General features: G+C 31.4%; 5 protein-coding genes and 1 long non-coding RNA gene across 7 annotated transcripts; 1 reads left to right on the top strand and 5 right to left on the bottom strand.

Moving 5' to 3' along the window:
• Window positions 1-10,254: 10,254 nt before the first annotated feature.
• LOC134259644 (fasciclin-1-like) lies at window positions 10,255-19,104 on the bottom strand. The gene is made up of 7 exons (XM_062742242.1): window positions 18,905-19,104; window positions 17,373-17,544; window positions 17,054-17,163; window positions 13,725-13,897; window positions 12,296-12,461; window positions 11,011-11,131; window positions 10,255-10,400 (listed from the first exon to the last, which is right to left on the bottom strand). The coding sequence occupies exons 1-7, from the start codon at window positions 19,019-19,021 to the stop codon at window positions 10,297-10,299; spliced, it is 963 nt and encodes a 320-aa protein (XP_062598226.1). The 5' UTR covers window positions 19,022-19,104; the 3' UTR covers window positions 10,255-10,296.
• Window positions 19,105-23,447: 4,343 nt separating this feature from the next.
• Window positions 23,448-32,095, top strand: LOC134259642 (uncharacterized). Of its 2 annotated transcripts, none has more exons than XM_062742241.1 (7): window positions 23,448-23,649; window positions 24,197-24,368; window positions 24,587-24,690; window positions 28,387-28,559; window positions 28,968-29,133; window positions 30,455-30,575; window positions 31,922-32,095. In XM_062742241.1, exons 1-7 carry the CDS (start codon window positions 23,533-23,535, stop codon window positions 32,023-32,025), a joined length of 957 nt encoding a protein of 318 aa, XP_062598225.1. In that variant the 5' UTR covers window positions 23,448-23,532; the 3' UTR covers window positions 32,026-32,095. The 2 variants fall into 2 exon arrangements, with proteins under 2 accessions (XP_062598225.1, XP_062598224.1); XM_062742240.1 differs by having other exon boundaries at window positions 24,581-24,690.
• An 11,795-nt stretch (window positions 32,096-43,890) lies between these two features.
• Window positions 43,891-63,850, bottom strand: LOC134259641 (transient receptor potential cation channel subfamily M member 1-like). Its single transcript, XM_062742239.1, has 18 exons — window positions 63,717-63,850; window positions 62,943-63,027; window positions 62,697-62,806; window positions 60,587-60,690; window positions 56,760-57,102; window positions 54,173-54,249; window positions 53,991-54,039; window positions 52,534-52,665; window positions 51,894-52,166; window positions 51,351-51,519; window positions 51,081-51,234; window positions 50,779-50,984; window positions 47,389-47,470; window positions 46,824-46,869; window positions 46,545-46,583; window positions 46,258-46,284; window positions 44,951-44,986; window positions 43,891-44,726 (listed from the first exon to the last, which is right to left on the bottom strand). The coding sequence occupies exons 1-18, from the start codon at window positions 63,768-63,770 to the stop codon at window positions 44,676-44,678; spliced, it is 2,037 nt and encodes a 678-aa protein (XP_062598223.1). The 5' UTR covers window positions 63,771-63,850; the 3' UTR covers window positions 43,891-44,675.
• A 407-nt stretch (window positions 63,851-64,257) lies between these two features.
• On the bottom strand, window positions 64,258-84,630 carry LOC134259646 (uncharacterized). Its single transcript, XM_062742245.1, has 18 exons — window positions 84,544-84,630; window positions 83,086-83,412; window positions 82,550-82,651; window positions 81,962-82,133; window positions 81,739-81,845; window positions 81,008-81,151; window positions 79,136-79,257; window positions 73,028-73,130; window positions 71,356-71,500; window positions 70,291-70,421; window positions 69,885-70,064; window positions 69,716-69,759; window positions 68,536-68,674; window positions 67,913-68,028; window positions 66,691-66,778; window positions 66,496-66,611; window positions 64,489-64,783; window positions 64,258-64,397 (listed from the first exon to the last, which is right to left on the bottom strand). Exons 4-18 carry the CDS (start codon window positions 82,021-82,023, stop codon window positions 64,258-64,260), a joined length of 1,932 nt encoding a protein of 643 aa, XP_062598229.1. The 5' UTR covers window positions 82,024-82,133; window positions 82,550-82,651; window positions 83,086-83,412; window positions 84,544-84,630.
• A 207-nt stretch (window positions 84,631-84,837) lies between these two features.
• On the bottom strand, window positions 84,838-90,287 carry LOC134259640 (uncharacterized). The gene is made up of 3 exons (XR_009990392.1): window positions 90,220-90,287; window positions 84,995-85,099; window positions 84,838-84,892 (listed from the first exon to the last, which is right to left on the bottom strand). It is a non-coding gene; the product is annotated as an uncharacterized LOC134259640 (long non-coding RNA).
• Window positions 90,288-90,544: 257 nt separating this feature from the next.
• Window positions 90,545-92,851, bottom strand: LOC134259645 (uncharacterized). The gene is made up of 4 exons (XM_062742243.1): window positions 92,621-92,851; window positions 92,301-92,390; window positions 90,837-90,941; window positions 90,545-90,703 (listed from the first exon to the last, which is right to left on the bottom strand). The coding sequence occupies exons 1-4, from the start codon at window positions 92,849-92,851 to the stop codon at window positions 90,545-90,547; spliced, it is 585 nt and encodes a 194-aa protein (XP_062598227.1).
• Window positions 92,852-116,806: the final 23,955 nt, after the last annotated feature.

The raw sequence follows: 116,806 nt of genomic DNA, 5'->3' as shown, positions 1-116,806 counted from the left end.
GCGTCTTCTAAATCAATTTAATCTAAAAACAGTAAAGCAAGCTTTTAACAAAATGCAAGGGATCGATAATTTTGCTTTGTTATTTGCATAATTATTTTTTTTTTAATGTTTTTCTTTTTTCCATAAAGGGACTAGTCCAATAATAATAGACAACAGAGTTCAAAACCTTATAGTCTCCTGATGTATATTCTATTATATATCACTGTTCAGATGCACACAATGATTAAGAATTAAGTGTAAAAGTTTGGATTTTCCCCCAAAAGGCACAAATATTGAATTATTTCTAATTATATGATAGTAGCACTAATATCCTTCCACTACAAGAAAATAAAATTAATGAACACACATTACGTCTGTTTACTTCGGTGGAGAAAATACACTCTAACAAAATGTGTTTTTCTTTAAATCCATTTTATAAACGTTTTCAATACATGATTTGATAACAGATTTTATAACAGGTGTTACAATGTAGCTTGAAATCAATTTAAATCCAATGGTAAATCTTGAAAAGTACATCATTAGCTATCGAACAAACATCGTAGATACAAACCGTATATAGTGTGATTTTATATTTTTGCTAATCGGGTAAAGTGGTAATCACGTAATTAGCATATTAGCAAATATATGCCTCCTGTATTAAGCACATCTATAAACTTTAAGATTGCAGATACATGATATACAAAAAATATCATGAAAAGCATGCACATGCACGCTTGCTGCAATCTGATTGGGTGAAAATTTAAATGCCTACAACTTTCTTCATTTTCAACGAAACCTGATAAAATTAAGAATATGAATAGGTATAAAAGATTCCTACATTAAGATACTATCAAAATGAATGCACGAACATGCATGCATGCATGCACTTGCGCGCGAAATACACAAAATAGCAAATACATTTGAAAAGTGGTAAAATGTGTATTGTAAAGAATTTTATTTAATCATTCTCAAGATATTTTAGTTCTTGAAACAACATGCAATAATCATCTTACATGTGCATTCACGTACATGTGCATATAAAGTATTAACTAAATGACATATACTTGAAAGCATTCTAGCCTTGATAATTTTTTGATGAAATCCTTCGGTACTGATCATATTTTTAAAAATGTCTTACAGGAATTAGGCACAGAAAGGGATTTGGGGGAACATCTGTAAAGGTCCTTGTTACAATTATCACTAGTTTAATTTCAGCTTTTCAATACAAATCAGGAATAATAAAATAAAAAGGGATTTTGACCACTTAGGATTCAGGGTCCTGAGGGTATATATAAAACATTGAAAAATCATGTCGAGGCTTCTCCATTACTCACACAAAGCTTTTAAAAATGTCCAATATTCTTGCACTAGATTACAAAAAAATTTATTATTGCATATATGATTTCATATTTCCAGGGGAGGATATGGAGTCGATCTAAAATCAATGCAAACAAAGGATTTCTATTGAATTGGGGGTGCTGTTTAGCTGATGACAAAACGGTTTATCCCACCATCTGTCTTGTAGGATTTCTCATAAAAGTAACACAATGCAAATATTAATCAGAATACCTCTTGAAAATGTATCAATTAACTTCTATACTGTAGAAACATGAAAATAATTAGTTCTATCTCAGTTACAGTCATTGTAAGGGAAGCTCAATTTCTTTTACAAAAGCTGTTAGTAATTTCGCTGGCAGAGCATTTGTTAGAAAATTGTAATATTCAACCCAATAAGAATCCAAGCCTCGCCATCATATTAAGTTAAACAATGAAATGAAGCAAGATATATGCTTATGTTTTTTAAGTTTCCTAGAACAATTTTATGATTTAATTTATTTCCAAGTGGTTGGTCGTCAAATTAAGTTTTAGATTTGTATACAGAGAGTGATGTATCTGCACATTAGGGACGTGGGGCATACTTTTGAGGGCAAAGGTGCTATTAGCAAAAAGAATGGGTGACTATACAACAATTCAGATATATTGCGTGTCATGACAACACTATATTATATCCCAGTAGTTTTGGATCTCAGTTTATAGGGTAGTCAACTCGCAAATAGGAGAATACCGTTTTCTATTGATAATGATCGAGGCATTGTTTACGGTTTAAAACAAACAGTCCTAAAAATCCAGTAGAATTTTGAAATTAAAATGACTTTTTGTGTTAGACTGCAATTTAAACAATATATTTTTTGTGCTCTTCACATCCGTAATAATTAATAACATTGTTGCAGATTCAATTTCTCGTCAGCAGTGGCATCGTTTCTAACAATAAAGGTTAAGAAAACTAAGAATTAGGGTGAATTGGAATAACCTGTCCCCCCTTGAAATAGTCTCGACCAAAGGATATAAATAAGAACGCAGTGAGAAATTCAGGGTTAGTCGAATGCCGAGCTGCAGCTGAGAAGAAGTCTTAGAATTGTTTAAGATTAAGAGAAAAGGCGAAATAAAAGAAATTAGCATACATTGCACCGTTGCAAGAATCCCAGGGAATTGAGAAGATATACGAGGGGCTGTAGATCTGAATAAGAACGAAACTTCTCGTATCCGCCTTCAGTAGGAACCTTGTTACCTTGTTATAAACTTACTAAGTCATTATAATTTAGCCACGCTTGTATTAATTGTTTAATTAAGAAATAATAGAATAAACCAGATAGGTAAAAGGAAATTATTACACTGTAAATAGTTAAATTAATATATAGATCAAACACTCAGAAGGAGTTACTCAGATAGAGTAGAAGAAAAATTATCCCCTTTCAGAACCCTACGCAGGGTACACTTTACAGTATATTAGTAAAATTTGGAAAGGCGGAATGTATACAGTATGCCCCCTCCCCAAAGAAAATCAGGACTACCGTCACATAATTTATGTACACTTGTGATAGCATCTAAAGTCCTTTGAATAAAAGCATATCATAAAAATTATTTTTAAAATGTATTTATGATTTATCGGGTCACCATCAAATGCACATCTACGGTCTGAGTACACTACATGTAACGAGTTGTAAACCATGCAACCATTGAAATTCCCGACATTAGAATTGTTCATTCTTAATTTTAATGGATTTTATAAACTTGAAAAAATAAAGATAGAACATAAAAATCAATATCATCTCTCATTTTGTTTTCAGATAAACAGAGTGTATTTTATCATGTATGATTTTTTTTTGTTTTCAGCAGTTAAAATAACTGTTTATATTATTCGTTTCCTACCTAAATACTGTGTAAATTCAGCGAAAAAATCATGAACACCAATGTTGCATTTCCATTTCTCGATTTACTATTTGTATAAAATGAATATTGTTCCATCTCATTAACCATCACGAATTTAATACTGGACGGAGATTTTCAACAAATAAAGGAACAAAAAATGGTCAATACATTGGAACATATTCAACTCAATCAATATTTACTGATTTTACATGAAAAATAAACGGATGTTACTGAGCAACTACTGTGAAGCGTTGTATTATGACGTCATTAAAACATATTATGACGTCATTAAAACATATTACGTCATATTCATATCGTTTATCTTTAGCTTTCATCTTATTGTAAACGAAACGTGAAGGACTTGCATAAAAAATCGTAGTTTTAAAAAAAGCAAAATTTCTGGACCGTATAAAGCCAATAAGGTACTTTGTTCTTGAAACTAACAGTTGCCATCACTTGGTAAAAATGTTTTTTTTAATCTGTAAAATTTTTATTAATTTGTAATTACAACAGATATCAGAGGACCCCCCCCCCCCCTTTGTAAAGTAGCTTTAGAAGCTTGTCTTATTTTAAGATATTTTAAGAATATGAGTTAAAAATTTGTTTAGAATTTATATTAAAATTATGTAGCTACAACAGAAAATAATTAATTTGAGAAAGGAATATCTTTCATTTTCAAGTAATTGTTAATCAAAACAGTTTCAATACAGACTCTTTCAAAATGCCTTAATGTAGCATATTATAAGTGTTGAAATCAACTTTCGATAAGTTTGGAAAGTTAATATATTGGGGATATTTTGATTGAAGGATTGTTTACATTACATAAATAACAGCAGATGGACAATATAATGCTAGTATATCATAATATTAGGCATTTTCTTTGTCTTCTGTTCATTTACCGGAAGTTGTGTCGATCACGTGTTTAATTTACGTACTATACAGCTTAACGCACTTCTTAAACTCACATGGTTTTTCGCACAAATTAAAGTCACATTGTTGTAATAAAAATTAACATTTTCGAACTGCAGTACAATGACATACCCCTACGTTATTTTGTATATAAAATGCTCAAGCATAGATCGATGCTGCTTATTATATGTTGTTTAAACGTTGAATGTTTATTGAAGTTGGGTTAAGACGTAGATAAATCTAGATACAATATTGATTCAATGTTGACTTTTCACCGTTGAAAATGTAACGTTGATTCAACATTGATTTAAATTCAGTTGAATTGCCAACATTGATTCAACGTCCGATCTTCGCTGACCGTTCCAATCCTATTTTTTGCTGATAGATAATCCGACTATAACAGTGTCGGACGATAACACTGTAAAACAATAACGAGGTCTGAGTTGACAAAGTCGCACTACCGTACATCATTACTAACTATTATAACTAAGAAAGAATAAGGTTAGTAAATATATAGGAATTTTACACATTCAGTGAAATATATATTAATTCAGTACGAATGTGCAAAAAGTACAAATTTTAAAAGAGTATATGCAGTAGGACATCCGGAAAATATTCAAAAAGACTGCATGACAGTTACTGGTACGTTTTGTGAAAATGTAAAGATTTTATATATACAACTGTGGTTAGGTTTTAAAAATTAAAACTCGATTTGTTATCTATCTTAATTGATCGTGATTATGAATGTTTTTGAATTTCAACTGACGCCATTTCATTGCACATTGTAGGGGTACTTAATAAACTAAAAGCTACACCACGGTACTCAGAAAACCAACATAATTCATTAGAGAATTCTATGCAGGAGATTAGCACATCGCTCAGGATTCTAACATCAAGATTCGATTTAAAAAAATACTCTTAAAAAAACATTTCGGCATTTCAGAGTATCATTGAAGAGATATAATTTGTTGAAATGCTTATCTGGTGCATCAAAAGTGTTACCGTATAAGATTTGCATCTTACTTTACCTTGGAATGGTTTCATGTTCTATTTCATCACCACATTTGAAAATACAAAACGTTTGTAAATGATCAATTTATGTAACATGATTGATTTATAAAATGTATTTTGGTGAAAATTATTGTAACACAATTAACTATTCATAGGAAATTAAATATTCACTGTTTACAATATATAATTTCTTTTCATATAGTGATAAAACGAATCTTTTTCTTATAGGGGTCCTGACTCTCTGCTATAAATTTCACCTTAGAATATTTTAAATTTGTAATATTGATTTTTATAAACAACAATAATAAAGAGCCACAAATAAAATAGTTTGAAGTATAAAGCGCTGCTTATTTTCAAGAAATGATTTTTATGTGCAGATCATGATATGAAGAAATTGAACACAGAGAACAAAAGAGTAACGATTTTTTATCCCATCTTAAATCATGTTAGAAAACATCAAGGAGCGATGCTTCCTAAGTCAGAGAAAAACATATATCTGTGATGAGGAATTATCCCTTGCTCATTGTCATGATTAATATGGGAAACGGGAAAATCTTAAATTTGACTTAATGATATATTGTATGTGCTAACTAGAACACAGTATCAACCGCTTGACTTATGAAATGACTATGAACGAAACTGTAGATATTCCTTTTTCATTAAGTGTATGTTAATAATTTACCTCGTCTAAGATTTTGCTCATACTGACGTATACAAATTTAAGAACTTAATCACATTAAAGATAAAATTCTAAAAGTGTTTAAAAAAATACCTACTGTGTTCATTCTTTGGATGCAATTGAAAAAGAGGCGGTCGTGCTTGAAATTGCCGCTCTGCACATACTGAATCCCTGGAAATCTGCCGTGGGTATGCGGCTTCCTGCGACTAAAAAACAAAGATCGAGGGAAGATACTGCCCAACTCGTTCTATTGATTCTTACTAATGTTTGGGCATATAAAATATATACAGGATAAACATTCTTATTTCCTATCTAGCTTGTAACACGAGCTTTGATTGGTTACAAAGTCGGTTGTTTATTTCCGTAAACCCTACTTGAGCCAGGTGTAAATAAAACGTGACGTCGCAAGGCATAGTTTTTTTTTATAATACAAAATGACATGACGTCAATATGCATTGTAGTACGTAGCAAATCTTATCAATAGGTTGAGACACTGCAGATTGGATTTATGTTTACAAAGAATTTTTACGGATACATAGGAAATAAATTCGTTATCCAGGTCCAATCAGGGGTGTACAGGAATTTACCCCGGGTTGCATTCCATACACCCTTTGGCCTTCAGCCTCAGGGTGTATGGAATAAAACCCGGGGTAAATCCCAGTACACCTTGATTAAACCTGGATAAGTAATATTACCCTCGAGACTTAATATTGAGCAACCGGGGAAAGGTCAACTTTCGCAGTTATGGTAAGGCTGTCCGAAGGCCTTCAATGCCTTAAAAATATACATTTTATTTTGAGCTAGATTTTGATTTCAATATGTAACCCTTGTTTGAAATTGCAGTCAACTTGAGAGGATAGTTTAATCAGGTATTATAATAAAGTATTTTTGTGACGTCACATGACTGTGTCGATCACGTGACATTCCTAAATGTTGCACAAAAATCGCCTCGGCACAAGTGCAAAACAAAAATATTGCAAAGTTTATTATATAGATCGATTCATCGTGGTCTCTGATACATAGAAAGTCCTGGGGGCAGGTTTAATTTTTACTCGTTAAGAAATTATTCTACAAGAAATTCAGCTTACCAACATAAGAGAGGGTATTTTCCACGCTTAATCGCAATTTATACTAAAATGGATAAACTACACAAAATCCCAAGCAAAATTCAGTTAGAGGACATACAGAGGGAGTTATGCAGAATATCTTCTATTTATCCTTGTTTTTCACTTGTGCCAGTCCAATATAAATACAAAAGTGTTAGGATTGTTTTAAAGCTCCGATGTGTTATCATGAAGTTGAACATCTAAGATTCAATTATTCTTATTTCTTTTGCTTGTCTAATATGCACATAGTTAAACAATAGAGAAACATTATATAAACTTCATGATAACAAATCGGAGCTTTAAAACAATCCTAACACTTGAATTAAACAACAAGGTCCCAAAATAAATCTACATGCCATGTACAAATTATGACACTTTTCCCGTAATGTCAGCTCAAGTATGCAGTGATTCGACGTCATATTCTATTATGACGTCATATCTAGGTAGTTCAGAGAAGTTACTACAGTCGGAACAGTTTGATATTTTACGGACAGCATTATCCTAGCTGCGTTAACAAAATCCAAGCTTTTGCCAACTTTTCATACAAAGATTATGTTGTAAAAAACTTTTTTAAAACTTACTTGTACAGAATCTAAAGTAATCTCTGAGCAGGGTTTCATTATATGTGTCTATTATGTTGCGATCTCTGTACAGGAGTTGGTTATAAGCTGCGTCAGAGATTCAGAGATTCATAAAACATTGTTACATGTAGTTGCGCTCTGGTAACTAGCTGTGCAGACTAAAAATGAAGTGATTTTATGTTAAACAATATGTTTTATTCTCGTTTGAATCTACCCATTGAGAAGTACATGTATTTTAAGAAAGGATTCAATTTTTTTAATTTTGTAAAATATATATAGTTATATTTGAGTATCTTATGCAAAGGATCAACCTATAAACACATCCCCCGCTACAAGTCTATCTGTTTTGTAACATACAGAAGCCCCCTGCCATTAAATGATTGCACAACATTTAGCATCCTCAATTAACGTTAATGCCTTTTCATTCAGATTTCAATTGCAATTAACTTAAATTGACAGTGTTTTGATGCTAATAAACAAAATGATTCAAAATTATTACCACAGTACTCATATAGTGTAACTCAAAATCGCAGAGAAAATAGGGGGTCTGTGTGCATCCTACTGATCTACGGTAAATTAAGTTGACCTTTTTGAATTTAAATTTTATCTCTTTGATTAATTACTTAAAACTCTATTATATTTCATATTTTTTCAGATGTAACAATGGCAATGGCAATAAATGCAATCTTATTTTAAGTAAAAAAAAGATTGCATAATATTTTATTGGAAAAAAAATTCGTAAATCCATGCGTGTAAACTATTGTGTGACTTTTTTGCACTATAAAGTACCATATTTGGGGTATTACAATACTTGATGGGCAATAAAATATTTTCTTAAATCAAACTCTTTAGGACTTCAGTGCTGATCAGTCAAAAGTACCGGGAAAATTAATATACGAGGGTCGTTCAATAAATAATGAAACAAGTCATCTAAAAGTAAAAAAAGTACGTAATATATATTCTTTATAGTTTCAATCCCTAAAGGCATTCCCTGTTACCAGTTACATGTGTCTTAAGTCTTTGAAACCATGAACAGAAATCCTCAGCATTCTCATCTTTAGGGGTGCTCCAAAGACACTGAGAAATATCATTTCCCATGACATATCTGACATTGCAAAATCTTCCTTCGATTGTTTTCATGTGTTTTGGAAACGAAAAGATCTCATTGTGGCTGCAATTTAACTAATGTGGGTCATTGAAAAGTCCTGTATACTTTCTTTTCTTCAAAATCTTACTTTTTCTCTAAAAGTATATCCAGCTACGTTGTTAAGCACAGGAAAAATAACATGTTCACCGAATTTTGGACTTCCTTTGCAAATAATCTGTGTAACTTTCCTTTATTTGATTTGAAGATAAAACTTACTTATTCTAGTCCTTCATTTGGATGCATGTTCATGTTTTAATGGACCTCTTTAAATACATGAAAACTAATAAAACATGTTTGCTGCCATTACTTTTCTTTATCCTAATTAAATGACATCCTTTTCTTTGATTCCTCATTTTTTATCATGAATCATATTTTACGACTATAATAAGAGCACCAATGTTTCGTCAAATATTAAGCAAGTTTATCAATTCTTCAATTTTGTTTAAAAATGTGTTTTAAATAAAACGTATGCAAATTTAACGAATGTTCTCTCTTGGACATTTGTGAGAAAATAGGGCACCTATCTGATTGGAATATTCTTATGTGTTGTTCCTTTGTCCGAATTCTACAAAATGCTGTGACGATTTAATGTTAAGTATTTTAACAATGTCTTTCCATGTAAATATAGCATTTTCAAATTACATATGGCACATAAATTCGATATTTTGTGATGTCCCCGCAAATTTCAATTGACCATATTGGCTGTTATATTTGAACCGTTGTTTCTTTCTTCTGAATTATTGAATCCATCTGAAAAAGTATACAGCCTTAAAGATTATTTTTTCCACTTGTAAAATTTTTATCTTAAATATGAGGTTTGCGGCGATTTATGTAAAAAGCGCAGTTTTCAAATACGCACTTATTTTCATCTTCTTGGCGGAGATCATTTATAAACAGTTTTCGGCTCAGTGTAGTGACCATGCTAAGTTTAAAAATGAATTTCTTTGCGAAGACATTATGAAAATTCGTGGGGTTTTCTGTGTTTTGTAGATCTTAAATGGAACTTTTCAAATAAAATAAAATGAAATAAAATGCCTCAATATTTATTATGATATACTGAGTATTGCATTACTTATTGAATGACCCTCGTAATTAAAAAAGTTAGGGTTAGTGATGTTAATTTTGAAATAATAGCCAAAATATATGATTTTCAGGCAAAAAATGGTGTTCATTTTATCTTGAATTTTTTAAAACACCTTCATTTTTTGGCAAAGTGTATTGAGGGTAGATGAAATAATAGTTCATAAAAATTTAAATGAAGACCTATATTAAATCTTCTTAGCAATATCATAACAGAAAATATACTCCGAGTAAAAGTATGTTAGGCTAAATTTCCAATACATTAAATTTAATAAATGTCCAGATTTACAGAATTGTCTGCTAAATATCCTTCCACTACAAGAAATAGTCCCTTGCATGCATCTAAACCTTGCTTCTTTGTAAATTTTTGAGCAGTTTTTTTCATTAAATGTTTTAAAATTACATTGTTGAATTTTAATATGTTATAAAAATTGAATTTTAATAAATAGTTTTGAAGGAAGAGGTTCTGTGCAATTTTCCTTTAAAGCTGACGAGTGACATACCTTAAGATGAAACAAATGTTTGTAAACAAAATAATGAACTACATTATTTTAATTCTCTTTTCTTTATTCAAGCAATGATTTCATGCAAAAATCACGCAGATCCTAACAGCTGATCGACCACGTGAACAACTCCGTTAGACACCGTGATATTTCCCTCAACAATGGCCGCACTGACACCATCACGTTTAACATACACTGAAATCAGAATTAAACCATTTTCACTTATTATCGTTATAAAAAAGGTAACCACACTGACCAACTGCCCTAACGTTGCTATTCAAACAATTGCTGCTTGTGAGTAGGTTAAAAGATTCCTCGTAGGAATTGATTTTCATTCCGTGTGGCTCTACAATATTTTGCAAAATAAGTACACTTAAGGGATTTAACGAATTTAAATTATAACGATCGGAAGCAAAAGCATTTATCTGTTGCATTTAAAAATAAATTTGCTTTACTGTAAATTGATTTAAAAAGTTACGTGATATGAGTTCTCTTTATTAAAATGACTGTAAAATAACAGATTGACAAAAAATACGTTTGGTACATCTGGTACCGTGTTGATCTGAAATTTCTTAAAATTAGATCATAAAGATGAATTCTCTATTATGTATGAAGATGATAACATTATTGTTCAGACTGTTTATGATTAACAAAATGTTTAAATAATCAATAAATTTTGAAAAAAGCAAACTATGTAATGCAATAAAAGGGATAAGATAATACATGAGTAACATTCACCTCTTATACCTACAACACCCTATACCCCTCTAGCAACAGCCTTGACCCCTAGGAAACTGTTACTTACCATTGTTATCAGAGGACATCAGAAAAGTCAATGATTGACCTTGAGCATTGGTAATTCCTTCATTGTTAGAGATGCAGTTGGTAAAGATGACTCTGTTTGGTATGTAGTGGGCTTTAATGATCTAAATTTAAAAATGTTAAACCAATTGTTATATATCCATTTAAAATATCAGTGTTCCATAAACTTTCAATAATGAAAAAAAATGTTTAAAATTAGAATAATGTTGAAGTCTTCGGGTATCCAGTAAAATGATTTTAGGAGTGGCAGCCATTATATGACAATTATCTGTAGAAGCGATGTACACTTTAAAAAAAATTGCTAACGCATCACTTATTATTCATTTTTTTGTGAAGTGAACATTTGTCTAATATGAATGAAAATATATAGAACACCGTTTTTTTCCAAAACAATTTTGATGGCAAATGCTAAGTGTCATAACAAATCCAAAAAATGATCTTCTTGTCTGAAAACATATTTCCCAATATACATTGCCTACTCAATTTTGCCAAGATATACAGATGTTAATTACTGATGATGGTCCTTAAAGTTACACCAGAAGTAATTCCCCTGTTTAAAATCAAATAATATGCTGAGACTATCATATCGACTACTATTTATTCAGTACATTGGTATCCATACCAGGTCCACTTAACGTCCATTTGCCCCAATTTTGTGGAAAAGTATAAAATTGTGATTTGGTGTATATTTAATGGCTTGGCTTTCTATAGTAAAATTTTTTATATTTACTTATATTTTTGGAAAATTTTGTTTTTACTTAAATTATAAATATTTTTTCTCTGTTTTACTTTGGTTAAAGATTAATTTTTCCAAAAGAATGAAATACAATTTATCATTGAGTCAAATGCCGACTCACGTTTTTCATATCAATTGCTAGTCCATTGTTTATACACTTAATTGACGACGGATTTTTCCCATTTTTTCCTGATCATGACAAGGAGCACACGGCGGGTGTGACCGGTCAGCAGGGGATGATCATTCCTCCATGGCACCTGACCCCACCTCTGATGTTTTGGGTGTCCGTTCTTATTTTTATTGTTTTATTTACTTTGAGATTAAAACTGATTGTTATCTCCATATCCTTTTTCCAGACAGACACCATACTATCTGTTTGAGAACTATGGGAACTGGTTAGTGTATATGTATATCAATCAGTTTTAAATCTATTGAATGGTGTTAGTGTCTCTTATTTGTTGTAATTATATGAGATTTGATAAGTGTATTTTAGACTTCTGTAATTCTATGGGATCTGCCAAGTGAAGTTTACCTTTTCTATTTCTGTGGGATCATTCTTCAGTCTGTTCAGCTTTGCAATAGGAATTTTCTGCATGGCTTCGTCATTAGGAACAATTAAAGTGTTTTTTAAGTATGATGACGAAAGTTCATCTATCAGGTCCATCACATATATGTTGTTCATTAAATCCAGGAATTTCCTACAATTTTTCATAAATCCGGTAATTAAACTCACCTTTAGTTTAACTCTTTATACTTGCTACAACTTTAAATCACAATCCACGTGGCTCTACATTTTCTGGACAGACTAGTTGATTAACCACGAGAAAGTCATAGATTTTTTTTCCATTTTAAAAAAGAAAAAAAAATGACAAATGTCTCAAATGACCACATATACTTAATATCTTATTCAAATATGATTTATATATATTCGTATATAGCTTAACATTGTACATTTATACATGCCACCTTTTTCGGTCATCTACAATTTGATTAAAATTCTGTTGATTAAAAAATATATGACATCATAAAATTTACGTTTTCTCATAAGTTTAGCATATTTTCAAGCAGTTTTCTTTAAGAAAATATTGAGCGTAGACTAGAACATACTTTTTTTTTTAACAAAGATGTATTTATTCTATACTAATTACTTACAGAAAAATCATGCATGTTCTAAAATACGTTCTCTGTTTCCCATAAGAAAAAACATTAAGAAAAAGACATATTTGTGGCTTTTTTGGTTATATATTTAAAAAACTTTATTTCTGTTTTAATTTACAGCCAGTGTGAATATAAATGTGAAAAAATATATTGGAAATATATCTTATATAATCTTTTCTACAAAATCAATTAAACGAAATTAATTAAACATATTTAAACATCATTCTTAAAAGTAGATTTTTAGGGGCCAAAATTGGCTCTTATCATATATAGTCCTTTTTGCAGTTATCTCCTCTTGCACATTCCTTCTTTAAATAAGAAATCTACCACCCGTAATTGGTAAGCAAACTATGATCTCTTTGTTAATATATAACGTGTGTTGATGTAGCAGCCAATAACAATACATGTAGTACAAACTGGGTAAAATAAGCAAGAGAAGTAGTTTAATTTTTTATACTCTATTCAAATAAGCACTTAATGTGGGGTACATAGCCTTACAATTAGGGAGAGAGAAAAAAAACTACAATTGAAAATTTGATAAAATCTTTGACAAGCCAAAGTTGAAGTTAAGTTCAAAAATCTTCAGAAGGGTTGGTAAGAGTAATCAAAGCCCTTTTTGTAAGAAATATATTATAATTTTATAAATTTTCTAAAATACGTAAAGAATTCTAGATACTCTTACTATTCAAATATTATTAGAACAGAGTTCCTGCAAGCAAATTGGCCGATTTACTTAATGTGACAAAAATAAAATTCTCATCGACAAAAAGTAATTGCAGTTTATTCTTCTATGAAACACATACGTAAATCTCTGTGTGGTATCCTCTGGATCTTCGATCCACCCATATGCTGTTTTCTGGCTTGTTTTACACATGACCCCATTCAGACCATGAACGATGCCATTAGTAGCTGAAATGTCACTGGTTGCTCCCTCTGAAATCTCCACACCGTTGACGCAATACTTGAAGGATGAAGTCTAAGAAAATACAGGAAGTATAACTAAGTCAGTGAGTCTCTTCTAATTATTTGATTTTTTCATCTACTAAGCTAAAATTTGACAACCTTATAAGAGTTTAAACTATATGCTATGTTCACCTCTTCTTGGCATCTTAATTGGAATAAAAAATATATGTAACAATAAAAGATTTATACTTTTAGAAATAGAAATGTGTCAACTTCTATATACAATTGAAGAAAATATTGGTATAAGAAACAAGACGTCTATGCAAGTGACCACTTTAGATAGACTTCAAGATCAAATGATATAAATAATAAAAAAAAAATCTGTAAATTCTAACAGGATCATGGAAAAACTTCAGAAAGTTATCTTACCTATCAGAGCGCAGGGGTAATAAGGAAGCATGCAAAATATTCTGCCTTGACTAAATCAGTGCTACATTATGACGTCATAGTAGGCAAGATGACGTCAATTTTAGAGCACAAGATTTCGTAATATTGGTATTTAGAGATGTAATTTAACTCTAGAATATGAATAGAAACGTGTAAACATTGACAAAAAATAAAATGTTTTTGTTTTGTTATGCTGTATCTGTCATTTTGATTAAAATCTACCACCGATGACGTCATATGTGTACTTTAAGTAACTTGGGAATTGATGATGTTGTGTAAATAGAATTTGGCTAAGACGGTATGTACAAAGATAAGATAAGGTAAAATGAAGTTTAAAAGGAAATATCGTGTATTTTATGTGAAATTCATATGGAGTTCACTTAATTTTACAGGTATGCTAATATATTTTCATCGATTATATTCTCTTTCGAAGACAGTTAGCTATGTAACGTATCCTGGTCGACTTTCTTCTGTCATTCGTGACAAAAATAATGCAACAGAACAACAATAAGCTGGACATTTCAAAACATAAGATTTATACAGATGAAAAGTTTGCCTTTTGACAAACTTGGAAAGTGCTGCTAGAATCCAGAGTTAAACATGGTTTTACGAAAAATCTCGGTTCATATATATAAAATTCAAAACATGGGGTAAGGTTTCGTGAATATATGGAATAATTATTTTATTGACAGGACAGTGGGATTCTAGCAGCACTTTTTAGACAAAATAGATGTTTTTCAACTATATCATTTACTCAAACAAAGTATTAAACTCCGGGGTATTGTTGTTCTGTTAGCCTTTTTATTTAGGAAAATTTCGCTATTAATAGAAGTCACGTGATGCGTGGCAGTGATGTACGTCTTTGCGTTAGACACTCGTTTATCTGTTTGCACTACTTAATAACAGTTTAGGTTTATTAGTGGTTTTGGTAATTGATCAAATTTAATTTTCTTTAAAAAGTCTAAATTTCCCGAGAAATGTTTTATATGCTTCCTTAACATACCCGCGAGGGATATTACACCTTAAGAGTAAATCTGCGAAAAAAAAACCATACAAAACTCTCCAAATCAAAGGTTCGTCATTTTTTTATGATAGTAAGTTAAACTTTATATTTTGTTATTCAAAAAGCCAAATATTCCGTTATTAAATATGGCAGCCGAAGGAAGGTCCACCTTCTCCTTGAGTATTTAAAAGCAATTGCATTAAGTAATGGTTATAAGCCGAAAATTGTCATTGTGTAAGATATTAGATGACCCGAGGCGCGTTAGCGCCAATATCTGACATAATGTTCAGTTTGAAGAGGCTTATAACTTACTTAAAACATCTCACCACTGTCGAACACTTCCAATGTTATCTTATTGGACAGCCACAGGTAAGGTCTCGTTCTGCTTGGATGACTACCTGGCACTGTTCATCAAGTTAGGCCAAAGAAAACCAGTTTTGGTTTTTCATCTGACTTTATTAACAAAAGGAATCATCAAAGGGTGTATTATATCGAAAATATGAGCATTAGCTTTGTTTAGTCTTATTTATCCGCATTGTGACATTTTTTATATATACTACGCATGCACAAAAGTCAGTTCTACTAAATTGTTTACAATTTATTCATTTTACAACGCAACGACCACGCATGACGACGTACATTTTAATTTTGAAACTAAAGACCTTCAGAATCGGGTGATTTGACGATGCCATTCATCGATTACACCAAGATGCCTCAGTTCAAATTTTCTACTGTGAAATCCGTATATATATTCTTATGTTTCGGAATCTGCAAGAAACAGTTTTCCATTAACAGGTAATTTTTGTAAAGCAATAGGATTTTACTCCAACAACTTTGTAAGCATTTGATATGAAATTTGAAGATTATTTCTGATGTATTTTTTTTTAAATCCAACACTTTCTCTTTTGTGTGCATGTTTCGAATTCGGGAGGATTTAACTCCAGCCACTCCTTCAAACAGCAACAGACACTCGCTCAAACGACGCAGGAATGGGTGGACAAATGGTCATAAAACACAGAACGGAATTATAGATTCCGTTGGAATTTTGTGAGAAGTTTATGATAAATGCGGAAATAGTGGATATTTCAATAAACAAAAAGCCCAAGGTTATGTGTAACAAAAGGCATGCTTCTCATTTATCTTTTGTGTCCATTGGATTCTAAATATGTTCCATGGATCAATCATTGTGGAATAAATCTATTACATAGCATATAACGGTGAATTGAGAAAATTTATGATCGGAGCCACGGCTGCGTTCACAATAATGAATCTGAGACATTCAATTCACTAGATTATTTTTGCCATTTTGCACAGGATTTTTTGTGAAATGTTAACATAACTAATTTCTTGCATGTTTCTTATTAAATTGTTTGATTTGTCATTGTCCTTTAAGTGCTTTTAACTTATTTGCCTCGAGCTTTGTTCACATGTTAACGTTACCTGTACCTGTCCAATAAGAATACGGTGAATCGTTTTATTAATTATCTAAAATAAATTGCCTAAAACATGTTCCTTTTAACAGTGTAAATTGAGATATTTCCATCTCTTAACGTATAATTCTTTTAATTGATCTAGCAATTTCAGATGCGAAACTGTTGATAAAATATAATTAATATTTTGTTTCATAAAAAAATTTCAAGGGCGATATTGAAGAGATAAAACTTGTTGATGGATGCATATTATTTCACAGTGTAAGTTGCCCATACTTACGTATACAAGTTTGAGAACTGAATCACATTAAAGATTAAATTCTTGAAATGTTTAAAAAAAATCACCTACTGTGTTCATTCTCTTGACGCGACTGAAAAAGAGGCGGTCGTGCTTGAAATTGCCGCTCTGCACATACTGAATATCCTGGAAATCTAGCGTGGGTATGCGGCTTCCTGCGACTAAAAAATCAAAGATCGAGGTAAGATATTGCCCAACTCGTTCAATTGATTTTTACTAATGTTTGGGCATATAAAATATATAAAGGATAAACATTCTTAACCTCGAAAATTAATATTGAGCAACTGGGGAAACGTTAACAAAATATGAGTTTTTTGCCCACTTTACAAACAAATATTATTTTGTTTAAAAAAACTGTTTTGAAACTTACCTGTACAAAATCTGAGGTAATCTCTGAGCTGGGTTTCGTTATACCTGTCTATTATGTTGCGTTCTCTATACGGTATTTGGTTATAAGCTGCGTCCGTAAATGCAAACACCGTCATTATAATCGGAGATTCATAAAACCTCGTAAGTTGTGCTCTGGTAACTAGCTGCGCAAACTAAAAATGAAGTGATTTTATGGTAAACAATATGAATTATAATCCTTTGAATCTACCCTGTGAGAAATACATGTATTTTTAGAAAGGATTCAATTTTTTAGTATATATATATTCATATTTGAGTATCTTATGTCAAGGATCAACCTATTTAAACATACCCCGCTCCAAGTTTCTCTGTTTTGTAACTTACAAAAGCCCTCCTGTCATTACATAATTGCACTATTTGGCATCCACAATTAAAGTTAATGCCTTTTCATTCAGATTTCAATTACAATTAACTTAAATTGACAATGTTTTAATGATAATAAACAAAATGATTCAAAATTATTACCACAGCACTCATATAGTGTAACTCAAAATCGCAGATAAAATAAGGGGTCTGTGTGCATCCTACTGATCTACGGTACATTTAAATTGACCTGTTTGTATTTAAATTCTATCTCTTTGGTTAATTACTTAAACCCATATATTTTATATTATATCCTATTATACGTAAAAAAAAAACTTTGAATAATATTTTTAATTGATAAAAATCAGGTAAATCCATGCGTGTAAACTATTATGTCACCTTTATGCACTATAAAGTACCATAGTTGGGGGAATAAAATACTTGAAAGGCAATAAAATATTTTCTTATATAAAACCTTCTATGACTTCAGTGCTGATCAGTTACAAGCATGGGGTAGATTAATATAATGAAAAAAAATTGGGGTCAGTGATGTTAATTTTGATGGTCAAAATATGTGATTTTCAGGCAAAAAAATGGTGTAAATTTTATCTTGAGTTCTTTAAAACATCTTCATTTTTTAGCAACGATTATTTAGGGAAGGTGTAATACTTGTTCGAAAAAATATAAATGAAGACCTTTATTAAATCCTCCTAGCAATATCATAACAGAAAATATTATCCAAGTAAATGTATGTGAGGCTTAATTTCCATTACATTAAATTTAATAAATGTGCAGATTTACATAATTATCTGCTAAATATCCTTCTCCCCCCCCCCCCCCCCAAAAAAAAAAATTGCTTCCTTGTACATTTGTGAGCATTTTTTTTTTCATTAAATGATAAAAAAATTACATTGTTGAATTTTAATGTTATAAAAATTGAATTTTAGTAAATATTTTCGAAGGAAGAGGTTCTGCACAAAGTTTTCTGAAGAGCTGACGAGTGACATACCTTAAGATGGAACAAATGTTTGTGAACAAAGTAATGAAATACATTCTTTTCATTCTCTTTTCTTTATTCAAACAATGTTTTCATGCAAAGTTTAAAGGGTCAACATTTTATACTTTAAAATACTAGATAATAAACTTCGACAAAAAATACAAAATTTTTTAATCGGATCAAAATAGTTTTACCTTAGAAAATCCTGTTGTATTCCTGAGAATTTGTAGAATATTTCCCTGTCCTTGAACATAATTAACTACAAGACACAGTGAAATCAATAATACAACAATCGCTACTCTGGGCTCCATGCCTTCCCATTTGAGATTGTAAAGTTACACTTTACTTTCGAAAGTCATGCTTTATAATGCACAATTATATGCTATCATATATCATGACGGTAGCACAAAATGAAGTAAATCAAATCTATTTTGCATATAATTTAATATATGTCAAAAAATGAAACAGATTTTGTTAAATCAATCCAATATTGCACACAGAAATGTATTTCACAGAAATGTAAGATTGATAACATTTTATCAGCAGAACATTTTTTAAAATGGTTGACATCTTTGAAAACAATGCACCTGTTACAATTTTAAATTGTGTAAATTATGTTTGGACCGCAGCTTAATATTTCATTGTGTAACTCTATTCGTATATTACTCATAAGTTCGGTTTTAATTTCAGAATTGTACGCAGTGTATTGTTTGTCCGAGAGTACCTATAATGCATTGTTTTTCATGCTGGGTGATGTTTTTAAAGATATGCTGATGTTAAAAATATCATACTCAAATAAGTAATACTACTTAAGAATTAACCCAAGGTAAAGATTTGCTTTAAAGTAAAAAAAAAATCCAAAATATATGTTCAGATTTCAAATAATGGGAAGTTATTTTCAGCCGTTATACTAGTAATACATGTCTTGCAAGATATTTTGATGCAGTCTTCATAAGTGAAAAGATAATTTCCCTCAATATGTTGAGAGAAGAACTTTTCATAGATATTTATTGGACAATTTCTTTCTCTTAAAACTAATTATCTGGAATTACACTTTTCAGGTAATTGTTTTGAAATTATCAAAATAAAAAATAATGATCAAAATGTGAATAAATAGTCAAGGAATGTTTTAAAGTTTTTGTTCGAGTAGTTGGTGAGTGCAGACTTGTCACGTAGGCATATTTCATGAAGTGCGCTAGCTCTTCATAAAAAAATATGCCTACGTGCAAGTCTGTGTGATTCATACAACAATACTTTCAACTCTTAACCTAAAGACATTACCATTTTTTTTTTATTTCTCATGTTTGATAGCAGCTAAAATATACTCATTTTAGTTTTCTTGTTACATGTTAACTCTATGTAGCCCCGTTGTGATGCCTCATTAGCGCACGTGTCTCTGTGTACAGTAAAACTTGTTTAGAATGAACACGGATATTGCATCAGAAGTGAAAGTCACGGGTCTTTCGGATATGACCTTAAAAACCTAGGTCTCGTGTCAATAAAGAACCCTCACTGCTCAATGGCCCTGAGTGCCAAGTATAGGTCTAAATTTGAAGCCCCTCACCGGCATACGATGACGTCTTCATATGAGTGAAAAATTCTCAGGAGGGACGTAAAACAATAAACAATCAACCAATCAATCGAATTAATGTCACATTCTCGTAATAGAAATTAGCATTTTCGAACTGCAGTACAATGGAATACCCCTACGTTTTTAACATATAAAATGTTAAATCATAGATGTCTTTTTAAATTTTTATCTTAAGTTTCCAAAGTTGGTGTTTTAAGGGGAATTAATATGTATATGGCACGACGTTTCGACTACACAATTCTACCATAGGTCTTTATAAATTGTTAAAAATGTGTTTTTTCTTGATACCATGAAATTGAAATTTTAATGATTTCTTCTTAAAGATTAGTATTTAAAAAAAAAATATTGATTGATTAACCATACCCCTTTTATTTTTGTCGAAATGTAGCATCGAAAAGAAATAACATTGCTGAAGGAAACCACACTAAAGGTTAGGATGATGAAGTATGGTTTATTTTTCCTTCTATGAAAAGGAAAATTCCTCAGCATTTACAGTTGAAAGATTATAATTTTGCAGTGGGATGAATTTCTCATGATTATAGGTTTTAGAAGTTGACTCTTAAAAATTCCACCTTATGAATATACAGAGCAGTCAAACAGATAAAAAATACTATTATCATCCCAAGCTAAAAAGTCAAAATGTAAAGAAAGTACAAGTTACAGTAGATAAACTTCTCATGTCTACGTTTCTGCTAAGCACTATTTCTTGCAAAAGAACGAATTAAAAGACAGCTGCAGTTAGTAAGAAACCACAAAAATGCAAATGAGAATTGTTGTTCTTTTTCAACCACGAAAATATCAAAGTTCCACTAATTGATATGTGTGAATTATGTTTTAGTAAATTTAATAAAAATCAAATAATGTAAACAAATACTTTTAAAATGTATTTCGATGCCTCAATGCACATTGTTATACCCTTCAAAATATCATTCTATATATTTATTACTTATAAAAAGTCAAACAAATGTACTGTTTATTACATCGTTCTTACAATTTTACTATTGACCGGTCTTACATAAGAATTGTTAGACCGCAGCGTCACTTGCCTGTTACGTCACAAGTAATTAATTCCTAATATATATTTTAAATGTGTTTTTCCAGTAAGCCAAATGTTTGAATCGTTTTCGTATCAATTTTGTGTCTAGTCACGCGTAGAAATATACACAAAGAGTTAATATGTACATGTAAAACGAAAATTAAAATGAGTATATTTTAGTTGCTATCAAACATGTGAAATAAAAAAAATGGTAATGGCTTTAGAGTTAGTGTAAATTATTGATGTGTCAATCACACAGACTTGCACGTAGGCTTATTCATTATGAAGAGATAGCGCACTTCATGAAATATGCCTACGCAGCACTGTTAAGGCTTACTATGAGAAATCAACGGAAAATAGAAGTGCAAAAACGGGAATATTGTTTTTAAAACTGAATTTATTTTATTCAGCTGTGTTATTATCAATGAACTTAAATACGTATGGAAATAGCATTGTATAACCTACTTTGTACTGTATGAAGTTTGGTCCCATCGATGAACAGTCAAGTGAGAAATTCATAGTACGTGTACTGAACGAAGGTCATTTACAAATTTCAATACCACAAGGGCATACCCTATTTGGAATTGAAAATTCAAACCATTAATTGTTTCTGTCGACTTTGTACTTTCTGAAAAGTGCTGCTGCTTTGTATAGAATTCGCGTTTTAATAAATAAAATTTCAAGTACGTAGGCCCATGTCGAAATATGTATGACTTTTTCCAAATATTTTGTATACGTATAAAGTCACGCTCTCGATTTAAAGAAAGCAGCAGTACTTTTCAAGTTAAGGAACATATCCTTTATTTATAATTTAAAAAATGTTGAGATTTATTAGTGTATGCCCTTGCAAAAGAACGATTTAATGAGGCACCTCGATGTAAAATTTAACTAACCTGAACATAAAAACACGACAAAATCATTTAAATACATTCTCTCGATAGTTAATGAATAATCGCACTAAACAAAAGATATACCTTGGTGTTAATAGCCTATTAAAAACCTGTAAATGATATTCTGTTTTATAATAAAACACATTTTTCATTGATAACAAATTCCTCAATCTGCCTTTCACAGCACATGAAATACGTCATTATTACCAAAATGACGCCATGATTGTCAAGTTCATCGAGATCAGTGATTTGTTTATAACTAGCCGCATGGGATTTAACTCACAATTTTTTTAATGCTTTGATAGTTTTATTGTTTATTATGCTAATACAGTTTAAAGCTGCAATATTTTCATTTTCTTGTATTATGAGTAATACATCAAAGTCATATTTTTGTGTGACGTCACAGTTAAATTTTCCCGTACAAATTTAGGCCCCGCCTCCTTTTTTCAGCCTTAACAATGCTGCGTACGTGACAAGTCTGCACTCACTTACTACTCGTACAAAACCTTAAAACACTCTTTGACTATTTATTCACAATTTGAATCTTTGTTATTTTGATATATTCAAAACAATAACTGAAAAGTTTAATTCCAGATAATTAGTTTTAAAAGAAAGAAATTGTTCAATAAATGTCTATGAAAAGTTTCTCTTCCAACATATTGAGGGAAATTATCTTTTCACTTTTGAACACTGCATCTTAATATCTTGCAGGACATGTCTTATAACGGTTGAAAATAACTTTCCATTATTTGAAATCAGAACATATGTTTTGGTATGTTTTTTTACTATAAAGCAAATCTTTACCTTGAGTTAATTCTGAAGGAGTATAACTCATTTGAGTATGATATTTTTGATATCAGCATATCTTTAAAAAACATCATCCATTATGAAAAAAATGTATTATAGGTACTATCGGACAACCAATACACTGCGTACAATTCGGAAATTAAAACCGAACTTATGAGTAATATACGAGACGTGTTACACAATGATATAATAAACTGTAACAGGTGTATTGTTTTCAGAGATGTCAACCATTTTAAAAAATGTTGCGCTGATAAAATGTTATCAATCTTACATTTATGTAAAATGCATTTCTGTGAAAAACATTTCAGTATGCAATATTTGATGGATGGATTTACAAAAATCTGTTTCATTTTATGACATATATTAAACTATATGCAAAATATATTTGATTTACTTCATTTTGTTCTATCGTCATGATATACGATAGCATATAATTGTGCATTATAAAGCATAACTTTCGAAAGTAAAGTGTAACTTTACAATTTCAAATGCGAAGGCATGAAGCCAAGAGTAGCAATTGTTGTATTATTGATTTCACTGTGTCTTGTACTTAGTCATGTTCAAGGACAGGGAAATATTCTACAAATTCTCAGGAATACAACAGGGTTTTCTAAGGTAAAACTTCTTATTTGGATCCCAGTGAAATGTTTTGTATTTTTTGTCAAAATTAATTATCTAATATTTTAAACTTGATAATTGTTGACTGTTTAAATTTTGCATGAAAACATTGCTTGAATAAAGTAAAGAGAATTAAAAGAATGTATTTCAATACTTTGTTCACAAACCTTTTTTTTTCTAAAGGTATGTCACTCGTCAGCTTTTAAAAAAAACTTTGCGAAGAACCTCTTCCTTCAAAACTATTTATCAAAAATCAATTTTATTAAAATTCAACAATGTAAATTTTTTAACATTTAATGAATAAAAAGCTCACAGAATTACAAAGAAGCAAGATTTAGGTGGGACTATTTCATGTGGTGGAAGGGTATTTAGCAGAAAATTCTGTAAATCTGCACATTTATTAAATTTAATGTATTGGAAATTTATGGCTATATATGTATATACTACAAATTGAATCCTTTCTTTAAATACATGTATTTCTCACAGGGTAGATTCAAAGGATTATAATTCATATTGTTTACCATGAAATCACTTCAATTTTTAGTTTGTGCAGCTAGTTCCCAGAGCACAACTTACGAGGTTTTATGAATCTCCGATTATTATGACGGTGTTTGCATTTACGGACGCAGCTTATAACCAACTCCCGTTCAGAGAACGCAACAAAATAGACAGCTATGATGAAACCCAGCTCAGAGATTACCTTAGGTTCTGTACAGGTAAGTTTGAAAACTGTTTTTTAAACAACATAATATTAGATTGTGAAGTTGGTAAAAGCTCGGATTTTTTTAAAGTTAACTTTTCCCCAGTTGCTCAATATTAAATTTCGAGGTAAAGAATATTCATCCTGCATATATTTCATATGCCCAAACATTAGTAAGAATCAATAGAACTAGTTGGGCAATATCTTACCTGAATCTTTGATTTTTAGTCACAGGAAGCCGTATACCCACGAAAGCTACCAAGGATATTCAGTTTGTGCAGAGCAGCAATTCGAAGCACGACCGCCTCTTTTTCAATCGCACCCAAAGAGTGAACACAGTATGTGTTTTTTAAAACACTTTTAGTATTTTATCTTCAATGTGATTAAGTTCTCAAACGTGTGTACGTAAGTATGGGCAACTTCTTAAACGAGATGAGCTTTTTACATACACTTAATTAATGAAATAGGAATATCTACAGTCTCGTTCATAGTCATTTCTGACCGTTCACGGTAGCTCAGTCGGTAGAGCGCTTGCTCCGTGATCGGGAGGTCGTGAGTTCGAATTTCGGCCGTGACTGACCTAAGTCAATAAAAAATGGGAAGCAAATGTTCCTTCGCCATGCGCTCGGCACTTTAACCTTAAAGTTGCGGGTTCTTCGGATGAGACCTTAAAAATCAAGGCCCTGTTTCAGCGGCAGGCGTGGGAACGATAAAGATCCCTCAATGCTCAATGGCCCTGAGTGCCGAGTTAAGGTCAAAATTTCCAGCCCTTCACCGACATACGATGACGTCTCCATATGAGTAAAAATTCTCGAGAGGGATGTTAAACAATACACAATCAATCAATCAATCATAGTCATTTCATTAGTCATACGGTCGATACTGTGATATAGTAAGAGTATACAATATATCATTAAGTCAAATTTAAGATTTTCCCGTTTCACCTATTATGACAATGAGCAAGGGATGCTTACTCCTCCACGACACCTGATCCAACTTCTGATGTTTTTTGAGGCCAGTATTTACTCTGCTCCCTGTCGATTTGTATTTTTGATCGGATTTTGGGCTTAAGGTCATACGACACATTCCCTCAAGTATATTTTTTTGTAATTCTTGGTTTTTATGTATATAAAAAGGTTTTCACATTTGTCATTCTCTTGTGATTTATACATTTTTAAAATTAGTTTTACCTACAAGGGTATTATAAGAAATATTACCCTGTGGCATCTAACTTAAGTGCCTGGTAAGTTACCCGTCTTTTTTTGTGAGGTAACTTGTTTCAGTATTTAAATTTCAATGTCAAATTCTCGGGAAAAATTATATATATTTTGAGCAACATGTCGACTGATCTTTAACACATTTCATTATCGATATTATTTCAATGTATTTGGAAGGCATAATGGGTAGATTATTTCATATTTTAATTTAAATGTCAAAGGCTCAAGACTCACAACCAGTTTCGAGAAGGACAACATATGATTATGAAACATGCATACCAATGGTAATTTTTTTATGAATACAAAACAACGTTTAAACACATTACGTGTTTCAGTTTTGAACTTAGATTGACTTTTCTGCTTTGTACTCAAATTCTGTAGGATGGCATTGATTTGTAAGGAGTATTGTATAGGACAAAAATGACAGTCTTAACTTCTATATCTTGTTAAAAGGGAAACAAACTACCCATTTCCCAACGAAACTGTAAGTTGAAATAACATTGGTGATGCATGTTACTAGTAATGTACACTACTAGGTAAACTGTAAGTTGAACAGACATTGGTGATACGTGTTACTAGTAATGTACACTACCAGATAAATTGTAAGTGGAACTAACATTGGTGATACCTGTGACAAGTTATACACAATACTAGTAGTGCTTTGGGAGCTGGGCCTAAGCTATATTATCAGGGTGATTGATCAGTCAATGTTAGTCAATGCAAGCTCTGTAGTAACAGATAGATTCATGCATTTGCTGGATTTGTATTATGATTGATGGTTGAACAGCTTATGTTTTACAGCAGTTCCATTCTAAATTACAAATATTAGCTGAAAAAAATAACTTTTATTCAGTACATTACCAACCAGACAAAACCTGACACCCAAGCAGTCCCAGAAAGCTGCCTTAGGACTGCTGTGGGACTGCTCTGGGACTGCTCTTAAAAGCAGACCCAGCAGTCCCAGCTGTCCCAGCTGTCCCTTGGACTGCTTTCTGGGACTGATTTGTTCACTCATGTGTGAAAAGGGTTCTGAGTGACATGATAGCTCCGCCCCCTTGTGTATTCTTGCAGACTCCCAGTTCTTTTGTTAATTAGTGGGCAGCAAAGAGGAGTTTAAACTATTAAAAAAGCAAGGAGTTCTTACAATCTTTTTATAAGAAGAGATAATCATAGTTAATATTTTCAGAGACTGTGTATTTACACAAATGTAGTTTAGATAGTTTTTTTTTTTTTTTTTTTTTAAATTGTTTAATAAGGAAACCAGGAGAAGATTTTTATCCCTAAAATAATCTACAGGTTAATGGGAAAAAATATGTACATGTGCATGTAGGCCTATTTTATTATTTAACGTAAAATTATGTGCACACAAAAGTTGCATTGGCACTTTTTAAAAATAATCATTACAGTTAGATATAAAAAAAAAATAATTAAAAAGCTTCATGTTTTACGAGTACCACACTGAAAAAGTATTCCATGCAACCTCCAAGAAAAGTATAACAATATATTAAATGACCATGAAATAGAATTATGCTACCATTTCTCCATAACTTAAAAATGTGAAACAATATGAATAATCACTGTGGAATTTATTGATGAATTACCGGTAGTTTTTAATTGATAAACAAATTTAATTATCAAAAGAGTACATTTTTTTTTATTAAAAAACAGTTGAAAATGCCGGGAATTGTCTTTTATTTCTTTTCTGTTTTGCTTGGCTTACCTGGCCGATTAATGTTTGTCAAATGGTATCAACACCCGCGGTTTCAATGGCCTACTGGCTGAAAATCAGAGCGTGTTATCTGGGTATAAGTATCAACGTTTCACATCATTGAACAGGCCTGGCCAACAATGACCCTAATTTCAATCTACCGGTATGTAATGCACAAATAAAATCGGTAATTGAAATGTGAATGATTAATTAATTTTGAATATAATCTGAGAGATCCATTCTATTGATTTACAGATGTACATTCTAACATTTACAAATAAAACACTTAAAACTTATACAACATGTCTCAGGGCACATACCTCTAAAAACTCAACAGTTAAAATTGAACACAAAGGAGAGTGATATCATATTTCTTTTAGTTATGCACCAAATCACATCAAAATGTTTAAACTTATGAAGATCAAAAATATTCATTTGTCAAGAGAATATTGAAATCTTTACTGCAAAACATCAACAAATTAAAGTTGAATCTGTCCGTGTCTTTCAAAAAAAAACAACTCAAAATATCTTAATTTTTTATAATTCTCAAGATCCAAACTGTTTAGATGCTATTTTCTCTTTAAAATTATTAAGAATTATATCTAATGTTAACAATAACACATACTTTGTTATGGTTTTCCAGAGAATTTTGACAAAACAGTCTTTTGAAGACGTAAACCCCCATTCTCGGAATATAAATTTTTTTCAATTATTCATTGCAAAAATTTTAAAAAGTCAAAATTAAATGGATGATATAGGATGTAAATCAATAAAAATAGATCTCAGTGTTGAACATTCCACTTTTCCATCAAGGCATTTTTTCTCTTTATAGACGTCACGTGGTGACGTCGTGGTGAAGTACTTCTTTTAGTATAATATCCATTGAAATCTATAGAAAGCATAAAAATAGCAACATTTTTATCCTTGACTTCTCCGATTTATAAGTGTAACATAATTATAAAAAAAGTGCTAATTCGCCGAATTCTGATCCATGTGCTGCCTTAACATACCTGCGCATATATAAGGTTGTCAAATTTAGCTTAGTAGATAAAAAATCAGATGGTTGGAAGAGGCTCAATTGCTTAGTTATACTTCCTGTATTTTCTTAGACTTCATCTTTCAAGTATTGCGTCAACGGCGTGGAGATTTCAGAGGGAGCAACCCGTGACATCACAGCTACTTATGGCTTCGTTCAGGGTCTGAATGGGGTCATGCGGAAAACAAGCCAGAAAACAGCGTACGGGTGGATCAAACATCCAGAAGACACCACACAGAGTTTTACGTATGTATTTCATAGAAAAATAAACTGCAATCACTTTTTGTCGATTAGAATTTTATTTTTGTCACATGCCATCTGCCCAACATTAAGGCTTTATCTGCATAGAGTATAAAAACATTAAACTACTTCTCTTGCTTATTTTACCCAGTTTGTACTATTTTTATTGGCTGATACATTAACACACATTATATATTTAAAAAAGATCATAGTTTCCTTACCGATAGGGGGTTGTAGATTTCTCATCTTAAGAAGGAATGTGCAAAAGGAGATAATTGCATAAAGGAATATATGATAAGAGCAAATTTTAACCCCCAAAAATATACATTTTATAGTGATGTTTAGAAATGTTTAATTGATAATCATTTTGTAGAAGACACTTTATTAGATATATTTCCAAAATTGAATTTTTAGGAAATTCCTGGATTTGATGAGCTACATATACGTGATGGACCCGATAGATGTACTTTCGTCACCATACTGGATAAACACTTTATTTGTTCCTAATGACGAAGCAATGCAAAAAATTCCTATCGCAAAGCTGAACAGACTAAAGAACGATCCCACAGAAATAGAAAAGGTAAAATACACTTGGCAGTTTCCCTAGAATTATAAAAGTCTAAAATACATTTCTTGATCCCATATAATTACAACAAATAATTAAGAAATAAGGTATCATTTTTAAACATCTATCGGGATATAAATACGGGTTGGTCACGAGATTAAATTCCATAAAGCCCGAAGGGCTTTATGATGAATTTAATCTCGTACCAACCCGTATTTATAGCCCGATAGATGTTTAAAAATAATACCTTATTACTTATATTTACATTTCTGACTTAGTCATACTTTATATTTGCCTGATTGTGACTTTTAATGTGTGAAATGCATTATTTTTCAAACTCAACGGCAAGTATGTAATCCACTGAAAGCGCGTCCACCCTTTATGACGTCACTGAGAAATTACGTCAAACGATTATCCATACGCACATCTATGACCTCTTGACCCCGTACCTGTATTTATACAGTTATAGATACGCATTCCTTTCAGTAGTGTTATATAAAGGAAAACATTTGCAAATGTAAATATGAGACACTAACACTATTCAATAGAATTACAACTAATAAATATACACTAATCAGTTCCCATAGTTCTGAAACAGATTAGTATGGTGTCTGTCCTGAGGGGATTCCTAGGAAAAATTCGTGAAAAATTAAAACAATAAAAAATTATTTATTATTTGAGTAAAAACCAAATTTTTTGCAAAAATGTTAGTAAATATAAAAAAAATAATGTTGATAGCCAAACCATTAAATATACACCAAATCACAATTTCATATTGTTCCACTAAATTGGGGCAAATGGAAGTTTAATTGACTTGGTATGGATACCAATGTACTGAATAATTAGCAGTCGATATAATAGTCGATCTCAGCGTATTATTTGATTTTTAACAGGGGAATTGCTTCTGGTGAAACCTCAAGGTCCATCATCAATATTTAACATCTGCATATCTGGGCAAAATTGAGTAGGCAATGCATATTGCGAAATAGGTTTTAAAGCAAGAAGATTTTATGGGGATTTGTCATGAGACTTGACATTTGCCAACCAAATTGTATCGAAAAAAAATAGTGTTTTATATATTTTTATTCCAATCAGACAAATGTTCAGTTCACAAAAAATCAATAATAAGAGATACTTTAGCAATTTTATACAGTGTACATTATAGCTTCTACAGATAATTGTTATAAAATGACTGTCACTACTATTTTTATGCTACTGGATACTCAAAGACTTCAACATTATTCTATTTTAAAACATTTTTTCATTATTGAAATTGTATGAAAGACTTAGATTTCAAATAGATATATAACAATTGGTTTAACATTTTAAAATTTAGATTCTTAAAGCACACTACGTACCCAATAGAGTCATCTTTACCAACTGCATCTCTAACAATGAAGGATTTACCAATGCTCAAGGTCAACAATTGACTTTTCCGAACTCCTCTGATAACAATGGTAAGTTTCAGTTTCCTAGGGGTAAAGGCTGTTGCTAGAGGGGTACAGAGCGTTGTAGGTATAAGAGGTGAATGTTACTCATGTACATGTATCATCTTATCCCTTTTATTGCATTACATAGTTTGCTTTTTCGAAATTTATTGATTATTTAAATAGCTTCAAACATAATAGAAATTTCATCTTTATTATCTAATTTTAAGAAAGTTTAGATCAACACGGTACCAAATGTACCAATCGCATTTTTTGTATTTCTGTTTATTTACAGTAATTTTTTTAATAAAGAGAACTAATATAACTCAACTTTTTAAATCAATTTACAGTAAAGGAAATGTATATTTAAGTCTAACAGATGAATATTTTTGCTTCCGATCGTTATAATCATAATTCTTTTAATATTTTGCAATATATTGTAGAGCCACGCAGAATGAAAACCAACTCTTACGAGGCATCTTTTAACCTACTCACATGCATCAATTGTTGAAATAGCAACATTAGGGCAGTTGGTCAGTTAGCTGCAATAATGTAGCCCTCTCCGATTTTTTTTTCTTTTCGGAGAGCGCTACAACTCCTTAGGATCTCCGTAATGGTGCAAATGCAGCAGTGAATCGCTCCCGCACGGATTTCGGCTCAAATCATCAGTAAACGGCTATTTTATTAACATCTCTTACCTGGACTCCAAAAAAGTAATTATGCAAGACAAAAATCGATCCAAAAATATTCACAACGACCCATATATCGGTTATTTTTCGTGTATGTCAACATCACAACTTGAATTTATCCGCCATGTTTACTGACCTGATTTTATTTTGGGACAACCAATGAGAATTTAGAATCTATAGCAGCGGATCCTTAAGGAATTCCCTTATCTTAAGCATACATATCGCTGTTTCCGTAAAAATAACACTTGAAATGGGTTTATTTATCGATGTTTTTGTGATACATTTCAGCACAGTGGTTCATAAACATCGACATTTCCTTTTTTAGTTGTTCAAAATTTCAAGCGAAAGTCTCAGTACGTCACGCGTGAACTGTCATGGCTGCTGCTGGTAAAAATACAGATGTATTTTACATGGTTTTCGAGTTTAGCGGGCTATGTTGTTGACAGTGAATAAAAATTCCGTCTTATAAGAAGTAAGTTGAATGTAAAAATAATTTATTTTGCCTTCAATCGCCCGTATTTAAAAAATAGATTTGCACCATTACGGAGATGCGATGGAATTGTAGCCCTCTCCAGAAAACATCAGATAAAAAAAATCGGAGAGGGCTACATTATTGCAGCTATTGGTCAGTGTGCATCTCTTTTTTTATAACGATAATAAGTAAAAATGATTTTATTCTGATTTCAGTGTATGTTCACAGTGACGGTGTGAGTGCGGCCATTGTTGAGGGAAATATCCCCGTGTCTAACGGAGTGGTTCACGTGGTCGATCAGCTGTTAGGATCTGTTTGAACTTTGCATGAAAGCATTGCTTGAATAAAGAAAAGAGAATTATAAGAATGTATTTTATTACTTTGTTCACAAACATTTGTTTCATCTTAAGGTATGTCACTCGTCAGCTTTTAAGAAAAGTTTGCGCAGAACTTCTTCCTTCAAAACTATTTATTAAAATTCAATTTTTATAGCATAAAAATTCAACAATGTAATTTTTAAAACATTTAATGAAAAAAAAAACTGCTCAAAAATTTACAAAGAAGCAAGATTTAGGTGGGACTATTTCTTGTAGTGTAAGGGTATTTACATATGTAGCAGAAAATTCTGTAAATCTGAACATTTATGAAATTTAATGTATTGGAAATTTAGCCTCACGTACTTTTACTCGGGGAATATATTCTGTAATGATATTGCTAAGAAGGTTTAATATAGGTATTAATTTATATTTTTTGAACAAGTATTACACCTTCCCTCAATAAACTTTGCCAAAAATGAAGACGTTTTAATGAAGTCAAGATAAGATTTACACCATTTCTTGCCTGAAAATCACACAATTTGACCATTATTTTAAAATTAACATCACTGACCCCAATTTTTTTTTCATAATATTAATCTACACGATACCTGTGACTGATCAGCACTTAAGTCGTAGAAAGTTTGATATAAGAAAATATTTTATTGCCTATCAAGTATTTTAATACCCCAGATATGGTACTTTATAGTGCAAAAAGGTCACACAATAATTTACACGCATGGATTTTTTTCAATTAAAAATAATATTCATACTTTTTCACGTAAAATCAGATTGTATTTATTGCCATTGCTACATCTGATAAAATTTAATAATGGTTTAAGTAATTAACCAAAGAAGTAAAATTTAATTGCGAAAAGGTCAATTTAAATGTACCGTAGATCACTTGGATGCATACAGACCCCACTATTTTCTTTGCGATTTAGAGTAACACTATATGAGTACTGTGGTAATAATTTTGAATCAATTTTGTTTATTATCATTAAAACATTGTCAATTTAAGTTAATTGCAATTGAAATCTGAATGAAAAGACATTAACTTTAATTTCGGATGCAATTGTGCAATCATTTAATGACAGGGGGCTTCTTTATGTTATAAAACAGATAGGCTCTGAGCGGGGAATGTGTAAATAGGTTGATCCTTGGCATAAGATAATCAAATATAACTATATATATATATATATATATACAAAATTGAATCCTTTCTTAAAATACATGTCCTTCTCACAGGGTAGATTCAAAGGATACATACGGTAATACATATTGTTTACCATAAGATCACTTCATTTTTAGTTTGCACAGCTTGTTACTAGACCACAAATTACGAGGTTTTATGAATCCCCGATCATTATGACGGTTTTGTATATACGGATGCTGCAAAACAAAATCTTGTACAAAGAACGCAACAAAATAGACAGCTTTAATGAAAACCAGCTCATAGATTACCTCATATTCTGTACAAGTAAGTTTTAAACGGTTTTCTTAAACAACATAGTCTTTGTTCGTAAAGTGGGGAAAAGCCCGGTTTTTGTTAAAGTTAACCTTTTCCCGGTTGCTCTTTATGTTTTTAGTCGCAAAAAGCCTCATACCCACGGCAGATATCTAGGGCAATCAGTATATGTGGAGCAGCAATTCTAAGCACGACCACCTTTTTTTTCAATCGCCTCCAAAGAATGAATACGGTCAGTGAATTTTAAAAACACTATTATGTTTTTATGTTTAATGTGATTCAGTTTTTAAACTTGTATACATCAGTATGTGCAACTTCTTAAACCAGGTAAGCTATTAACATACAATTAATGAAATAGAAATATCATCAGTCTGGTTTATAGTCATTTCGTAAGTCATACGGTCGATACAGTGATATGGTAAAGAAACACAATTTGTAATTCTTTGTTTAATATAAAAAAAGTTTGCAAACTTGTCATTCTCTTGTTATTTATACATTTATTAAATATACTTTTACCTATAAGGGTAATATAAGAAATATTACCCTGTGGTATCTAACTTAAATGCCTGGTAAGATACCCGACTTTTTGTGAGGTAACTTGTTTCAGTATCAAAATTTCAATGTCAAATACTCGGGAAAAACTATACATATTGTGAGGAACATGTTGTCTGATCTTTAACACATTTTATTATCGATATTATTTCAATGTAATTGCAAGACATAGTGGGTAGAGTATTACATATTTTGATTTAAATGTCGAAGGCTCAAGACTCGTTACCGGTTTCACGAAGGACATAATATGATTATGAAGCATGCACACCAATGATGAATTTTTTTATGAATAGAAAACAGCGGTTTTTTTTCCCTTTACATTCGCATTACTATCTTTTATGAGCTTACTTATATAGAACTTTACTCTAGAAGGACGCACGGTTTCCCAAAATTGAACCGTTCCAAAAGGGCTCAAGAAATTACACTAAGAATGCTCCCAGTTTTCTATTACAGAGTAAAACAATGGTACATTCGCCGAGTTTTAGCATCAATTTCCAAGTCAAAATTTGCATTAAAAGTTTTATTTAGTTCATTTATTGTGTCTAAAAGTCTTCCTTAGGTGGATAAAAAAAGTTTCTTATTGGAAAATACATCCTTAATGAGTTTTGATAGTAGCTGGCAATTATTATTAAATAAAAATGTCTTTGTATTTTTGCGTTTTCCAAATCACGATAAAGAGAGTCGCCGGATGTGATGGATCGACAAGAATGCGTACTTCTCCGTTGTTTCTGATCCCATCGCTGATACTTTTACACTTCTGTGTTCAATCTGCTCTAAATTAGTTTGTGTTAATGGATTTTGAGATTGATTACTTCCTATGTCATCAATTTCTTGGAATTTCCCCAAGGGAATTTATTCATAATCGTTTACATGAGAAAAAAGAAAATACTTCTTGTTGCCTTCAACTCAACATTTAGATATATGTTTTTAATCAACAATAGTTATTTCAATTCTTAGGTCAATACGATATGTTCCTGAGTTTGAAGTAAAAGATTCCAGAGTCTAACACATCTGTTTCATATTAAATATTTTACAAGATAAAGGTGTTGCAGGTAATCTTACAAAAAAGTCAATGAACACCGTTATTTATGTGGCAATATTCCCTTATCAACTGCAATATGGGGTTTATATTTCTCATTTCATATGATATGCAAGAGCATAATTTATCCATGGACTATTTTTAAAACAGGTGAGTTTTTGACAGACAAGTCGAATATAAAGAAATCACTAGTCTTGCTTGAATTCATCATTTCGCAAGATCTATAGTTTTGTATTGTTTTATAGACTTTGATATTGAATACTGTTCGTTATTTCAATATACTTCATTCTACAAAAGAAGTGAATCGCTCTTTTTGCTCAAAATGTCACTTGTAAAGGTATCTTTGGGTTTTTTCCGTGGATTGTTCCATTGTATGAATGGGTGTGTTAACTTCCAACTTTTAAAAAAAGTCTTTTTTTCTCCCTGTTAATTTCCTTATTATGCTAATTTTATCTTCTGATTTTATCTCATTAGTTTTAACAACATGTCGTATATATCAGTATATGTAATACTAGAGCGATGTTTTTTTCTAATTTGACTCCCGATCCCGCTGTTGATTTTATAAATTAATGGACTAGTCTAATGATAATAAACAAAACAGTTCAAAACGTCATGGTGCTGATCTATTATATGCCTCTGTTCAGATATACACAATAAATAAGACACCAGTGTTAAATTTTGAATTTTTCTTTTCAAAAATGCCTTTATATTGAATAAATTTTCAATATATGGTAGAAGCACTAACATTCCTCCCTCTATAAGAAAACAGATATTTGAACACACATTTCTACTGTTTTCTTCAGTGAAGAAAATACGCTTCAACAAAATTTGTTTTGTTTATATCAATTTTTTCAAAATTGTTTACAATGCATGATTTCATAACAGATTTTATAATAGGTGTTACAATGTCATTTCAAATCAATTTAGATCCAAGGGAAAATCTTTATCAGCTATTGGACAAACATCATAGATAAAAACTGTGTATAGGATAATTTTATATCTTGCTTGTCGGCTGATGTGGCAATCACGTAGTATTAGCAAATATATGCCTGTTGTATTGAGGACATCTATAAATTTTAAGATTGCAGGTCCATTATACATGAATTTAGAGGTAAAAAAATGTTAATGTTTTCAGCATTTTCGTAATGATTTTTTCATGTTGCAAACCAAGGCGAATTGGTTGTTGAAATCACCTTAAATCCACGCATTGATTTTTCCTTTACTTTTAAAATCTGTTTACGTTTCGTGACGTCATAATTCATTTACTTGACAGAAACGTGTTACATTTTGTGTAATGTAATGTACCTTGGTACTTTTGTAATCACTATTACTATTCGAGTTATGTAGTGCGTTAGTGTGTTTGTATAAGAACAGTATGCATGATGTTTCAGATGGACGAAGAGATTACAACTTTTGTCGAGAAACTGGAATCTTTTTGTGAATGTACCATATGCTTTAACACTTACGATTAAGATTCACAAGTACCACGATTATTACCTTGCAATCATGCATTCTGCACTGACTATCTTCTGAAACATTGCTTGAACCAGCCAGAAAATAATTTGTCCTCTTTACAACCAAACGCATGATATAATTAATAAGGGCATTCTGGCTTTTCCAAAGGACAACTTGCGTCGTGAAATATGAGATTTAGTTACCAATTTTGCCTCAAAGTTGTTGTGCTCAGACTGTCAGAAATATGATAGCAAAAGTCTACTCTGTATAGACTGTAACATTCGAATATGCGGTTTATGCTCCATTGATAGAAAGAAAAGTGCCTGTCAAACCCACGATATTAAAGGTAGCAGCGATTCTCTAGAGCCACTGCATGACTCGGCAGAAAACAATATTTCTTCTCAAGTTTGCGTTTTAGAATGGCCATGAAAGAAATCAGCTCATTTTTTACTGTACGGATAAAACATGTTGCAAACCTGTCTGTCTCATTTGCATATCTCAGCTTCATATGAATCATACTTTTAAAACCATTCACGATGTATACTTAATTCGGAAAAGAAATATGCATGAAATATGTCTTAAAACAAAATAAAAAAATATAAAAGGCTAAGAAAATGTTGTCAAAGCTTTGCAAAAAACGTTCAGCTTTGATGGCCTGGGATAGAGGAAGCAGTAAAATTTAGCAGCTACCATTAAAAAGGGAACCCTGTATTTAAATGAATGTAAACGTAAAGAGGAACAGAAAATTTGGAACAAATATACAGCAGAATACGATGAAAACAAAACAAATAACCTTTTTATGTATAAAGGAAAATGCTATGGTAAATTCCTTAACAATACAATGCTTCCAGAAATACATCTAGAATCAGCCGTAAAAGAAGGAATTTCTTTTTTAAAAAGATATAAAGATCAAGAAATGATTAAGATGTCTGAGAAGCTCAGTCTCAGTTTAAGGTTTCTCAAAAGGGATAAGGACGTCCTTAGGAATTTCATTGATAATGCTACAGAATGTGTCTTGACTTCAGATCAAATATTAGCAACTGAAAATGAAATTGATTACTTGAACCGAGAAAACTCACTTTTTAAACTGCTAACCTGTTTTATTGAAGTAGACATCGATGGAAATATTGAAAAGTTATCACACACTGAAGAAATTGCTATGAAAGGACAATCTAAAATCTGATACATCAATATACAATTTTTTATTGATGAAATTTTGAAACAACAAGATTTGGGTCAGGAAGATACAGGTATTCAAAATCTTAAAGCTGAACACAATTCGTAAAAGGAATCTGTCCGCCAGTTTGTTCCCGAGTCTCGCTACCCCGCAGACCCCTATAAATAGGGCAGAACTTGGTCACTGTTCAGTGTAATCAGTCGACACCGGTGAAGACGGACGTATGCTATACGGAACTCGGTAGCGAGAATAATAACGTTATACTTTGTCTAATGCAGGAAAATAAGATACCAAATAAGTTTACAATTATAGTTGTATTAGTCAGTGCAGTATACAACAACACAGATAAACGTAACTGCAAAAAAAAAAAATATAAACAAAGGTAATGAAAGATAACCAGCACGAACACGGGTCGCAATTCCACACCGATACCCGTGACAATAAAGCAGTCAAGTGTAACGAATGCGACGAGTATACTCTAGTATAATGTATCTTAGATAATGCTATCGAAAATGGCGTATGCCTATTTACGAGTCGTGTTCAGCTTTAATATTCTTTCTTTTCCTTGGTAAAGCATACAATGGCAATTAACATTCATTTCAGAACAGGCATCCGTGTATTGTTTACTTTTTGAAATTGACCAAAACTTGTAATTCTTAGGTCCAGAGCGGGGGATTTTCCCTTAATTGTACATATGCATAAATTCTTTGAGGTGGCAAACAAATTGATAATTAACAAGACTGCTTCTTTAACAGAAATTGAATTCATCTGGGTCATGGACTTTAAAATTAAGATATTGTTCACCTATGATATTGAATTACTTTAAGTAATGTATACTTTTTCCAGGTGAAGGAAACGTGACCAACCAACAGGAATCTAGTGATAATGATCTACCGGTATTTCCCTTGTTCATTTTGTTTATTTTTGCTTCCCTAGTTTCTGTTGCATATCTTCTTGGAAGTTTGCCTATTAACTTTGTGGTTATTAATTGTGATCAATCAAAATAGGAGGAAAAATTTTCTGATTTAAATTACTTAAATTCTACTGTCTTTTGTTTTCAACATTATTAATTGGGTAAAGATTCTAAAATCTACATACTCGTAAATTGTGGAAATGAAATACAATATTTAAATTCAAAAAGCCATTTAAACAATAAAAATAAGGAGCGGATCAAATTGTCCATTAAATCATCAGAGGTCAGATCAGGTTTCATCGAGGAGTCAGCATCCCCTGTTGACTGGTCTCAAGCGGCCGTGTGTTTTTCCTCTACATATAAGACACGCTAGACACTTACATGTAACATATTTTCTGCTTCTGTTTGCACATTTAGAGATGAAAATGATATGTAAATTTTTTATTTAAATGCTGCTCCAACTAATATTTATAGCTGTAAAGTTGAGCGCTGGCAATTTCCAAAATTTTGAAAAAAAGCTAAAACATTTGGAGACGGTCCTTCCCTCCCCACACACAAACACATAAAAAAGGTTTACGTGATTTTTTTTTTCTTCGTTCTTTTTTTACTTGTTAGAGTATTTTTTCAAAGAATATATTTATGGTTCTTGATATTTTTTAGTAAATAAATCATTTTAAGACTTCAGTTCCATAAGGCAGAGCAACTAAGATATTGAAATTATTTTTTTGTTATTCAAATATTCAAATTTAATGCTTTGAAACCGTGATTAAACCTAAATTTGATTTAAAAGTATCTCAAGCAAAATTAATTTAACAAACTTATAAGAAATATTGAAGAGAAAAATGACATATGATCAACAGATATTTTCTGGATAAGAAAAAATGCCAACTACATGAACATAATGACCGAAATTTTGTTTACCTATCTTTTAGACATCTCTTCTGAAAAAATGTTTCAATTGCTAATAGTGTTCAAAGTTTGCCGTAGATAAATGCACAGTATAACTATCCAACAAGACATTTTACAAGAAGGATGATATTTTCATTTTTAACAAAAAAAAAATTATAATTTTTATTAAGATGAAACATTATTTGTAGTTTTTTTTTAACCAATGGATAAAACTTTCAGATTTCTACATTTCTTCTGAAAAATTAAAGTGTAAAAAATCTTTTATCAATATTTGCATATTTAAACCATGTTTCAAAAGAAATACCTTGAAAATAAAAGAAAGAAAAAGAAAACTGCTGTCGAATTAACTCTGCAAAAAATGCAGGTATATATAGTTCATAAAGATAAACTCTACATGTACCCCCCTAGAGAGCCCCTTAATTGAATGTGATAATCACATGTTTGTTTTGTCCAGTAGACCTTCAGGGAAAACACCAACCAGTAAATGGTGACGTTTATATATAATTCCTGAATGGAACGTTAAACAACATACGATCAATCAAGCAACTATTCAGTAGCTATACTGATTTGCTGCGGCTTAAGGTAATGTGCTTGCTTGTGTGTTGTTGAACGTGCCACTCAAGAATTTTTCCATCATCTGGAGACGCCATCACTTTGAAGGCCTACAATTGCTGACCTATTCTCGGCACTCATGGCTATTGAGCAGTAAGGTTTTTTTCGTGTCAGCAACTACTGCAAAACGGGACAATATATTGTCTTTATACGGTCTTGTCAGAAGGACCAGTCTTTACGTCCTTCATTTGGCTATGTTTCGAAGCCTCGACGTAAGGATCTACTCAATTGCCAACTCTAGATCAGGTGTTCTAACTACTGCGTCACGCGGATGATTTGAAAGAGAGGGGTTTTAAGACTCTATCGCTTCAGTACTGTAACTTGCTCTCTGGAGAAGAAAGTATTTCTGCCTTCTACGCAAAAACCTATTGCCATGTCATATCAAGCAATGAGGGATCCTTTTGTACTAAACACCTGCCGTGACACGGGCTTCAATTTTTAGGTCATATCCGAAGGACCCGATTACAATGACACAATGTATAATACTGGAATAATATAGATGGTACACATTCATCAATTTTAATAATTTTCTTCTTTCTTCATTATCAGAAAAATAAAAAAAAGTCAACTACGAAGGAGCACACTTTTATCAATTAAATTAAATGAATACTTCTCCATATAAGTGAACAATTATCTAACAGCAGTCAGTCAATTGCATTAGCATCTTAATTTTATATGAAAAAACACTTTTTATGCAACCAGATTTGTAAAAGTTCTTTAAAAGGGTTAACTTGCTCCCTTCTGACTCAGGAAAAAAGGTTAATTTCCTAATGTTTTATTCATTTATTTCAGTTGAAACACTTGCGAAGTTAAATTGCATTATTGCTACGGAATGAATAAAAAATAGTTGTTTAATGGTAGTTCTAAATGTTTTGAGTAGGAATAGTTTTAGTTAGTCGGTCGGGAGAAACAAACAATTCTTTAAAGTTGGTAATTTATAATTATCGAGAAATACATGTATGGTAAAGTTTGAATCATTCAAAGACTTCCTAGGCCTGATATACGAATGCAATGCAAATAAGATGCGTGTTAATTCAAACTGTTTTACTCTTTGTCCTATGGCATTGGTGTTGCCACAATAAGTGGTGAAAGTTTGATGGAAATATCAGGTCAGCTCGAGTGAAACATGATGCTTGCATTTGGATCCTGACCTTAAAAAGTTGTGATTGTCTGTAATGTTACAGACGTTGTAATGTATGTTACTTTAGTAATGTATATACTTGTTCAATTATTTAGTATTACGAGGGTTGATCCTAAAGTGATGTCACATCTTCGATAAAATTGCTACTAGTTGACGTAAAACAATAAAGTTATTAATGATGGAAGCTCCATTTATTTCGAATCAGACCTGAAAATTTCAATTCAAAAAGACTTACAATGTTCAAAATATCAGATTATATACAAAGTTCAAGAGATTATGGTTGTCGACGCACCTAAATAAGGTTGTACATGTACGATGGACACGCGCCGTCATACATTAAAACAATTCCCTTCGTTTCGTTAAAAATATTTGATATTAACGAACACGTTCAAAAATTTCACTTTCTGAAAGAATACCCACCGTGCACCCACTCTTTTCATAATTTATACCTCTGTCAAAATTTTTTGAACAGTAACTAAAAACAAACTTAAAATTTCACACATTGTCCTAAACGTCATTTTTGCCAACGTTACACACCATCAAACATTTCCGTTCGCCCTTACATCGTTTGGTCTTCTAAAAATCTGCTGAGCATTCAGTGACTCAAAACACACCAAGAATCGCTGAAACCATCTATCAAGAAAGTCTATTATTTTCATTCTTTCCTCTATGTGTCCGATGAATCGACACTTTGTCCCTCCCGGCCATTTCCCAATTTGTAAGTACACAAGAGTAAAACAACAATGCTTATGATAAAAGGACCCGATTATGTTATTTAATTTTCAACTGAACACTAGAAAATAATATAACTTTTGCCTTTTAAAATAGTGGGTGATAAAACGCTGTTAAAGATGCTGATTTCTTTGTCTTTTTTATTTTAAAGAAACTACGCTTACTACACTTAAATTCATGACATTTAGTTTCAACGCAGTGACACACTATGTCTATGTCTATGTTTTTGTTTTTTTTTTTTTTTTAGATAATATTCAGAAAACACAAGCAAGCCTTGTGTATTTATCTATAAGTTATGTAAACCCCATTAAACAGTTACCAGAGAAAATATAAGTAGGGGTAAAAAGATAATGATGTTCAGCCTAGATATTGTTATTGATAAATTTGCATCACATAGTGAAAGATCTGCTTTAGTTTCGAGAGCATCTGAAAGTTATATACCAGTGGTTGATATTTAGTAGGATGTTGGTCAAATGCACAGCCTTTAGTTATTTTTTGTAAATCCTATTACTAAGATACACAATTATATCGACACTCTGTAATGAATAATTGATGCTATCGATATGTTTTGGTATTGGTTACTTTACGTATCAGATAAAGTGTTGTACATAAACATATGAACAACTGATGAAAAACAAGTAACTACTTGATGATGTCCTGAGGATTTCTGCATAATAAATTATTAATATTTCAGTATAATTGTTTTGTTTGATTTTTTTTCTAATATTCATCTTTGTCAGTGTTGAAGTGTTCTCTCTTTGAAGTCTCTTTGAAGTCTCGTTTGATCCTGAAACTGGAATGACGTAACGGAATACCCAAATTAAACGAGCCTTACCTTTGTAAAAGGCGAAGGGATTCTGTGAGTCTTATAACCACTAAAGGGATCTGTTGCCCGCTACTAGTTCCGAGGGATTATTTCTTCCTCTTTTTTATTTTTTTATTGGTAATGACGTCATGCTTATGTAACTTTGATTTTTGATAGATAAAAGCTGAGAGGCTTTTAAGTATTGATTTGAACATGCGCAACACTCATCTCATCTGATCAGTTCAGTGGTTATATGACACATATAATGCTAACAATTTTCAGCTTTAACCTAGGTAGAACTCCTGTAGTTGGGTAATTATTAGTAAACGCACGGAATGCAAGTTTTTTTTAATGCAGATCTGCTATGGATACATGTACCATATGATTTTCCCATCATTGTGTACACTGAGTTTTGTGGGTCAAGACGTCATGTTGTCTACTCCCGTAAAGAGTGTTGCACTGTGTATGGACATTATTTAGTCAAAGGAAAGTCAGCAGATGATATGTAAGGGTTAATGTACGAGAAGCTCTGCATTCCTTAAAAGAAGGATATGGAGATAACGAACAGTATTCAATCTCAAAGTCCATTAAACAATATACAAAATAAAAGCAGAGCACAAACACGGACCTCCGAAACATCAGAGGTGGGATCAGGTGCCATGGAGGAGTGAGCATCCCCTGCCGACCGGTCACACCCGCCGTGTGCTCGTTGTCATGATCAGGAAATAACGGAAAAAATCAGTCGTCAATTCAGTGTATAAATAATGGACTAACAATTGGTATGAAAAACGTCAGTCAGTATTTGACTCAATGATAAATTGCATTTGCTGACAAGGTCATTGTATCGAACATAGAACTTACGAAATGATGATATTAAACGAGACTGCTGATATTCTTGTTTCATCAACTTGCTTGTCAATAATTTACCTCGTTTAAGAAAAGTAATGGGCGGAGGCCCCTTCAGTAATTGATCCAAGGCCCCGAAGGGGCCTCAGCCCATTACTTTAAAGGAATTGAGTGCTACGAGAATATTAACCAGCCTTTTTAATGCTTTTATTTATTGTTCGTTAATATAAAAGGAAGAATATTTATTTGACACAATTTAAATAGACATTATAAATTAGTAATATTAATTTTTTTTTATAAACTATAGAAAGTAAGGAGAAAAAAAGTGTACTAAGGTTATTCTAATCCAGTGTTTCTCAAATTCTTCGATAGCTTAGTGAAATGAGTACCCAAAATCAATACGGAGGGCACAGTGTTCGATCCTTACCATTGGAAATAAAATTTTAAAACTCTTAAATTTTCTAAAACTCTACTCAAAAAAATTCTAAGTTCTTTCCTCGGTAAAGGCACGGAAGGGAGAATAAAATCATAAGAAATTCTGCTTTCAATGAAATTTGCAACTCTCCCTTTCTGAAAAGTAATGGAGCTCTCAAACAAAAGAATGACGTCACAAGTGGATTTTAATAACAGTAATAGAACCAGTTAAACTGGAAATGATCAAATACGTCACACCAAGTAAACTTAAACACTCAAACGCGGACATTTGCACGTGACAACACAAACGTTAACACACAGAAGGGAAATAAATAAATCATTGAAACCTAAACATTAAATTTCTTAAAATTGTTACATTAAAATGGATAATATATTGATATGTTAAAAGCATTTATGTAGTTAATATTAGTTGTATTTTTGCACAGATATCACAAATACTATGTTCATAGACAAGTTAATATACATTATATGGTAAAGGACAGTTCAACTCCTAAACATAAATAATGCTACACGTAGTATCCTATTATTAGCATTGGATAGTTCTTATGCCACCAGTTGTTGTGAGTTATAACTAATGATCTTCTTTCACAGATGTGTAGATTCCTCTAGGTGCAGAAAGACTCTAAAATACAAATTATAGGATACTCTTCACAACTCTAAATCTTAGGTTTCTTGTATAAAATAGACATGTACTTATTGTCACAACAAAATGACTGCTCTTTTGTTAACCTTCATAAAGCAATTGTTGTTTTTTTCTTTTATACTAGATTGAAAAAAATTGTATATCTGCTTAAAACATTGCATTATTTTTTCATAATTTGTAATTTATTATCAACATTTACATACCTTAATGGTGTTCAGTTCCGTTAACAGGAATTGAATCTGTGAAAAATAATTGAATATATCTTATTACTACAGAACTGTTTCCACCATGATATTTACATTTAATGTCATTGGAAAATCTGATTTTGTTTTCAGAGTGTAAAATATAAGTTGATAATTAGTATATATCAGTTGTCTTATTCCTGGGCTTTTGCTTGAGATATCATCACGAAATTGAAAAGGTAAACACCGCTGTAATAGTGGTATATCACTATCATACTGCGATTTAATTTCAGTCATATTTATCCCCAATTCTACTAATGAACATGCTTGCTGTTCAACGCGCAAAAAATGATGGGTATTAATATGGACATAAATGGCACAATTACATGTTTTGTCTTTTTTTCTAACTTTATCATGATGTGTTAGAAAATGCAAACACACTTTTTAAAACGTCAAATGGTGTCAATGTTTATACCAACCATAACTTGCGCTTTAAACAACGAGGATGTTATTCAATGAAGATCTTTATAATAGAGATAAATCACTTCTCTTGCGGAATTAAACACCCAACCCCAATCCCAAAAACGTAATTCTTGCAAAATATTAAAAAATAACATACCGGAATTATACACAGAGGATATTTAGATTGTATGATTTGATATCAGCTTCATCGAAAGAGTTTAAATTTATGTTTATTTATACGATGTTCTATTAATGATTTACCGATTTCTGTTTCCTTTTTTCACAAAGCTTTAATATACCGCCTTTGAAACTGTATGAATAATTTCTATCGGATTTGCAACTGATGAGGCTGTGCTGTTGATGTTGACACGCCGAAAGAAAGTATATCGATTATAAAATATACATTCCATCTTATCTGCGTCTTTTAAATATACGTGAAGATTTGTTTAAGATTTATTTTAAATGAAGTTTTGAAAGAAAATTGTAATGACCGAGCGATCATGATTTTTATCTGAAACATTTGTTTCTACGATGGCATTGAAAACGGTGATAGGCTACTTGTAGATCAATTGTAGTTTCACGGTAACTAAAATCTTGATGGGAGGGATTTTGCCATTAAAGCCGGAACCACTACATGTATTTGTAAATCACCTGTCCGTGGATAAAGTATAGGTTTAATTCACGGGTAGTATCTTCTTAGGTATGAGATACATATAAGACTGTTATTGAATAAAAGTATGTATAATTTTCAGCGATTTCCTTCATTAATGCAGGGAACTCAACATGTAGAAATATTCAATAAATAAATGATAACATACATAAATTATCGTCAAAATAAAAATAATTAAGAATCATATATGTCCTACCTTTTCATTCAGATCTTTTATCGAAGTCTGTAAGTTAAAACAATATATTCATTTTTTGCTGAGATCAAAATGTCATCAATACATTTTTTTTTCTTTTTGGGTAATTATTTTATTTTTAAAATTTTTTTTTTTTTTTATTAAAGAAAGGTATTATTCTTATAATCATCATTATGCGTGAATTATAATTATAAATGAATACAATCTGAAGAAAAATAAATTTATTGTTTATTTTCATAAAAAATATTTTCCCTTTATTTTTAAACAAGATAGTATTGCTCAATACTTACCTTTACATCAGTGTTTTCTTGTTCACTCACTCTTTTTTGCTAATATTGAACAGGAGATTTTATAAATGGAAGATTAACTTGATACAAAATATATGTGTTGTTGTTGGTTTTTAAATACATTGAATATCTCCAAATGAATGCATTTATTGTCCCATTGTTTCAGTATAATTTCAAAAATGTGTATCATATTCCATAAGAAAATCTAGATATAACTAAGAGTTAATTTTATCATCAGGAAGTCTTATTTTGTGATCTTTACGGTACTTATTGTTTTGTTACCTTTACAGAAATATCCTCAGCCTCAGATTCCAAAGTATTTGTGTCCCTTAAATAACACAGTTACAAAAATTACAGAGTTTCAAAAACAGATTAAGTATATATAAACAAACACAATAATTAGAGAAATGGATTTTAGCGGTAAAGTGTAAAATTCATTTCTAAATAGTTTTTCGTGTATAGATTTTAGGTTGATATTATTTAACCCATATCCGAAAAGCTAGGCTTCTTTTCGGTAAAATATGTTTTACGTGATTGTAGACAACTTATTTACTTGCAACGGTGTGTAATTCTTAGAATTTCATCTTTCAAGGGTATGAATTCTGATTTTTTTTTTTTTTTTTTACATATTTGCAGACGTGAATCAGAGGAAATGAAATTGAAAAAAAAAACCAATCACATGTGTCATGACTGAAAAAAAATATGCATTTTATATGCATTACACGTTTAAATTTAACCAAGTGTGTATGTATGAATGTGCTGGAGAGGGTTTGTTTGAGGGTGTGTATGTTGGGCAGCACAATTTAGCTGCACATGTGACTTTGCGATTTAATAATGTTTAGGGTACCTTTGCACTTCTAACATTCCATCTATTTCTTCTTCAGTCGATTCCGTTCGAAGATCATCAAAAGTTTCATCGAAGAAGAGAACTACAATTGAATTGTTTCGTGTTGTTTTACTCATACAATGTAGCAACGTCCACATGAAAACATATTCCAATATTTCATAAGTGAAATACTATTTTTACTTATCTAATCATAATCAAAAATGATCTTTTTGTATTTTAAATAAGTGTGGAATATTATCAAAATATAGTATGTCACAGTAGGAACGAATATCAGAAGTGAGCAAAACCTGGAATTTCTTCACGAAGAGGGCACGTTGTATAACACCACAAGACTTTAAGAAGATAGAATCAATGAACACTCTGACAGGAATTTAAAGTGCCAAAGTTTCTCCAAGTATATTATTAAAATACATGCATGTTAACAAGCTTTTTAAACAAATCTCACATTCGCTTATCAATGACGTCACAACCGCTCTACTTTAATTGACATCAGAGCAGAGCATAGCCTACATCACATTGTTAGATATGGAAATAGGCATAAGGATTTTTTTTTAATCAGAAAACTTAAAATATTGTGATTGATTGATTAACCACCTTCCCCGAAGTCACGCATAATTTTACGCATATACCGTTTTCTATGTCTAACGCAAAATCACGCATATACAGTTTCCCTGCAATCACGCATTTAACGCACTTTATAAAGTTCATTTAATCTTCAATCTATTGCCAAATTCCATCTATTTTATACTTGCTTAAATCTCATAAAATAAGAAAAGTTGTTTTCTTATCAAAATATTATGTCATAATATTATTTACCCAAAACTTTAGAAAAACTTGTACTAGGCCATATAGTGCTTGCAGGAAAACGGTCAAGTAATATTTTTATGACGTGCCATTACAGTACCGACCAGACCCAACCTGACACCAAAGCAGTCCCAGAAAGCAGTCCCCGGGACTGCTTTGGGACCGCTCTGGGACTGCTGCGGGACTGCTCTGGGACCGCTATGGGACTGCTCTGGGACTGCTATGAAAAGCAGTCCCAGCAGTCCCAGCAGTCCCAGCTGCCCCTGGGACTGCTTTCTGGGACTGCTTTGTTCACTCATGTGTGAAAAAGGTTCTGAGTGACATGATAGCTCCGCCCCTTGTGTATTCTGAATTTGCAGGCTCCCTGTTGTTTTGTTTACTTGCAGCAGAGAGGAGTTTAAACTGTTTAATAAGCAAGGATTTTTTACATTCTTTTAATAAGTAGAGATTATTATAGTTAATTTATATTTTCAGGGACTGTATATTTACACAAATTAATGTGTATTTAGAATAAATAAAAAAAAATAAAGTTGGTAAAAAAGGAATTCATGAGAACATTTTTTATCCCTAAAAATAAACTTCAAGTTTATGAGAAAAAATAGCTTCATGTGGGCCTTTTTTTTAATTATTTAATGTTAAATTATAATATGTACTCAAAATTTGCATTGGTACTATTAAAAAATAGTCATTACAGTTAGAGATAAGATTTTTTTTAATTAAAAATGCTACACATTTTATAAGGACGACGCTAAAAAAAGAGCATTCCATGTAACCCTCAAATAAAACCCAACAATTTATTAAATGACCATGAAATATAACTATGCTACTATTCTCTCGTAACATAATCTATGTAAATAATCATTGGGGAACTAATGAATCACCAGTAGCTTTTAATTAATAAAAGTACATGTATATTTATTTAAAAAAAAAATGAAAATACCGGGAATTGTGATTTATTTCTTTTTTGTTTTGCTACAAGTGTAGTGTTTACCTGGCCGATTAATGTTTATAAGATGGTATCAACACCCATTGTTTCAATCGCTTTTGGGCAGAAAAATCGATACATGTTATTTGGGTATTTGTATCAGTGTTACACATCATTGAGCATGCTGGTAAACAATGACCCTAATTTCAATTTATTTAATGCGAAAAAAATGTGATAAATGAAATGTTTATAAATTTCTTTAGGGATTAATTAATTTTGAACATAATCTGACGCTTCCATTCTGGTGATTTACAGATATACACTAACATTTACAAATAAAACACTTACAACTGAGTTTTATAGAACTAGGCATTAACGGTAATTAAATTGACATTCAGTAAAAATAATCATGACTGAAAAATAATACTTGGCAAAATTAACAAATATTTTTTTTAAAAGCCCCAATACTTAAGAAAACTCTAACTTTAGAGTATCCCGATAGTCTAAATTGGGCATATAATGATAAGATCTATTTAAAGTTTCTTCTGGTGGAAAATATTTAATTCACTTTTAATTTTCTGTATGAAAAATAAACATGGGAACCAGTATCAATCACAGAAGAATTATTAATATACCCAAGAATTGTGATTAAATATTCATGTTCAGTGTAATTCATATATGTACGTATAAGTGTGAAAGCCTTCTTCCTCCAATACATATTTAATATTAATAATTATTTCAATTTTTATGCGCGTAAATGTTCTGTTCATAAATGACCTTCGTGTACATGTAAGGATTCCTGGCATACTACCCAGAATCAATTTCTACTGCCTTTTATAGTTCCATTGTTTATTGGAAATCTCATTTCTGAGTTAGCTCCGCCCATTAAATTAATAAACTCTGCCCACTGGGACTGCTTTCTGGGACCGCTGGGACTGCTAGGACGGCTGTGGGACCGCTGTGGGACTGCTTTAGCAGTCCCAGAAAGCAGTCCCCGGGACTGCTCTGGGACTGCTTTGTGTCAGGTTGGGTCTGGTCGGTACTGTACGTGTATGTTGCGTCACACTTCAGTAAGTTTTAAGGAGTTAATTTTGTTTAATGTCCCTCTCGAGATTTTTTCACTCAAATCATATGGAGATGCCACCACGTGCCGGTGGAGAGCTACACATTTTGTCCTGTACTCGACTCTCAGGGTTATTGAGCAGTGAGGGATCTTTTTTCGTGCCAACTTCTACAGCGACACGGGACCTCAGTTTATAAATACGGTCTCATCCGAAGGACCGGTCTCCATGTCCCACTACTGGATTCGAACCTGCAAAGTAAGGATTGACTCCTTACTCTAGAGCAGACGTTCTAACCACTGAGCCACGTGAGCGACCGAAATATTGTGGTTAAATATGGAATAGATGTCAATATTAAGATAATTATTTCATATTTTCCACTTTACCTTCGCACTTATCAAGATCAAATGAAAACAACATTCTTTCCAAACCGTGAAATAAATTCCATCTCCAAAATTAGAATACCTATTTTTTCTCTATATATGTTTCAAAAACATTTAAAATAGTTAATGTATTTGTGTTATTCAAACTGAAAAAAGTGATATAATTCTAATGGTTCATTAATGCAATGATTAAAATCAATATGAAAATATAAGCTACCTCTCATTAATCGTTGATTCTCGTGACCAGCTTTCTTTATTTTTCCAACGATCAAGAAAACCAAGGAATAAATAGCAAGCACAAGTAAGCAAAGGCCCTTCATGTGGACGGGAAAAATAGTTCTGATTGTGTATTCTTCAAGGAATTCTGACTGTTGGTGTGACCAATATATTCTGGATTTACTATCCACTCTTTCATACGCTTTCCTAAAATGTAGAACAAGTTTAGAAAATAATAATCCCCAGTAGTTCTCAAGCTTACCGAAGAATCTTTCTATCTCAAGATTAAAATTGTTTACATACGTGTAAATTGCAATCAACAAGTTCAAAAGCATAACAATGGCCACAAAGCCATATATGGCTCTAAGATATGGAGACAAGGCTTCCCCCAATGAGGTCGGACATCTTGGATTCGGTTCTTGTTCATACCCCGTTGCGTTATTTGTGCAATTAGAATCTTCAGAATTGAAAATAAATCAAATAATTTGCCTTTATAAACGTTTGAATTACTATAAGCGTATTTAATTCTTAATAAATATTTTAATACAATGTATTTAATTAATTAAAGCTTACAATCATCTTCTGGAAAATTTCCATACAATGCCCAGTAGCCATTTTTTACAATATTTTGAATTTCCGTCCATGTGAATTCTGTGTTTGGGTACAGGAGGGCATAGTCTACCACGTTGTAACACATCATTATAACGAGCATTATCGCCATGAAAGCAACTGTAATTCCGGCCTAACAGAGAAAAAAAAATATGCACTAATATTTTATTCTAGCAATTAACAAGGTGTGCTCTTTTTTTTAGTTTTTATAAATATAACAGAAAAATTTCTTAATTGTAGATTAGTACATATACACATGAGTCACAAAATTTTTAACAGTTAAATCTTATTATGCTCTTTAAGAGGTTCCTTTTCTTATTTTCTTCAGATAAAAAATGACTTAATGATTTTGAAAAAAAATATTAAAGAAGAAAAAACTGCAAGCCAAAAAATAGCATTGACACAAAAGTCTCCATCGAGCACAGCCTTATTGAATTTAATATGTTATTAACCAATTATAAAGGTTATTTTTTTGTTTAAACAGTAATTAGGGTAGAAAATACGTACCATTTTCTGAATGATGACGAGTCGAGTGCCTAGGAACTCATAAGTCCAAAACATATTCAGGATTCGCATGTTTAGCAGAATAAATGACAGAATGAGCATGATCTTTGCAAATCCTTGAACGGATTCGCTCTCTGCGAAATATTTGGCAGCAGAGCCCACAAAGCAGAAGATAATAATAAACCAGTCAAGCCAGTTCCAAATGTTTTTTATGTACTCACAATATCTGTCACGTCTGGTCTTCCGCTTACTTTTACGACAACGTATAACAAATATCTAAATCAAAAAGATTATAATTGTCATTATAATCGAAAAAAAAACATTGTTGACCTAAAATCATATGTACACGCGTCAGAGAAAGAAGCGCAATTGCTTAGACATTTTATTTTATGAATTTTAATAGAATCAATGAAAAGAACCGTTCAAACTCATATTTTAGAACTTAAAAGCAATTTTAGTTTGTTCTCTTGACAATAATACCAATCTCTCTCCATAAACTTTGACAGAAGCCAGTTTCATGTATAGTTTAAATGTGATTGTTTCAATTGTTTCAATCAGAGTCCAACCACTATATTTTTCATTTGCAATGAGGTTTCACATTGATAGCTATTCTTATATACCCTAACAAGTAAGAAAAAAATACCTGGTGTAATTCATCAAGATATTTGTTTGTAATCCAGTAAAGAACGGCGTACTCTGACTGCGATATTCCATTCTCAGTATAATCAAACAAAAGCATGTAGGCGAAAGCCGCTAGAAACGAAACTAATCCTGCCTGTATTCAAATAGAAATAAGAGTTATCAATGTTTTATTTTGTTTAATATACAACAAATTTGCTTAATTTTGACATAAAAATTATCTAATTTCTACATGTACTATTATTATATGCACACTTTTACAAGGAATTACGGATATATATATATCGTTTTTACCCTGCCCTGTTTGTCCGTGCGTTTGTCACATTTCCTTCTTCCACTTACTGTTAATCTTTATTTGTTCAGTAATCAATAAATCTTAGAAGACGATTGGGGGCTTTCCATAAGATGTGCATTAAACTTTTTCCCATGGGCAAATTGGTTGCAATAAAATTACGTCATTTAAAAAAAAAAAAAACCTAATTCAGAGAACCCTGGTTCCTAGAACATTTTATGCAGTAGCCTCATCATCTTTTGAAAGATGATTCATAGTTTCCCTGAGATGTGGAATAAGGTTTTGTAATTTCAAACTTTATAATAGGAATGAGACGAGAGTTATGCGTAACAAAAACTTGCTTCCAAGAATCCCTCATACATTATATGCAGAATCCTAAGCATCTTTTTAAAGATGATTGGTGGAGTCTTCTAGTGTGTATAGAAATTTTAAAAAAGTAAGAAACTTCATTTGAATGTTTTTTTTTATCTTTTAATAAGCAAAAGTAGAACTTCTTTCAACTGATCAAGGAAATAATGTATATTTGCAAACCGTCATTAAATTTGTCAAATACTTGACAAAATGAACAGGAACGTTTTGGCGTAGTGTTAAGAGCTTCTGCACTAACGTCGCAGAGTAAGGAGTTGATTCATACGTCACAGGTTCGAATCCACTGTGAAGAATGGGGACCAGTTCTTCAATTGAGACCGTTGAGACAATGAGGTACCGTGTCGAAGTAGTTCCTGGCACCAAAAAAATCCCTTACCGCTCACTAACCTTAAGTGCCAAGAATAGGACAAAATTTGCAGCCGTCTACCGGCAAGTTATGGCATCTCCACATGAGTGCAACATTCCCTAGGGGGGAGTTAAACACTGTTAACTGTATGAATTTGATGAGGAAGAGAAGTGAGCAGATAGCATTAATGGTCGATATTTCATTACAGTAATTCATTCAGACACTTTTATTCACATTAGTTATATCATTGACAGAATGATTTATTAAATTTAACGTAAGAATATTATAATTTATTCTGCTTAACTATGTCTTTGTTCCATGGGTTTTTATTTGTTTTGTTTATATGGAAGTAAAACACTGACGTATAGATTTATAAACCAGACAACCGTCTATTGGGAGAGATTACTTGGCTAGTGTGATTACAATTGTAGCGGACAGTCTTATGCAATATTACCATGTTGATCCACAGTTTCAGGATGGGGACATGATACTTTTGATATAACCTGTAAAAATACAATTTTTGAAGTTATTTCATAGATTTTACAGTCTAATTTTTAAAAATTATTTTTCTTACATGTTGTGATTTTTGACAGGAATTTTTGTAACTGATGAATTGAAGCTATTAAAAAAGATTACCATGATGGTAGTCCCAGTGAGAAAACCATTACCGGCATGACAAAGATATGAATAATGCACAGGAAGAGTCTCAAAAACTACAGAAAAGAAGGACATACATGTATTAACTAATTTTATCAAACACGCCTACATCAAATAATCCAGGGTTTTAAAAGGTTGTTTAAGGTAATGGCCTCACCACAGGAACCGTAATGTATCAATCTATATTCAATGTATCACAAAAAAAATTTGAAATTGTTGACATTTTTTTGGTTATTAATATCTTTTATTATTAAAATAATAATTTACTCTAATTAGCGCCAATTAGTTGGTTTGAACAACAAAATATCTTGTAGACTCACGAACCAGTCGCAATAGCATTTGTAATTGTACACATGTATATGCTGAATGTGTGAACTAATGGGTGATTTATCTAACGGTAAATGTGATAAGAAAGCTCCGCTTTGACGAAAATACCAGTTTTCACTTGCATTCTAATACGAGGGGTTATCAAAAAGTTCGTAGACTGAGGCTATAGAATCAGTACTATGCAGTCTGTGCTTTCAAAATTTATTTGGTACATAAAACAACAAAAAATAAAGAAATGTTGAAAATTTTAACTTGATACGTTCATTATTTGCCAAATTATTATAAAATAAAAATGACATTTTGTGATGACCCGGCGCTGTCGTCGTTTATTTTCATAACGTCCGACAACGTCATTGTTTTTTTTAATGTCCGCTTCTTCTACCTCGTACACTTTTTTTGGTGAGATTCCCTGCAGCTGGAGCTGAGTAAGGACTTAAATCCGCCTTATTTATATGTCATTACAATGTTATGAACAGCGGCTTTCAATTAATATTATATTCCGAATGGATTTATACATTGGGGGAGATCCTCGCTTGATTGTGCCAGCATACATGTATTTTGCTTTTGGGAGTTCAATATCAACAACACATGATCAACGTCATTTTTTGACGTGATTGATTTTTCAACCCTTGACTACATATCGACATTAACTGTGCATTCCTTTCTCTCTGAATCTTATTTTAACATTAAAAGACAAGTACTCTGGATGCATATTATTTCTCTGTAGCCAGTTTAAACAGTTCTTAGATCTATACCAATTTTTCCAGGGGCAAAACTTTATAGAATGTTGGAAAAGGAAACTCCTCCCCCCTTTTGACGTCATTTTCAAGGCCTCATTTGTTTGGACATTCCATGTATAATTTACGGTAAAAATTCATAGAACTTCCAGAAAGAAGTGAAAATTTCATATTTTATGATATAATTGTGTCCCGACACATACCCGAAATAACTGAATTTTTGAATGTCAAATGTTTATATCAAAAGAGTTTTTCTCAGTTACACATAGGTCGCAAAAACGTCGTGTTCGAGGTTGCGCCGCCTAGACATACCATTGCTTACAAAAACATTAATAATTCACTAAAAAAATAAAATTTATGATTTATGGTTTATTCTTCAGATAGAAAAGATGATGCTAACCAGATATTTTAAAATTCATTGATGTGCCTAAAGCGGTTTTAATTTTATGTGGCTAGTCCACGAACTTTTTGATAACCCCTCGTATATCAGTGAAATTTATATGTTTTGTTATATTCTATTATCATTTACAGTACTTTTAGCTGTCATTACTCAATCAACTTGTAAATGACCTGCTCTCTCTGGTAATTTCTGTGTCATTTCGGGAACAGCGGAAATTTGTGCAAATTCATCGAAAATTTCCATATAAAGAAATGAAGAATGAATAATATTCATCAGAACCTTGTGAATATAAAACTTTCATTTCCAAATCAAACTTGAACAGTACTAAAATAAAATCTTGTTTTCTTGGTCATGCCCTGACCCCATTAAAGTATATTCAACTTCTTATCTTGGAATATAGTTTAGCTCAGTTCGTGCATGATCTTTTTCATAAAATAGTGATGTTTTTTATTTTAAAAGAAAACCCTTGTATTCTTTGGTCTGCATTGTTTGACCTATAATAATAATTGGGGTTTGTTTTTGCTTTTTAATGTACACACTGTAGGTGTAAAATTTATTATTTGTAAGCAAAAGGAAACCAGGAAAAAAAGTGAGTTAAATACAAAAATCATACATCTTATTTGTATTATTATTATTTTCAAAATTTGTGAAAGCATATTTGTTTGATTATGAGGACGTATGTGTGTTGATATTGGTAGGGAAATACATTAAACTTAACCTAACAGTATAAATCAAATGATGGAGAACCCTGTTATGCATCAAACGTTTCAATTAATGAAGATTTTTATGAGATTTTAAAGAAACATTAAAAAATTAGATATTTAAATTCTAGTTAAGGTAAAATCATACAGATCATATATACATTTAAGTGCTATAAATGTCATTCGATATAAGATCCTTAATATATACAATAATAGAGACCTATGTGGGGCTTATATATTCCGTTTGATACACACTTTACATATTAGTCATATTTCATCTTTGATAAACTTAGGATTAAAAAAGAACCCTAGTTATATTTTCGGTATAAGTCAAGAAATTTAAAACAGGGATATCAAAAAAAACCTTAAATGAACAAACTACTTGGTATAAAAATACATACAATGTATGAAATTTTGTCACAACATTTCTTTTCCTTGTATCCTTCTCCATACCACATCTCCTTCAGCATAGTTTTAAGCTTAGCATTCTCCAGGAAGCATTCATTCTCTGTTTTGTAGGCAGCTTCTAGGTAACCATGATTTAGAAGTAGCCTCCCAACTTTGTTTGACTTTTCATCTTCATTAAAAAAGAACTGTTTCAATTTGCTTCGCCATTCTTGGAAAGATATTTGAATGGTGTTGGTGGCTAAATTTTTGATTCTCCATTCCAAGGCTATATGTCTATTGCGTTCATCTTTTTCCTGGATGTAGTTTATTATACTCAAAGCATGTTGACTTAAAGTCCTTAAATAAACATTTAAAAGATTTGTCATGAATGTATCCTTACTTTCAATAATTAAAGCCTTAATTTAAAGTAAATACTAGGTTTTAACTGCACACGTAAATTTCTTCAAAGTGAAACACGTTTCTGTAATATGAAAAATTAAATTTATAGACTCATTTTCCTATACCTTTAAAAACCGTCGGGTTTATGATCCACGAAAATGTTTGGAAGCCTATTGCTCTAACTTTGATTGTTATTGATGTCTTATTTCACGCAATTATCAGGTCTTATTTCAGAAGAAATACTTTTTAGTGATCCCTCTGTAAGTTTTTAAAGTCTTCCCTTGCAAACGTAAGATTTAAAAGTAATTCTCCTTTTTCTTATCATTGCTAGTTTTATTCTTTTTTCCATTGTCTTATCGACAAGATTTCTCGATATTACTGGTCGAATTTTCTTAAATTGTAAGGGATGCTACAGAAAAAAAACTCCCGACTTTTGTTAATCAAAATTCACTTTTGGTCGTCATATATGACCGATTTCTGCCTCTGAGTCATATCTCAGAAACAGTTAGGGATTAAGACACCGACACGTATAAAAAAATAATTGATCTTGGGTTTAGAGAGTGAAATGTCAATTCCCGTATTTGCGAGATCCCAAACGCAATTACAGATAATTAAATCATATCAATACAAATAATTTTTTTTTCATCTGAAGGCCAAAAATTGGATGTGTTCGGAAACAAGAGCATATTATAAGGGAGCCTTCTTAAGTTGTTCAGTGAAAAATTAAGGTTAAAAAAGATTGTATGATTGTAAAAAGCAGGGGCTTTGGTCATGCCAGAATAGAGATATAGACCAGAGAAACATTAAAAAATACTGCAAATAAATATAATTCTCTTTGTTCAACAGTATTTATCTATCTTTGGAAGCTTTGGGTTAATCTTACTAATATTATTATTTGAAAGGTATCTTATTGATTATTATTTTTTTGCAACCTCCGTTTCTAAAAGGAAATGGCTATTATTATTTATTTACTGTTCACTAGTTGATAACCTTTTTAGGTCACCTGAGTAAACTCAGGTGACCTATTGCTATCTGTTTTCGTCCGTCGTCGTTCGTCGTACGTCGTACGTCGTTCGTAAACTTTTGAACATTTTCAGCTTCTTCTCTGCAACCACTGAACCAATTTCAACCAAATTTGGCACAAAGCATCTATGGATGAAGGGGAACAAAAATTATGAATTTCATGATCCCTGCCCCCCTGGGGCCTGAGGGGTGGGGCCAAAACCACTACAATTAATGCAATCTTTAAAAATCTTCTTCTTTACTCCTGGACATCAAGCAGTCAAACTGTTTGCATGATTGTAATCAGCATTGAGTCCTCAACCAAAATTGTGAAATTCATGGCCCTGGGGTCAGGGGTTCTAGTGCTAGGGCAGGGCTAAATAAGTAGGTAGTGATAATGCATTATTTCTTTGAAAATCTTCTTCTCTGCTCCTGGGTATTAAATAAACCAACTAAGTAGTTAGTTATGATGAGCAAGAGTGCTTCTACCAAAATTGTGAATTTTATGGCCCCAGGGTCAGGGGTTCTGGTGTTAGGGCGGGGCTCAATTGATTATATACAGTGAAAATACATGATTTCTTTGAAAATCTTCTTCACTGCCCCTGGGTATTAAATAAACTAACTAAGTGCATAGTTATAATGAGCAAGAGTGCCTCTACCAAAATTTTGAATTTTATGGTCCCAGGGTCAGGGGTTCTGGTAAGGGGGGGGGGGGGGGGGGGGGGGGGCTTTATAGATTATATAGTAAAAATACATGAATTCTTTGAAAATCTTCTTCTCTGCTCCTAGATATTAAATAAATTAACTAAGTACATAGTTATGATGAGCAAGAGTGCCTCTTCAAAAATTTTGAATTTTATGGCCCCAGGGTCAAGGGTTCTGGGGGTGGGGGGGGGGCTCTATAGATTATATAGTAAAAATTCATGAATTCTTTGAAAATCTTCTTCTCTGCTCCTAGATATTTATAAATAAATTAACTAAGTGCATAGTTATGATATGCAAGAGTGCCTCTACCAAAATTGTGAATTTTATTGCCCCAGGGCCAAGAGTTCTGGTGTTGGGGGGGGGGGGGCTCTATTGATTATATAGTGAAAATACACGAATTCTTTGAAAATCTTCTTCTATGCTCCTAGGTATTAAATAAACTAACTAAGTGCATAGTTATGATGAGCAAGAGTGCCTCTACCAAAATTGTGAATAATTTTATGGTCCCTGGGTCAAGGCTTCTGGTGTTGGGGGGGGGGGGGGGGCTCTATAGATTATATTGTAAAAATACATGAATTCTTTGAAAATCTTCTTCTCTGCTCCTAGATATTAAATAAACTAACAAAGTGCATAGTTAAGATGAGCAAGAGTGCCTCTACCAAAATTGTGAATTTTATGGTCCCAGGGTCAGGGGTTCTGGTGTTAGGGCGGGGCTCTATTGATTATATAGTAAAAATACATGAATTTTTTGAAATCTTCTTCTCTGCTCCTAGGTATTAAATAAACTAACTAAGTGCATAGTTATGATGAGCAAAAGTGCCTCTACCAAAATTGTGAATTTTATGGTCCCAGGGTCAGGAGTTCTGGGGGGGGGGGGGGCTCTATTGATTATATAGTGAATATACGTTAAATCTTTGAAAATTTTCTTCTCTGTCTCTGGGTATGAAGCAGATGAACTACCTAAATAGTTATGATGAGCAAGGGCCCTAATCTTGCAAAATTTTGAATTTCTAGGCCCCAGGGTCAGGGGTGGGGGTGGTGCTCTACTTATATACTGAAAATGAATTAATTGTTTGAAATCTGCTCCTTTGTATTTATAAAACATTTATTTATTTTTTGATAGACAATTTTAACGGTGCCTTTTTAAAATTTGTGCAATGTGTGGACCTAGGGTCAGGGGTTTATTTCACAGTGTTAGGGGCATTACTGATTATTGCTGAATATTACTGATTAGTTGGAATGCATTTTTTCCCCTACCTTGCGTATGGGTATCAGTACCCCTGCGAGGGATTATGAATAATTCATGAATTTCCTTGAATTTTTCATGAATTTTATTCATGAAATGTTCATGAAACGTTCATGAAGATCCTATGAACTTATTATTGGGCATATTTAAATCAATAAACCAAGCTAAGCAATTGCTAAGTGTATTGTTATGATGATCAATGGTGCCTCTTTCAAAATTGTGAATGCCATATAGCATCTGGCATAAAACATGAATCAAATTCAATAACTGGAAAGTTGTTGCAGAATGCTCAGGTGACCTATAAGGCCCGTGGGCCTCTTGTTTTATAAGAAGTGAAGAGACAAATACGTGAAGGAGAGTTCAGTTCCTTTTATGACCCATAAAGCAAACTCAACCGTAGCTCATACTTTCTGATATGTTGATTACGTGGTCGTAATGTACATGCATGTCAAAATTTTAAATGGCTACATTTCCATTTTTTAATCTTACCCTGCCAGGCTTTCCATTTCTTTCTGAAAATCAACTGTTGCTCTCCATTCTTTTTTCAAATCATCTAGTGTTCTTGTGCCAATCAGAATTGGTCTAATTCCAATCTGCAGGCAAAGAAAAAAAGAGGCCCAATCTAGTTGGAAATTGCGAAAACGGAATGATAAAAAATTCAATTATTAGAAACATATTTGTATGCTTTATGCTAGGAAAAAAATAGAATGCAATGTTGTTACTTCGCCTTTATCGTAGTGATATTGGGGCAACTTCAAGATATGAACCATTTTTTGTGTTTTAAAACACAATTACATACAAAAACTCCTTAATAAATAAATGATTTGACAACTTTTAACAAGAGGCTCAGGGGCAACATCGCTCATCTGAGCACATCGGCTACGAAAAAGCACAGATCAGAACTGAAAAGTTTACTGGGGGGGGGATGATTCCACATGAGTTTAATCTTTCATGGCCCAGTGGTTCTTGAGAAGAAGATTTTTTTTAAATGCCATTAATTTTTCACTAGTTCATAATTATCTCCCCTTGGAATAAGGCTTGGCCCTTCATTTGAACAAACTTGAATTCCCTTTACCAAAGGATACTTTGTAGCAAGTTTGGTTGAAATTGGCCTATTGGTTCTTGAGAATTATAAAAATGTGAAAAGTTTACGACGACAACAACGACAGACAATGGACACATTCTGATCAGCAAAGGTCACTAGAGCCTTCGGCTCAGGTGAGCTAAAAACAAATGATGAAATGTTTTGTTTCCCACATTTATCATGCAATTTGCATTCCTCTTTTTGAAAATGAATAATTTATCAAACTACATTTTTTATAAGTCGCAGTAAGTTAACAAAACATCATCAATTTTTTTTTAAATTGAATAGTTTTTACATTATTAAAAAAAATGTCTACTCATCCTTTATTTTATTTTCTTAACACACGACATTTTAATACTTTTGGAAGGGAGGGGGGTTGAAAACAATAAAAACAACAAAATTACAATTTTACTAAAATCATGTACTATATATTAAAAAAAAAATATTTTGGGGTTGCATTTAAATAATTCATGGGATAAAATTATCTGTATCAAGCTAATCGATGCATATTTAAGTGCTCAATAAAAAGATGAGTACTGAGTAATCACTTAAACATGTTCAACGAGAAATATTTAAATCGTTTACTTCTCATCATGTTATTTTTAACTCACAAATTGAAATAAAACAAAGTAAAATTGATGAATCTGTACCTAAAAATTGATACCCCAAAGAGTCACTAATTAAGCAAAAAAAAAAAACAAACAAAAAAAAAAGATTTGAGTCAACACTACCTAAAATTGATTAGACATAGTTATGACACAATAATTGGGTTAAAATTTTTAATCTGACTTTTAAATATTTTGATCTACGGAGGTAACAATTTTAAAGAACATGGCGTAAATAAACTACTATATTGCGACATTTCAGTACAAATACAAACAATCATTGCTATGATGCTTTTGAGAATATTTTTGAAATTAAGATTTTCGCTACCGGTATATTTTTTTCTGCACAAGTTTTTACTTTGTTGACCATGAGATTCTTGAGAAGATTTTTAAAAATTAATTGCATTAATGTACACTTATCTGCAATTAGCTGCCCTTGGAAGAAGGTTTGACTCTTCATTTCAAAGCACTAAAAATCCGTTTACCAAAAAATATGTGTTTCAAGTTTGATTTCATTTGATACAGTGGTGTTTCTTGAGAAGACATCAAATTTGTGAAAGTGGGCAGAGATTCAAATGGATGGACAGACAGACGCTGTACGCTATTTTTTTCAGAAAAGTTCATTTAAGGAATGTTTTGTTTGTACGTTATTGATGTGTTAATCACACAGACTTTTCAGGTAGGCCTATTTCATGAAGCGCGCTACACAATGTTTGAATTTCATCCTGCCCAATACCATTATATTTTACTAACTTCCCTGAAACCTCATTGTGATGTCACCTTAGTGCACGTTTCTACCTGTATATTTCTACCGTTAATATACACGAAAATGGTATTCAAATCAATTTTACAGTTGGCTTTCTAAAAATCACAGCAAATGTAAATATTTCCAAATGTACGAATTACTTACACATCCTTTCTCAACAAGTTGTCTAGCACCAACAAATTTTTTTGTTCTCAAAAGGGCATAGAAAACCAAATTAACTCCGGAATATTCATTTCGCAGTTTAAGTTTTCCATCTAAAAAAAATTGAAAGACTCAAATGTTACAGAAAATAATGAATATTACAGAAGCTCTGATAGATCTAATATAAAGCCAAATAACAACTGTTGTCCTGCTTAAAAAACGTATTTTGTCCCATAAAAATCCTTCAACCTTTTATTTCAGGAGGAAAACTAGTGGATTTCATTTCTCTTCTAAGGTCTTTCCATAGTTTTTTGCTAATATCTTCTTCCATATTCTGCAAATAAAGAAAATTGGTGCATTATTTTAAATTAGCAAAATGTTTCTCCTTTCAAAGCACTTATATCTAGAGGATAGTTTTGGTATGTTGTTCAATTTAACATTTTGTCTTTAGAAGGAATCTGCTTTTTAGATTTCCCAAATAAATGTATACCTATCAACAGTATCTTAGAATATGAAATATGGCAATTTAAATGTATCATTGACAGCGGAGAAGAGAAAAAACTTGAGGCAGCTACAATCAAAATAGTCATCACCCTGGTTCTGGCACTGAACAAAAATACTGTATACAGGGTTATTTTTGCCCCGTGTTATTTTCGCCCTTTCACATCTGAAAACAAGTTTGCCCCGTTTTAAATTGGCCCAAAAATATTTTTGTTTAAGATATATACAGTTTACTTTGAATTCGCCCCGTTCTAAATTCACCTACGTCAGGCTAGGGCGAAAGTAGCGAAAATTAAACGGGAGCGAAAATTAAACTGTATACAGTAAGAAGTAAAGCAGCATCAAAGTGTTTTTTTTTTAATTCTATTTAAATTTTAAGTTAGTATTACTGAGTTTTTCGCAACTGGAGGAAACAAAGATGGGAGAAAAATCTAAGGAAGGATTATTTCATTTTACTTTGGCTCGCAGCGTTTTCAATTTATTTGTAGTATTCGCCTCATATAACAAATACTCCATGCTCACCCTTCCAAAAATGTAATGCAATGATGTTTGATCAAATATTTCTTCCATAGTCATTCTAACAAACTGTCCTGGGAAAAGCCATTGCCCTCTTTTCAACAACAGACAAGATAGGTACTTAACATATTGAAGGATTTTCATCATCTGAATAGAAAAAAACATGAATTCGAAAAAAAGGTATGTTTATCTGCTCAACACTTCTTGATAAAATATAGCGTGCTTGTGAAAACCTATGAGTGAATAACATTGAGAAAATGTTGATTTGTATATTATCATTTAGCATCAGAATTCAGAATGTAAATTAATGGTGTTCACCAGTGTAATTGTAGTGTCAGGTGTTTTTTGTGTTTATCTGTTTTGCTATTTAAATGGTTTTTTTTACCGTTTCTTTGTACAGAAGAAAGAACAGGGCGTCCCAATATTTGACATTTTATTATTATTGCTGTTAGTCTTTTAAGTGATTTTTCTGTCTGTGATCTTGTGTTTACTTGATATATTGTAGATAGTTGCGTTTATTCAGTATTTTGGATTTAACAAATTAATCCTATGCTTCTCTGTTGATTGTGTGTACTTCAATGAAGGTGAGTAAACAAATTATTTCCCAGTTAATACTTACTGCACCACTGTTTTGTAATTTGTCGTGCAGTCCTGTTACTTTTCTCACATGAAATATATGCATAGCAACTGTAACAAAAATGTATGAAATTTTAAATAAGGATTTTATAAAAGATGGAAAACACAAATGCAAATGGTGAGATGAAATAGAAGAAATTACCACCAACAAGAATCAAAGGAATAATATTATCAAGTTTCACTTCTTTTGTCTTGAAAAACCATTGTCCATATTCCAGATTCTCTTTTGACAAATTCTTTTTATTCCATTGCTTGACTTCCCATGGCCTAGAAGTGTTGACAATGTATGTGTCTATGTTTGATTCATCGATGTCTTGACGATCATCTTGCTTCTTGGGCAAGCCTCTTATTTTATTGTTTGATAATGATTTGTTCTTCTTTCTGTCATCGCTTAAAGTTTCCTTTGATGGCCAAGCGACCCGTGTGAAATCGGAAATCTGTATGCATCAATGTAATAAAAGTTTGTTCAAGTGTTATAAAACCACTTACAATTAATCCCCAAAGTAAAAATTTAATTGCTTCCGCATATCTATATTTTTATTAAACTCTTCAAATTTTCTATAACTTTGTGTAAATCTATTCTTTTTTAAATATAATAATTGATAACATATGCAAACTTGTCTAAAATGGATTTAAAAACAAATATAGTGTTTAACTTTTTACTGATAGTGCTCCAAACTCCTTCCTCAAAAATCAGTCTTATAAGAGAACCTGATCATTCTTCAAGCAATTTGAGGAAATTTAAAAAAAAAATCCAAATTAATGCGACTGGTAATTATTATCTATTCCTTCTACTTTCGTTGCATTTGGCTGGGACCTCAACAGATGCAAGCAAGTAATATGAAATGAACTATTTAATAAGGTTGTATCATTGAATCACGTAATGAAACGATTATTGTTCTTTTTTACGATGGAATGCCACACGAACTTATTTTATAGATCTTTGTGTCATCCTTTTTAAACAATGGTTTCAGCATTGAAAGGCCGGTATTAGCTCTTAATTATTTCATATGATTTTTTTTTTTTTTTTTGTATTTTTTCAAAGAAAATGAAAAAAATATTTATATCCAAGCAAGTTGTTTTCGAGTTAAAAGTTTGCTGTAAATGAATGCATCATATGAATATCTTATGAAATATGTAAAGAAAGGCTAGTTAGACTTTTTAATTTTTTTTATAAAAAATCATTTATGAAAATAAAACACATTATTTGTCAATATTTTCTAGACCTATGGTTAAAACACTATTAAACGAGTCACAACTGAGGACAAAATGTTTGTCAATCATATTTTTGAAAGAAATTGAAACAAAATTGAGAAATTTTAGAGAAATTAATTTTTTTGATGTTTGGGCCTAACCCGATCAAAATTAACACAAAATGAATAAAATACTAATTTATTGCCTGTTTCATGTATTCACAATGAAGAAATCTATTTGATTGTCAAGTTCAATAATGCTTTAATCCGTATTACACCTAATCAGACTAGTGTTCTTGGGGGAAATGTTATTCATATCCAATAATTGTACAATTATGGTTGCGATCGGTTTAATTTTGATCAGGATTGGCCAAAATTAAAAAAAAAATTCTCTAAAATTTGGCTACTTCGTTTCAATTTCTTTTATAAATATGATTAACAAACATGTTCTCCCCAGTTGTGACTGGTTTTAAGAAGATTTAACCACAAGTTTAAGAAATATTCACAATTGACATGGTTTTTTTCGTAAATATTTTTTTATTTAAAACAATTCAAAATCTATATGGCTTTTCTTTACATATTCTATAAAGTATTCATGTAATTCATTCATTTACAGCAATTTTTTTTTATAAGAAAGCATCTAATTTTGATGTAAATATTTTTTTTAATTGTCTTTGAAAAAATACAAAAAAAAAAATCATATAAAATGATTAAGAGCTAATGTCGGCCTTTCAGTTTATGGTTTAAAAAGTTGACTCAGAGATCAATAAAATAAAAAGTTGGTGTGGCATTCCTCCTTAACCGATACCATGTTTCAGCAATCTCCGAAGCCAAATATTTAATTGCCTCTCTAGCTCGGTGATTCTTGTCCTCCTCCTCGAGTGAATAATTTGTCATATTGACCATAAAAATACAATATTTTTATAACATGGTTGAGTGAAAACGATGATTTGTACCTTAGCTGATACTATTGGTATTATTTCCGTCTTGGCTTCTTCGAGAGTAGTCTCATCTAACTTGAACTTTTCATTTGACTTTAAGATCACTGGTATGACTTCTTCTCCAAGGTAACCTTAAAGCGATTGAACTTTATAGATACATTTCTTCATTTCGATTTTTTTTTGAAACAAAAGACATAGAATGTAACTTACGCTTAGCCATATCCATGAAGTATTTTAGGTCTGCCTCTTCTTTCCCTGACATTATTTTAAAGATGGTGCAGCCATTTTCAAGCAACTTCTGCATAAGAAATAAAAAGGGTTAATGGTTTAAATTTTGGAACACTTCCAGTATACCGGTCCCCATAAATATGGCGCTAAAACAGGTGCCGCCGAAGGCGTTGTACAGTATATAGACGATCGCGTGAGCGATCGACAAAATAGAAAAAGAAGCCACAAATTGCAAATTTGACCCCAAATTCGTGTTCCTTGTGAAAAATTGGGTTTAAAAAACTGGTTTTTAAACAGTTTTTTAAATGAGAATTAAAAGATTTCGTAAAATAACGTACTTGTTTAGGAAGTAAATGTTTAGGAATGTAGTCACATGATCAATTTTTGACGTAATCTCATAAATATTCATGAGATGCGTCACTTGAGTTTTGACGTAATGAAGAAATGCCTGATAGGACTCAAAATGCAATGCTATTGAAATTGCGTGATTTTTGTGAGAAATACAGGGATTTAAAAATGTTAGCTAATCACTAGTCATCGATGGATTGAATTGTACATCATTATCGATTTGAAAGGAAAAATATTCTGAATATTTGGACATGATTAGGAGGTCAGGATATCGAGCTGCAATTAACGGTAAGTCGCTTTTACAATAACTTGCCTAAACTCAGCGCAGAAAATGGTCATGTTTCGACAATAGAGTTGATTTACCCGAAGTTTCATTTCTTAAACTTTCCTTGGAAAGCAAAAATTTCATGAAGAACTAAACCAAAGTGTAAGATATCGGCACGATTCGACAGACTGATTCATGCAAGTTTTTGGTCACAAAAGGCGCTCATAGTGCAAAAATTACACAAATTAGCCCAAAGTCAGAAAGATTACAGAGTGGATTTATAAAACAACCCCAATTTTAAAAACTATATAACCTAACCCTAATCACTCGATCGGATGCGTTTTGTTGAAGCGAGTGGGAAATTGCGGTTTGTTTACATTCTGCATAGCAACGGCAAGGGAAATAACTGCTCATGCGCAATCGCGTTATTCTGGGGACCGGCATACTAGAAACTTCCCAAATTTTTCAATACTCCTGAGATAAAGAGAGAGAAAGAGAGAGAGAGAAATATAGAAATGAATTTAGTTTAGTGAAATACCAAAAATGATAAGAGATAAAAAGGACAAATAAAGATGGAGAAAATGGACTTACTTCAATAGTTTGTTTAGTTGTTGAATGGTGTACTCCACAGCTTGTGCCAATGTCTTGATCACTGTTCCATAATAAGACCTTTTGGCAAGCTAAATAACAGGGCACAGAGGAGTTTCCTGCATTAAGAAATATTCTTTATGAAAAAAATCGTGCGATTGAATTAAAAATCAAATGGGTTTGAATGAAATAAACGTAGATCTGGGGAGCGTAAATCAAAAAGTAACTTGAGCAGTATAAAATTATTTGTTAGAAGATATTGCAGTATATACTGCTTAAAATATTACCCTTTTTAATTTATTTCCTTTGTTTTTCCCCTAATAGTCTTTATCTACAATGCACATATGAATCTTTGTCGCCTTAACGTGAATTAAAAATAAGCGTAAAACAAAACCCAGCAAATACAAAAATATACATCTAATTTTTATGATTTGAACTAAATTAGTTTATGTCAACCATCCAACATGTTTTAACCTCTTCAAGCCAATATTTCAATAAAACAATTCAAAAAACTACCACCGATAATTATATTACCGGGTACATAATTTCTGAAATCAATATATTCTTTGAATTCAATACGGGACTCCGTGATTTTGAACAAATGATGTTCCTTCTGCCTTACTTACTAAAAAAGGATATGATATCTTCAAGGCATTCTTCCATGTCATCCATTAGAATAAAGAGGAGAGATGGATTATACGATGTATCCCAACTCGTGGATGTACCTTCTTTCCACAAATGTATCTGTATTTCTGTCACGTGCATCTATTTAAATATACATATATTTGTGCATGAAAGCAATAAAATTTGATCTGATAGCAAAAAACAGCTTACAAAATAAATTATTTATGGTGCTATGTATTACTCACACACTTCATTGAATATTTCATCTTTCTGATATCTGAAACGCAGTCTTTTTAAAACATGGTATGCAACTTTCTAACACAACCCTTTATTTCAAAAATTGTTACTAACTTTCTATTGTTTTTTTCAGCATATAACTGTTTCATTTTTCTTTGAAATTAACCAGTACCAAAGATCAAAGAAATGATGCATTTTTTCAAAATATAATCTATATAGCCCCGTCCTAGTATTTAAACCCTTAGTCTCGTATCATAAAATTCATTATTTTAGAAGAGACACCCTCGTTTATTGTTAATATGTATGTAACATTTTTTAAAGTTACCAGTGTGCTTACTCAGGTGACATTAAAAGATACAAAAACTGGCTATATTTAATCTAATTAAACTACAGATACATACGAGTACAACATTTATAATATTTCGTCTTAAAAATGAGAAACACAAAACCATATTATACAATTATGGACTTTTTTGGTGTTGAATATGGTTTGTTATTCACCCGAAAAATATTCATATTGACCGAGGCGTCCAGATGTTAAAAAATAATCCTGAAATAGGTTTGAATAATTGTTTTCCTGCTCAGATACGTAGCTCGCTGCGGCCGTTGCAACCATTGTTTACAACGTTGTTTGATGTTTTGATTGTGACGTCACAATGCCGTTGCAAGCGCATTGACCCTCCGGTGAATACAGTCTAAAATCCGGTGAATATGTAGTGTTATGAACTGTTTGCGTTTGTATAAATTATATAGGGACTATAAATAGACTATATAATAATAACTAGTATCAATCTGAATAGCTTCATATGTATCATGAATAGAATATCGCGTGCTGAAATCGATATCAAATAAACCATTGGACCTTCGACATATACGGGAATACCTGGGCTGATGTGACATGATATGAACTGATTTTCACTGAATTATGTACGCTTCTCCCTGTACCTTTTCTCCATGTCTGATCTTCGCTTCAACATACTCTGTTCCATCTAAAAATAATAAAAAAAAAGGTAAAGTTTACAACTCATACTTAATAATTGCGCATCTAACTTAGTTAAATACTACGAAATTTTTTATCCACGAAAATATATTACAGAAAGAAAAATAATTATACCTTGTCCTAAATTTTGGAGGTGATCTTGATAATAAAACTGATTTGCTTTATCCCATTCATCCTCCCTCTTAATTTTTAAATCGCAGATATCGTGCAGAAAAATATATCCATCCGCACTTTGAACTTGAACTGGAATTAAGAGTTCCTTTTTTCGGAATTTTCCAGTTCTTTCTGTGCTCTCTTTGTAATTTTCAAAGGTAAGGAAGGTTTGCAATTGAAAAAAAAAATGTTTAAATAAGTTTGGATAAAGCAACTTTTTAGCAAATGTTGCTTATTAATTGTTTATTTATTAGCAGAGTTGCAATGATATAAAAGTGAGATATTTGGCTTCTTTTTCCGAAATATATACTTTGATTCTAACTTTTTTTTATTCTTGTAAAAATAAATTTTAAGACATGGATTTAACCTGAATTGTTTTTACACATTCCTGGGTATGGCCACAGGCAATTTCCTTGTCTTTTTTTAATGACAATATCTTCCTCGAACAGCCTCACTTTCGTTTTTTTAAGCAACATCTCCTTATCTGTCAGCTTGCCACTAAAATTAACGATTTTTCAAATCTTTATAATAAAATTTGAATTGTTTTAGTACATGGCCCTAAATGAGGTAGAAAGTTAACTCACATGTTGCAAGCATTTTTTTCTTCTGCCATCTCTCTTTCATAATATTTGGATCCTTCAAGGTTTATGGTTGGATATGATTTTAATCCAATTTTTCAATGTGCTAAATATCGTATATCCCTAAGACTTGACAAGGGGATAAAACAGACCACAATTCAACCCAAACTTTATAATATATATATTGATACGCCAATTACATGTTTTATTAAATTTCAAACAGCAAAACTGTCATTTTATTTATCATATAAAAGTTATGTACTGTCATAGAGTAAAGGAATATCAATATGATATTTTATTACAGTGTGACAGAATAGCGGAAGAATGGCAGAACAACAGATTTTCATTCGTTCATCTTACCATTCTGCAAAAACATACGATATGTTACGATATAAGGGACCATAATACTGAAGATTTTATGCTTTTGTCTTGAAAGGAGAAAATATTTTCTTTAGCAATACAGCAAATTTCTTTAAAAAAGATGTTCAGAATAATGTTCTGTTAACTAAGCACAATTCCTGAAATCTCTCAAAAACCGAAAAAAAATCTGAATAATTGTTGAACAGAAAATCTTCAAAATCAAAAGATGTTTTATTTAAAATTATGAAAAAAGGACAAACTTCTCCAGTGGGCCAAAACTCTTTATCTATAGCTCGCTGAAGATGTATAAATCAAAAGAAAGGAATCTAATTTTTACCATTATTATCTACAAAAATCATACCTGGTAGTTAAAACCATACCTCGTCTAAAAGAAAACGTACAGAACATCTACTTGTTGCAAGGTTTATCATTATTATCATTATTGTAAAAAAAATATTTGTACACAAATGCTATGTGTTGAAAAGAATGCTTACGACATTTGACCACAATGCCATTCTGATGATACACTTTCTGATGTGATGTTGCAAAATGTGCAAAAGTAATTATCATCATTCCCTTTCCAACGTATTCTGTTCACATCTTTACCACATCCTTTACACGTTGTGGTAGTCACAATTCCTGCAATTGGATTATACAAGTAAAAAAAAATTAATAACATATATAAGTAAAGAAGTTTTAAAAAAAAAAATGAAGACGTGTTTTTTTTTTTTTTTACTTTTTTAAATTATCAACAAATATTAAGAGTTTTGATGACTTCTAAAATGTTATCAATTATCTCAACGATATTTCATTTACATGCACCTATCTGTTTAGGGAGCTATCTAACCATTACTATTCTATATATGCAATTGCATTGAACAAACGTATTAAAGAGCGTTTCTGCATTTAATCCATGTATGATATAAACAAAAAAAGACTGTGCAAATATGTAAATGTACACGATTAATGCGTCTTCAACTGATCTCAAAAAATGAAAATTACAACTTACAAAAGGTCCAGAGGCTATGTCGCTCACCTGAGCACTTTAATAGGATAAAGCAGAAATCAATTCAGTATTAAAAAGTTAAAATATTATAGTGGTTGCTGTTCTTAAAATGATTTTAATCGATGTATCCTTTATATTTGTTTTAACTATAATTCTCTGCTCTGGTACGGTCTCTCTTATCCCCAGTGGATTATGATTTGAAAACTTGAATCTACACTATCAAAGGATGCCTGCATATTAATATGTTTAATTATGAATTTCCTGTTCTCGAAAATAAAATTTCTAAGACTTGTTTCTATGTATTCCTCTGTAACGTGATTTTAACTAATTTGAATCTACACTTCTTGGTGATGCAATCATATATAACATTTACCTCAGCTTTGCTGTTCTCAAAAAGATTTTAAAATGTTTTCCCTGCCCATGAAGTTCGTAAGAACTTGAATTTATGCTACTTGATGATGTTCGATAAATAGGACAGGAAACAGGATATCATAATTACCTCCCCGTGGAAGAAGCGTGGCCATTCATTTGAGCACATTTGAATTTCCTTCACCCAAGGATGCACTGTGGCACCTTTTGTGAAAGTTAATAACGACAATGATATTAACGACAACAGCAAAGGGACAAATTTTGGTCAGAAAAGCCAACTTGTGAGCTAAAAATACAATCATGTTTTAGTGAAATCTGATTATAAGAGGAAATATTAAGTGGCGCTTTGGATGGTTTCCTTATTATAAAGATTGGAAAATATACCTGCGGATAGTTAATTTTTCCGACAAATCTTATGAGAAAAGGACCTTTTTTTTCTCGGACGACTCTTCATGTTTTTACTTTAAATACGCTCTTTAAGACAAAACTTCTCATAAAAATACATATGATGATAATAGAGAGACAAAACGTTTTCAGAAAATAAAAAAAAATAAACATTAAACATTTTTGCGTATAGCATTATTTGATTTTAATGAATCAAAAAACAACTTTTGGAAAATGTTCTTACAAACTTCATTAATTACATATTTATAAAACGAATAGTAATGAATTTCAAAATACCAAATTAAGAAAAGAACAACTTCAAAGAAAAGCTTTTTCAGATGTTATTTGACTAACAGACGCAATTGATCTGTGAGTATGTTATGCCTTCATTTATATTCAGTTCTCACCGGCATCAAATAATTTCAAAGGACTTTCCTCTCCAGGTACACAGTACTGCTCTTCTTTTGGGTTATTGTTGTCGCTTCCGTCCCATTTGATCTGCAGTTCCAGCTTAAACATAAAGTCCAGTTTCTTTTATTTAACTGTATAAACAATAATTTTATCTTATTAGATACATGTATCTAATGATCTTTTTGATCAAATAACAACGCAGGACTGATAAGGAAGCATACAGAATATTCTCCCTTTGACTAAATCACTGATACATTATGACGTCATGGTAGGCGAGATGACATTAATTTTAGAACACAAGTTTGTGTTATATTGTGTTATACATAAAGATGTAATTTATCTCTAGAAAAATACCAGAAACGTGTAAACATTAACAGAATAAAATATTTTAATTTTGTCATGTTGTATCTGTCATTTTGATTAAAATCCACCACCGATGTCGTCATATGTGTACATCAAATAACTTCGGAATTGATGATGTCGTGTAAAGAGGATTTAGCGAAGACGACATGTACAAAGTTACGTAAAATGGAGTTTAAAAGCAAATATCGTGAATATCATGTGAAATTCCTATGGATTTCATTTAATTTAACGGGTATGCTAATTTATTTTCATCGATTGTATTCTCTTTCGAGGGAAGTCAGCTATATACGTATCAGGGTCATTCGAGACAAACATAATGCAACAGTACAAAAATAAGCTGCATGTTTCAAAACATAAGGTTTGTACATATGGAAAGTTTCCCTTCTAAAATATTTGGAAAGTGCTATACTAGAATCCTGAGTTAAGCATGGTTTTTGAAAAATCTCGGGTCCTATATATAAAATCCAGAACATCGGGTAAGGTTTCGTGCAAATGTGTGGAATAATTATTTTACTGAAAGTACATTGGGATTCTAGCAGCATATATTAGGCAAAATAGATGTTTTTTGACTATATTATTTACTCAAAGAAATAATTTAACTTCGGGGTAAAGTTGTTCTGTTACCGTTTTTTAAAATAAGGAACATTTCGCTATTAATGAAATTCACATGATGGCGGGATGATTGCGCATGTCTTTGCGTCAGAGTCACTTCTATCTTTATGCAAAATATAATTAATAGTTTACCTTTATTAGCGGTCATGGTAAATTATCAAACTTAATTTTCTTTAAAAAGTCTAAATTTCCCGAGAAATGATTTATATGCGCCCTTACCATACCCACGAAGTATTAATAGAACGAAAACTGTTTTATCTAGTATAATTTATAAAGGTTGATTATATCTAAAGCTACTGTAATACATAATATACGATAAGAAGGATATGGAGATAACGAACAGTATTCAATCTCAAAGTCCATAAAACAATATAAAATAAGAGCAGAGCAGACACGGACCCCCAAAACATCAGGGGCGGGATCAGCTGTCATGGAGGAGTGAGCATCCCCTGCCGACCGGTCACACCCGCCCTGTGCTCCTTGTCATGATCAGGAAATAACGGAAAAAAATATGTCGTCAATTCAGAGTATAAATAATGGACTAACAATTGGTATGAAAAACGTCAGTCAGCATTTGACTCAATGATTGATTGATTGTATACTGTGTAACGTCCATCTCCAGAATATTTCACTGACCATTGCCGGTGAAGGGCTGCAAATTTTGGCCTATGCTCAGCACTTAGGGCCTTTGAGCAGGGAGGGATCTTTATCGTGCCACACCTGCTGTGACACGGGGCCTCGGTTTATATGGTCTCATCCGAAGGACCGCCCCATTTAGTCGCCTTTTACGACAAGCAAGGGGGTACTGAGGACCTATTCTAACCCGGATCCCCATGGGATTTGACCCAATGATAAACTGTATTTGCTGACAGTGTCTTTGTCTCGACCATAGAATTTACGAAATGATGACTTTAAACGAGACTGCTGATATTCTTTTTTCATCAAATTGCTTGTCAATAATTTACCTCGTTTTAGAAATTGTTCATACGTAGAGCATGCTCTTGCGTAACGAATCAACTGAGATATATATACTCCGTATGCAGGTGATGAAGGTATATTGCTGGATAAGTAAGGGAAGTTGACCATAGAAAAGTATTTACGATAAATTAAATGATCAATTCTCGTTATGTGTCCATTGGATTTTTGCATCAAACATTCAAAGTGACTATTTGATATAAACTAATAAATTTCGCAAGTAGTTAAGACTTCCCCCAAAAATTAAAGTACAGTCTATGTAATCACATCCCTGAACTACCAGGATATGAAGTCTTTCAATTAATTATAATTTTTGTCTCTTTGTTGATTAATGCCCTTATAATAAAATAACTTTTTTGCATGGTGTTATATCGATTTACATAGAGTAAGCATACTACGCTGAATATATCACGGCTTCATTGACTATTTAAAATCCTACATCACCAATGCCAGGGATGAAACCTCAAGCAAGAGATTGTCAGTTAGAAGTGCTACCCTTTCGGCCATTGACGCTGTTCTTGAATATATTTAAATGTTATGTATATATGAACGTAGTTTCAAATATTAAACACTATAGAAAAAAATTCTTAAAAGGGTTTCCTGGATTTTTTTCACTTTATATGACTCTCGTACGAAAGCCCAGAAGGCTCATTCGAGATTCGAGTTTCGAAATACGAGATTCGAAATTCGAGATTCAAAATTCGAGTTTCGAGATTCAAGATCCAAACGAACCAATCAAAAGTGGGTTCAACATTTGATTACTCCCCTTTATTATGTTTTTACTATCAAGAAATAATTCAATATAATTATATCAAATGGGTCATTTGATTAAATTAAAATGCAAGAAAAAGTGTTATATATATTAGAAGGAAATTTAAATAATTAATGGATTTTTGATCAGCAAAAAATATTTCAATTTATATTATAGATTCTTAAATATTAAATAGATTACATATATCAGGAGTATATGATTATATTTTTGCATTGACGACTAATTAGCGGCCGCTAGGAGGTGGTCGGTTATATGATATGAAAGTTTGAGGTAGCTGTGCGTTTCTGCGGACAATTTAAATAAAAAATATTTAACATTAATATAATAATATTAAAAAGAGCGTCTAAAAATTAAAGAATAACGCACAATAAACATAAAATTAAAAATTCTTATGAAGAATGAGGTAAATATTTCATCCAAACTTACACGTTTGAGGTGCGGAGAAAATTAGGACATGTGTTGGACGTAGTCTAAAGCAAAGACGGCGTTATGTATATTACACAATTTTACTTTCTCTATTCAAACGGGGTTTGTTGTACGTATTTATTTTAAAATGACGTGTACATATGTACATATATAAACATTTTGAAAAACATGGTTAAATGTTATTTCATTAAAAGACTTAGTAGGCTACAGAATATTACAAGATTTGGCTCTTAGCAGACGAGGATAATGCACGTTTTACAATGTGCCAAGAATTTTCCCGCTACAACTCAAAGAGAAGAAATGTAGTGGCGGATCTAGAGGGATTTTAGTTTTTTCCTCTAAGAGAGAGCAAGGATACCAACATATTTGTTTCATTTTTATTAAATTAAACTACACTGCATATCTAGTTGTAGATTACATTAAATTTTAGTTTTAAACTTTTAATATAAATGCCATACAGGCCGACGGTTCAAAAGTTGTTGACGCAGAGTACCAGGGGTTAATACTGAACATGCATTATATAATTAACAAACACAACCTTTTAATATCACGAGGATATATTTTAACAGATAAATATAAGATATTTTAAAAACAGATCACCATAGTCTTTAGCTATAGTTGCTTCATATAAGGGACAATTAATTGGCTTGCGGCCGATTTTTGACGCAATATATATGTTAATATATGTTTCTTGTCTTAATTTTTAGAAAAACACAGGTACATGTGGACAAGACCCCCCCCCATCCGCCACCCCAATCCCTTGATATTGAAACCCAGGGCTTATTTCTCTGTTATGTGTAACCTTACAATACGAAAAAATCGCTGGCGTAAAACCCCCAGAATAATCGCTCAACCAAAATAAAAAAAAACAAAACAAAGCAAAAAAAAAAACACTATTTATTACCCCACTTTATAAGAAAGAATGCTGTTTACGGAGAAAATGTGGGATTATTACGTGATGCAGAGTCAGTCCGATAGCAAGGACTAAGACAGAAAAACATTGTATATGTATATGTGTGAATCGACATTTAAAGTTAAAACAAAATAAATGCATTTAATACCAGAGGGGGTACAACGTAAACAGACTGGAGTGGCATATCCTTCTCTTATAATGTATAGTGGGTATTTAGGGGGGGTGTTGAGCGATTATTCTGGGGATGATGAATAAGTTTAATAAATATAACTTGTGAAAAAAATGTCCAATAAGCCCTAGGGTTGAATATCGAGGGGGAGGGGGGGGGGGTACCGTCCACAAGTACCTGTGGTTTTCTTAACAGAGGAAATGCATAAAAATTAAGTTTAGTAGACAATTAAAAAATATATATACTCCTGATATATGAAATCTATTTAATATTTAAGAATCTATAATATAAATTGAAATATTTTTTGCTGATCAAAAATCCATTAATTATTTAAATTTCCTTCTAATATATATAACACTTTTTCTTGCATTGTAATTTAATCAAATGACCCATTTGATATAATTATATTGAACTATTTCTTGATAGTAAAAACATAATAAAGGGAAGTAATCAAATGTTGAGTCCGCTTTTGATTGGTTCGTTTGGATCTTGAATCTCGAAACTCGAATTTTGAATCTCGAATTTCGAATTTTGAATCTCGAATTTCGAATCTCGTGTTTTGAAACTCGAATCTCGAATGAGCCTTCTGGGCTTTCGTACTCTCGCGTCTATTAACATTCAATATTTTTTTAAGTGGTACACCAAATCCAACACAATATATTAAATCTCCGTGCGCCGGTTACGCGTTTGACGACGTCATTTTCATTTAACTCAATTCCAACGATACTATGAATATTATGACGCCAATCGTCTGTTTCTAATGCTAGTTAAATGAAATTTTGAAATTTTATAAAGATTTTTATTCTGGTTTCACAGATTTAGATTTCAGTTCAACGTATTACATAGTACTAAAGAAATAAAAGCAAATGTAATAGTAATATGCATGAATTATTCCGAATTTTGTTCGTGCGCCGACTGGCCTTATCGGCCTTCATATAAATCGTCCTAATATCATTATGAAAGATAAATATTTAAAATTCACAATTTTAAGAACATTAGATATATTATGTCTATGCAAAATTTCGTTAGTATTGGTTGCATGTTTAAAAAATTATAAACATTGTCTACGACTTTTTGGGATAACCCTCGTATGTATAATGCCTGAAACACTGAAATAGATTAGGAATCATTGTATCACAACGTGACATCCTAATAGGTGTGTGCTAACATTTTTAAGAAGTGATGAATCACCGGAAATAAAAAAAATATCGATTTTATACAACACTCAGCATATCGTAAACAATAGTGTTGAGTTTTGTATTTTTCGCATAGATAGTGGTCAGAGTTTGACACATAGTGCATTCACCCTAGTGTTCTATGTGTCAAACCCGACTACTTTAGGGCATTATACATGAAGATCCCAACAGTATTATACGAAATGGACAATGGAGTCATTAGTTTATGCAAGCTAGGGCAATCACGAAAGTGATTGTCATGAAATTAACATCTTATTTCCAATAAGAAGAGTGTACAGCTTCATTGTGAATGTTTGTGGATTGAAAAAAAAAATTCTTAGAAATAAAACCAAAAATAATGTGTGTTTCTTCAAAAACATTAACTGCAACTTTTGGTTACATATAACTTTTCACTGTGATTTTTTAAAACATACCCTTCTTTCTTTTCCGTTCACATAATCTGTATTTCTATAAATTTTCACTTTAAGTTACTAGATATCCGTTCACCTAAACACTTAATGGATTTTTATTTTTTTATAATCAGCGACGGTTTAATCAAAACAAATTTTGAAACAAAGTTGCATACATTTAAAATCTGATTTTTATTTGTATTTACAGACGAAACAGGAATTACTTGTATCATCATATTGGTAATTAATTACTATTCAACATATACGTAATTTAAATATATGCACTCACTTTGCCATCATGTTCCTTATATTTTACAAGGGTTCCAACAATGTATGTCTCCATTGTTTCCGTATTTTCTTTTGTAGGATCCTCCATCATCACCCTTATACCTGGGATGTTTCTAACCATTTCTGAAACAATAATTACGACATTCATTTTTACTCATTTTATTGCGAACGGATTTTTCTGGTTATATTACGATAATGACCAGGAACGCGCGATAGATGACAGATAGGTCGACAGTCCTACATGGAACCTGATCCCAACTCTGGTGTTTTAAATGTGCTCTGCTTCCAATCTATATTGCTTAATGGACTTTCAGCTTAAGTAAAATTCGTCATCTCCACATTTCACAATGAAAACTGGCCCCAAATGGCATTAAATAGAGAACACTTACGGTGTACATCATAGTTAAACTTGTATATCAATACCTGGTCTTCAGATTTGAGATGCAAAGTCAAAAATCACAATGTATTTTTGTTAATTTAAATTTTCAAAAAAATTTCATGGGAATTTAAGTATGTACATCTTATTTACTCTTCTTCTTAAATATAATAATGAATAACACTCCGGAAATTTCTCCTTCTCTGCTGTTATTATTTCAACGAACAGTAAAGAAAACATTCAGTGAATCATTCAGTGGAACTTAATATGAATCTTTATTTGTAGTTTCAATTTAAACTCAGCTATATGTTAATTGTGACATGACCCGGCGAGTTTTCCTTTGAAGTCAACCGTACTGTAACTGCGATACAGAACACTTTTTGTGGGCGTTTCTTATGCAAATGAGCAGAAACTGTACTGTATCTGCAAAATATCAAAGATACAGTACGGTTTATTTTTAGCGATGACGGAAAGCTGTATTCATATTCAGACACAACAATCGTTCAATTCGCATGATAGCACTGTTAGTAATTACTCAAAATTTGAGGTGATTTTATTAAGAATAAAATTTTACAAAATAAACTTATATGAATGTCGGATTCAAAAAATTTAGAAAGGAGGGAGTGGGGCAGATCAAAAAGGACTATCTTGACCCCCCTAAAAAAACCCTGAAAATCGTATTTGGGGGCGGGGGTAGGTTTATAATCAACCAAGACACTATGTGCGTGAAATCGTTACTTGTTGATAAATTAAATAGAGTATGTATATACGATTGGCAAAAATAATTTACAAAAGCGAAAAAAGAAAAAAAAACTTTAAGTTGGGTGGGATGGGGGGGGGCAAGTGTGAGTACTGGACCCCCCTTTGGTTACTCTACATTTTATTAAAAACTTGAAGTAAAATCCCCCCCTTCTTTCATCTGTTTATTTCAATTTTGTATATGATTACAGGTTAGAGAATATTGTCGGAGGTTTCTCTCAGTATACGATATCCCCGAAGCATTTTTGTTTCAAAATATGATTCTTATATATAAAAATGTTTTGCATTAATTCATAGCTTAAATAAAAAAAAATGTCAGCAAGAGCTGAATTGAGAAAAAAAAGAAACCTACCCAATCAAATCTAAATAAATCTAAATAAATTTTTTGGAAAACAAATTATATAATGCATCCCTCAAATAATTATTTTTAAAATAATAGTAAATAATTACCTGCACGGCATTTCAGTTGCGAATGCTTAAAATGGGATACTAAATCAAATTCCTGCTAAAATCGTCTAATTAATTGAGAGCTGTGTACCCAAATATGAATGTAAATTGGTGAGGTCATTAGAAAGGTCATGTCACAAGTCATTTAGAATACTCGTTTCCTACTGTATCAGAGATACAGGGCGGGACCCGGCTCGAGCTATCGCTCTCGCCTCAAGCCCCGCCCTGTATCTTTGATACAGTAGGAAACTCGTACTCTAAATAATACTTAACATAATCTATAATTCTTACCAACAGTCAATGAAGGTAGATAAAGCATATTTAGGACAGTATCATTTGCAATCAGTTCTTCTTCTGTATTAAGTTGAAATGGATAATTTTTCCCGTCTAATTCATACATAGATACCTTTCCCTTCCAAAACCTCAAGACTTTACCTTATAAAAACAGTGATAATAGCATTTTTCATATTCAAATGATCAAATTATTTTAATAAAAAAAAATACTTTTCGAATTTTAAAGTCATACATGTAAAGATAAAATAAGCCATGGGAAAAATTAAGTGTAAATTAATTATTAAAAGAAAGGAAAGGAACAAATAATAATGATTTGCAGTAAAATTAGAATATTATATTTTCATTATAAATGTTTTGCGGACCAATTATTAATCATTTCTTAAGGACAGATGATACAAACTAACTTTTTCTTCAATATTGATAATAACAACCTGAGTCATGTTTCTCATGTTTCAGTTAGTGAAATGAACAAGTTAAACCGTATACTTTTAAATATTTCAATTCAAGTTTCACATAAATGGATTAGATTAATAAGGATGATTGCAGAAAGGTAATTTTGAATATCAAAGAAGGTTTACAATTTCTGAATATTTTGGAAATTTATTATATGCATCATTTGCAACAAAAATAGGCTCAGAAATGTAAACCAATGCAGGCATCCATTCTTTGTTTGTATCACATGTCCCTTTAAAAAATATATAGTTTTTGAGAAGAGGTTTATAAGATACCCTTCATGTTTGTGGTCACAGCAGTAACATCACAATCTTTTGTTATTCTGCAGATTTCTTTTCTTTTACCCTTTTCCTCACTATTAGATCGTTTGGGCATAATAGGTCTATAACAGCAAAATACCGGTATAATAGGTATAAAACAGCAAAATATAAAAAAAAGTATTTTATTGATTTAGTATCAGATAGAACGTATTTATAAATTACTTAGTATTACAAATACCCTTTGAACCCTGAAGTCATTATTCGTCTAAAGATATGATCTCTGTTGTGTTTATCCGCCATGTAACATTTTGTACAGAGATTAATGTACGGACACGACACGCAATGTCATCTGATTCCTCGCAGGGGACTTTCCTTACAACCATCGCATTCTATGTCTTCATGTGTTTCTTCTATAAATAAAACAACATTTAACCGAGGGTGTGCATAGTCATATACAACTGTAGAAATTAAATAAAAAGATCCTTTTCAAGGACACGATATGCAAAAATAATCAAATAAATTTTACAACCACAATCATATTTAAAATTAGAATCATTGTTCTTGTCTTCAGTATGAAGAAATTCTTATCATACCTCATCAGGGTAGGATTATGTGGCAAGACGTTATATGATATAGTATAAATGGATAATTATGGGCTTTTTCTATGTAATAGTAAAATATATACAATTTACATTTCTTGGGGAAAAAATTCTGCACAATACATTAAATCAAAAAATAACACTTATATTTATACCATTAAGAAATGGAATGCGGATTTAAAAGGACGTTGAGTAAAAGGCTAATGTAAAGTTATCAATTCACACACCAATATCGAACAGCAGAAGTTTTTCTCTGTCGCATTCCATTTCCTCTTCACCATTATCCCAGTATACTTTCTCTACAATGCCTTTTCCTCTATTCGGATGATCTTGAAAGTATTTTGTGAAAATACATATTGGCTTTTGTGATACTATTTTTCAAAAGAAAATATCATAAGCAGTGGTTTACAAACTTAAATATAAACATTCTTAAGAGGGACTTTATACACTTACAAACAATCACATAATCATGATTTTGCTTCAAGTATTGATACAAAAACAAATTATTCTATAAAAGAAAATCATCTTGATTACTGAAATATTACGAGCTCATGTTTGTCTCAATCGGAACATGCTGAAACTGAAAATTAATTGTTAGGGTGAGTGTTTGTCTTTTACAGAGAAAACAAAGAATTTTTGTCTGTCATCTGCATCATCCTGTTTTCTTCTCTATTTTGGTGTCTTCAATAAGTAATCATATTCATTTCAATGTTTTTAGATTAAAGTATAACATTAAACAGTAAAAGAATAAATCACATCATACCATTAAAAACTCCTCCATTATCTTCAGACCTTCCCTCAGCATTGTCAACATGCTTTCCTTCCATGTCTATTGCTACCATATCAGATTTATATGATGTTTCCTGTTCATCACCAGAGTTGTTTTCAGTTTGACTTAAACTTTCCATTTCAGTCCGATTTGTTTCGTTCTCAATCAATCCATATGGAGATTTAACTGCTGTTTCTTCTAAATCAGAAAACTCTTTCTTTTCCTGAGTTTGTTTAACCATTCCACCAATCGGACTTTTTATTTTTACTGTACCACAATAATAGCCGGTCCCGACAACACGTACTACTTTCCCTAACAACTCTGTGAATAAAACAGAACACATTAAGGAGCCGATTGGAGTTTCTTCCTTAACATAAACGATGATTGAGAAAATATTCAATAATTGAAACACTATCTAATGCATATGTATATTCAATCCACCCGAGCCAGTCTGGTATAGCGCAAATTTCAAGATGACGTCAAAATGATGCATTTAGAATTTTTATCACATGTTCATGGACAGACTTTTATTTCTTATCAGGTTATATTGCCATGTGTGTGCAAAGAAATTTTTGTGAGATTTTAATTAATTTAATTTCAAAATTAAAAAAAATATAACATTATTTACGAGAAATATAAGCACTTTGTATAGACAGCCTACAAAACCAAGTGAGGCGACGTTAGATTTATTACAACGTCATGAATAGAAATATCCTATTCTCATCAGAGAACAGTGGTTTTCTACCTCTTCTACGTAGTGTATCCGAAATTTGAAATATCCTATATACAAACTACAAATAACTGAACCAAATATATTCCAAGAAATTAACATTCTTTATATAAATATGTTATGTTTAATGATATTTCAACAATATTAAATCATAATTGAGTTTATTAGACGCTGTCCCGTTCGTAAAACAGACCTTTTCTTTTCTTTTTTTTTTTTATTTATTTTTTTTTTCTCTGAATATTTTCATTGTCAATTTAGTTAGCCATACTAAAGGCATCAGAAAATATCACAAACCGCTTTAATTGTTATATATCCAAGTTTTAATTAACTTTGAGTTAATAAACTTTGAGTATAAAAAAAAATAATTTTGATCAGACAGGGCTTATCACATTCAACAGTTAACCACGGAAAAGTTGCGTGAATGCCAAATGTGTCCAAAAACACTGGTGTTCGATTTTCATTGTAGTGATGCATATCTTTAATGAATAGAATATACAGATTTGTTTCTGAATAAATGAACTTCAAATTAAATGCGAAATAAAATGACGAAAATGTGTTCATACTGATGTCTTATAATTTCCTTTCCATGGGTAATTTGGATATATCTGCGCTTTTTTTATTTGTTTTATGCAAAATTTATTGTACGTCATTTAATCTAATGAAGTTAGTCACGTTTGTACCATTATTTGTAATTATATTTCCAAAAAAGTTTGAAAGCATACCGTTTTGATATGATTCTCGTGAAATATCTCCTTCAATTTCAAAGACATGGAAAGGTCTCGGAAGTCTCTCACTATTTTGAAAATCCTATTACATATGATTAGAATATTAATTGTTAATAGAAATGGATTACAAATGAAACTTTCTTCAAAATATTAACTCTTAACTGTTACAATTGTAATAGATGTTTAAACAGAAGTAGCAATTTCTCCCATTTCTGTTATTTTAACTTTTGTATAAATTACATAAATGGTATATAAAATCAAAAGTGCAAATTAGTTTAAGTAGGCTACAGACCTCGCTTGGAGTTAAGGTTTTTGACAAGTTTTTATTTTCCTCATTAACTTCATCCTGAAAAAAATTAAATTATAATATATTAGTGTTGAGACTGTGAGGGAACATATAATTTTACATCTAATTCTTAGATTTACAACTTATCATTAAAGATCTTACTTTTTCCTTAGCATTTTCTGGCATTTCTCCAGATTCTTCGCCACTTTCATCCCTTTCATTCTCTTCCGTGGGTCTCTGATCAGAATCAATGGCTCCTGACAATGACTATAAAAAAAACCAGTATATACAAAACGTCAAAGATACTCAAGCTGTAGAAAGTCAATTAGGAAGTCATTAATATCCTTAAATGGTACATGTATAAGATGAGGGCTATTGAGTTCAATCTTCTGTTGAATAAACTACATGTACATGAAACAAAATTCATATATTAAATTTAATTAGAAGAAATATAATTTATCGTACTACTTTATAAGATGAATTTACGTGACACACTTTCAGGAATATTTTATAGAGAATATAGTAACGATGCCGTTTCCTAATTGAATGAAATATTTTTTTTATGTAGACATTTAGTATACATCAAACTATACAAGGTTTTATATTTTTTGCTTAATGACGTACATCATATTCAAAATATACATCAATCTAAATAGTTTTCTACAAGCCTATAGAAAAGTTTTTTTTCAAAGTGGAAGAGGAGGGGGGGGGGACTTCAGGTTCATCCATCGTTGCAAACCACGGCCAACGATGTACGATTCTACTCCGGACCGTGGCTTGAGACGATGGGCTTCATCTAACAGATCTAATACATATTCCGTACGAATCCAAAAGAAGCTATATAGGTTCCGTTACCAAAGCTTAAAATAATATGAGAATTTAACATTGATCATGTGCTATCACTAGTACTGTCACACCAAGTACGCATCATTTGCAGGCCCGTGAAAAGCAATTTCAGTTGGGGGTACAGCCATACATTTTCTGGACATGCATTGTAGAATTTGTTAACGATGGGGTAACCTGCTTCACCTTTCAGAGTCTGCAGTGGACTCGTCCAAGGATGCTTTGTCGGCGACTGTAAAAACTAACCTGAGATCCCTACGCAAAGGAAAGCGCAAAATCTCTGTATAAAAACTGTTGAGGCTGCGGAGCTTCACTCATTGTTTATACGCCATAGAATAGAATCCGACATTAAACACTTAATATCTTTGAATATACAGAGGTTTTCAGGATAAGCTTCATTTTTGTTTCTAGGAAATCTGAAATATTTTTATCTACAAAAATAATATATTTATTTTTGTGTTTTTAATCTGAGTAAATCGATGACCTAGCATCGTATTAGAAAACTCAAGCCCCTCTAGGGCTTGAGTAATTACTAAATGCAATGCATCTTTTATTTAGTATTAACACTTTACAACTTACAGAACTGTTAAGCTATTTACACTGAATCCCCACGTCATAGATATATTACGTTACCATTTCCCCGCAAACAATTTATAGCGGGGTACAATTTTCTCTAAATTTTAGCGTAAGTTTAGCGTAAATAATATAATGACGTAATATTTTTATGAAAAAACTTTTCTTAATCTATGATATTTAAGCAACTGTAAAAAAAGTTGGAATTAGGCAATGAATTGAATAGTTAATGAGCTTTTTAAAGTGCGTGAAAATGCGTGATTGCAGAGAAATGGTAAATGCGTGGTTTTGCGTTAGAAATAGGAAATGGTGTGTGTGTTAAAAAGTTCGACTGCGACGAAGGGTGTTAAAATATCAAAACTTCACAATTTGATACAAACTTAATTTTTTATTCCACTTTTTATTTACTTAAGTCTTTTTTTTATTATTTACTGCATAAAAGTATGTAATAATAAAGCGGCTTCATACAAATAAATTCAATTTTAAATAGTTCCAATTTTTTAGCACGTCTACATTCCATTGACTTCTTTTATAGTTAGCCTTAACAGTGCTGCGACGTGATTAATTTGAATATTATCAGTTTTCTAAGTTCTCTTTTCTAGAGTAAATATAAAGTAATGTTTGCACAACCCTTGGTTGAGAAAGTCTTTATTGTGGTAAATGTGTGCTTTGACGAACATTGTCCTTGATATCGATATCCACTCATTTTTAACAAGGTTCTTTTGATTGCATTTCTTCATACAAGACTTGTGTATTTGTACTTTCCGAGTAATAACCTTGCTATGCTGCTGATATAGACGATATTGATATTGAATCGTGATTATTTAAGATATATTTCACCAACTTTCACAGTTACGCTAACCTAAACCTAACTTCTGAAACAGAACAACCTCTGACCCTATATTTATTTACATATTCATGTCAAAAATGAATCGATATCAACATCGCTGTTTGTTTTCAATAATTATGTTAAATATCAAGTTGAAAATAAGTTTTACATTTCAATATCGGTAACGATGCATTATTGCCATTATATTTCCATATCGACATACCGGTAGTACTAAGTCTTATAAGCATGATATTGTCGATATCATCGGTATCTACATCAAATCCGTTCGTGAGCATGTTTTTTAATCATTTTATTTTTGGACATAATGGAAAGTAAGTAATTTTGTTATTCCCGTGGGCAGCTTTAAACTTTCATGTCAATCAAAACCATTGAGAAACAAGTATTCTTTATCGAGCTAACGCCTTTCGTGACAAGGAGTCTTGTTTCAAACTATCGTTCGCATCCGGAAAAATGCAGAACTTCACCTGCAAAGTGCTCAGAACTTGACAATTTTTGTATTTATTTTTTGCCTCTCTGACCTTTTACTCACAACCTTTTAATCACAAACGAAGCACATTTTCACCAGGCTAGGCCGACCAATGCACATTTAAATGTCTTGAAAAGGCAGATTTAAGTGCAATATTGACAATTATTGTAAACAACTCAATGTTGAAAATTCTAAAACACTTACGCATTTTCTCCTTGCGAATGTTGAGTCACGAATATCTGTTATGTAAATATTAAAGTACTGAAAGTACTCATAGGAGATGAACATTGTAATCTGAAAGATCTCACAGGAAGTAGAGGAACATTTTCATGCTTTCAGATTTAAGTCAGCTAGAACTCATTTGTTAGAGATACAACACGAACCATTAAAAATTAATTCAATTGCATTTGAATAGCGAAGATCATGGTACTGCTTTTAAATTAGCTGCAGAACTTTTGCTTTCCGAAAAAAATATTTTGATAGACCGGAGAGCTACAGTGGCACCCATTGAAAAAACTGTATATATTTACTACTACTATATTTACAGCGTTTGCTGGTTCTCGATTTATTTCTCCATGTTTTTTTTAACTGTCACATCAAAACATTACTAACATGTTCGAAAATATTCTTTCACTGTTTCCACAACAAAACATTCCTTATAATTGTTGTTAATAGCCCTTCTGGATCATCATATTAAATGTCGTCTGTTTATGCTGCGCTGCAATTTTTGTTTGCAAGATAATTTGGTCCAACGCACTTCGTGCAAATGTCAAATATAAGCGAATTTCATAGAGGAGGAAAAGTTTTTATAAATCTTTTTCACGTTTGAGGTGAGAATTAGAAAGAATTAATCCAGAAATAAGCTTAATTTTTCGTGCTCAATAAATGTACTGTTTTACAATGGGTGGCTCTGTAGCTCTGGGGCCTGTCAAAATATTTTTCTGGAGAGCTACAGTTCTGCAGCTACTTTTAGATACAGGTCAGTCAGTGTAGATAAGTTTCAAACTTCTTTCAGTACCATTTATTACTCTTTTGAATGTGTACAAGATATTTGGTCCAAACAAAGAAACAAACACTCTTTATATTCGATGTTACCATCAACAGACACTAGATTGTCATTTTCTTTCTCTGATGAAAACAAGCATTTGCTTTTCTATTTTGGGTATGAATGGTTCTTTTTGGACACAATAATCAATTTTTATAGAATTCTGTGCTTATCTTTTTTATCAATTGTATCCTTATATATTCAATAATTTTAAATTTCATTTCAAGTAATTTCTAAATAGAAGTATGTCTGAATACTTTAAATATTGTTCGTTTTACATTCGAAAATTTTTAAATCATATCGAGACTCTACCACTTGCCGATGGAGCTAGCTACTGTAGGTCTATAAATTTTTACCCATACACAGCACTCAGAACCATTGAGCAGTAAGGGGTGTTTTTTGCCAGCACCTTCAGCGAAATGGTATTTCGGTTTATTATAGCCTCATCAAAGAGTTCATCTCAAAATGCATCCTAAAGGAACGTGCTACGCAAGGAATCAACAATTACTTTGAATCTCTAGCTAGAGCAAACTATTTTAACAACTGCGCCATGCGAGTGACACTTAGTTTTTGTGATTTTGATTTAACTCAAATGAAATTAAAAATCAGACATAGTTTAACGAGCTACTACAAGATAAAACATGAGGAACGATATGTTTTGATAATTTGGATTATTATAGCATTGTGTCTGCATGCACATGTATTCATTCATTTTAATTGTTTTATAAATTATTTATTAAAGCCACGCGGATATTTAAAGTTCAGTTCTAGTGATGAACACGTGACCAACTAATTGCTGATAAATTCATGAAATTAAAAATTAATTCATTTGAAATCGTGATATCGAGTATCAAAAAAACTTGAATAGCATTTAAATACTATTATATTTTTTTCCTTTACCAATGTAAAAAAATGAGTTGTATGTATCTGGTCTGACAAAACTTTGTCCAGTCTAACAGATCCATTTTACTTTTCAGAACAAAAAAATGTCTGACCGTGATTTTTTTCCGTACTATTTTTTAAACGAAGCATTGTTCTGTCTATTCATTGCTGATGCAAATTGAAAGAAGTTATGTAAAACCTTAACGATCTTTTTGACATTACATGTATTTCACAGCCTCTTACACTGACAGCAGACAAAAGCTTTATTTTAAATGATTCCGACCCTTTCCAAAGATTTTCCTACATCTTATCATTCCTTTTAACAGCACTGAAGCGTAGTGGAGTCAGCCGAGGATTGTCAATTGATAAATGAAGGAAAACTGGGACTATTATCAAATTTATGAGTCATTTCTAGGAAATATGATAAAAATATGTTATTCAAGTTAAATTGAATAAAATTCAATTTAATTTACTTTCAAATCATTTATGAAAATTAGATTTATTCACAAAAATGAAATGGACGCTTTTTATTGCGGACGTTTCTGCGAGTTTATATAGAATGGTGCGAGTTTATTTTTAATATCACAGGGGAGTAAATCGGCTGACACAGAAGCACCACGACAGACGCTATATAATTCATTGTAAAACTGCGCTAGAAATTGCGTGGCGACCATGGAAGATTGAACATAATTCAACTCCCAAAAATCATGCTACAATCAAATTTTTACCTTTGATTCCTCCTCTGTGTGAACAGATGGTGGTAGAGGTAATATTTCAGGCGTTGTTTCAGGCGCTGTTTCCGACAATGTGGCAAATGACTTGATGTGTAATATAGATCAGTTAATCTTTTATTTACATATTTGACTTTTCAATTTTCAAAAGATGTATTCCCCTCACAATAAATTTACAAAGCTTCTCAACTTGGTTTTATGAAATAGATTTCTTTTCTCGCAAATTATTGAAATTATCATTTGAATTTATATAAATAAATTACATGTAATATGACATAATCTAAAACTACATTCATACAAAGTACATTTCTTTACTTTTGCTTTATCTTCTTTTTCTTTCATCCTTAAAGGTTTGATGACTAGAAAATATATTTATCAGATAAATAACCCTTTTATCGTATAATAAGGTTTCTCTAACCATCTTTCCTTGATCTCCTGTCTCATCTTCAGGATTCGTCGAATGATCGATATTTACGTCTACCTTAAATGGAATCATATCTAAGTTACAAAAGATTGACAAACAAGCGATAAAAGTTTATTCAAAAACTAGGGACGTTCCCTAACATAATGTTTCATTATCACATCTGATTCTGGAATATTTTTCATTAACCTACTTTTTCATTTGAGATCTCTTCGTCTCCTTCCAATCCTCTTTGTAGCGGTATCGGTTCTTCTTCTTCCGTATCTATTTGCTCAGAATCTGTGCTCTCAGACGTTTCCTATAACAGAAACCAACAAGAAAATATTGATGTAACCATCAATTGTCGCCCGGGAAATATATAAAGTATAAAGCAATGAAATTGAGACTTGATCATCAAACCGCTTTGATATGTGTGGAAAGGCAATTGATTGAGACGATAGTTGCGAATATTTTGAAAACTTATAGTCGGATAAAAATCAAACAAAAACGATGCCATTTTAAACTTGATCCATTCCTAAAGTATATGTTGGCTGAATAAAATATAAATTGAAGTTAAAAACATGCATCACCTATATTCAAAAGTGTATTAATTTTAAATTTTAGAATACAAAACACGAACTGTGCTGAGTACGTTTTTATGCGAGAAGTAAAATTCGATGTTCTAAAAAAGGGACTTGTCGTTTTTTTTCGATAGTATATGATAAGCAAATGTATATATTAAATATGAAAAACATATATATTTTTACAGATTCACTTTATGGAAGTAAATGTATTATGTATCTCGTAATTTATAAACGGAAAGAACATTCTGATTAACAATCTTTTCAATGTTTAAAAAACCTTTAATTCTAAATAACTACTCCCACCCCAATCCCCATACACCAACACTTAAACTTATATGTATAGAGCAGCCCGGTCCTTCGGGCTGCAATAATCACCATCTTACTTTTAAGATCAAGAAAGTCAATTATAATATTTCAATCCCAAATGGTAAAAATGTGAGATAATGACAATAGTGTTAACTGAAAATTAAAACTAAATGGACATATGTTCAAAAACAAAAGAGAACACATTCTGGATGAACAGGGTCATGCCATTTCGTCATAATGGTATTACCAAAGTATATGATTTACCTTGATGAATATGACCAGACACATTTCAGATTTTGTCTAACAAGACAATTTCCACGTCGTATTGTAAAGTTTACAATGAATCAAAATTAACTATTTTGAATTATTTTCTTCCTATGCTTTTTGTAGCGTATTAGTATATTATGTTTTGATTCGAGTAATATTGATATTCTGTAAAACCACATATTTTTGAGGAGTCAAATTTTCAAAGTTTGGCGAAAAATAATAATGTAGATATGATTTCGTGGTTGAATTATTTTTCAGTAGGTTAATATGTGAAATGTTGTATTTCGTGGTGGATATAGATTCATGGGTCGGTTCATACCAAGAAAATTAATCCCCCGAATAAATTACTGATTTCACAGCAGTTTCGGGGTACATAATAATTAACATGATTTCTTCATTGTTATATTATTTTATTATTTTTTTTTATTTTCGTCTGAGTCAATGACTGTAACGTAACGTAAGACTGAATATTTAAACGTTTACAGACAAAAATGTCTGATGTGAAAAAAATTACAACATACTCTTTCACTGTTTGTCAATTCTTTATAATGTTCATCTGTTTTCTCGATATTTTTCGGTTCTCCATTTTCTACTTCTCCTAAGTGTAACAACTGCGACAAAACGAAAAAAAGAGCGATATAAAACGAGAGAAAGAGAGAGTAACCTGTATAAACAAAGTTAGATTTAATTCATCTTATTCAAATTTGAATCATTAAAGCTTGAAACGTGTCTTGAAATAAAAATATTTAATGTTGTCTTGCTTAAATGAAAAATCAGTATAATTTGTTTTATATCCAACCCATGGATTATTTTCATAACGCATGTTAGACTGGGAAAAAACCTTTAGATTGGAAGGTGTGCTGTGTTGTCTTCTAAAGTGCCGACTGTATACAGCTGCCTGATGACATGGAAAATTCAATCTTTTATGCCAATCGTACACCCACTTGCAGGTACAGTTATACACCCTTTTGTTCGATTTAAAGTGGAAGATGGGTCGAGGGAGAGTATCTCCAAGTGATGACGATGTTGCCTCCATACTTTTAGAGGAAATCTCTCTGCTTTGTCTCTTCATTTTCTTGTAACATTTAAATATCATTATTCAAAATGTTAAGTAAGAATATATTCCAAACTACATTTAAAAAAGGTTTCCAGTTCCTCTTAGGTATATTGCATTTTTGTGCTTTTTATTCAAAAGAGAAATAACTTTAAAAAACATTATATTATATTTATTTGACAATCTTATCTTAAAATCATATTCTTAATATGTGGGGATCAACTGAGTTTTAATAGCATGTGCCCAAAATTCTTATCTAATATTATTTTTTTTTAAATGAAGGAAATGTTTTTAAAGTCTTTCCATTTTCTGTTGAAATGGAAATTATATTATTTTCAATTACACAGGGAAAACAGCTCGCTTAAATTTGATATCAAGTAAACGGAAAATTCATGTGTGTCCAAAGCAGAAAAATGAGACTTAACAGGGGCCTGTGAACACCGCTGATTTCCACAAAACCTTCATAGCAATTTTCTTTGAAGTTCATACATGCATATATATTCTGTGAAAAAAAAAATTCACAGAAATTTCGAAAGTAAAATTACGTGAATATCACGCAAACAAATTCTTGTAATGTTCGCAAGTAAAGTTTATTTATATATAATTTTTGCATAATATTCAAATAAAAAGAAAACACATGGATACCATGTGAGCCACTTTTTTCCCGTGTGCAACAAAAACTTTTTTTGCGTTTACTTTCAAACATTTTAAGGAGGCTAGGGGTCAACAGATTATTTTTTTTATTAACCACCAGATTTAACTATTTCTTTTAGATATGATATCTTGAGCTGTCAACTATCATTTGGCAAAGAAAAATTTATTAAATTTTAGTTAATTATGATCATTTTATTATATTTTTTATGGAGCTCTCCTTCTAAAGGAGATCAAAATAGTCTAAAAATGGCCATGACCACCCAGCCTCTTGAAAGAATAAATAAAAAAGAAATGAAATTGTCAATATTACTTACATGTTTTGTTTACTTCTACCACTACTCTCTGACCAACCTCAAATTCATGTTGCCGTACAATTAAATCTGGAAATTTCAATCTAGATTTCTACACTGCTTGTTAGAAATGAAATTAAAGACACTTTATTAGAACGAAGACCGAAGAATAAACTAGAACTGCTTGCATAAAGTGAAGGACATTTACGGACGGGCCTCGACAAGTCTCAGAAAAAACTTTGATAAAGAGAATCAATGTCACGAAGGCGCTAAATGAGGAATGTGCAAAGGTTGCATCAACTGGTTAACAAACAAGTAATCTGCCAATTTAAAAACGAAATGTTTGGAAATGCTTGAATAATTCGATGAAATTTCAAAGAAATAAGTTACTAAAAGTAATACATTTGTTCTAAAATTTATGTAAATTGATTTTTTACTTTGTTAAAGAAGATAATAAATTTTAAAGGAACAAATGTTTTTCAATGTTGTAATGTTCTTTGTTGAACATTTTAAATCAAAGCCATTTATAGTTGTTTAAACAAATCTTTTTAAAATCGATTTTCTTTTAGTTTTTGACAAATACTTCATCGATCAACTAGCCATAAGGTATTTTATTTACGTAGCCTTGTACCCCGGTTATATAGTCTCCTTTAGTCCTGAAGATAAATGCTCTGATTATCTCAAAGTTTTCATAGGAGAGATTGGTGATCCGTATGACCTTTTTCAAAAACCAAATTACATAAAGCCTTGAACGCTTTGAAGAATATTATTTCAAAACATTGAAAAAAATTCTAAAGAAAAGCTTAAAGTTGCATTTATATTATAGACTTAAACTAATCATCAAAGAGAAATAATTAACACGCGCTTTAAAACGAATAAACACACACTGGGGATATCAATTTAAAAAGTTTCCTGAACGAGGACATTAAAGTTCTACACCAGAGATAGACAAAAGGTGATAAAAAATACTTTACTTTTTCTAACTTAATTTTTTAGAATAATACACTGAAACTAAATGTTAGTCATGAAAATTGAAAGCTTTGATTCATTGAAGCATTATTAAATTATAGTTGTATAACAGTGTATTGACTTCTGGAACACAAAATATCAAATCAATTTAATTATCCTCCATGACACCTGATCCCATCTTTGATGTTTTGGAGGTTCTTGTTTCCTGAGCATCTAATTCGTATTATTTTATAGACTTCCGATCTTGAATACTGTTCCATATTTTTTTTTTCATTCTAGATGTTTTGTTTATCGAAATTTTTTAAACAGTATATAACAGTTTGTACATGAATAATGAAATGTTGCACAGTTCAGTATCATTATGAGTCTAATAGTTACAGTTATTAATTCTTTTTGTGACAGTATTTTATAGAATTAAAATTATAACAATTTGGAAATGCATTGTATCGATCGCTTATTTTGCCTTGACAACAAACTTTGAAAAGAAGAAAAGAGATTTCTAGTGAGGTTTACGGCGATGGTATAACTCACAAGGTAGATGTGTTGAATCTTGGCATTACATGACCTAAGTTTTTCTTGTGTAGTTTACTTTCTTGTAACTTACAATAAATAAAGAAACTTCAGAATCAAACAGAAATGGACAGTGTTATTTAATGCACAACGAAATTGTTATCGGATAGTTTATCTATGGTTGTTTTCACAGATAGCTAGACCGTGAAGTGTTCCTAGAATGCACGACCATTAAGCCGAGCATGCGTATTCCAGACATATGAACTAACATTGTTGCTAGCGCTCTTGAACTCCAGCAAAAAGATATCTTGATGCAATGCCAAATCTCTTTAACTTTGAGTCAAGAAATACTTTAACCTTAACAATTCTGTGTTAATTACTAGTTTGGTATTTAACTACGAGCAAATCTTTTGTTAATAAAGAATTTGAATAAATGTAGATGTCCAGTACAATTATGTGGATTTGAAGAAAGCTCAGCAATTATTATTTATTTATAAATACACTTTTCTTTATAAATTAATGACAATATTTTGCAAACACATGAATTCAAAGGAATTTAACTTAATAACAGTATCATTCACAGCCCTAATTCCAAAAATATATACCATCAAAGTTTCAATTTGTTTTGATCTTTAAAATCTTTTAAAAAAAACTATAACAGTCATTTCATCATTCAAAAGAAAATTGTTGTATCATTAATTTAACAAACTTAAAACTAGGCCTCAATTAGGCCAATCTCACAATGACAATTTTTGAAAATCACTACTTTTTTAGTTTCTCGAAATCGACCGGTACAGGTCAGTGTTTCTTTTGAAGAATCTTCACAGCTAAATTCTTTTTTAGATGTGATTTAACGTTAGTGAGATTACTTAGCCATATTTTGTTTACTTTAACTTTAGATTTGTCTTCTTTTCAATCCGTTTGCACTAAACTTAGTCATTTTGTTTGCAATTTATTGAAATCGTTCAGTCGCTGTCCTTGACTTAATTAAAGGACTTGCACCTTTTCCCTTCATACTATACACGACTCTATTTTTACAAAAATATCTAAATGAAAACTTTTTTGGAAGATATAGAGAAGACGTAATCTGCTCGTACACAACTAGCACAGATAACAGATAGATACAGAATCTGTTAAAACAAGATAATTTTTGTAACTTAATATTTGTAAAGTCATAACTTTTTATCGATTATTAAAACTGCAACATCGTAACAAGTACCAGCACATCTTATATACGAGGGGTTATCAAAAAGTTCGTGGACTAGCGTCATAAAATTAAAACCACTTTAGGCACATCAATGAACATCAATGAATTTTCAAATATCTAGTTAGCATCATCTTTTCAATCCAAAGAAAAAACCATAATTCATAATTTTTATTTTTTAATAAATTAGTAATGTTTTTGTAAGCAATGGTATGTCCAGGCGGTGCAACCTCGAACACAACAATTTTGCTACCTAGGTGTAACTGAGAAAAACTCTTTTGATATGAACATTTGACATCCAAAAATCCCGTTAATTCAGGTATGTGTCGGGGCACAACTGTTCCATAATATATGAAATGTCCACTTCATTCTGAAATTCAATGAAATTTTATCGTAAAGAATGACTGCACTTAAGGACGTTATTTGGAACCTTTTCGGTTACCCATTTTAAGCTTAACGTTAAAATATATCGCTTAATTAATCTATGATTAATGTGCAAGCATATGTTTTTGATATTTATTTCTAGAATTTTTCGTCATGCATATTTCTATAATTACATACAACGCTATTGAAAAGAACATGTTTAAGCCATAAATTCCGGAAAATTGAACTGGACCGCTTTCGATTTTAAGGTGGCAGCAAAGGGGCAGAGACATTTAAATCGCATGGAAATGGATCATAAGCACATGGTTTTCCGTATTTGATTTACATTATATACGAAAAAGGCGGAGAGGAGGGTTTTGTGTTCATTGTGTACAAAAAATAAATGATTTATAACCATGCATATAATTTCATTAATTTGTATCCACGTAAGTAAGTAAAGTAAGTAAAGAGCAGAACATTAAGAGAAAAACAAAAAGTTCATAAAAATAAACAAAATTGTGATAAATATATGTCTGCATTTTGTACGCTTAGGTTTGTAGTGTCTTTTTTAAGAATTATTAGTAGATGAAAATGACACTGAAATACATTTTCATTTTCTGAACATAATGGACTGTCTTAGCGTAAATGAAAAATGATTTGCAACCTGTCTATAGGATAATCTGAAATAAGTACACACAATAAATCCATAAATGAGATGCCATTTGATTACTGGCAGAGATAATTTTCAAAAGAGTTTTGATCTTTATTCAGAGTACAAAGGACAATGCATTAAAGAAAATGAATTTCGGCTTCTACATTATCAAGCACTGCATAATTTTCTCTATCTAACGATCTTTTAAAATTGTAATAATTAAAATCTCACTGCTCATGTAGTATTTGCTGTCAAGCAGCGAATTAACTAAATCTTAAAATAATTATAAATTATGTGTTCGAACCTACAACATGTATTTAAAAAAATGACATTTTCACTTTATCTTAATCATCTTGAATGATAATTGTGGACTAAATTAATTAGTAACGGAAAAATAAAATAAAAAGTTTCGTTTTTTTTTTGGTGTGACTGTGGGCTCCTACCCTAACCTAAAACTGGTTGGGCTCCCGTTTTCAAAATTTCTGGATCCGCCACTGCTATATGTACAGCATGTAATCGGCAAAATAATACCCCTTTTCTTTTAAATGCTCCGAACAAAAACACTATAGTGAAAGAAGTCAACGTAAACTTTAAAACGACAATGAATTGTACGCAATGATCTTCAATGTTTTGAAAATGGAAGTACATGTAGATATAAAAAGAATTTTCCAACGACTGACACAGTGGAAGCGGATCGAACACTTGAATGCCACGTGAGAAAAGTGATTATAATATCAAACGGGTCACATGGGCTGACACTCGGTGACTTGCTAATTTAGTAGCTAACTCGAGCGAAGTTTGGGTACATTTTTTTAAAAATTAGATATGAGCCGCAACTTGACCAACATTGTCCTTTGGATATGTATAGGTTTAAAGTAAAATACACATTCTGTGCAAATAAGAAAAATGGTCAAGTTGCGGCTCGATGTAAACAAAGTCGTTGAAAACTTGTATGCATGTGAATAACAATAGAAATGAGACAAAACTGTAAGACCCCCGTCTCAAAAGGTAGTGTCGCTCGGTATTATTTAATACTTTCATGTAATATAATACACCAAAACCTGCTCTTAAGACATTGTTTAATACCTATTAAACATAAATTTAATGAATTTTGGAATTTTATTTTGCGCAAAACATCGGGTTCCAACTCTCATAGCTTAAGTGCAGTCATTCTTTAAACGGAATGTCCAAACAAATAAGGCCTTGAAATGACATCAAAAGGGGGAGGGGTTTCCGTTTTCAACATACTATAAGGTTTTGCCCTTGAAAAAAACTGGTATAGACCTAAAATATGTTGAAACCGGTTATAGAGAAAAATATGCATCCAGAGTACTTGTCTTTTAATGTCAAAATAGATTTAGAGAGAAAAGCGATACACATATAATGTCGATTTGCAGTTAAGGTGTTAAAAATCCAGCACGTCAAAAAATGACGTTCATGTGTTGTAGATATTTTAAAGCTCCCAAAAGCAAAATAAGCGAGGATCTCTCCAAATATTAATGGATTAATCCTTTGGAATTTTATGGTCATTGAAGGCCACTGTTCCTGAAATTGTAAGGTCATATACACAAGGCGGGTTTAAGTCCTTACTCAGCTCCAGGGAATTTCATGAAAAAAGTGTATGAGGTAGAAGAAGCGGACATTGAAAAAACAACGTTATCGGACGTCATGAAAATAAACTACGAAAGCGCCGGGTGATCCTATAATGTCATTTTTATTTTATAATAATTTGGCAAATAGATTTTTGACAGGAATTGCACTGTTTTCCTCATTTGTCAATATGGCTACAAACGGTCAATTGCAAGAATTGTATGTCTTTACTATGTATACTTTTACCTTCATCAATTAAGAAATTCGTTACAAAGGTGGATGAAAATCAATAAAAAGGAATAATGAAGCGAAACGGAAAGAGCCATTTCAGGAAAAGGAGCCAGAATCTGGAAAAGAAACCAAGCATCGACCAATCTTCCATCACGATTAATGTTAAAACAGCATAATACACAATGTCATGTAGTACATTGCACTTGTAGATGGATATTTCATTGGCATTGCAGGTGGGGCTTCTTGCAAACGAAGATGTAGATTAATTGATTGATTTTATGCTGTTTAACGACCCTCACGAGATTTGTTCACTCAAATGGAGACGCCCCCACTTGCCGATAGAGAGCTGCAAACTTACTACTGTCCTATACCAGGCACTCAGGACCATTGAGCAGAAAGGGATCTTTTTCGTGCCAGCACCTTCTGCGACAGGGAATCTAGGTTTATACGGTCTCATCCAAAAGACAGGGGAGATATGGAAACCAAAAAATCATTAGCCATTACGCTTAAAAAAGGGCCACTGGATTATGTATATAATTAACTCTATTTATGCTTTTCAAAGTTGATTGATATGCTATATAAGGCATTTCACATGCTCGAGATTATCTGTTTACTTTACGTTTTAATTAATAGATTTCAAGAGAGATCTTTTTTCAATCAAATGAATAGGGCAATGCTATCTAGATAACGAAAATATTTCAGCGTTTCTATGGTTAGATGTAGACCACATTTGAGAAGGCTAAAGGCGATTGATTTTCCTAACTTGAGTAATGGATTTTTTTAAGAAAAAGAGTTTTTGAAATGTGAATATGCGATTCTGTCCCATTCTGGCCAAAGACAAATAAGGAAAGATTTTTTTAAGATACAAATCAAAGAAAAGATTCTTTATAAATATTAAAAAGGATACCATGAATTCGTGAGATTATTATTTATCGTTTATTTATGAAAAATATACGCTGAGAATATATCACAATATGTTATTTAAGTGGTACAATATTTATTACAGTAATTTTTCTTCACATCTGAATAAGTTTTAAGTATGTTTTGTAATATTTCCTCGAAATAGTAAGATCATGGAGATAGTATGGTTTTTACATTGTAACATTCATTCATATCTGAACTATCTATACATACGATTTTTTTCTTTAAAAATGATATTGGCTTGTGAAGTAACCAGTCTTTTAGAAATTTGGAATATGATATTACCATAACAAATTTATTTGTATTAAAATGCCACAAGCATTATTATGTTTGACAGAGTTATGAATGCTACGTGTCAGTTTCAACTGGGTGATTATTAACAATGCATGCATTTTCTGATAATTGAAATCCCTGCAGAAAATTGATAGAAGGAAGTGCATTATAATTGATTTCAAAATATCGAACGTGCAGTACGAACAGGTTTTGAATAATCAATAACTATTTTTTTTTTCAGAGAAAGGATATGAGGAAATCAATGGGATAACGGTCCATAAAGTACATTTTTTGATACGAAAAAAAAAAGAAATTTCTCTTCTGTTAGATTTTCCCCATAAAATAGAAACAACCTAAAAACAGAGTTTCGTATAATCATAATTTAAAACAATATATACATATATATGTGCAACGAAACACAAAATTATGAATTGAAGAAGGAGAAAATTAAGAATATACTATAGACAATTTCTCTTTGTTGATATGAATGAAATTTGCGGTAACAAACACCATTCAAGATTTAATGTAAACAATATTTTATGTATAAACATAACACGATTGAGCGGCAGGCACTGCCTATAAAGCCCTCTCCATAAATTCAAGATAATATGTCCATTCAAACCATACAATTTAAGAACAAAGTACACAGACATTTAAAGCATTCGGCGTAGGATTTGGTGTCATGCATGTTTCTGGATTTCCTGACGACCGGTCACAGCCGTCATACGCCCCATGACATGATGGGAAAATTCGGGAAAATCCATTAACAATTCAGTGTGTCAATAATGTCCTAACAATAAGCATGAACACCATCAGATAATGATAGACTATATTTATCAACAAGGTCGACATGTGAACCATTAAATGCTTGATATGAGGACTAAAAGACGACTGTTGATACCCTTGTTTCTCCAGCTTGTTTGTCAATAGTTTGCTTTGTTTTAAGAAAGTTCGTATTCACAGCATATTCTTGTGTATCGGATTCACAGATAGACGCCGTGTACATGTGAGAAGGGTATATTGCTGCATAATTAAGTGAAGTAGAAAATTGATAAGTTGAACTTTATATTAAGTTTATTATATAGATTGGTTGATTTTTATATTTAACTTTTTTTGCTTAATAAGTAAGAAAAGTTAACAATTGAAAGATTAGAGTCACCATGTTTATCATATAGCTTCTTTTGTCGTGTCACCATTAACACCTATCTCAAATAATATATCAAAATACGAAAATGATGTGTCACACTTGTCGAAGACCACAGCAGATCTTCTCTTCTAATAATGATTTTAAAAAAATAAATTTATAAATTCTGATTTAAATTTATACGAATTCCAAAATTTGTCTGCTAGTAATTGGTCGGTATTTCATCCCAAAGAAATTCTGACAAATTGTTGGATTGAATAGTATATCCTTTGATTTTTTAGTATCTACATCTGGTATACACCCCGTCTCTAATTCATTGTTTAACAATACTCAATATCTTATTATTAAAATCTATTCATAGCTTTCAATCTCAAATGTCTAAAATAATATCAGCATTTCATTACAAACAGGTTAAATGCTAAATCGGGCTCACCAGGCAAAGAAAACTTTTATATTTTAATTCATAGCATTAAACATTTAAAGAATAAAATGTCATACTTTCGTATTTCGGTAGTTTTCTTTTTATTTCAAATAATAAAATATTTAATCAACTTTCAGTTTCACGTTGTAAACACTCTATAACTAAGGAAAATAACGCATTTATCAAAAGGTTTACATTCATTGTAGAATCTGGTATTATCTGGTATTATCAATGCATGATTGTCTAAAATTAATTGAATTTATGGAACATACGGCACGTACTTGAGAAATGAATGCTGATATTCAATATCTTCGATAATTTTAGGTCAAAAACCAAGGTAGTGTTAAATGTTATCTTTAAGAATCAATAGATAATGGACTCTTAGAACAATCTCGAATGAAGTACACATTCAAGATAAGAAATCATCAAATTGACAGCATTCTTTTCACTGTGTAGTTCATACAGACAAGTTAGAGTAAGCAATGCTTCTTTTCTGATTTTCAAGACATGTTTATTTTAACTTCATGATAATTTAATGTGACAAGAAATAATAATACAAGGAGGGAGATTATGCGGTTACGACGATCTGTGTATAACATTTTTGTTTGAATGTCGATATCAACATAATGTAGTTTACATGCTTTTTGCACCCACCTCACCCATCCGCCCAATTACTAGGCTATAGTTTGATATGTTGCTAGTTGTACATCTGAATCAATCAATTATTTCTAGAATCTTGAAAATAAAAATAAGGTTTCATAAATGTGGGTATTGACTGTTTACTTTAAAAATTACTCTATACATGTAAGTCTTTTGCAAAAATACATGAATATAGTTACTTTTTAAAATATCTCATATTGGTACTTGAAAAACTTTTTATATAAATGTCATATCCGTATCTGTAAAATTACTAAAATATGTAATCCATGGTTTGCCCATATACTGATATATCTCATGTCGTTATTATTAACCTTTTTTCTTTAATCATCGCTAGAAACAAATATACCTGTGGCCAATAGCCGTTATTAGTAGAAACATGAAATATTACCAATGTTTCTTAAATAGAAATTTCCATTTCCAGGAGATCGTTAAAAACTTAAATTTCAGGAGTTTTATTTTTTTTTCCTTACGTTTACTTTCGAATGCTCTAAATAATGTTAGACCTCTTTGAATCAATGTTTTTAGGAAGTTTGGATAAGAAAAACTTCAGCAACCTTTTCCAGACCTTTAAATGAATATTCCTCTACTAAATAATCATGAAGTAAAACTCAGTTCTCTCTATCGTTTGAAGTTATAAATCTCTCTAAGTAAGACTTTGATCCCTTTTTCCCATTTTAATAACTAGACAAATTCATTTCAGATCTCTCGGACATTCAGTTTATCTCTATCCAATAACTGTGTCCTGTTACGCAATGAGATTCAGAATATTCGTTGACTCTGGATACGTTGGAGACCCTTCTAAGGATATAGTAAAACCCGTTTAGTACGAACATGGATATTGCGAATTCAAGGATATATCGAAGTTATCTTGAATCCCCAGCTATAAAAATTTAACGAATTCTTTACACGGATATTACGAATTACGGATAAAGGGAAGAAATTCGCAGTTGCCTGTGACTTCGTTATAACCGAATGCAAAAAATGAATCTTCTTATTCAATTAAGATATTTGTTAAAACTTAATGAAAAGTGACCAACTTTTTGCCACTTCTGAATACTTTCCAATAAATCTATTTTCTCTGATAAAAGAAACTCTGACCAGTAACGGAATTTTTCAGTACTTTTTTAAAAGTGAAAAAAAGTATAGCAAGGGAGGGAATTCAATCTTAATAATGGCAGAGAGTATCCTCGATATTTTTTTTAAACAGTACAGTACTTATTCATTCTTTACATCAACTAGATATAAAGTGATATAAACTTTTTGTCTCAGTTCTTTTTCATTTCTGTTTGACATGAATTACGAGAATTAAGATCGATATTTGAGATGAGAAATTAAATGTTGACTATATCTTATATTTTCCTACATTTATCGTAAATGAAATTTATATATTGCAATATTGTTTTAGGGATTTATTTCTGTGATTCTATAGGATAAAAGCCTTTTACCCAGCCCACCAGTAGACCCTGCTAGATCGGCAGAGAGGTCAAGAAAAAGTAAGATTTTTTTTTCCAATAAATAGATAGAACATGTACAATAATTTTAAAATGCCACCAACGAATTGAAAATCAAAATTTGTCGTGCACTTTCTTTCTCTATTTTTAAAGGAAGATCTGGGATAGACAGCGCAGGTTCTAAGGAAGAAGACGACAACAAAGAAGATTGTGACGATAGGGATAGAAATATTGTTATCAAAAGATTAAGAATTATTTCATTTTGACGTAAATCTTACATCCAGTTATGATATTTTTCACGCTTATTGTAAGGTAATTTTGTACATATTGAAACGTCGACGGATTTTCCACTATTTCCCCGTCATGACAAGGACCAAACGTCGAAGTTCTCGATAAGCAGGGAATAATAGAATCATTCATTACTACGAGTGTGGGATAGTGAAATTCCACCGAGGGGACAAGATTTACAGTCTAGGACGAGGCTTTGCCGAGTCCTAGACCGTGAATCTTGGCCTCGAGGTGGAATTTCACTATTTCCACACGAGTATGTAATGAATGATTATTTTTCGCGCATTATTTTATCCAAAATAACGGCCTGTCAATGACGTCGCCATGATGGGGCTTAAAAAATATTTTTATTTTCCATCTAATTAAAAATCTGAATACACCATTGGAGAGAACGTACCTGAAAATGGTTTACACGTAGTGTAAACTGATAAAATAATTTTCAGTCCGTGTAAATTAATCAGAAAGATAAAAACTGGGAATAAAAAACTTATCTATCCGACAGCGTAAAAGAAGAATCATTCCGCTATCTAAAAAAGTGCCATTAAAAAAGTGAAAATACAATATTTTGAATGAAATTAAGTTTATATTAATAAGTTAATTGACAACAGTTTAATTATGTGTTATATTTTTTTTTTACATTGTTACAATTTCTTTATATAATGACCGAATGTTTAGGTTCTCGTTCGTGGCGTAGTAATACACAGTGTAAGACAGAAAAATCTCACACTGCTGTCTCACACTGGACAAGTCAATCTTACACCGGTGATTATGCGAGAATACTTATTCCACTATGGCAACTGATCCTATCTCTTACTGTTAGGAGATCTGTGTTTGCTCTGTTCCTGATTTGTTTTGTTTTAATGAAGTATTTTTGATTAGAGACTGCATACTGTTCAATATCTACATATATTTCATGAATGGAATATATGAGGAGAACGAACAGTATTCAAGCTCAAAAGTCCTTCAAACTGAGAAGAGCAGACAGACAGACATTCTTTATTTCCTCTGCAGCAGAGATCAATGCAACGATCTATTTTGTATAAAACAAGATCTGAACTTTAGAACAAAATTATGGATATATGTACACAAGTCACTGTCAATAGTTTAATTACTATGTACATCGCATTTTATCAATTTCGATGTAAAATTTATCCTTCATGTAAGTGTGGCCCCGTGGGGATCCGGGTTGGAATAGGTCCTCAGTACCCCTTTGCTTGTCGTAAAAGGCGACTAAACGGGATGGTCCTTCGGATGAGACCGTATAAACCGAGGCCCCGTGTCACAGCAGGTGTGGCACGATAAAGATCCCTCCCTGTTCAAAGGCCGTAAGTGCCGAGCATAGGTCTAAATTTGCAGCCCTTCACCGGCAATGGTAACGTTTCCATATCAGTGAAATTTTCTGGAGAGGGACGTTAAACAGTATACAATCAATCAATAAATCAATCAATCAATCATGTAAGTTTGTGTTCATTTCTACCATAATACACACCACACAAGCTGCAATAGCAAAAGCATAAACATTTCACTCTCCTCCACGAATACAATGGAACAACACCTTGATCCAAAAATAGTTTTTGCGATTACATCGTGACTATTATTTGCGAGATTAACGTAAGATTGGACATTTATAGTGTTTACTATTTCGTCTATCTCTCTGTTTGCAAATAGCTTTGGGAAAATGCACGTCAATATCACTTGTGGCACGCCTAAGCATTTTGCATTTCACCACCTCTTTTACGATGTCGACCGAGAGTCTAATTATTAAAGCTAGTTTCGATGTATGTTTAGGAAATTGTTCAAAAGATGTGTAATCAAGACCATGCATTTATTTTGTCTCTTTTCAGATATTAAATTTTGTTCGACCAAGCAAGACTCAAAAATGATAACTCTGTCTCTTGTATGGTAATGATTTTTGATCCCAAGTCCTTTTGACAGATGTGAATTGGAATCGCCGAGTATAAATACTGGCCCATATGTTCATGGAAGATCAAAGGAAGGACAACTGAAAATATTGAAAGATACAGAAGGAAAAAGAACAAGGAAATATATGAAATAATTATGAAATGGGGAGGATGTACACAATCTTGTCTGAATTTTTACCTGTAAAGATTTTCCATTCTTATTTGTATACTGGAATATCAAATGACTTGATTTTTCATAAATTTACAATAGAGAATACATGCCAAATGGTGACAAATTGCTGATATTTCAATTTTGCTGTGGACATTTTCATTTTCATGTCATATGGTTTTTTATACAAGTACATGACCTTACTTTGTTATTCATTTATACATGTATACATGTTTACAAACTTAGTTATTTTGCTGAAATCTTACTCATTTTAGAATATGTTAAATACATTTATCGACAAATGCTACCGACTTGTTTGTATATTTTCTTGTTTAGAATGTACACTGTGAAAAATAAGTTATTTCTCTTGATGAAAATAATTTTATCAAAAAAAGTTTGTAAGCATTATAAGATATTTAACCCATACAGAAAGATCATTGCAGAAATATCTTATTTTTAAATGTGTACAAGAATGTGTATTTCCTTGTGATAAATATTGAAAGAGAACACACATAAGTGTTTCATATGATTTACATATGATACCATTTTCATATGATCCTCATATGTGAATGGCTTGAAACACACTTGAACTTGCAAATCATCTGAATTTATTTTCATATGATTAACATGTGTGGATCATATGTAAATCATATGTTTGCTTCATATATTTCACATATGTTGCCTTTTTTATGATTCTCATATGAAACTAATCATTTGAAAATCATATGATACTCATATGTGGATCATATGTGGCTAAGTTGCCTGTTTATACTGAAATTTTTCAGCTGTTGCTTAAAATTAAAGGACTTTTTTTGTTTCACCTTTTCCCGTGCAACATACACGAATCTATATTTTCTTTTTAAGGACAGATGCTAAGTACTATAAACACTACAAACAGATAGGACAGATGATAAAAACAGAAAATTGATACCTAAAATGGTATATATTTTTGACCTTATTTCATTGCAAATGATACAAATGATAAATTTCTAGAATATAAAGAAAATGTAGAACTTCTGTGACGTTCAAAATTCTGCCCTTCTGACTATACAAATAATATTCTCTTCAAATTCCATTTTTGTGCAAATTTGATTAAAAAATTAAGAACAAGGTTGTGAAAATAATTCATTTCATTTCATTTTATTTATTAAAACATGAACTAAGTTGTTATTTTCAAAATTATGACAAAAGCTTGTTTGTATTATCTGTCCTTAAAAAAACCTCTAAATAAAAATCTGAAAATAAGTAGAGAAGTAATTTGTTACAACACAACCAGTATGGATAACAAGCACATACCTGTTAAAACAAGATACACAAGATCTCTCCGAAATAATGTCTAAAAAGGATCTATAGTATATTTTACAAAGAAATTGTCATTTTGAAGACTGTTAAAAGTAACAGCTTTTTTTAAAAACTTGTCTGACTAAATCAATCACTATTTGCATGAGGAGTGATAAACCTTTTGAGAAATACTTTTAAAATAATTATGTTCTTACATTATATTTTGAAAACATTGTGTAAATGAAATTCTTGATTTCAATATAAATTACAGAAGAATCATCTTTACACTGCATACTAAAGAGCTGTTATTCTTTGGGGGAGGGGTCTGCATGTGGAGTGATCTGCCCTTTGATCTAAATTGAAGGCTACATTACACATGTTATATAATATCTATAATATCTGTTATGAAATCATGCATTGTAAACATTTCAAAAGATGGATGTTGAACTGGTTTCTTCTCCATCGTGTGGATCTGAAATGGGAATACAAATGTCCCATGACTTGTTGACCTGCCTTGTTAATTTTTGGGCCAGTCCATTTATGTAGTAAACAAACCGCGGGATCAGGAAACAAATTTAGAAAAATAATCATGCTCAGGAAGTGTTCAAAAATACAGTTAAAATAAAATTATAATGCAGTTTAATGTGTTTATAGTCTTTTATATCTTAGAAGAATGAATAAAAAATATTTGGAATTTTTTTAAAGAAATACAATCGTTTGACAGAAAACATTAAAACATTTTATTTATATATAAATCTAGATTCAAATTCATATTTTCCTCATTCTTAGAATATTTTTCCTTGTAATTTAAAGTCAATAATTTAATCAAAGCTTAATTAAAAAGTCACTAAAAATTAATAATTTACACAAGATCTCTCGGAAATAATGTCAAAAAAGGATCTATAGTATATTTTACAAAGAAATTGTCATTTTAAAGATGGCACGTAAATATTGTCAATCAGAAACTCAAGCATCTTTTTAATGTCAACATCAGAGTACTTGAGTGTGGAATTAAAATGTGCTTTAACAAAATAATTTTGCAAATGACCAATGACCAGGTAAGTACATTTACAACTTTTATGTGAGTAACACATTTTTTTTCAATTAGGGTATATTGCAACCATTGATATATAATTTCTTATTGTCCTGGTTATATGGACGACATTGTTACATGAACACATATTTAAAAACAAAGTAGGACAAATTTTACGTTCTTATTTATTCTGTTTCAATCTAGATATCCTAATGAGAGAAAACAAATGTTTACTTACTTTCTTACTTTACCTATTGAAAAGTTCAACTCAAATATTAATAGAAACGAGCCATAGATTATTTTTCAAGATTAGAAAACAAATATTACATAACCATTGATTTACACAAGATCTCTCGGAAATAATGTCAAAAAAGGATCTATAGTATATTTTACAAAGAAATTGTCATTTTAAAGATGACACGTAAATATTGTCAATCAGAAACTCAAGCATCTTTTTAATGTCAACTTCAGAGTACTTGAGTGTGGAATTAAAATGTGCTTTAACAAAATAATTTTGCAAATGACCAATGACCAGGTAAGTACATTTACAACTTTTATGTGAGTAACACATTTTTTTTCAATTAGGGTATATTGCAACCATTGATATATAATTTCTTATTGTCCTGGTTATATGGACGACATTGTTACATGAACACATATTTAAAAACAAAGTAGGACAAATTTTACGTTCTTATTTATTCTGTTTCAATCTAGATATCCTAATGAGAGAAAACAAATGTTTACTTACTTTCTTACTTTACCTATTGAAAAGTTCAACTCAAATATTAATAGAAACGAGCCATAGATTATTTTTCAAGATTAGAAAACAAATATTACATAACCATTGATCTCAGGTTAAGAATTAACTGGTTCAATCAATACCGTTTGTCCTTGGTGTAGCCTAACAATATCTTTAAAAGACGACACATAACAACAGTTCCTTTCATTTACGAAATATTTTGAAGGGTTGCATTCTTAACAGCTAATTTAACCGTGCATCAAGCGAAAAATCAATATCTTCCATTGTAGCTTTTTATATGTGTAATTTGCAGTTATCACGCTTGAAATAAAAATAGAAATCTGTCAATGATTATAAGTATCGACATTCCAAATTGAGCAAAATTATTTGTATTTGTTTTCCTTCATAAATGAGTCATCAATCTAGGTTAATAAAATCTAAAAATCATATGCTTTTTCTGCACTGAAAAATGTGAAAAAAAGAAATACAGTGATGCATTTGATTTTTATTAAGCTTTGTCTTATTTTATAAAGAAAATAATCATTTTAACACTTTATTCAAAAGTATAAGACTTTGAAATCCTGGTGCGTACACAATAATTCAAACAATAAAACCAATTAGCTTTGGGAAAATGCACGTCAATATCACTTGTGGCACGCCTTCGCATTTTGCATTTCACCACCTCTTTTACGATGTCGACAGAGAGTCTAATTACTAAAGCTAGTTTCGATGTATGTTTAGAAAATTGTACTATAGATGTGTAATCAAGACCATGCACTTATTTTGTCTCTTTTCAGATATTAAATTTTGTTCGACCAAGCAAAACTCAAAAATGATAACTCTGTCTCTTGTATGGTAATGATTTTTGATCCCATGTCCTTTTGACAGATGTGAATTGGAATCGCCGAGTATAAATACTGGCCCATATGTTCATGGAAGATCAAAGGAAGGACAACTGAAAATATTGAAAGATACAGAAGGAAAAAGAACAAGGAAATATATGAAATAATTATGAAATGGGGAGGATGTACACAATCTTGTCTGAATTTTTACCTGTAAAGATTTTCCATTCTTATTTGTATACTGGAATATCAAATGACTTGATTTTTCATAAATTTACAATAGAGAATACATGCCAAATGGTGACAAATTGCTGATATTTCAATTTTGCTGTGGACATTTTCATTTTCATGTCATATGATTTTTTATACAAGTACATGACCTTACTTTGTTATTCATTTATACATGTATACATGTTTACCAACTTAGTTATTTTGCTGAAATCTTACTCATTTTAGAATATGTTAAATACATTTATCGACAAATGCTACCGACTTGTTTGTATATTTTCTTGTTTAGAATGTACACTGTGAAAAATAAGTTATTTCTCTTGATGAAAATAATTTTATCAAGAAAAGTTGTGTAAGCATTATAAGATATTTAACCCAATGTGTATTTCCTTGTGATAAATATTGAAAGAGAACACACATAAGTGTTTCATATGATTTACATATGATACCATTTTCATATGATCCTCATATGTGAATGGCTTGAAACACACGTGAACTTGCAAATCATCTGAAGTTATTTTCATATGATTCACATGTGTGGATCATATGTAAATCATATGTTTGCTTCATATATTTCACATATGTTGCCTTTTTATGATTCTCATATGAAACCAATCATTTGAAAATCAAATGATACTCATATGTGGATCAGATGTGGCTAAGTTGCCTGTTTATACTGAAATTTTTCAGCTGTTGCCTAAAATTAAAGGACTTTTTTTGTTTCACCTTTTCCCGTGCAACATAAACGAATCTATATTTTCTTTTTAAGGACAGATGCTAAGTACTATAAACACTACAGACAGATAGGACAGATGATAAAAACAGAAAATTGATACCTAAAATGGTATATATTTTTGACCTTATTTCATTGCAAATGATACAAATGATAAATTTCTAGAATATAAAGAAAATGTAGAACTTCTGTGACGTTCAAAATTCTGCCCTTCTGACTATACAAATAATATTCTCTTCAAATTCCATTTTTGTGCAAATTTGATTAAAAAATTAAGAACAAGGTTGTGAAAATAATTCATTTCATTTCATTTTATTTATTAAAACATGAACTTAGTTGTTATTTTCAAAATTTTGACAAAAGCTTGTTTGTATTATCTGTCCTTAAAAAAACCTCTAAATAAAAATCTGAAAATAAGTAGAGAAGTAATTTGTTACAACACAACCAGTATGGATAACAAGCACATACCTGTTAAAACAAGATACACAAGATCTCTCCGAAATAATGTCTAAAAAGGATCTATAGTATATTTTACAAAGAAATTGTCATTTTGAAGACTGTTAAAAGTAACAGCTTTTTTTAAAAACTTGTCTGATTAAATCAATCAATATTTGCATGAGGAGTGATAAACCTTTTGAGAAATACTTTTAAAATAATTATGTTCTTACATTATATTTTGAAAACATTGTGTAAATGAAATTCTTGATTTCAATATAAATTACAGAAGAATCATCTTTACACTGCATACTAAAGAGCTGTTATTCTTTGGGGGAGGGGTCTGCATGTGGAGTGATCTGCCCTTTGATCTAAATTGAAGGCTACATTACACATGTTATATAATATCTATAATATCTGTTATGAAATCATGCATTGTAAACATTTCAAAAGATGGATGTTGAACTGGTTTCTTCCCCATCGCGTGGATCTGAAATGGGGATACAAATGTCCCATGACTTGTTGACCTGCTTTGTTAATTTTTGGGCCAGTCCATTTATGTAGTAAACAAACCGCGGGATCAGGAAACAAATTTAGAAAAATAATCATGCTCAGGAAGTGTTCAAAAATACAGTTAAAATAAAATTATAATGCAGTTTAATGTGTTTATAGTCTTTTATATCTTAGAAGAATGAATAAAGAATATTTGGAATTTTTTTTAAAGAAATACGATCGTTTGACAGAAAACATTAAAACATTTTATTTATATATAAATCTAGATTCAAATTCATATTTTCCTCATTCTTAGAATATTTTTCCTAGTAATTTAAAGTCAATAATTTAATCAAAGCTTATTGAAAAGTCACTCAAAAATTAATAATTTACACAAGATCTCTCGGAAATAATGTCAAAAAAGGATCTATAGTATATTTTACAAAGAAATTGTCATTTTAAAGATGACACGTAAATATTGTCAATCAGAAACTCAGGCATCTTTTTTATGTCAACTTCAGAGTACTTGAGTGTGGAATTAAAATGTGCTTTAACAAAATAATTTTGCAAATGACCAATGACCAGGTAAGTACATTTACAACTTTTATGTGAGTAACACATTTTTTTTTCAATTAGGGTATATTGCAACTATTGATATATAATTTCTTATTGCCCTGGTTATATGGACGATATTGTTACATGAACACATATTGAAAAACAAAGTAGGACAAATTTTACGTTCTTATTTATTCTGTTTCAATATAGATATCCTAATGAGAGGATACAAATGTTTACTTAATTTCTTACTTTACCTATTGAAAAGTTCAACTCAAATATTAATAGAAAAATACCATAGATAATTTTTCAAGATCAGAAAACAAATATTACATAACCATTGATCTCAGGTTAAGAATTAACTGGTTCAATCAATACCGTTTGTCCTTGGTGTAGCGTAACAATATCTTTAAAAGACGACACATAACAACAGTTCCTTTCATTTACGAAATATTTTGAAGGGTTGCATTCTTAACAGCTAATTTAACCGTGCATCAAGGGAAAAATCAATATCTTCCATTGTAGCTTTTTGAATGTGTAATTTGCAGTTATCACACTTGAAATAAAAATAGAAATCTGTCAATGATTATAAGTATCGACATTCCCAATTAAGCAAAATTACCCGTATTTGTTTTCCTTCATACATGAGTCATCAATCTAGGTTAATAAAATCTAAACATCATATGCTTTTTCTGCACTGAAAAATGTGTAGAAAAGAAATACAATGATACATTTGATTTTTATTAAGCTTTTACTCATTTTTATAAAGAAAATAATCATTTTAACACTTCATTCAAAAGTATATGACTTTGAAATCCTGGTGCGTACACAATAATTCAAACAATAAAACCAATTTTTTCTGACTTGGAATTTCATTACTAATATTTTGGTATAGATTAATTTATATTTTGAACGATCATATTGACAAAAACGCCATTGTCCACGCACTCTTTGGAAAATCCTCGTATTTGTGTAATTTTTGTTCATCTTGTGAAACATTAACATGAAATATAAAATAATATGATTTTAAAGGATAGTGTTATTATATATTTAAAAATTGTGAAATTGAGTGATTCACCTCTCTGTTTCTTACGTTACATTCTATTACGGTTTTGACGTCATATATGATCTCAGTGAGATCAAGTAAACGTTGATTACCTCGTAAGACCTCATAATTAAAATTACCCAGAAATATATCACAATCAATGCCTTTTAAAGAATATTTGAAGAAGGAATAACAATAATTATATAAAACATGTTTAGTAATAAGGATTCTGGAAATATTTAATTTTGTTTGTATGAGTTCTTTTGTGATGTCACAGTTGTTTTTTCCGTCCTCTGAAAATGTAAATATGTAACATTTTTAATATCCTTATGTCTTTTTTTAGACTATTTCCTGTGATAATGAGGTTAGCTTCACCTTACGAATTTGCTATAGTTGATTGCTACTACAAAGGACTTAAGTCGTAATTTTTTCAAAGAATTGTTGGGATGTTAGGTTACAGGCAAATATTCCATATATTATATACAATATGACGTCATGGTAAGCTGTTAGATCCAACTCTTTCTGAAATGGTTTTTAACTTAGTATTTTTTCTTATTCTCTTATGAATTCTTAAAATACATTTGAAGACTGAACTCTATCTTGAAGTAAATTAATATTCTCACTGTCACAAAAATGACCGTAAAACATTTTTACATGTAAGAAATACATGAAAATTGAACAGTCAGTTTAAATGCCAAATTAATCATGTGAGTCTGTAAATAGAAAAATATGCCTTAATGAAAAGTAAGTGATCGTATTTAATTTCTTTTTTATGATGATGATTTCATTTAAATCTTAAAAAAATCACATAATATACTACTGAACGCACTTGATGTGTGAAGTAGATTCTTACGTGCAAGTGTGAGAAACGAAAATAGCGTATAGTTGAAGACGAAGCGCTCATAGTTATATGATAGCAAATGATGAGTTTAGCTAGAGAGAGAGAGCAGTAAGAAAATTTGCAAATATAGTGAATTATACAAAAATTGTTAAAAGAAACGTTGAAGTCTACAGTATATTTTTACAAAGAAAACAGACATTCATTATCGGATATTTTTCTACGATTGAAACCAAAACAAAAAAAAAAACAGAATCAGTTACTTTATCGTTATAATTTCAATATTGCTATGTACATTGGTCTTAAAATATTTTTAATGAGAATAAAAAAAAAAATTGGATTCATTCTTGTAAGCGATCCCGATTAAATGAAGTCAATTGATGTGATGAAATTCCAAATGACACACAAAATTCCTTATATTTTAGGAATGTAAAGTTAAGTCCCCTTTTTGATAACTTACTATAAACATTTTTTTTTTCAACAGAAAAGAGATTAAATATGTAGGGCTCTAAGGTGCGATGGGACTTTAAAGTCCGATGTTCTCGATAAAGTCCGATAGTTTGCGCCAATCCCCAATGGTCTGACACGAAAAAGTCCGATGGTGGGGAAAACAATTGACGTTTATAACGTCGTAGTACTACTGCACCAACTCCAAAGCAGCACTACGGAAAGGTCTTCAATAAATATTATACATTTATTGACTGAGTTCGAGGGCAACATGCGTATTGTCGGACCCAAGAACCAAACTGTCTGCCTGAGGCCGTTAGGCCGAAACGGTCAACAAAACGCATTTTGTCCGAGAACTTTGTCAATATATGTTTTGTTATACCTTTTTTTATTTTTTTATTTTTTTTTTTGACATACATGCATTTTTTACTGTATTCCGTGATGTAACATCAGCTCATCACTGTTTAACACCAACGAATGAAAATGAGATTAAGCTCCGCCCATTCTGTGATGTAAGCGGTCCAACATCTCTCCGAGCGGTCCAACATCTCATTCAGCAGTCCAACGTCGACTTTTTTATGCCCGATCAGCAAAACGTCAGAAATGTTAGACTTTTTTCCGTATAGAATTGTACAGGAACAAATTTTGAAAGGTATAACAATAATAAATATTTTTTCAAAACCAAACCAAATATATCGCATATGTGCAAAACAAAAATACTTTAAAAAGCGTGTAACAACTATAACTTAAATATTGTCTGGTGCAAGACAAACTCTAATCATCTCGACTAGTGCACGAGGACTAGTCCAAACCTCTCAGATTGGTGTGAAACATGGACTAATTCTAATCATAGTGTGATGCGGGAGGACTAATCCTAATACCTTTGCAAGGTGCAAGCAATAAGCAAATTCATTAAACTGTATGCGAGGATGAATTTATAAATTTTGTTTTCTTACTGCAAAAAAACAAACCATCGGACTTTGGCGTGTCAGACCATCGGGCTTTGGCAAGACAATCAGACATCAAAAGAAAAACTGTTGTATCAATAATTCAACGGAATGAAAACTGGGCCTCAATGAGGCCATTCTCTGGATGACATTTGTTTAAGAATTTTTGTTCTCGACTGATACAACTCAGTAATTTTTTTTTTAAGAATCTTCACCGGTTAGATCTTCTTTAGATAAAATTTACCGCAACTGAGATATACTTATCCATATTTTGTTTACCTAAGATTTTGTCTTCATTTCAACAAGTTTGCATTTAACTGTGTCATTGTCATTAACTGTGTCATTTTATTGAAATCGCTTAGTGGCTGTCCTTCATTAAAATTGAAGCACTTTTTGTTACACCCTTACCCGCGTATTATCACAGCTCTAATTCTTTTAAAACTCTTAATGAAATATCGATATTTTTTGGTTGCTAGAAGTACTATGATACAAACTAGCGTAGATAACAGTCACATACAATTCTTATTAAAATAAGATATTTTTTTGTAACTTAATGTTTGTATAGTCATAGAGTTTTATCGGTTGTTAAATTTACAACTTCTTCAACAAGTACCAGCACGTCTTATATAATAATGCTTTAATTTTACTAAGATCTTAAATCTTAAGC

Source organism: Saccostrea cucullata, unplaced genomic scaffold (assembly GCF_032062105.1).
Source record: "Saccostrea cucullata isolate Sc308-1 unplaced genomic scaffold, CSIRO_AGI_Scuc_v1 ctg1911, whole genome shotgun sequence".
Taxonomy (NCBI): domain Eukaryota; kingdom Metazoa; phylum Mollusca; class Bivalvia; order Ostreida; family Ostreidae; genus Saccostrea; species Saccostrea cuccullata.
This window is presented reverse-complemented; position numbering and strand designations above follow the sequence as displayed.

Bases quoted from the DNA above. Each gene is read 5' to 3' on its own strand.
- LOC134259644 (XM_062742242.1), bottom strand. From the start codon at position 19,021: ATGGAGCCCAGAGTAGCGATTGTTGTATTATTGATTTCACTGTGTCTT. The intron at 13,898-17,053 runs GTAGGTGATTTT...GTATTTTCTTAG, and splicing joins GCGTCAAGAGAATGAACACA to ACTTCATCCTTCAAGTATTG. The intron at 10,401-11,010 runs GTAAGTAACAGT...TTCTGATTTCAG, and splicing joins GATGTCCTCTGATAACAATG to TGTATGTTAAACGTGATGGT.
- LOC134259642 (XM_062742240.1), top strand. From the start codon at position 23,533: ATGAAGCCAAGAGTAGCAATTGTTGTATTATTGATTTCACTGTGTCTT. The intron at 24,369-24,580 runs GTAAGTTTGAAA...TTTGATTTTTAG, and splicing joins TTACCTTAGGTTCTGTACAG to TCACAGGAAGCCGTATACCC. The intron at 28,560-28,967 runs GTATGTATTTCA...TTGAATTTTTAG, and splicing joins GACACCACACAGAGTTTTAC to GAAATTCCTGGATTTGATGA.
- LOC134259641 (XM_062742239.1), bottom strand. From the start codon at position 63,770: ATGACTATGGAAGAAATATTTGATCAAACATCATTGCATTACATTTTT. The intron at 60,691-62,696 runs GTAAGTAATTCG...CTTTGCCTGCAG, and splicing joins AACTTGTTGAGAAAGGATGT to ATTGGAATTAGACCAATTCT. The intron at 54,250-56,759 runs GTATGTATTTTT...TCTTTTCTGTAG, and splicing joins GTGACAAAATTTCATACATT to TTTTTGAGACTCTTCCTGTG.
- LOC134259646 (XM_062742245.1), bottom strand. From the start codon at position 82,023: ATGGCGGATAAACACAACAGAGATCATATCTTTAGACGAATAATGACT. The intron at 79,258-81,007 runs GTAAGAATTATA...TTATTGTTTCAG, and splicing joins TCTACCTTCATTGACTGTTG to AAATGGTTAGAAACATCCCA. The intron at 69,760-69,884 runs GTATAATTATTT...TATTATTTTTAG, and splicing joins CCTCCAAAATTTAGGACAAG to ATGGAACAGAGTATGTTGAA.
- LOC134259645 (XM_062742243.1), bottom strand. From the start codon at position 92,851: ATGAAGAGACAAAGCAGAGAGATTTCCTCTAAAAGTATGGAGGCAACA. The intron at 90,942-92,300 runs GTATGTTGTAAT...TTTCTGTTATAG, and splicing joins AATTGACAAACAGTGAAAGA to GAAACGTCTGAGAGCACAGA. The intron at 90,704-90,836 runs GTAGGTTAATGA...ATTCCATTTAAG, and splicing joins AAGAGATCTCAAATGAAAAA to GTAGACGTAAATATCGATCA.